The sequence below is a fragment of the Myotis myotis genome, unplaced genomic scaffold (genome assembly GCF_014108235.1).
Source record: "Myotis myotis isolate mMyoMyo1 unplaced genomic scaffold, mMyoMyo1.p scaffold_m19_p_1, whole genome shotgun sequence".
In the NCBI taxonomy this organism is placed as follows: Eukaryota; Metazoa; Chordata; class Mammalia; order Chiroptera; family Vespertilionidae; genus Myotis; species Myotis myotis.
The window spans coordinates 100,755,878-100,890,950 of NW_023416313.1; the positions used below are offsets into that span (position 1 = coordinate 100,755,878).

General features: G+C 40.0%; 1 protein-coding gene and 1 pseudogene across 17 annotated transcripts; one reads left to right on the plus strand and one right to left on the minus strand.

The window, feature by feature from the left end:
* The first annotated feature begins 1,435 nt into the window (after positions 1 to 1,435).
* On the plus strand, positions 1,436 to 118,606 carry MIA2 (MIA SH3 domain ER export factor 2). 17 transcript variants are annotated; one of them, XM_036346498.1, is made up of 30 exons: positions 1,438 to 1,743; positions 3,756 to 3,889; positions 7,146 to 7,232; positions 17,210 to 18,392; positions 34,029 to 34,247; positions 34,381 to 34,466; positions 44,417 to 44,548; positions 47,746 to 47,767; positions 48,880 to 48,968; positions 55,108 to 55,173; positions 56,385 to 56,411; positions 56,985 to 57,095; positions 58,258 to 58,329; positions 59,102 to 59,206; positions 60,017 to 60,139; positions 62,276 to 62,393; positions 63,746 to 63,792; positions 65,161 to 65,251; positions 67,531 to 67,669; positions 78,110 to 78,211; positions 79,348 to 79,408; positions 80,105 to 80,140; positions 88,960 to 89,027; positions 90,560 to 90,642; positions 92,689 to 92,817; positions 97,111 to 97,269; positions 108,040 to 108,162; positions 108,611 to 108,686; positions 116,204 to 116,262; positions 116,898 to 117,037. In XM_036346498.1, the coding sequence occupies exons 1-29, from the start codon at positions 1,629 to 1,631 to the stop codon at positions 116,241 to 116,243; spliced, it is 3,843 nt and encodes a 1,280-aa protein (XP_036202391.1). In that variant the 5' UTR covers positions 1,438 to 1,628; the 3' UTR covers positions 116,244 to 116,262; positions 116,898 to 117,037. The 17 variants fall into 17 exon arrangements, with proteins under 17 accessions (XP_036202353.1, XP_036202391.1, XP_036202362.1 ...); XM_036346442.1 differs by lacking the exon at positions 108,611 to 108,686 and adding an exon at positions 118,167 to 118,606 and having other exon boundaries at positions 1,443 to 1,743; positions 116,898 to 117,117; XM_036346460.1 differs by lacking the exons at positions 60,017 to 60,139; positions 108,611 to 108,686 and adding an exon at positions 118,167 to 118,606 and having other exon boundaries at positions 1,436 to 1,743; positions 116,898 to 117,117.
* LOC118669198 lies at positions 99,363 to 102,175 on the minus strand (annotated as a pseudogene).
* Positions 118,607 to 135,073: the final 16,467 nt, after the last annotated feature.

Sequence of the window (135,073 nt, forward strand, 5' to 3'; positions counted from 1 at the left end):
GTATGAGTTCCCTGTAAATTTTGGGGATTAAACCTTTATCGATAATTACATTGGCAAATATGTTCTCCCAAACAGTGGGCTTTCTTGTTGTTTTGTTGATGGTTTTATTTGCTCTGCAAAAGCTTTTTATTTTGATGTAGTCCCATTTGTTTATTTTCTCTTTAGTTTCCATTGCCCTATACTGATTTTTTTTAAAGAAAGTAAAAAAAATATAAAAAAGTACAAAGGAGAAAGTGAATACAACCTGAATCACAGTATATATTCTCATTGTATGAGGAAGGATTCTTTCAGACATCACATTCTTTTTCCACACATAGAAATAGGCATATAATTTTCAATACGTGGAATAATACCGTACCTGCTATTTCTGGAATAGTACTGCTACAGATGAAGTAGACATCTTTCTGTGGCAGATGACTTGATTCTTGTTAGAAAATCCTAGTGGTTATGAGAAGGGGAAGTCATAATAGTTCCTAGGTTTAGGTTTCTTCTCTACTCACTATGTGATGTTGGGCAAGTAATTTAACCCTTCTCTACGTACCTCAGTTTCTTCATATACAAAAATAGGGATAATAATATTACTTAGAGAGTTGGTGTGAGGGTTAAATCAGATCATATATTTAAATGTCTCAGACAGTACCTGGAACATAAGAAGTACTTATTATATTTTAACTACTATTCTTAACTAAATACAAGTTTCAACTTTATGGTAACACTAAAGGGTTTTTTTTTATTTTTTTAAATATATTTTTATTAATTTCAGGGAGGAAGGGAGAGGAGAGAGAGAAACATCAATGATGAGAGACAATCATTGATTGGCTGCCTCCTGCACGCCCGAGCCCCAGAAGCTGGGCATGTGTCCTGACCTGGAATTGAACCATGACCTCCTGGGCAGGGCTAAAGGGTTTTTTAAAGAAATATGAAAGTGAAATATTTTTTCAAATAAGCCTCATCATTATTTTTCAAACCCATTTTTTAATGTATTGATTTTGAGAGAAAGAGAGAGAAACATCGATTTGTTGTTCCACTTATTTATGTATTCATAGATTCTTCTATGTACCTGACAGGGGATCAAACCCACAACCTTGGCCTATTGATCAGGAGGATGCTCTAAACAATTGAGCTACCTTGTCAGGGCAAAACCATTTTTAAGTAAATTATTACTGCTTCTACATCTAATACATACTTTCCCCATTGATGCTGATATTTGCATGCAGCAAATACTGTTTGTACTTATTGATCGATTTACCTGAGATTTTAACAGAAAAAAGTTAACTACCTTTTTGTGGAGGCCTGTTTAAAAAATGTTGAACACAAGGTGCCTTTAAGTGAGACTGGTTTACATGGGCTACCTTTGTAAGACACAAGTCCAACTAGAAATCCCTGTTAATTATTAACCCCCTGTGTATTATCTAGATACCTGACACTGCAGATTGAGACCAGAGAGTGTTTGTCTCTCAAGTTAAGCCTAAACACTGACAAAAAAATGTAGTTATCAAGGGATTAAAAATCCTAAACTTTTTCTTTGATATTTAGTAAAGAGAGTGGGGTATCTCCTGTTTTGGCTGGCATATGTACAGTCCAAGCAACTGGCGTAAACCTCATTTGGGATTCCTGCTTGTTTGAGCATGGCGGAGATTGGAGTTCACAGAATCCTCGTTTTGGTTATTTCTCTGACAAAGTGTCTGGAAGGCACAAAACTGCTGGCCAACTTTAAAAAATGTGCTGACTTGGAATGTGAAAGTAAGTTTTCTTTTCTGTTTTTTCCTTCTCTTCCTCTTAAACCGAGGCTCTGAAATGACATAAAATGTCATTGTAGACATAAAAGAAATCATTAATATCATTGAAAAATATTTTCAATTATAAAGCAGAGTTCAGTGAAAAAAAGAAATGCTGGAGCAAAGCATTTTGTGGTAGCTTTTCTTGTAAATATACAAATGGGCAAAAATCAACCATTTATATAAATATATCAGAAAATTTGAAGATATTAATCCAGACCTCAAAAACAAACTAATGAGCATTTTTACTATTTTTTAGGATAAATATAATTTATTTACATTTAAAAAGATATCAAGCCATTTGTTGGATAGTTCTTTTTTTCTTCTCATGTTTTTAAAAAATTTATCTTTATTATTGAAAGTATTACAGATGTCCCCCTTCCCCCTCCATGATGGATAGCTCTTGATTTATGAAGTTCTTATGGTTTTTAGTTTATATTTACAATCAGAATTTTCTGATTTTCATGAGTTTTATAAAAATGTTATTTCAGATCATTAGGATTAATTGTCTAAACTTTATCAAACAATAATTTGTGTTCGCTTATGTAAAAATACTGAAATCAGTATTAGAGTATATAATTTGACTTATATCCTTGAATATTAAGCATCCTCCATCTTCTACAAAGATAAATTAATTTTAGTTTATTGTTTAAGAGCCCAATTTATTCTTTGTTGTTAGCATTCTGGTGCAAAATAAATTCCAGACATTAAAATGGTGATGTAGTTAAAAAAAAAAAAAGGAATTCCATCCAAATATCATAATTGCTTTTCTATCTCTCCAGTATGTGAGAATTAGTTCTGATTTGTAATATATAAATTAAAAATGGGAAATATTATTGGTGTAAACAGATATTTTATAAGTAAATTTGTTTATGAATAAACATTTTCCTTAACCATTTGGATATGTACTTTAATATATGGAGAAGGTTTACTAGATGATATTTTATAATAGTAATAATCTTTCTTTCCCTTTTTATAACCTCAGTTTCCTTTGGGGGCAGACACAGAACCTGGAATTGGAACATTCAAATTCATAGTAATTTATAGTGTTATTTTAACTTTAATTGCATAGCTTAATTAAAATTTTTTACATGTTAGTATACTTATAATAGTTAATTTGGTAATATACATTATGTGTAAAATCTAGTATATATGATTATGATCATTCAGTTATTGAGGGCATATTATGTGCTGGGTCTGGTTGGGGAGTTGTATCTAAGAGGAATAAAATTAAATATAAGGTAAGTTTCTTAAGGTCCAGGAATTTTCATTCTACTGAACAGTGACAAGAAAGTAAATACTAATACCATATAAGGATAGTAAGTAATATTGAAGTTCAGAGAAGGGCAGAGTAAGCTAGGTAGGTTAGGGATGTGTCATAGAGGAAGTAGATATGAGTTCATTGTGAAGAAAAACTGAAAGGTTTCTAGGCTTAGGAAATAGAGGAAAGAGAAGCTCGGGATATGGGAGGTGGTTGTTACAGTGAAAGAACCTCGCTGCAAATCTCGTTCCACCATTTATCACCTGTGAGGCCAATTCTCTGATTCTTAAGTTTCATTTATTATACCTCATAGGTCTGTTTTGTGGATTTAACAAAATAAATATTTTAAAGAACTCATCAAAATGCCTTGAGTATATAGGTACCAGGAAAAACACTATGTTTCCTTTCCCAATTCACTGGAGAAAGATGATGACACATTCCAGGGACAATGGACACCTTAGACTGACTGTAAAGGAGTAAGAGAGAGTCATTTTACATAAGGAAGGAAGACCAGGTTGTGGACAGCCTTTGATACTGAGCCAAAGAGTTTTGAATTGATTCTTTGTGCAGTAGGAAGTCTATAGGTTTTGAGGCCATAAATGGTAAGAAGAAATTAGCATTTGGAAATACCCAGGATGGACTGGAGGAGGGCAAGATGGGAGGGAGAAATAACATTTTAATTTAAATTGTGTGTTTTTCTTTACTTGTCTATATAGCTCTAATAAGCAGAGTTTTAGCCATGAGAGATTACAGAGGACCTGACTGCCTATACCTGAACTTCACCAAGGGAGAAGAAATATCTGTTTATGTTAAACTTGCAGGAGAAAGGGAAGATTTGTGGGCAGGAAGTGTAAGTATCTAATCTTAAAAATTGAATGAAGAATAAATGGCCAGCTTACACAAGGATGCCTGCCTTTCATCTCTAAAGGAAATATATATATACTAGAAGCCCGGTGCACAAAGATTTGTGCACTGGCGGGTGGGGTGGGGGGGTCCCTCAACTCAACCTGTGCCCTCTCACAGTCTGAGAACCCTTGGGAGATAACCACCTGCTGGATTAGGACTGCTCCCCTGGTGGCAGATGGCACACCCAATCCTGTGGTGTCTGCCCCATCTCCCCTGGTCGCAGATGGCAGGCCCGGATCCTGCACTGGGTCTGCAGCTGCTCAGATTGTGCTGCCCCCCGCCCCACCCGCCCCACCTGCAGTATGCAAATTAGCCACCATCTTTGTTGGTGGTTAATTTGCCTATCACACTGATTAGCCAATGGGAGGTGTAGCAAAGGTATGGTCAATTACCATGTTTGTCTAATATTAGATAGGAGATATATATATATATATATATATATATATATATATATATATATATATATATATTCCTTAACAGATTTAACATTTAAAAACATTTTTTATTTATTGATTTTAGAGAGAGGAAAGGAGAGAGAGAGACAAACAGACAGACAGACATTGACTTGCTGTTCCTCTTATTTGTGCATTCACTGGTTGCCTCTTGTATATGCCCTGTCTGGGGACCTAACCTGCAACCTTGGCATATTGGGAGGATGCTCCAACCAACTGAGCTACCCAGCCAGGGCCAAACTCATAACATACTTAGGCAAACAAAAAATGGTCAAGTCTAGTGTTTGTTTCAAAATTTTTCTATAAAGTAGCTTTTGGGAAGGCAGTCTGGTTGGGATAGAAGTCTCAAGAGTGTCTTGAAATTACTTTTACATAGCATGTATTATTTTTGAACATAGATTACATATTTTTTTTTGGAGAGACTTTACAGGTGCCGATGGAGATTATGGGATGACTAGGCAACCCCGGCCATCTCTTGGTGCTGCAAATGGCCAAGCTTAAGAGAAGTTTTAGCCGAAACCGGTTTGGCTCAGTGGATAAAGCGTCGGCCTGCGGACTGAAAGGTCCCAGGTTCGATTCCGGTCAAGGGCATGTACCTGGGTTGCGGGCACATCCCCAGTAGGAGATGTGCAGGAGGCGGCTGATCGATGTTTCTCTCCCATCGATGTTTCTAACTCTCTATCTCTCTCCCTTCCTCTCTGTAAAAAATCAATAAAATATATTAAAAAAAAAAAAAAAGAGAGAGAAGTTTTAGTTAATGAGATTAAAAGGCATGTCTTTCTGACAAATAAAGGACTGAGTTGTTATTGAAAAGGTCCTCATATAGCCTAGGGAAGACTTTCCATGGGAAAAAAGAACTGGGAGAGCCTTCTATATGGCCCAGAGTCCTGTTACACTGAAATTCCTAGAAGCCAGAATCATCTCTCTCATATATGACAGAAAAATTAATGATTAATATTTTCACTTGAAAATAGGTTTGCATCTTTGATTATATCTTTATGCTTTATAATGAAAGGATGCTATGATAAGCAATTTTACTCCCAAATTGAACAAGGATGATGAACCTGATACATCGTGTCCATATTGTATATGCATCAGCTCTCTCCTTGTGTGGCTTCTGTGATCACTACTTGAAGGAGCAAATTATATTTGGATCTGTCCTGCTTTTTAGCATCAAGGGCTATATGACTGAAACTCTGTATGTCACCATCCAGAATTGTTTGCCTGGCCTCTGCAACTGCCAATTTTCCTTACTACTACGGTCCCTTAAACATGTCAGTCTGTGTTTTGTAAGTATTGGAGGCACCCAATGCAGCTATAAGAAAAATTATAGCCCTGACCGGTTTGGTTCAGTGGATAGAGCGTTGGCCTGGGGACTGAAAGGTCCCAGGTTCGATTCTGGTTAAGGGCATGTGCCTTGGTTGCAGGCACATCCCCAGGAGGGGGTGTGCAGGAGGCAGCTGATCGATGTTTCTCTCTCATCGATGTTTCTAACTCTCTATCCCTTTCCCTTCCTCTCTGTAAAAAATCAATAAAATATATATTTAAAAAAAAAAGAAAAATTACATAGTAGGTATCATAACAGGAAAAGCAAACATTGTTTTTTTGTTTACTATGTGTGGAAATGCTGGTTCTGCACAAGAGCAGTGTGTAATGTGTGGAGCCTGGGTGAAGTTTCAAGCACACTTAGTTCTGTGCATGATGTGTTTAGCTCAGGCAGTAACTGTTTAAGGAACCACACTGTAGAGTTCACTCACAGGCTGTCAGTTTCCAAACAGTTGCAGCAACTGCCAAGTGGAAGAATCACAATGGATATATAATGGTGCTGGATCAAAAGACCAAAAGAAAGATGGTCTTTCAGAGAAGCATTCGTCAGACAGTCATACCTCAGAGGGAAGGTAGAGGAGGGTGGGGGGAAGGGGGAGAGATCAACCAAAGGATTTGTATGCATGCAAATAAGCCTAACCAATGGACACAGACACCAGGGGGGTGACGGGGGTCATGGGGAGATAAGAACACATATGTAATACCTTAATCAATAAAGAAGAAAATGAGGCAGGGGGGAGAACATACAAAAAAAAAAAAAAAAAAAAAAAAAAGGAAGACACTCTTTAAACCTTGATGGGAATAGGAAATGGGCTGAGAATGGTTGTGTGAAGACTTCACTCTCCAGGGACATCCTACATGCACTAAAACTGGATTAAGAGGATCTCTGTTACCAGGGTGGCCCCAGAAAAGTTAAACGGAACCAAATCCTCCCTGGAGGTCTCATAGATTTTTACCATCTTGATGAAACTCTCTTGGCCCTTCAGAGTTTAAACCTTTTACCTGATTTTGACATCCTGAAAATGAGGAATATGTCACAGCTCTATCTAGGCTGGCTACTGCCACCATTCCCTGGCCGATGGATATCCCCAGTTTGCTAGTGTAAATGTGTGGTCCACCTGGGCAGGGAAGGTCACCAGGAAACACAAAAAGGAAGAAAAGGAGTACATGAAAGGTTTTCCCTCTGAAGTTTAAAAAAAAAAAAAGGCATTTTACAGCCTGGCTTTTTGTTCCCTCCAATTAATGCTGTTTCTTTTGAATAACAAAAGGGATATTATTTCACTCACTTTCTTTTAGATGGCAAATGAAAGCCAATTAATATTTGTGATTTAAAATAGCCAAGGACATGGGCAAAATTAGGTTTAATAGTTATTACTGCTATGAGCATTTTTCCTTGCTAATCTTTTTTCTTAATTTTTATAGAAAGGAAAGGACTTTGGATATTTCCCCAGAGATGCAGTCCAGATTGAAGAGGTGTTTATACCTGAGGAAATTCAAATACCAACCAAAGTGAGTAAATTTATTATGGTTATTAATTGAATTTAAAATTTCTTGGCTAAAATAGTTTTCTGAAGTATAAGTGTTCCTTGGTTATATATTTTATATAGTAAATACATAAAATAGTTGGTCTGAGAATTCACTTTAGGAATAGTTTGATTGTGTGAATAAAATTAGGTAACACAAAGTTATGACAAGCAAATCTTTGCTTTCTGAAAAATTAACAGACAAAGTTGCAGAGTGTAGCGGTTAAGAGCATGGATTCTGGAGGTGGACTGAGTTCAAAGCCTGACTCAGCCACTTAGTAACTTTGCGATCTTGTGAGCCTTAATTTTCTCATCTGTAAAATGAGGATGATTATAATATAGTGCTACCTCATAAATTCATTGAGGAAATGTAAGTATATATAACCTACATAGAACAGTACTTTAGTAAGCGCTATGTAAGTGTTAGCTATTATTACTAATGTTATTATCCTATATAGACAATTTTATTTTTTATCACACTCTTGTTGAGAAAAATAATATAACCCTAGCCTGTTTGGCTCAGTGCATAGAGCATTGGCCTGCAGACGGAAGGGTTCTGAGTTCGATTCCAGTCAAGGGCACATGTCCAGGTTGTGGGCTCAATCCCTAGTAGGGGGCATGCAGGAGGCAGCTGATCAATGATTCTCTCTCATCGTTAATGCTTTTTTTTAATTAAATCTTTATTGTTCAGATTACTACAGTTGTTCCTCTTTTTTCCCCCCATAGCTCCCCTCCACCCAGTTCCCACCCCCCCCTCCGCCCTGACCCTCCCCCCCCACTGTCCTCATCCATAGGTGCACGATTTTTGTCCTGTCTCTTCCCGAACCCCCCACACCCCTTTCCCCCTCAAGAATAGTCAGTCCACTCCCTATCTATGCCCCTGATTCTATTATATTCACCAGTTTATTCTGTTCATCAGATTATTTATTCACTTGATTTTTAGATTCACTTGTTGATTGATGTGTATTTGTTGTTCATAATTTGTATCTTTACCTTTTTCTTCTTCCTCTTCTTAAAGGATACCTTTCAGCATTTCATATAATATTGGTTTGGTGGTGATGAATTCCTTTAGCTTTTTCTTATCTGTGAAGCTCTTTATCTGACCTTCAATTCTGAATGATAGCTTTGCTGGGTAAAGTAATCTTGGTTGTAAGTTCTTGTTATTCATCACTTTGAATATTTCTTGGCACTCCCTTCTGGCCTGCCTAGTTTCTGTTGAGAAATCAGCTGCCAGTCGTATGGGCACTCCCTTGTAGGTAACTGACTTTTTGTTTCTTGCTGCTTTTAAGATTCTCTCTCTGTCTTTTGTTCTTGGCATTTTAATTATGATGTGTCTTGGTGTGGTCCTCTTTGGATTCCTTTTGTTTGGGGTTCTCTGCGCTTCCTGGACTTGTAAGTCTATTTCTTTCACCAGGTAGGGGAAGGTTTCTGTCATTATTTCTTCAAATAGGTTTTCAATATCTTGCTCTCTCTCTTCTTCTGGCACCCCTATAATTCAGATATTGGTACGCTTGAAGCTGTCCCAGAGGCTCTTTACACTATCTTCGTGTTTTTGGATTCTTTTTCATTTTGCTTTTCCGGTTGGGTGTTTTTTGCTTCTTTGTATTTCAAATCTTTGACTTGATTCTTGTGATCCTCTAGTCTATTGTTGGAACTCTGCATAATATCCTTTATTTTAGTTAGTGTATGCTTAATTTCTAGTTGGTCCTTTATCATAACCTCGAGGGTCTCACTAGATTTCTTGAGGGTCTCACTACATTTATCGGCGGTTTCTAGAAAATTCTTGAAAAACCTTAAAAGTGTGGTTTTGAACTCTATATTCAGTTGTTTGCTTTCCTCCATTTCTGTCATTTGTGACCTGTTTTTTTTGTCTCCACATTTTTTACGCTTCCCTGTGTTGGTAGAGTGGCTTTGTGTGCTAGGTGTCCTATAGGGCCCAGTGGCTCAGCCTCCCCAATTACCTGAGGTGGAAACTCTTGGTGCACCCCTTTGTGAGCTTTGTGCTCAGTCTTGTTGTAGTTAAGCCTTGATTGTTGTAGGTATCACTGGGAGGAATTGACCTCCAGGCCAATTGGCTGTGAGAATCAGCTGTGTCTATGGTGGGAGAACTTCTGTGCTGAAGACACCCCTCCAGGGTAAGACTTGCTTCAGTGGGGCTTTGGTGCTCACTGAGTCTGCCCCCTGAGTGTGTCCCTTGTTAACGTAAAAAACCATTGAAACCTGTAAAGAATTTTTGTGAGTTTATTTGAGCCAAACTGTCGAGATATGCTGGGAAGCAGAACCTCAACGAATTGAGATAATGCTCCGAAGAATGGCGGGGTTACAATTGTATTTATACATTACAATAAAAGGAGGAACATAGGTGAGTAACATGAAATTCATTGGTGATAGATTAAGGAGGAGGGATAAAGCAAAGCAGGGAAACCCCTGGGATTGGATAAAAAGTAAAATGATGGACACATACTTAGGTGGGTACAGGAACAATTAACATGATAAATGAAAGAATCTGTGGCATCTGTCCTGGGCCCAGCACACCTGGCTGTGCCCCAGGGGCTCCATAAAAAGGGAAGTCACAAGTTACCCAGACATCCCAAGGATATGTTATCATAGATGCAAAAAGACAGATAGGCTCAGTTATGGTAAAGGTTGACCTTGTCAGTGAAGATATTGGCCTAGGACGTAACTGCCCACCATAACTGCTTTTAGTTAAAGTTTAATTTCAGACCATCCTTTGTTGTTACTTTAGGTCTACGAGTTTGCAAAACTTCCATGCAGGCCTCCCCTGAGCTTGTCAGGTTAGCATGTGGCCCCTTTCGTCCATACCTTTATGGATCTGAGGAGTTGTAATTGGATGGTCCCCCTCTCACCACTGGGTACACTGGCTCTTGGATCTAAGGAAGTGCTAATTTAGCCTCTGCCTGGGGCTACCCAGCAGGAGCTACGAAGAGATCTGCAGATTCCCCTTCCTTGTTTGGGGTTTGGAGGTGCCCAAATGAGGCCCAGCTGTGAAGCAATGCAAGCTGCTGTGGGGCCTTGGGCCTTCTCTTGGAAGTTCTGGGTCTGTCTGGCCCAGCTGCAGTTTGTTAGGTAATTTTCAGATTGCAAAGGGCCAGGGCATTCATATGCAAAAACCTCTGCCGAAGCTTGGGTGGGGCGGGGTCTCAGGGAATCAACAGGGCGGAGCAAGCAGCTATGGCTGATCCTCAGCCCTGCCCTAAAGTGCCCTGAGTCTCAGTGTCCTGGTAATCGTTTCAAGTACCTCTGAGGGAAAGCCACCCTCGAGTTCCGAGTTTTGCCCGCTGCCAGACAGTCCAGTTTCTCCCCGTATGAGTCTAGGTCCCCAGAGACTCACCCGGAATTAGAGTTCAGAGCAGTCGGGGACTTGTGACTCCCTCCCAATTCAAAAAGACAGCCGCGTCCTCAGTTGCCAGCCCTTTCCTCATGCACCTCCCTACCTCTGCACTTTACTTCCACAGCTCCTCTGAGTCTCAGTGCTTTTCTCTTTCCTTCCAGTTGTAGAATTTCCACTCAACCAGCCTTCCTGTGGTTCTAGATGATGTCCGTTTTGTCTTTTAGCTGTATTTTTGAATTTCTCGTTAATGTTTTTTTTGCTCTCCTCTCTCTTTCTCTCTGAAATCAATAAAAATATATTTTAAAAAATAAACATAATATAATTGGACCTGCTTTAAAATGCAGCCATAGCTGCAAACCCAGAGGAACTGCCTTCCATGTGGTATGCCTCAAAACTTTGGAATATTAAAACAGGGTAAAATAACCTTTGGCCTGGGCCTAAAGCAACATTGTGTCCCAAAGATAACAAGGATAAGAAGAGAGCAGATATTATGACTATAGGACGAAAATTAAAAACATTGTTTAGAATTAGCATCACTACCTTAGCATATCTGCACCAACAGAAATGCCTTTCTACTACTGATGTAATTGCCCCTTTCTCATAAATACGCCTTGCCTTTGTCTTTTAATCAGAACACCATTTGGGTTTCTGCCCGAATAAGTGATTCCTGAATAGCTATTCTTTTTTTTTTTAATCTCAAATAAATGCCCATTGCCTATTACTTTGAAAGGTCTTTTTATTTTAATTTTATTTTTTTAAAATATATTTTTATTGGCTTCAGAGTGGAAGGGAGAGGGAGAGAGAGATAGAAACCTCAATGATGAGAGAGAATCGTCAATTGGCTGCCTCCTGCACACCCCCTACTGGGGACTGAGCCCACAACCCAGGCATGTGCCCTTGACCAGAATGAAACCTGGAACCCTTCATTCCACAGCCCAACATTCTATCCACTGAGCCAAACCAGCTAGAGCAGCCTTTTATTTTTATATTAACACTCTCTATAAGTATCATATCTGTACAACCTCTCTTTTTTGTTAGAGTTTTAAATAAGCTTGATAATGTTGGGCTTGATAATGAGAAAGGGAATCAGAAGATAACTTTTCTTTTTTAAATTTTACCTGATTTGGGGGTGGGGGGAAGGAGGGAGGGAGGAGATAACTTTTCAATATGTGAATTTTATTAGCTCATTTAATTCAGATTCCAGGTTAAGCCAATTTATGTTTCATGAGGTCAGTGTGAAGTGAGTGTGCCTAATTAAGCAGACTATCTGTTAGCTGGCCTCTGCCCAACACAAATTCTCGGATTAACTGTCCATTTATTGTATAATTGCTGGTCCCGTTAGTTCTATCTCCAAAATTTTTCTGGACTATATTGTCTTCTCATCATTCTCACTCTCTCCTTTAGCCCTAATCCAAGGCTTCTCTTAATTAGAATACAACAATAGCCTTCTAACCAACCTCCTATCCTCTACTTTTGCCTTCTCCCAACCCATTCTTCAAATAGCAAAGGATTTTACAAAAACAAACAAAAAAATTTTAAAATCAGATCATGTCATACCTTTGGGTTAAAGCCCTTTTGTGGCTTTTCATTGAACCTGGAGTGAAGCCCTGACTCCTTACCCTGGTTCTACATGAACTCACTTGCCCCCCTTGCTGCCCTTGCCTTACGCCACACTCTCCCCTCACTCACTATGCTCCTGGCTACTTTGGTCTGTTGGCTGTTCTTATAACATGCCAAACTTTGCCCCAGCCCAGAGACCCAAACAGGCCATTCCCTCTAGTTGAAATGCTTTCCCCAAGTTCTTCACTTGGCTAGTTCCTTCTTATCTCTTAGGTAACAGCTTAAACATCAGTACATCTGAGAGGCCATCTATGATGATTCTTATGCTTCTTAATCATAACTTTCCTTTATTTCCTCCATAGCATTTATCACAATGTATAATTACCTTTTTTCCTATTGTTTACTGTAGAATTTCAGCAACTAGCACAGTGCAGAGCATATAGTAAACATATAGAAGCCTCAAATTCTTAGGTCAAGTTCCCTGGGAAATAGTCTCTGAGGTGGATCTTTGCATCCAAGAAGTTTACTGTGGAGCCTTCCTGGGAATAATAGCACTTGTGAGAGAACAAAAGAAAAGAGAGGATGGAGCAGACAGAAGCTGAACGGTGATGCAGTTGCAACAAAGGTCTCAGTAGATTTGATAAAGAACTATGAAGCTGGGATGTCCTTTCAGAGTTGTCCTTAATAGAAGCAAGAGGTTGGGCCTTTATACCCTTGCATTACTGGCTCACCTGGGTAGTGTAACCTTGATGTAGGTTAGGCTAGTGTATACCAGAGATAGTTACTGTTCTAAGCACTTAATTAATTTAATCCACAAAACACCCCTATACAGTAAGTACTGTCATTGGTCTTATTTTACAGACTAGAGGCCCGGTGCACAAAAATTTGTGCACCTGGGGGGGGGGTCCCCCAGACCAGCCTGTGCCCTCTTGCAGTCTGGGACCCCTTGGGGGATGTCCACCTGCTGGCTTAGGCCCACTCCCCGAGGGATTGGGCCTAAGCTGGCAGTCAGACATCCCTCTGGCAGCCCGGGAGCCCTCAGGGGATGTCCACTTGCCAGTGGGGAGCAGGGCTAAGCTGCAGTTAGACATCCTTAGCACTGCTGAGGAGGCGGGAGAAGCTTTCGCCACCACCGCTGTGCTGGCAGCCATCAGCCTGGCTTGTGGCTGAGCAGAGCTCCCTCTGTGGAGCGCACTGACCACCAGGGGCCAGATCCTGCATTGAGCATCTGGCCCCTGGTGGTCAGTGTGTGTCATAGTGACCAGTCATTCCCAGTCTTTCTGCTGTTAGGGTCAATTTGCATATTACCCTTTTATTATATAGGATAGAGGCCTGGTGCATGGGTGGGGGTCAGCTGGTTTGCCCTGAAGGGTGTCCTGGATCAGGTGGGGTCCCGCTTGGGTGCCTGGCCAGCCTGGGTGAGGGGCTGAGGGCCGTTTTCAGACTGGCCACACCCCCTTCAGGGTGGGGGTCCCCGCTGGAGTGGCTGGCCAGCCTGAGTGAGGGACTGATGGCTGCTTGCAGGCTGGCCAAGCCCCCCAGCAGGGACCCTCACCCCATGAGGGTGTGGCCATCCTGAGTGAGGGGCTGATTGCTGTTTGCAGGCTGGCCACGGCCCCCAGCCACCCAAGCTCCGAGTGGAGGCTGGCTGGAAGCAGGTATCTGGGATTTATTTAGCTTCTATAATTAAAACTTTGTTGCCTTGAGTGGAGGCTACAGCCAGCCAGGGCAGGCGGGAAGCTTGGCTTCCTCCATCGCTGGGGCAACCAAACCTCCTGCTTGCTCCAGCTCTGTGGCTGCCAGCCGCCATCCTGGTTGGGTCAATTTCCATATAGTCGCTCTGATTGGCTGGTGGGCGTGGCTTTGGGCATAGCAAAGGTGCAGTCAATTTACATGTTTCTCTTTTATTAGATTAGACTAGTGGCCCGGTGCACGAAATTCATGCATGGGGGAGGGTGTGTTCCTCAGCCTGGCCTGCACCCTCTCCAATTTGGTACCCCTCGAGAAATGTCCTGCCAGTTTACTGGGATTGGGCCTAAACCAGCAGTCGGACATCCCTCTCATAATCCAGGACTGCTGACTCCTAACCGCTCACCTGCCTGCCTTCCTGCCTGATTGCCTCTAACCACTCTGCCTGCTGTCCTGCTCACCCCCAGCTGCCTACCCCCCTGCTGCTGGCCTGCTTGCCCCCAAATGCCCCCCCCCCGCCAGCCTGATCACCCCAAACTGCCCCCCCCACTGTCCTGATCACCCCCAACTGACCCCCACTGATGTCCTGCTTGTCCCCAACTGGCCTCCCTGCTGGTCTGCTTACCCCCAATGGCCCCACCCCCCACCAGCCTGATCACCCACAACTGCCCTCCCCTCTTGGCCTCTAACCACCTCTACCTCGGCCCCACCACCATGGCTTTGTCCAGAAGAACATCTGGAAGATCTCCCAGTCTAATTAGCATATTACTCTTTTATTAGTATAGATAGAGACCTGGAGCATGGGTGGGGGCCGGCTGGTTTGCCCTGAACGGTGTCCCAGATCAGGTGGGGGTCCTGCTGGGGTGCCTGGCCAGCCTGGGTGAGGGGCTGAAGGCCGTTTTCAGACTGGCCACACCCCCTTCAGGGTGGGAGGTCCTGCTGGGGTGCCTGGCCAGTCTGGGTGAGGGGCTGATGGCTGTTTGCAGGATGGCCATGGCCCCCAGTCACCCAAGCTCCCAGTGGAGGCTGGCTGGAAGCAGGTATCTGGGATTTATTTAGCTTCTATAATTGAAACTTTGTTGTCTTGAGCGGAGGCTACAGCCGGCCAGGGCAGGTGGGAAGCTTGACTTCCTCCATTGCTGTGGCAACCAAGCCTCCTGCTTGCTCCAGCTCCGTGGCTGCCAGCCGCCATCTTGGTTGGGTTAATTTGCATATAGTTGCTCTGATTGGCTGATGGGCGTGGCTTGGGGGTGTAGTGAAGGTACGGTCAATTTGCATGTTTCTCTTTTATTAGATTAGACTAGAGGCCCGGTGCACAAAAATTTGTGCACTCGGGGGGTCCCTCAGCTCCACCTGTGCCCTCTCGTAGTCTGGGACCCCTCAGGGGATGTCCACACACGGGAGGCACGGATGGCGGGTGGGCAGGCGGCGGCTCACCACGTCCCGCCCCACCGCCCTGGGTCACACACAGGAGGTCCGGATGGCAGCTCGTGCTGTCCCGTCCTGCCTGCAGTATGCAAATTTAATGGCCATCTTTGTTGGGTTAATTTGCATACTCTTCTTTTTAAAAAAAAAAAATATGTTTTGCCCTAGCCGGTTTGGCTCAGTGGATAGAGCGTCGGCCTGTGGACTGAAGGGTCCCGGGTTCGATTCCGGTCAAGGGCATGTACCTTGGTTGCAGGCGCATCCCCAGTGGGGGGTGCGCAGGAGGCGGCTGATCGGTGTTTCTCTCTCATCGATGTTTCTAACTCTCTATCCCTCTCCCTTCCTCTCTGTAAAAAAATCAATAAAATATATTAAAAAAATATTAAACATATTAAAAAAATATGTTTTATTGATTTTCTACAGAGAGGAAGGGAGAGGGATAGAGAGTTAGAAACATCGATGAGAGAGAAACACCGATCAGCCGCCTCCTGCGCACTCCCTACTGGGGATGCGCCCGCAACCAAGGTACATGCCCTTGACCGGAATCGAACCCAGGACTCTTCAGTCTTCAGGCCGACGCTCTATCCACTGAGCCAAACCGGTTCTGGCTGAATACTCTTCTGATCGGCTGATGGGTGTAGCGATGGTACGGTCAATTAGCATCTTTGTCTTTTATTAGTGTAGATGACAAACTGAGGCACAGAAAGGTCATATAATTCACTCAAGGTCACAGAGCTAGTAAATGGCAGAGTTAGGATTTGAACTCAGAGGATTTGGCTCAGGAGTTTGTTCTTAATCACTATATTGCAGTGCCAAAAACATATTGTAAAATTACAATTCTGTGTATTAAGTTTATTTTTAAAAATTCTGGGCATTATTCTCATGTAATATCTAAAGAGCAGTGCATATCAGTTAGATACCTTCAGATTAAAAAATAATAGCTTTACCATTTTTCTTCTTGATGATTTTATTGTTCTGTGAGATGAGAAAGGGTGTCTGTACCTCTATTGGCTATATGCAATATCTCAATTAAAAAAGTCTAAAATTCTTAGTGTAACTTTGTTCAGGCCTTCATGCTTTAGAGTCTCTGGTCTGTCTGATCTGTGACCATGTATGTGAAATTCCCTTCCCTCAAATTACCACACAGCGCAGGTGTCCAGTCAGTTCACTCTTAGGAGGAACAAGATTTTATTGACACGTATGCCTTTTCATCAGAGTTTATTTGCAGAGTATACTCAAAGAATTGCCTCTGCTTCTCAAATTCTTCAACTACTTGATGACAAATAAATCCTAATGTAAAATGATTTTCATTTAGCTTATATCAGTAACCTGAGAATTCAGTTGTGATACAGCTGATAGGGTCTGAGTTTAGGAGATCTGATATCTATATCTATATCTATATCTATATCTATATCTATATCTATATCTATATCTATATCTATCTATATCTATACCTATACCTATCTATACCTATACCTATACCTATACCTATACCTATACCTATACCTATACCTATACCTATACCTATACCTATACCTATCTATATCTATATCTATATCTATCTATATCTATATCTATATCTATATCTATATCTAATTGATTTCAGAGAGGAAGGGAGAGGGAGAGAGAAATAGAAACATCAATGATGAGAGAAAATCATTGATCAGCTGCCTCCTGCATGCCTCCCACTGAAGATTGGGCCCACAACTTGGGCATGTGCCCTGATCGGGAATAGAATAGTGACCTCCTGGTTCATAGGTCGATGCTCAATCACTGAGCCATGCTGACCTGGCAGGAGATCTGAATTTAGTTTTTGTTCCGCTGTTGAGTTAGTTGTGTAGTCTTGAGAAAAGCATAGACATCCATTTTAAACAATTTAGGGAGAAATAAGGCATTTTAGTATATTTATGTCAATCATAAATTTTTTTTTCTTTTAGGAATCTGATTTTCTTTGTCTTCTTGGAGTAAGCTACGCATTTGAAAATGAAGATAGTGAGTTAAATAGTGATGATGGTGAAAATATATACCCATATGAAGATGATAAAGGCCAAAAATCTAGTGTATATAACAATGATTTTCAGAGAGAACCTGGATTTTATTCCGTTTCTGAAAGTACTTGGTATAAAGACCAGTTTCCATCATTAGAGGCTCCTGATGATATCAGAAAAACTAGTAACTCAAAAAATTGGGAAGGAGTAGAAGCTGGAAGTGTGAAACAGGGTCCTATTCCAGAAGTGGATTATGTCCCAACGTCCACAGCTGTGCCTGAAGTGAAAGGATGGTTTGGATTCGGAAGGGAACAAGCAGAAGAGATCACTTTTGAATCAGTTATTGAACAAGAAAGCTCATTTCAAAGTAGAAAAATAGCAGTAGAAGATGAGAAAGACCTAGAGAAATTAAATAATGGTGGGCCTCAAACAGAACATAAACAAGAACCTGAATCAGAACTCAGTTCAGTGCCAAAGAAACAGTCCAGAGCATCTGAGTCAGAGCACATTCTCAATCCTCAAGCAACTAGTTGGTTTGGCGGTAGATTTACAAGTTATTTAGGTTTTGGAGGTGAGGAAACAGGGCCTGAATTATTGTCCCAAGAAAGCAATCTACCACTACAAGATGTTCCTACTTCCATATCATCTGAAGAAGAACCCACAGTTCCATGTACAGAAATATTATCAGAAAAAGAAGACACAGTTACTAACAATAGCTCAATTATTGAACCAAGTTGGTTTGGTTTCGGTTTTAGTATGCTAGGCTTTGCATATGCCAATGAAGATAAAATTATGACTTATAGTGAAAAGAAAGAAGAAGGAGGTAAAGGAGAGAAACATGAACATCCTCCAAAAAGTGAATTCGACCCTGATAAGAAACAAGAAATCAAAATAATAAAAATTATGGAAACTGAAGATCAATTAGGAAAGGAAGGAATTTTAGAGAAAACAGATGATTCTGATACCTTACCATATTTTAAACATTTCTCGCATAATTTTGACAACCCTTGGAACTTTCAGAACGATGAAAATAATGTATTTGAAAATGATGAAACAGAAGAATTTTCATTTGAAAATGATCCCACTGCTAATACAAAACTTATGATGTTAAAAAGAAGACACAGCCAGTCAGGTTGGTATAAAAATATCTTTACTATAATTTATTTTTAAAACATAATGGATATTTATTTACTAGAGGCCTGGTGCACAAATTTGTGCATGGCTGGGGTCCCTCTGGGTGACCTGCGGAGATCGGGCTGAAACCCACAGTCCAACGCTGCCTGCAGCTCCTACCTGCTGCTCCTGCTCATCCTGTCCCCTCTGCACCTGCTGTGGTCTTGAGCCCAATCAGTCCCGACCGGGAGAGGTTCCTGCTGCCGCAGCAGCGCTCGCCAGCTGTGAGCACTGTGTCTGGCACCCTCCTGAGGGGAGTGGCCTGTGGGATAAGGCTGAAACCGGCTCTTCAACATCCCTGGAGGGTTCCTGGATTGCGAGAGGGCACAGGCCAGACCGAGGGACCTCATTAGTACACGATTGGCCTGCCAGGGAGGGACATGGGAGGTTGGCCAGCCAGGGAGGGACCAGGGGAGGGCTCCAGGGCATGTCTGGCCCATCTCCTTCAGTCCCTATTGGCCTGACCCTAACAGCAAGCTAACCTACCGGTCAGAGCATCTGCCCCCTGGTGGTCAGTTCACATCATAGTGAGCGGTTGAAAGGCCTTAGCATATCATTAGCATATTACACTTTGATTGGTTGAATAGTCAACCAGTCACTGGACCACTGGACACTTAGCATATTAGGCTTTTATTATATAGGACTAGAGGCCCGATGCACAAAAATTTGTGCACTGGCGGGGGGTGTGTGTCCCTCAGCACGACCTGTGCCCTCTCACAGTCTGGGACTCCTCGGGAGATAACCACCTGCTGGGTTAGGCCTGCTCCCCGGGTGGCAGATGGCAGGCCCTATCCCACAGTGCCTGCCCCACTTCCCTGGATCACCCACAGCAGGCCCGATCCCATGGTGGGGCGGGTGGTGGATGTCCCTGCCCCACCTCGCTCGCCAGGTGCCCGGGTTGCCCACAGCAGGTCCAATTGTGCAGTGGGGCGGGCGGCAGATGGTGCTGCCCCGCCCCACCGCACCTGGCACCCTGGGTCACCTAGGGCAGGCCTGATCCCACAGTGGGGCGGGCAGCAGATGGCGCTGCCCCGCCCTGCCTGCAGTATGCAAATTTAATGGCCATCTTTGTTGGGTTAATTTGCATACTCTTTTGATTGGCTGGTGGACATAGTGAAGGTACAGTCAATTAGCGTCTTTGTCTTTTATTAGTGTAGATAAGTACAAATAAGATATGTGCTTTTATCAGTACAAATGCCAGAAAGTCATATTCTCAAAATACTTAATAACCAACAACATTATTAACCACCCTTTGTAAATTTCTGATTTGTTCTGGAACTTAGATCTTTTAAAAAAATATATGTTTGTATTTCTTTCAGAGAGAGAAAGAGAAAGAGAGATAGAAACATCAATGATGAGAGAAAATCATTGATCTGCTGCCTCCTGCATGCCCCACGCTAGGGATCAAGCCTTCAACCTGGGCATATACCCTGACCTGGAATTGAACCGTGATCTCCTGATTCATAGGTCAATGCTGAACCACTGAGCCATGCCAGTGGGGCTGGGACTTAGATCTTAATATCCTATCTAATAAAAGAGTAATATGCAAATTAACCATCACTTCATGATAAAGATGGTGGCACCCATAGCCAATAAGGAGGGAATATGCAAATTGATGCAAGAAAGATGGCAGTGCCGGCCAGAGCCATGGACCTAGCCGGAGCCGGTGGGAGGCTTGGCTTGGCTTGCCTTCCTGGGTCATCCCAGTGACCCAGGAAGCCAAGCAAGTGGCTGGCGGAGAGCTGGGCCCCAGTGACCCAGGAAGCCAAGCCAGGCTCCGTGGCTGCCGCTCAGACAAAGCCATAGTGGAAGGGCTGAGGCAGAGGTGGTCAGGGGTGATCAGGCTGGCAGGGGGGGCAGTTGGGTGTGAGCAGGCCAGCAGGGGGGCCATTGGGGACAAGCAGGCCAGCGGGAGGGGCAGTTTGGGTCAAGCATGCTGGTAGGGAGGGCAGTTGGGGGTGAGCAGGCCGGTGGGGGGGGCCAGTTGGGACCAAGCCGGCTGGAGGGGGGGCAATAGGGAGCGAGCAGGCTGGCAGGGGGGGCCAGTTGGGGGCAAGCAGGCTGGCAGGGGGGGAAGTTGGGGGTGAGCAGGCTGGCAGTGGGGGCAGTTGGTGTGATCAGGACAGCAGGAGGGGCAGTTTGGGGCAATCATGCTGGCCGGGGGGTCAGTTGGGGGTGAGCAGGCTGGTGAGGGGGCAGTTGGGGCTGAGCAGGCCAGTTGGGGGGGGCAGTTGGAGGCGAGCAGGCTGGCGGGGGCAGAGCCAGTGGGAGCAATCAGGCCAGCAAGGGAGGGAAGTTGGGTGTGAGCAGGCAGGCAGGCAGGTGAGCGGTTAGGAGCTAGTGGTCCTGGATTGCAAGAGGGATGTCCGACTGACAGTTTAGGCCTGATCCCTGTGGGATCGGTTCTAAACCAGCAGTCGGGCATACCCCAAGGGGTCCCAGATTGGAGAGGGTGCACGTTGGGCTGAGGGACACCCCCCGTGTATGAATTTCATGCACTGGGCCACTAGTCCTATATAATAAAAGAGAAACATGTAAATTGACTGTCCCTCAGCTACGCTCACCAGCCAATCAGGAGTGAGTATGCAAATTAACCCGAGAAAGATGGTGGGTTAATTGCATACACAGGCCCTGGGTGGAGAGCAGAGCCAGAGAGCTGGCAGCTTGGGGGGACGTGGCTCCCTCGGTTGCTCCCCCAAGCTGCCAGGTGGAGACCAGAGAGGGAGAGCTGGTGGAGAGTAGAGTGGCTTGGGGAACTTGGCTCCCCAATCCACCAGACAGAAAGCAGAGGGAGAGCTGGTGGCTTGGAGGACTTTGCAGAGTGGGAAGCCATGGGAGGGAGACAGAGCAGGAAGGAAAAACCAAGAGCGCGGGGAGCACCAGGAATTCTGGGAATAGTAGTTTTGGTGGCAGCCCCAGGACTGGAAGCAGAAGCCCAAAGTTCAGGGAGCACCAGGAATGCTGGGAATTATAGTTCTGGTGGCAGACGGATCTCCTAGACCAGTGGTCGGCAAACTCATTAGTCAACAGAGCCAAATATCAACAGTACAATGATTGAAATTTCTTTTGAGAGCCAAATTTTTTAAACGTAAACTATATAGGTAGGTACATTGTTATTAACTTAATTAGGGTACTCCTAAGGCTTAGGAAGAGCCACACTCAAGGGGCCAAAGAGCCGCATGTGGCTCACAAGCTGCAGTTTGCCGACCACGGTCCTAGACACTAGAGCAAAGTGAGCCTGGAGCAAGTTACTGTTGCAGTGGGGGATGGAGGGAAAGCAAAGGTGAGAGACATAAGTAAAATCAGAGTGTCTAGGAAAAATTCAAGGGAAGATATCCTAAAACTTCCAGGAAATCTCCACCAATGAAGCAAAGAAAAAAAAAGTCTCTATTATTCTGTGAGCAACAAATCAAACTGAGTTGGGGGTCTCAGACAATTCGCTCATATGATTGCAAAAACAGACAGAAACTCCTGGATTGGAGAGGGCTCCCCTGAGGGCTCCCAGATTGGAGAGGGTGCAGGTTGGGCTGAGGGACCCCTGGACTCCCCAGTGCATGAATGTTATGCACTGGGCCTCTAGTTATAAAATAAAATCCTAAGGGAAAATGATCATTGAAAATATATGAATGTTCCAGGGAAATCCTAAGATATTTTACAATAATTTTTAAAATTAAAGCAGTATATGTAAACAGGTTTAAAAATATAAATAGTGCCCTAGCTGGTTTGGCTCAATGGATAGAGCATCATCCTGAGGACTGAAGGGTCCCAGGTTCGATTCTGGTCAAGAGCACATGCCTGGGTTGTAGGTTCCATCCCCAGTGGGGGGTGTGCAGAAGGCAGCCGATCAATGATTCTCTCTCATCATTGATGTTTCTATCTTTCTCTCTCCCTCTCCCTTCCTCTCTGAAATCAATAAAAGTATATTTAAAAAATTATAAATAGTGATAAGGCTTTTTTTTTTAATCCAAGGAAATTTTGTTCCCTCTGTCCATCTCTATTCCTACCTCTTTCTCAGGGACAATAATTCTTTCCTCCCTCCCTCCTTCCCTCCCTCCCTCCCTCCCTTCTTTCCTCCCTTTCTCTCTTTTTTGTTAATCCTCACCCGAGGATATTTTCCCATTGATATTTATTTATTACTAGAGGCCCAGTACACAAAAATTTGTGCCCTGGGGGGGTGGAGGGGCGGCCCTCAGCCCGGTGGGGCCCCCCCCACCCTGAAGGGGGTGCAGGAAGCCTGAAAACAGCCATCAGCCCCTCACCCAGGCTGGCCAGGCACCCAAGCGGGACCCCCACCCTGATCCGGGACACCCTTCAGGGCAAACCAGCCGGCCCCCACCTGTGCACCAGGCCTCTATCCTATATAGTAAAAGGGTAATATGCAAACTGACCCTAACAGCAGAAAGACTGGGAATGACTGGTCACTATGACACACACTGACCACCAGGGGGCAGATGCTCAATGCAGGAGCTGCCCTCTGGTGGTCAGTGCGCTCCCACAGGGGGAGCTCTGCTCAGCCACAAGCCAGGCTGATGGCTGCCAGTACAACAGTGGTGGTGGGAGCCTCTCCCGCCTCCTCAGCAGCGCTAAGGATGTCCAAATGCAGCTTAGGCCTGCTCCCCACTGGCAAGTGGACATCCCCCGAGGGCTCCCGGGCTGCCAGAGGGATGTCTGACTGCTAGCTTAGGCCCAATCCCTTGGGGAGTAGGCCTAAGCCAGCAGGTGGTCATTTTTTGAGGGGTCCCAGACTGCAAGAGGGCACAGGCCAGGCTGAGTGACCCCTCCCCCCAAGCGCACAAATTTTTGTGCACCGGGCCTCTAGTAGTTTATAAACAATTGTAAGAAAGGCATATCTATAACTAATGTAAGTCATAAAGCTTAGGTTTAAGTTGAGTGAAAATAATACCTCACTATAATCTACACTAATAAAAGAGAAACATGGTAATTGGCATACGACCGCTACCCTTTTCATTGGCTAATCAGCAAGATATGCAAATTAACTGTCAGCCAAGATGGCGGCCGGCAGCCAAGCAGCTTGAAACTAACATGAGGCTTGCTTGCTTCAGTGACGGAGGACTCCAACGTTCCTCGCCTGTCACTGCAGGCCTCTGGGCCTGCAGTTTCAAACATTGCAACAAATACAGCCGGACTTCAGCCAGCAGATTCGCAACATTGTATGCAAAGGCCAGAAACCTACTTTCAGGAGCGGAGGCCTAAGAGCTGGAGCCAAGCCTCAAGCTAAAGCTGGTCCAGAATAAAAAAAAAAAAGGAAAAAAGGAGCGTTTGGGAGTTCAGTCACCCCTAGCCTGAAAACAGCCCTCAGCCCCCCACCCAGACTGGCCAGGCACCCCAGTGGGGACCCCCACCCTGAAGGGTGTGTGACCAGCTGCAAACAGCCATCATCCCCTCACCCAGGCTGGCCAGGCACCCCAGTGGGGACCCCCACCCTGATCCAGGACACCCTTCAGGGCAAACGAGCTGGCACCCACCCGTGCACCAGGCCTCTACCCTATATAGTAAAAGGGTAATATGCCTCCCAGCACCGGGATCAGCGGAGCCGAGAGGCTTCCCGGCACCGGGATCAGCGTGACAGAGGGCAGCGCCCAAACCCCCTGAATGGCCCAGCTCTGTGTGTGACAGGGTGCGGCACCCCCCACCCCCCCGGGCCCTGCTCTGTGTGTGACAGGGTAGAGCCATAACCTCCCCATTGGCCCTGCCCTGAGTGTGAGAGTGGCGGCGCCCCAACCCCCTGATTGGCCCTGCTCTGTGGGTGATAGAGGGTGGCGCCCCAACCCCCCCCCCCGCCCCCCCCCACGGGCCCTGCTCTGTGTGTGACAGGGTGCGGTGCCCCACTCCCCCCACCCCCCCACGGGCCCTGCTCTGTGTGTGATGGGGTAGAGCCATAACCTCCCCATCAGCCCTGCCCTGAGTGTGACAGTGGTGGCGCCCCAATCCCCTGATTGGCCCTGCTCTGTGGGTGATAGAGGGCGGCGCCCCAACCCACTGATCCACCCTGCTCTGTGTGTGACAGGGGACGGTGCCCCAACTTCCCTATCGGACCTACTCTGTGAGTGACAGGGGGGAGCTCCTCAACCCCCTGATCGGCCCTGCTCTGTGTGTGACAGGGGGCAGTGCCCCAACCCCCGGATTGGCCCTGCTCTGTACGTGACAGGGGGTCGCGCTGCAACCTCCCCATCGACCCTGCCTTGAGTGTGACAGGGCGTGGTGCCCCAACCCCCCAATCAGCCCTGCTCTGAGCCTGACCAGGGGCTGCACCTAGGGATTGGACCTGCCCTCTGCCACCCGGGAGCAGGCCTAAGCCAGCAGGTCGTTATCTCCCGAGGGGTCCCAGACTGCGAGAGGGCAAAGGCCGGGCTGAGGGACCCCCCCCTTTCCCCCCCGAGTGCACAAATTTTTGTGCACCGGGCCTCTAGTTAAATATAAAAATACTATAGGATATAGTTATTTTTCTCAACATATATTCATTTCAAATGCAGTTTAAAACAATATTAAAAAATTGATATAGCCACATATAAATTTGAGTGTAATTAACTATCGAATAAGCCTTCCTTCCCTACCCCCAGTGCCATTAAACGGCATGGTAGATCTCTGAGTCCTATATGTACAACAGTCCCATTGTATTCAAAGTCCTAATTTGATTGCTCGTTTTTAACTTTAATGTCCACAGAGGCATAATTACATTACTGATTAAGTGTTTGCTTTCTTGGGACTGTCATCTTTTAAACAATGCTAAGTGACAGCCTCAAAGTGCTGTGTTAAGTCATAACTCAAAGAGCAAAATTAGACATTGAGTAATTCACTTACAAGGCTTTAATATTGTTTTTCAGAACTGCATTGATACATTTCTCCCCTATTAACAAGTAACTGAGAAGTAAATCCCATAGTTTACTTGAATACCATACTTTAGGCTACAATTAGTTAGAACTTTTTTTCCTTTAATTTTGTTTGATTACTTAATTCAATCAAGCAATCAGTTTAAACTATGTTTGAAAATCGAATTAAAAAAATAAATTAATTATCTGCATCCACAAAACGCACTCACTAGGGAGGAAGCAAGGAAGGCAGGCTGAGAAAATGAAGTTGATAATCAAATGGGAATCTGGAGACTCAGCTTCTGAAGATTACTAAAAGAAAAAGATAGTGATTCATACAGTATATAAATGTTTTAGATATGGCCATGGTCTTAAGAGGTAGGCTTTTAGAATCATGTTTTGCTAATCAGCTTCATTAAATGCAATCTTTGAGTTTCTAAAAAGCAAAAAAAATAAATAAATAAAAAATAAATTAATTAATTAATGGCTACTTCACATGGCATAAACATAAATATATGATGCAACATTATAAACGGCAATTTTTGACCTTTCATATTTTAAAAATTTAAATTAATTTTTGGGAAAGGTAATCTTTTTAAAATAAAGGTTCTTAAGAGGTGTGCATACATACTTTCATTATTATTATTTTTTAAAATAATTCCTTATTGTTGAAAGTATTACATATGTTCCTCTTTTGTGCCCATTGACCCCCTCCAGCCCATCTCCACCTCCCTCCCCGCCCCAGGCCTTCAGCACCCTATTGTCTGTGTCCATGGGTTATGCATATATGTATACAAGGTCTTTGGTTTATTATCTCCCACCCACCCATCCTCACCCTCCCTCTGAGATTCCGCACGCTGTTCCATGGTTCCATGTCTCTGGATCCACTCCCTTCATCAGTTTATTTTGTTACTTAGATTCCACATATGAGTGTGATCATGTGATACTTGTTCTCTGACTGACTTAATTCACTTAGCATGATACTCTCCGGTCCCTCCAAGCTATCTCAAAGGATAAGAGATTCTTCTTTTTTACTGCTGCATAGTATTCCATGGTATAAATGTACCACAGCTTTTTTATCTACTTGTCTACTGATGGGCACTTGGGCTGTTTCCAGATTTTAGCTATTGTAAATTGTCCTGCTATGAACAGAGGGGTGCATACATTTTTTCTGATTGGTGTTTCAGGTTTCTTAGGATATATTCCTAGAGGTGGGATCACTGGGTCAAATGGCAGTTCCATATTTACGTTTTTGAGGGAACTCCATCTCCATACTGTTTTCCATAATGGCTGCACCAGTCTGCATTCCCACCAGCAGTGTATTAGGGTTCCCTTTTCGCCACATCCTCGCCAGCACTTGTCATTTGTTGATTTGTTGATCATAGCCATTCTGACAGGGGTGAGGTGATATCTCATTGTGGTTTTAATTTGCATCTCTCTGATTAGTGACTTTGAACATTTTTTCATATGTCTCTTGGCCATTTGTATGTTCTCTTTGGAGAAGAGTCTACGTATTTAGGTCCTTTACCCATTTTTAAATTGGATTGTTTGTCTTCCTTTTGTTACATGGTACGAGTTCCTTATATATTTTGGATATTAACCCTTTATCAGATGTATCATTGCCAAATATGTTCTTCCATACAGTGGGCTCTCTTTTCATTTTGTTGGTGGTTTCTTTTGCTGTGCAGAAGCTTTTTATTTTGATGTAGTCCCACTTGCTTATTTTCTCCTTAGTTTCCTTTGCCTTAGGAAATGTTTCTGTAAACATATTGCTGTGAGAGATGTCTGAGATTTTGCTGTCTATGGTGTCTTCTAGGATTTTTATGATTTCACAACTTCATGGTATAAGTTGGTGGTCTAGTTTCATTTTTTTTTTGCATGTATCTGTCCAATTTTCCCAATACCACTTATTGAAGAGACTCTCTTGACTCCATTGTATGCTCTTGCCTTCCTTTGTCAAATATTAATTGAGCTTAATGGCTTGGGTTGATTTCTGGGTTCTCTGTTGTATTCAATTGATCTATATACCTGTTCTTGTACTAGTACCAGGCTGTTTTGATTACGGTGGCTTTGTAGTATAACTTGAAATCTGGTATTGTGATTTCTCCAACATTGTTTTTCTTTCTCAAGATTGCTGCAGCTATTCTGGGTCTTTTATTATTTCATATAAATTTTTGGAGTTTTTGTTTTAGGTCTGCAAAATATGCCTTTGGTATTTTATATACATTTTTTATTGATTTCAGAGAGGAAGGTAAAGGGAGAGATAGAAACATCAATGATGAGAGAGAAACATCAATCAGCTGCCTCCTGCACATCCCCTACTGGCGATGTGCCTGCATCCAAGGTACATGCCCTTGACTGGATTGAACCTGGGACCCTTCAGTCCGCAGGCGGATGCACTATCCACTAAGCCAAACCAGCCAGGGCATGCCATTGGTATTTTAATAGGGATTGCATTGAATCCGTAGATTGCCTTGGTTAGTATGGATATTTTAATGATGTTGATTCTACCAATCCATGAACACAGTATATTCTTCTACTTGTTTATATCTTCTATCTCTTTTTTTCAATGTCCTATAGCTTTCTGAGTATAGGTCTTTTGCCTCCTTGGTTAAGTTTATTCCTAAGTATCTTACTTTTTTGTTGCAATGGTAAGTGGAATTGTTTGTTTAGGTTCTCTTTCTGATAATTCATTATTGGTTTACAAAAGAGCCATCAATTTTGGGGTGTTGATTTTTGTATCCTGCTACATTACCAAATTCATTTATTAAATCTAGTAGTTTTCATCCAAAGCATCATAGTCAGGAGCCAGTCGAACATATGCCTTCTTCTCGCCATCAGGTCTGATCAGGGTGTTGACCTTGGCCACATCAATGTCACAGAGCTTCTTCACAGCCTGTTTGGCCTTGACATCCACAATGAACACCAGTGTATTATTGTCTTCTATCTTCTTCATGGCTGACTCGGTAGTCAGGGGGAATTTGATGATGGTGTAGTGGGCAAGCTTGTTTCTCCTGGGTGTGCTCTTCCGAGGATATTGAGGCGGCCTCCAGAGCCTTAGTGTCTTTGGCTGTCGGGAGGTGGGTGACGTGAGGATCTTCTTTTGTGTCTGTGTGGCTGTGGACGCCTTTCAACACTGCTTTCTTTGCCTTCAAAGCCTTTGCTTTGGCTTCGGCTTTGGGAGGGGCAGGAGCTTCCTTCTTAGCTTTCTGTGCCATCTTCGTAAAAAACAAAAATCTAGTAGTTTATTTTGGTGGAGTCTTTAGGGTTCTCTATGTACAATATCATGTCATCTGCGAATAATTAGAGTTTTACTTTCTCCTTTCTAATTTAGATGCCTTTTATTTCTTCTTTTTGTCTGATGGCCGTGGCTATGACTTCCAGTACTATGTTGAATAATAGTGGTGAAAACAGACATCCCTGTATTGCTCCTGTTCTTAGGGAAAATGGTTTTAGATTTTGCCCATTGAGTATGATTTTGGCTGTAGGTTTGTCATATATGGCCTTTATCATGTTGAGATATGCTCCCTCTATTCCCACTTTGCTGAGAGTTTTTATCAAAAATGAGTGTTGGATTTTGTCAAATGCTTTTTCAGCGTCTATTGATATGATCATGTGATTTTTGTCTTTCAATTTGTTTATGTGATGTATCACGTTTATTGATTTAAGAATATTGTACCAGCCTTGCATCCCTGGAACAAATCCCACTTGGTCATGGTATATGATCTTTTTAATGTATTGCTGAACCTGATTTGGCTAATATTTTGTTGAGGATTTTAGTATTTATGTTCAAGGATATTGGCCTATAATTCTCTTTCTTTGTAGTGTCTTTATCTGGTTTTGGAATTATGATAATTCTGGCCTCATGAAGAAAAGAGTTTGGGGAGTGTTCCTTCCTCTTGGATTTTTTGAAAAAGTTTGAAGAGTATAGGTGTTAGTTCTTCTTTGAATGTTTGGTAAAACTCCCCTATAAACCTATCCTAACCCTGGCTTTTGTTTGCTGGGAGTTTTTGATTACTGTTTCTATTTCATCAGTTGTTATTGGCCTATTCAGGTTTTCTGATTCCTCCTGATTCAGTTTTTGAAGATTGTATTTTTTTAGAAATTTGTCCATTTCATCCACATTGTCCAGCTTGTTGGCATATAGTTGTTCATAGTATTTTCTTACAATTCTTTGTATTTCTGTGGTGTCAGTGGTTACTTCTCCACTTTTGTTTCCGATTTCATTTTTTGGATCCTCTCTGTTTCTTGAAGAGTTTGGCTAAGGTTTCATCAATTTTATTTATCTTTTCAAAGAATCAGCTCTTGGTTTCATTGATTTTTTTTGTATTTTTTTTTAGTCTATGTGTTACTTATTTCTGCTCTAATTTTGGGGTTCTTATTCTTTGTGGTCTCTGTGCCTCCTGAACTTGTGTGACATTTTCCTTTGCCAGGTTAGGGAAGTTTTCTATCATTATTTCTTCAAACACGTTCTCTATCCCCTTCTCCCTTTCTGCCTCTTCTGGCACACCTGCTATTCTAATATTATGCTTCATGTTATCCCACAGCTCCCTTAAACTGTCCTCCTGTTTTTTAATTGTTTTTTATTTTTGTTTCTCTGATTGACGTTTTTAACCCTGTCTTCTAAATCACTGATTCGATCCTTAGCTCCCCCTAATCTGCTGTGTTCTTTATTTGTGCTATGTCATTCTTTATTTCTGACTGTTCTTTTTTCATAGTTACTATATCTTTACTTATGCTGTTGAGCATCTTTACCATCATTACTCCGAACTCTGTTTCAGATAAATTTCTATCTCTGCTTTATTTATCCCTTCTTCTGGAGAATTCTCTTGTTCTTTTATTTGGAGGTTGTTTCTTTGTCTCCTCATTTTGGCTGTCTGTTTGGGTTTGTGACTATGTATTAAGTAGACCCTCTACGCCTCTCAATCTCTAGTGCAGGACAGCGTCAAACTGTTTCTGACTAATTAGATCAGGTAAAGACTCAAAGCCTCCAGGGACCGCCTCTGCAGACTGATAGGATTCTATCTTGAATTGCCCCCAGGCTATCATCCTCAGGTATGGGGAGAGGTTTTTTTCAACAAGTTGGGGCAGTTGCTTCTGCCTGGAGCCTAAGTATTATTTTTAGTCTCTTAAGTGGACTCAAGGCAAGGTGTTTTCCAATAATGTGGGTCAACTGCCTTCCCCTCAAGCAAAGCAAATGTCTGTGTGGGGAAAATGTCCTCCGCTGCATGAGGGAATGACTCAGCACAGGAAACCAGGAGTGTCTACCTTCTGAGCTCTAACCCCTGAGTCCCGAATCCTGGCTTCTGCTCCACAGCACAAGGTGGGTGGCTCCACAGGGAATTTTGTGCATTGGCCCTTTAAGAGGATGCCTGAGTTTTCCAGCCATTATTCCCTGGCAGACAGCACCCCTGCTGCTTTTCACAGTCAGATGTTATGTGGGTACCCTTCTCAGTTGTGGTGCTCTCTGCTGGGGAGCTCAGCTTGGGGATTAGATCCCAAAATTCTCAGGGGCATCCCCCTCCACAGCTGAGATATCTCTCCAAAACTTGAGCTGCTGTGTGTTGGTGCCCAGACAGCCCTTTCGAGCCTCCACCCCTCCTACCAGTCTCTATATGGTCTCCACTTTCAGTCCTTGGGTATCAAGGTTCTCTCCTGTGAGTCTTCCATTGACTATTCAGGAAGTTTTTCTGTATTTTAGTTATAATTCCAGTTTGTTCCTGGGAGTATGTCTGTGCATCATCCACTTACTCTCCATATTTTCATTTTAAATTTGAACTTAGGCATATTATCATTTAAAGGTATGAATCATTTAAATATTTAATATTAAATGCAGAAAATTCAGGAATATTTTATTTAACCTCTATTAGCCTTGTTTTATTGAAATGAAAAATACTTTCCCTAATGAACATATCAATTGGATAATACACATTTTTATGTGACAATATAGATTTATCTGACTTCTTTGAAAAAGCAGTGGTAAGATTTATAACTTCTTGAGTTCCGTTAAAAATTTTATGATAGTCTCATCTTACTGAAGGAATATGTGAATTTCATGAGATCCCCAAATTAAGGAAATATCAATCTCAAGTGAAGTTTTGCCTTTGCCAGACACATTCACATCATATTAATGAAATTCAAAATACAGTTTATTGATTTTAACTTAATTTTTTAGCTCAGCATTATACTGTTATTGGGCCTGAAAGAGAAAATAAGCATATACTTGTGTATACTCATGGCAGCATGTATTTTATATGAGAATATCTTGTAGTTGTTATTTTTATATTTTATTTTTAATATCAGTATTTTCCAACTACTGAGCCAACACAAACATGCAAAATGTTGTTTTAATGCTGTCAATCTTTTCTTGATAATTACAAAATAAATGAGTAATTCCTAACTTAAATAATGATACCACAAATATAGTTTGAATGTATGTTGTCTATATTTCTTTTATACACCACACTCCAGTAAGGTACTTTAAGATATATATTTTTAAAAAATACTATAAGTGCTAATCACTCAGGATTGCTTTTAATCATCTTTCTCCAAAATTTTCATTTGATATAAAGAATGTTTTAATTTGGGGATTTAAAAAGCCTCTGTTCATTCATTGTTTCTTTTAATATATTTATTAGATGACATGATACAATATATGATATGATATAATACTAGAAGTCCAATGCATGAAATTTGTGTCTAGGTAGGGTCCCTAGGCCTGGCCAGTGATCAGGGCCGATTGGGGCCTTCCTTCCTCCAGTTGCCAGTTGCCCACCAGGGCCTTCCTTGGTTCTGTGCCATCCCCTGGTGGTCAGCACATGTCACAGTGAGCAGTTGAACTCCCAGTGGATCAAACTCCCCAAGGGACAATTCGCATATTAACCTTTTAGGATACTGCACATGGGATGAAGTGGGAAACAAAAGTTGGACTTTGAAAATAATGAAGCTCCAAGAGAGTACAGTACCTGACATTTTATTGGTACTTTATCATTTTCAAATTTGTTCCAACAAGTATCCTAAGAATATGGGTAGCTCTCTGTGCAAATTGCTAGTAGAATTTCTTAAATTATTAATATCAAGTAGGTTATAGGTACGGTAAATAATAATTGGTCATTTTGACTCTCTAGTTCTCTAACAAAGTAAGGAAATTATCTCACCAATTTTCTTGAATGGCGAGGATATATATTTTTGCAATGGCATTTAAATATTACATCTTCTTGGATAATAAATGTATCTAAGAGGAATGAAATCCTATAGGGATCTATTTACTGTTTTATTGTGAGTTATAAATTTATACTGTATAGTGCAACAGAGTCGTTGAAAGTTATGTAGTTGTCTTTTCTTTTTTAATAGTTTTTAGAACAAAAATTATTAAATTTTTTAATTTCTTAATTGCTGCATTTGTATCAATTTTATAATACAATTTTATAATACAACAAAGGCAATGTTGAGAATAGATATGTAAAGTTTAAAAAAATCATCACTGGTCAAGGAATAAGGGAAAGCTATATGGTAGGCTGAATAATGGTCCTTTAAAGATGTCCTTGTCTTGCCCTAGCTGATTTGGTCAGTGGATAGAGCGTTGGCCTGCGGACTGAAGGGTCCCGGGTTTGATTCCGGCAAATGCACATGCCTAGGTTGCATATGTTGCAAGCTCCTCTCTGGCCAGGGCCCTGGTCAGGGCTCATTCAGGAGGCAACCAATTGATGTGTTTGTCTCACATTGGTGCTTCTCTCTGTCTTTCCCCTGTCTGAAAATCAATACAAATAAAAAAAAAAAATCCTTGGGTAAGGATTAAAAAAAAAAAAGATGTCCTTGTCTTAATCCTAAAATCCTGTGAATATGTTACTTTACAAGGCAAAAGGGAACTTTCAGATGTAATTAAAATAAGCATCTTGAGATGGAGAGATTATCCTAGTGGGCCCAGTATAATCAGAAGGTTCTTATAGGAAGGCAGGGGTCAGATTGAAAGATTAGAAGATGCTGCACTGCTGGCTTTGAAGTTGAAAATAGTCAAGGGATGAGACTAGCCTCCATAACATAGAAAAGGCAAAAAAATGGATTCTCCTGTAGAGCTTACAGAAGGAACACAGCCCTCCCAACACCTTGATTATAGAACTTTTGATCTCCAAAAATAATTTTTTTTTGTTAATCCTCACCCGATATTCTTCCATTGATTTTTATTTATTATTATTATTATTATTATTATTATTTCTTTCCCCACCCTCTCCCCCCTCCTCCCAGCCCGTATGCACTCCCCCAGGTCTTCACTATCTTATTGTCCATGTTCATGGGCTATGACTATAAGTGTATAAGTTCTTTGATTTATCTCATCTCGTCCCCCCAACCTTTCTTCCCTTGATTTTTAGAGAGAGTGGAAGGGACGGGCAGGGGCAGAGAGAGAGAAACATCGATGTGAGAGAAACAGATATATTAGTTGCCTCCTGAGCATGCCCCAACCAGGGCCAGGGATCCAGCCTGCAAACGAGGTATATGCCTTTGACCAGAATTGAACCTGGGACCCTTCAGTCCTTGGGGCGATGCTCTATCCAAACCAGCTAGGGCAGATCTTTACAAGTTTAAAAGATTTGTGTTGTTTAAGCCAGTAAGTGTTTGATAGGGACTAATACAGGCTACAGTTTATGTTTCATTGAATTTTTTCCATAAGGAAATATCACGATTGCAAAGGTCCTAGAAAACAAAAGGGAAACCCCCAAACAAAGCAAGTTTTTAAAAAGAAAAAGAAAAATCTCATTTATTTGCAGATATGATCTCTAAAATAGAGTTACCTATGGGAATTCATGAAGATTTACACTTCAAAACTCGATCATCTAAAAATAATTATGAAAAATCAAAAACATCACTAGATACTGAAGGGCCTACTTGGGAGGAAATAGACATCTTTGTGGAAAGTACCCTGCCAGTCAGTCAGATGTTTCCAGCCGATTACTCTTTGTCTTCTCAACTTGACGTTGCTCAAAAAGGTAAGAAACAAGTTATTTGGGTTTCTTTTTAAATGCAGCAATTAAGAAATTAGATTTAAAAAAGTTAAATCACATAGAAAAAAAGTTACATCATATAAAGTGTTATTTATTTATTTATTTTATAAATCCACAGAAGATGCTTCCGAGGGTTACATTCTGAAATTTTTATTTCAATTCATGAATTTGGCATTTTCACCAATTGCAATTCTTACAGAAAAGGTAAGTTGACCTTTTATATCTTTTGCAATAATTTTACCAATTTTGCTAAATATAGGAGCAGCTGAAATTAGGTTTCCCTATGTAAATGCTAAATAATATTTCTCTTTCCATAAAGTGTTACAGGTAGGATTTATCCTTACATGAATTTTATGTTGCATGGATATTGTTCAGGATTTCTTTTTCTTTTCTTTTTTTGAGGGGGGTTGATGGGGTTGTGCTTTATTTATTTTTTAATTGAACTTACTGTGGTGACATTGATTAATAAAATTATATAGGTTTCAGGTGTACAATTTTATAATACATCATCTATATGTTATATTGTGTGTTCACCACCCCAAGTCAAATCTCCTTCCATTACCTTTACCCCGTTACCGTCGATTACCTTCCCCCACCCCCCTCCCTCTGGTAATTACTATACTGATGTCTGTGTCTATGAGATTTTAATTTTTTTGCTTAATCCCTTCATTATTTTTTATCCAAACCTCCAACCTCCCTCCCCTCTGAGAGCTATCAATTTGTTCTCTGTATCTATGAGTCTGTTTCTATTTTGTTTGATAGTTTATTTTGTTCATTAGATTCCACATATGTATTCAGAAATGAGTGGCATTTTCATACATTAACAATGAACTATCAGAAAGAGAAACTAAGAAAACAATCTCATTTACTATCTTTTTAAAAAATATTTTAAAATTGATTTTTTTGAGAGAGAGAGTTAGGGAGAGGGAGAGAAACATCAATATGAGAGCAAGACATCAATCGGCTGCCTCCTTCAGGCTCCCTACTGGGGGATTGAACCCACAACCCAGGCACCGGAAATGAAACTGGCAACCTTTCAGTGCATGGAAGGGACAATGCTCAACCAACTGAACCACACTGGACAGGACCCCATTTGCTATTGCAAGAACAAAAATATAAAGTACCTAGAAATAAATGTAACCAAGGAAGTAAAAGACGTACCTGGGAAACTATAGGACAGCGATTCTCAACCTGTGGGTCGCAACCCCTTTGGGGGTCGAACGACCCTTTCACAGGGGTCGCCTAAGACCATCGGAAAACACATATATAATTACATATTGTTTTTGTGATTAATCACTATGCTTTAATTATGTTCAATTTGTAACAATGAAAATATATCCTGCATATCAGATATTTACATTACGATTCATAACAGTAGCAAAATTACAGTTATGAAGTAGCAACAAAAATAATTTTATGGTTGGGGGTCACCACAACATGAGGAACTGTATTAAAGGGTCGCGGCATTAGGAAGGTAGAGAACCACTGCTATAGGACACTGAAGGAAGAAATCGAGAAAGATACAAATAAGTGGAAGCATTAACCGTGTTCATGGATTGGCAGAATTAACATCATTAAAATGCCCATACTACCCAGATCAATCTATAGAGTCAATGCAATTCCTATTAAAATACCAATGGCATATTTTATAGATCTAGAAAAAAATATATTCTAAAAATTTATATGGAAGTAAATATGACCCCGAATAGCCACAGAAAGAACAACAAAGTTGGAGGTAACACGATACCGGATATCAAACTATACTCCAAGTCCACTGTAATCAAAACAGACTGGTAGTAGAATAAGAAAAGGCATATAGATCAATGGAACAGAACAGAGAGCCCAGAAATCAACCTACCTACAGGGTTTCTCCCCCAAATGTGTACACACTGTAACACCTGATAGCTCAAATTTGAAAATGAAATGTATTGTATTAAACACTGCCTTTATAATTATTCAAACTGTATGTATACATTTTGGGGGGAGACCCTATATTTATGGTCAATTATTATTTGATAAAGGAGGCAAGAGCATACAGTGGAGTAAAGACAGTCTCTTCAATAAATGGTGTTGGGAAAATTGGGCAGGTACATGCAAAAAAATAAAACTAGACCACCAATTTATACCATACACTAGAATAAACTCAAAATGGGTAAAAGACTTAAATGTAAATCAGGAAACCATAAAAATCCTAGAAGAAAACAAAGGTAGTAAAATCTCAGACATCTCTTGCAGCAATATTTTTACAAATATGTCTCCTAGGGCAAGGGAACTCAGGAAAAGATAGACAAATGGGACTACATCAAGCTTCTGCCCAGCAAAAGAACTTATCAACAAAACGAAGAGAACCCACTGTATGGGAGAACATATTCACCAATGATACATCCGATATTTCTAAAATATATAAAGAACTTATACAACGCAATGCCAGGAAAACAAACCATACTATTAAAAAATGGGCAAAGGACCTGAATAGACACTTCTTCAAAGAGGACATACAGATGACCAATAGACACGAAAAAATGCTCAAGGTCACTAATCATCAGAGAGATGCAAATTAAAAGTACAATGAGGTATCACAAACAACAAGTGCTGGCATGAATGTGGAGAAAAGGAAACCCTAGAACACTGTTGGTGGGAATACAGACTGAGGCAGCCAATGTGGAAAACAGTATGAAGTTTCCTCAGAAAATTAAAAACGGAACTGCCTTTTACAGTCCCACTTCTGGGAATATATATCCGAAGAATCCAAAACACCCATCAGAAAGAATATCTGTACCCTTGTGTTCATAGCAGCATTATTTACAATAGCCAATGCCTGGAAACAGCCCAAGTGCCCCTCAGTAGATGAGTGGATAAAAAAAGATGATACATTTACACAATGGAATACTTTGCAGCTGTAAAAAAGAAGGATCTCTTACTCTTTGAGACAGCCTGGAGGGACCTGCAGAGTATTAGGCTAAGTGAAATAAGCCAGTCAGAGAAAGAAATAACACAAGATCTAACTTATATGTGGAATCTAATGAACAAAACAAACTAGCAAATAAAATAGAACCAGAGGCATGGATACATGGAACAGACTGAAGGGGAGGGACTGGATGAAAGAATGTGAAGTAATTAGCCACATATATGCATAACCCATAGACACAGATAATAGTGTGGTGATGGCCAGAGGGAAGGCGGGAGAGGGCAGGATGGAGGTGGGCAAAGGTGGGGAGAGGGGAGGAAAGGGGACATCTGTAATAGTGTCAACAATAAAAATAAAGTTTAAAAAAAAGGAAGAAAAGAAAGAAGTAATCTCACATGTGGTCAGAGATGCAAAAATCCTAAATAAATATTAGCAAGAAATTTTTAAAAAGTACAGAAGTTGGAGAGATCATGGCATATTTGGAGAACTAAAAGCAATTCATTGTGATTGAATATATGCTGAGATTGAAGATGTATATATACAGGGATTAAATCAATAATGTTTTGTGTTCCCCTGGCTGGGTTTCTCAGTGGTTAGAGTGTCGTCGGCTATTTGGTTGTAGGGTCCCGAGCCCCTATAGAGACAACCAGTTGATGTGTCTCTCTCACGTTGCTGTTTCTCTCCCTCTATCCCTCTTCTACTCTTCCCTCCCTTCCACTCTCTCTGGAAATCAATAGAAAAAATATCCTCAGGTGAGGATTAAAAAAAGTGTTTTGCTTGTTTTGATAGGAAGTTGAACTCTTTCTTGTAGATAACAGGGCACTATTGAAGGATTTAAGTGGGGAGTAAAATGAAAAAGTTTCATTTATAAAGTCTATTTATAGTCAGATTGTCAAATAAGAATTGAATGGGTTAAAACCAGAGGCAGGGAATCCAGTCAAGAAGTTAGTGCATTAGTTCAGGAATTAAATAGTGAAGAGCTAAATCAGGATTTACAAACTCATGAAAGGAATGAGGCACTGGAAAATGTGAGAAGCGTAACCAACTGGAGAGTGTATGCCTTCTCCTAAGCATGAGGTTGCTACTTACCTGGGTTTTGGTATGAAATTTCCCAATTTTTAATACTGCCAAATATTCAGAATAAAAAAAAAATACCATGATGGTGAGACAACACCTTTTGTAAGTTGGCTTTGGCCCACTAGCCACATTTTTTAATTTATTATCATTATTTTTTATTGATTTCATAGAGGAAGGGAGAGGCAGTGAGAGATAGAAACATCAATGATGAGAGAATCACTGATCATATGCCTCCTGCACTCCCCACACTGGGGATCTAGCTCGCTCCTGGGCTTATGCCGTGACCAGGAATTGAACTCTGACCTCCTGGTTCATAGGTCGACGCTCAATCACTGAGCCATGCTGGCCGGCTCTAGCCACCTTGTTAAATCTTTGCCCTAATATCTGATGGTGATTATTTAAATGATTGGAAGGACAGATAGATCTTTTATAGATATAATTCATTGGTTTTAATGATTGACGGAATGTAGTAAGGAGAAGAAAATGGAAAAGAGATAACTTAGTGAGGATGACCAGGTAGATGGTAGGTAGTGCCACTGCCTGTGATAAGAGTCTTTGTGAAAACTGGGCTTAATGTCATATGCAGTTTTGCTTTCGGAGGCTTTCTCCACACTTTATTTCTGTGCCAGCTTCCAGAGAGTTGAATAAGCACAGAGAAATGATGAATTTACTCTGTATGATTTGGTCATGAAGTTGTTGATTAAAAACTTTACTTAGAAAACTACTTCAGCAGAGGAGAACTGACATATCCCTCACCTGTTACCCCCCTCCCTCACAAATACTACCAGTGAAATTTCTAAATTCATGAAATAATTTATTAATCAGTACACATATTCATATAAAGTGCTAATTTATAAAGGTTATGCTAAATATGCTTATTTTTGTAGATTCAGTAAACATAGTTAAACACATTTTACTTGAATTATTTGGTTGAAATTCTTTAGACATGAAAATATTGAATTTAAATTTATGTTGATTATCTTGTGACCTTGGAAAGTCACTTATTCTCTGGGAGTATTGGATTTAAAACTCTAATATCAGAAGCTGTCAAAACTAGCTTGCACATTGTTTAAAAATTATGAACCAGTTGCCAACATTTAATAGGTGAGTTGACATAAAAATCTGGATTTCTGGATTCTCTTAAAAAAGCATAAGAGTATAATATATACTCACCCATTTTCATATGGCAACAAGCTCAAGCTGAAAAGTGCTTGCATTGAATAGAGACATGCATTCTTCATTTCCCTACCTTTACTTTAACTATTTGGCCTCTGTAGGGCTTTAAGTTCACATGTATGGACTAAATTTCTGAAGAGTTCCTGCTAGATTTAGAATTTTAACAATCTTAGTGCATTTATTAAGCACCCATATTATAGTTTTGAATAGCTGCAATAAATGGAAAATTTGAGGAATTTTTCAGTTAAATGTATGCAGGAGTCTTTGCTTTTCTTCTTGCCTAAATGTTTCAGGTAATTGTTTCTATTTGCTGGTGATATCAGATTTTGTACACAACAGTCTTTGAATTGTTTAATAGGAATTAATACCACTTTTTTATCTACTTTATTTTATAATTGAGGAAGCTCTTTGAGTTCTAACATTTATATATTATTAACTAGAATGCTTAACTTATATGTGGAATAAACAATGGAAATTTCCTAGCTCTTGTTCAACAGGTAATTCCTGATTCAATATGTTCTGAGAGCAACTCTTGCATCACAGTTCAGAGAAGGAAAATAAATGTTTGATCTTCTTCCAAAGGACTAGATCTTGTAGACTGTGACATTGCCTGTTTAATCAAATGGAAGTAACAGGAACTTAAAGCTTTGTAAACAGGCCCTTCAAAAGGGAAATCAGTTTCTAGATTGTGGACAAGGTTTACTGGCTAGCACATTTCCAATGTTCTTGGTTAATATTATTTTTAACCCTCACCAGAGGATATGTTTTTATTGATTTTTAGAGAGCGAGGGAAGAAGAGAGAGAGAGAGCAAGAGAGAGAGAGAGAGAGAGAGAGAAACACTCCTGTGAGAGAAACATTGATTGGTTGCCTCATGTGTGTACCTTGACCAGATTGAACCCATAACCTTTTGGTGTCCCAGAGGATGCTGCAATCAGTGGAACCACTCAGCCAGGGCCAAAGTATGTCTATTAAAGATACCCAAATCCCATGTCTACTGAACAACTATCTCCGAATATTTCTTAAATGCAAAAATTATGTACTCTACATGAACAGACCATAGAATAAATCATGCAATTTAATTTTTATCAGTTACCAAATTCTTTTTGCAATTGTAGATTTTAAGAGGGTAGTAATATGCATGATATTTTGTAAGTATGACATTTAATCAGCAGTGATGTCCATGAAACTGAATTATGGGTTGGTAGTCACAACTCCACCTATAGCACCCCTATACCCACAAATGTCAAAACAGGATCACAGTCAGTGTTGAAAGGTGAGAGTGCAGGATGTATTAGAACCTGAACTCTTTCTCAAGGATATGGGGTGCTTAGCAAAGCTTTATTTACAGGTTAGGATATTTTCACATGAGTTTTAAAAATGGACTTGAAAGACCCGGAGGAAGAGGTAAGTTTCTATATGGCTAATTAAGTATATGGAAATTAGGTTTGGATCTGACACTGAGTTTGTGAGTTTTACTGTGTTTTTGCTTATGGGCAAGGTGAAACTTTGAGATCTTTCTTTTAAATAATTTTTATCGGGTAATGCAATGTTCTAATAGAGGCATACATTGTTCCAAGATTCTTTGAAATGTTAAGGATAAAATTTTGGTTATGCTTCTTTCTTGACCTTAATAAGCGATTCACATAATTTCAACACAGCGCTGTCCAATGCCTATGAAGGGTGTGTGCTACCTTTAAAGGGAGCATTGAGTAATGTCTGCAACTCTGATACTGACAGTTCCTGAAACGCTGTAGGCTGATGTGGCAAACCAGAGAGCGCTCTGAGTTCCAAAAACTAGGCCGCATTTTGGTCCTGAAAACCACTTGCTGTGAACCTGGGCCGCTTTTTAATTCCTTTTTTTTTTTTGGCACCGTAGTTCTGTTGCTGCCAGAGTTTGCATTAGGGACATTTCCTTCGGATTTAACCTTTTAACCATTGCGTTCTCTTGGGTGATTTGTTTTGGAAGAAGTACCTTCCTTTTTGAGTTGCTCCACTTGAGGACGTGAGTTGGAAAGCTGAATTTGGTGAGGATTATCATGCCGGCAAGGGAGACTCACAGAGGGGTTACGCTCTGCACCTCTGTTAGCTAAAACCATCTCCCATGAACAAGTCCGGCCCCTTACTTTATGCTACAGACCTAAAAATAGGGCCCTAAATTTAGAGGGCGAGGCGCTACTTTTAGCTTCCCTTCTGGGGGAGAACCGCGCCCGTCCAGGCAAGGTCCTTACGGGTAGGTAACGGGGCATTTAGGAAGCTTAGGCCAAACCCGCCCAGTAAGTACTCTGGTAATTCAGGCAACAGTGAGTAGCCCCAGAACCCTCCGCACGACAGAGGAGACCCGGCCGATGTTCCCTTGCGTGGGAGAGGTTAAACTTTGTCCAGACAACAGGTGACCCGAGAAGTCTTCCCGTCCAAAGTCGGAAGTCCGGACGTGGTTGGCAGGACGCACAGGCGCGGGTCTGCAGGTCATTTTCTAACTGCAATGGAGGCGGCGGTCGGTTTTCCAGGACCCGCGCGGTCCCCCGGGGTACGACGCTTCCGTGGGGTGCAGACAGAAGGCTCTTGCGGGGCTCCGAGAGGAGAGCGCCGCCGTTGGGGCTGGGGGCGCGCCGCGCTCAACCCGCCGGGCTCGGAGGGGCCTCCCGGGGAAGCCTCACAGCCCGCGGCCACCCGATGGCGGGGGGGGGGGGGGGGGGGGAGGGGGGGGGGAGAGGTCCTGGGCCAATGCCCTCGGCCTCTGGGCTGAGCGGCTCACACCCCAGCGCAGAGCCGGAGGCCGATTCCCATTTTCTCAGCCCCGAACCCCTGGACTTCCAAAGGCGGGTGGCTTTGCCAGGTAGAGAGCCGGCCCCTTTAAGAGCAAGCGCCCGGGACACGTCTACCAACCTCGCACGAAGAAGGCGGGACATTTACTGCGTCCGCCTCCACCCCGCCCCCACGGCGGCCTGGCCGAAACCAAACCGAGGGGTGGGGCGGCGAGGAAGGGCAAGTTGCGGGCTCCTGCCGGACGGGCGCGGAGCCGCGGATCACCTGGACGCAAAGCGTCCCGTGGTGGCCTAAGCTCCCCAGTGGGCAGCGTGGACACCGGAGACCTGTGGGGCCGCTTGCTCCAGCACCCCCCCCCGCAGCCGGCTCCGCAGTGGTCTGACCCGGTTGCCCGGTGCGGGTCTGGGAGGTGGACAGAGCGCTGCGGGCTCGCCGCTGACCTAGGTAGGCTCCGCCAGGCCCAGGCTGCGGCGGCCCCGCGCCATGGAGCAGCCCGGGTCTGCCCCTCAGCCGTACTTGGGGCTGGTCCTGGAGAAGCTACGCAGGGTAAGCCCAGGCGAGGTCGGGCTCCCGGGCCCGGGGTGCGGAAGCCGCCGGGGAAGGAAGCGGCTGACTTCGGCGCTGGGGTCTGAGCGGCGGCGGTGGGAGGCCCCGGAGCCGGGGTCCTGTGGCCGCGGGCTCGGCGGTAGCAGGTCCGCGGGATGCTGGGGCCGCTTTTTGTGTGGTGGAGGGACCCTGGAGGCGAGGACGGCGAAGAGAGCATTTGCTTAGCGGGACTTTGCAAAGGTGTGTGAAGTGTTTCCCGATTCCTAACGAGTGATGCTTTCTGTCATGTTATTGATCTTGAACAGGAGTCAGTGCCACGTAGTTCCCCCCACTGTAGGAAACTTGACTGATCCTGTGAAATGAGTCCTTTTTAGTGATGAAACTTCTCGTTGTCCTGAACGGATACCTGAGCCTGGGCAGGGAGTTGGGATGCTAATTCTGCATCTTCTGTTAAGATGCTCTCTTGAGATGCTTTACCGTAAGAGAGATTGCTCTTCTTTCTGTTGTCTTGTTCATGTAAAAGGTCGTATTAATGTAACATCTGGAGATATTAAACTCCAAGTGTTCAACATTATTAGGTTCAGTTTACAGTCATGTTGCAGGGATTTTTCTGAGTCTTTATAGTTGTCTTTGTAGACATGTTTAGTGACATTCATGTTGCCGTGTTTTTAAAAAACACCTATTTGCACTAGAAATTTAAAAAGCCCTTTTCAATAAGGGGGCAGCTATGATTATTTGTTTCTTGTTATGTAAATAAAAAGTATAGTTGCCATGGTATTCCTATGTATATGGCAGTTCTATGGGGGCTCTAAATGGACTGTGACATAATTTGGCCCCTGGCATCATGCTATCAGGGGAGGCAAGACAGAAAAATAAAAAGGACCAAGTAGAAACTGATGAAGTGCTCACGGAAGCAAATACAGAAAGTGCTAGGGACATTGAGGGGTGGACAGACTGCATTTTCTTAGTCTTTAGGAAAGGCTGCGGGAATAGTTTAAGCAGAGGGGACATGAAGCAGCATGGTGTGTGCAGCGAACTGGATGGGCTGTGTTACCAGAAACGTAAGGGGAGCTCAGGGAGTGACGCGCAATGATGCTAAGTGGGCTTCAGGTAAGGGTGCTGGAGAGCCCCAGCGCTTTTATTTAGCGCTTTAGGCTAAGCCTAATTCCTCATATTCCTGTAGCTGAAGCAAGATGGAAACATTTCAGTAAACCTTTACTAAACGTTTGTATGAAAAAAAGAGAAGGCACCATGGAGAATAAGACAGATAATTCAACCTACACAATATGCCTTCCTCTTGGCTTCTAGACTCTGCCTCATTTTTAGGACCTGGCATATTTCTATGTCCTAGGCACCATGTTAGCGCCCATCTCTGCATTTAGCAAAGTGTGTGTCCCAAGAGAGAATGTGTGCAGTAGATAGAGGCCCTCCCCCTCTACTTGTCTGATTGGCTTGGGAAAGACCACCTTCCTTTCTACAGCAAAGGTGGTAGACCATAACCATTTGCAGGAAGTTTCTCATTTCAATAGAATACAGACTAGCAGATGGTTCTCTTTTGCAGTGGGCCCTCCAAGATATTCACGTAGATTATTGTCCAATAAACTGGTATTATAAAACTCAGAGTTGGAGTCACAGATTTTGTGAGTTATCATAATGGTAGTTAATTTTCTTGTCTTGAAGGTTGTGGCAGCATTGCCTGAAGATATGAGAAAAGGTTCTAATCCCTATGGTTTTCCATGGGAATTGCTGGTATGTGCAGTGATTGTTGGATTTTTTGCTGTTTTCTTGTTTCTGTGGAGAAGCTTTCGATCGGTAAGTAACCAGTGCTATATATGTACTAAGAGAATGTTCATTTTGTCTTCAGATTGAACAAGTAATATGAGAAACATCTTTTATTGTAAGATAACAGGTTAGGTTGTAGTTACATGGATCACTCATGTTAATGTGTGGCTACTAGAAACTGAATATGGATTTAGAGGAATATTTTTAGTGTAAAAATTTTAAAGGATTTCTTTGTAGAACTAATACTAAAACCTTACTTTTATTATTTATTTATGTCTGTGTTTGTTTTTAAAGTATGCTAAACATCTGTGAATATGCCACTCAACCCGGAAACAAACATTGAGTATCACTTTTAGTTAGGTGATCCTCCCTTATTTCATCTCCCTGCCTCCCTGTACTAGAGGTAACCTTATCCTGATCCCTGTTAATTCCCAAGCCTTAAAATTTTTTTTGGTTCCATCTACATATATTTATCAAAAGTATATATGTGATTTTATTCAGTTTCATGCTCTGTGTCATGTTTTGGAACTTTTTTATTCCATTCTATATTCCTAAGAGTCATCCATGTTTTTGCATGAGACTAATTTTTTTCCATTTTGATTGCTGTAGAAATTACATTGTAAGAGTATACTAAAATTTTAGATTTTATGGCCTTGGACATTTGGGTTGTTTTCAGTTTTTTTTCTATTACTATTAGTGCTGCTCTGTATATTATTTTTATTTTTATTTTTTTTAATATATTTTATTGATTTTTTACAGAGAGGAAGGGAGAGAGATAGAGAGCCAGAAACATCGATGAGAGAGAAACATCGATCAGCTGCCTCCTGCACACCCCCCACTGGGGATGTGCCCACAACCCAGGTACATGCCCTTGACCTGAATCGAACCTGGGACCCGTCAGTCCGCAAGCCGACGCTCTATCCACTGAGCCAAACCGGTTTCGGCAGTATATTATTTTTAATTAAATGTTTCCAATTACAGTTTACATTTAGTATTATTTTGCATTAATTTCAGGTGTACAGCATAATGGTTAGACACTCATACTTTACAAAGTGTTTCTCCTGATATTTCCAGTAGCCACCTGCTATGTATATTCTTATACATATCTCCTGTTGTTTATTTTACCTTTTTTTCTTTTTCCTTTTAATTCTCACTGCGGATATTTTTTCCATTGCTTTTTAGAGAGAGTAGAAGGCAGAGAGGGAGGGAGGGAGGGAAGAGAGATAGAGATAGAGAGACAGAGAGACATTGATGTGAGAGAGACACATGGATTGGTTGCCTCCCCTATGACCCTTGACTGGGGCCGGGAATCTAACCTGCAACCCAGGTATGTGCCTGTGACTGAGAATCGAACCGAGACCCTTCAGTCTGCGGGCGAACACTCTTAACTATTGAGCACACCAGCAAAGGCCTGTTGTGTATTTTAAAGTTTCTCTTGGGAATATATGTAAGTGTGAGATTACTGGGTTATAGAATATATGGGAACTTCTACTTTTAAACATAATGCCAGATTGTTTTCCAAATTGTCTGTACCAATTTATACCCTTACCAGCAATATATGAGGCCCAGAGATCCATTTGATTTCTGTCCTCTCCAACACTTGTTATTTTGCCACTTGAATGGAAAAATAACGGTCTTGATTTGAATTCCTTGATCACTAGTGAGATTATAATCTCTTACTAAATTTACCAGTCATATGTGTTTGTCATTTTGGTAAACAGTTGTTTATGTCTTTTGCTTAAGTTTTTATTGAGTAGTTTGTTTTTTTATTTGTAGGTGTTCGTTATTCGTGATGCTACCCTTATTCATTATGTGTATAGTCTGTGTCCCAGTATGAAACTTCTTTTCATTTTTCTTAAAGTGTTTTCTGATGAGCAGATATTCGTAATTTTAAAATTTTGCTTTTAAGATGTAAGTCCTTGATTCATCTTGAATCCAATGTTTTGTTTGATATGGGATAGGGATTCAGTGTAATTTTTGCCTCCCAAATATAACCACTTTTTCCAGCTTCATGTATTGAATAGTCTCTCCTTTTCCTGCCCATCTGCTATGCCACATGTAAGAGTTCCACATACATGTAGACCTTTTCTGCACTCTCATTTCTATTCTTTTAATGAGATCTTTTATCATTTTTTAAATCAGGGAAATTTCTTCTGCATTTTACATTTTTATTTCTCTTTTTTGGGATTACTGTGTTTTAGATGTTAGCCCTTATGCTTAAGATTTCTATATCTCTTAACTTAAAAATATTTTTTTGGTAGTTTCCTGCTATCTTTTGAGGGAGTTCCTCAGTCTGATGTTTCAGTTCGCTAATTCCTCATCTTTACCCATACTACTGTACCTTGACTTTAAACATTTTAAAAAAATATATTTGTATTGATTTCAGATTGGAAGGGAGAGGGAGAGATAGATAAAAACATCAGCGATGAGAGAGAATCATTGATCAGCTGCCTCCTGCATGCCCCATACTGGGGAGTCCTTTACTGGGGATTGAGCCCACAACCTGTGCATTGTGCCCAGACCAGGAATTGAATCCTGACCTCTTGATTCATGAGTGATTGCTCAACCACTGAGCCACACAGACAAGGCTTAAATTTTATTTTTTTAAAATTTTATCCCTATACATCTTCTGTAGATGATTTAAGTCCCCATTGTTTCTTTATACTTGCTTATATTACCTTAACCCTAAATCTGATCTCCCCACAGGTGGAATTTTTCCTTCATTATTTGAGAGAGAGAGAGAGAGAGAGAGAGAGAGAGAGAGAGAGAGAGAGAGAGAGAGAGAGAGAGAGGAGAGAGAGAGAGAGAGAGAGAGAGAGAGAGAGAGAGAGAGGTTAAAGAATAAAACAGTGTTTACTGTTTCTTTATAGTCAGTTCAGATCCATGACCCTGGATTTCTCAAATTGTGTTATTTTGGATATTAGCACTAGGGGAGGTAATGATAGGGGTTTCCTGAAATAGTTTGTTTTAGGGCCAAATATGTTTGAGGAATAATGGACTAAATGATACAGTATTTCAGCACTTTTAATATCCTAATACACAATGTGAACTTTTAATAGAGAGATTTTAATATGTTGCATTTTTCTCATTGGATAGAACACTTTTGATTAACAAATTCATACTCAGGCAATAAGTGTTATTTTTAACTCGGCAGTATAAGTTAAATAAATTAGACTTACTTGAATGTGTATTTGTTTTAATGTAATTTTGCTTAAAATTTGTTTCAGGTTAGAAGCCGGCTTTATGTGGGTAAGCTCTTTTTTCTACTTTAGACTTCACCATTGATTATAATTTTAAAACTTAAAACAATTTACATATGATAATATTAACTTTAAAAAAATTTACTGGGGTAACATTGGTTAATAACATGATTTTTAGGTGTATAAGATTATAATTCTATATATGTGTACCCTGTTATGTGTTTACCACCTGAAGTCTAGTTTCCTTCCATTACCATATATTTTACCCCCTTTACCAACTTTGCCTTCTCTCCACCCCTTTGCCTACTGGTAATCTCCATTCTGTTGTTTGTATCTGTAAGTTTGTTTTTTTTGTTAGTTCGTTCGTTGCTGTTTGTTTTATATTACACATATTAGTGAAATCATATTTTTTGTCCTTTTAGTCTGATTTATTTCACTTAGCATAATACTTTAAAGATTCGTTCATGTTGTCATTAGTGTGAATATTTCATCTTTTTATTGCTAAGTAGTTTTCCATTGTATAATTTTATACTATACTGTATATTTATACACATCACATATTCTTTTTTTTTTTTTAATATATTTTATTGATTTTTTACAGAGAGGAAGGGAGAGAGATAGAGAGTCAGAAACATCGATGGGACAGAAACATCCATCAGCCGCCTCCTGCACATCTCCCACTGGGGATGTGCCCGCAACCCAGGTACATGCCCTTGACTGGAATCGAACCTGGGACCTTTCAGTCTGCAGGCCGATGCTCTATCCACTGAGCCAAACCAGTTTCGGCTTTTTTTTTTTTTTTTTTTTAAATATATATATTTTATTGATTTTTTACAGAGAGGATGGGAGAGGGATAGAGAGAGTCAGAAACATCGATGAGAGAAACATCGATCAGCTGCCTCCTGCACGCCCCCCATTGGGGATGTGCCTGCAACCAAGGTACATGCCCTTGACCGGAATTGAACCTGGGACCCTTGAGTCCGCAGGCTGACGCTCTATCCACTGAGCCAAACCAGTCAGGGCTGCACATCACATATTCTTTAACCAGGTGTCTGTCAGGTTGTTTTTATTTCTTGGCTATTGTAAATAATGTTGTAATTGAACATAGGGGCACATATATCTTTATGGATAAATGTTTTTATATTTTAACTTTTTATTTAGAAAGAGAGAAAAAGCTTGCTGTGGAACTTTCTACACTAATTGAAGAAAAATGTAAACTACTTGAAAAATTTAGCCTTGTACAAAAAGAGGTAAGACATTTTTGAAAATGTTAACATTCATGTTAGAGTCTGAGGGATTTTATACTTCTTAATATAGGTACTTCTGTATTAGCTTAAAATTATTAATGCTTTGTTTGCAAAGTATAAGAGTTCAAGTTGCTCTTCAAATTACTAGGTTTCAATTTGCCTTTTCCTGACTAGTGAAGTTAAACACCTTTTTATATATTTATTGGTCTTCTTCTTCCTCTTCTTTCTTCTTTATATTTTTAAAGGTATAGTTATATTTTTTTTCCTTTTTGATATGTAGGACTTCTTTTCCCATATTTTGAGTATGAGTCCTTTGCCAGATATATGTGGTGCAAATATCTTCTTCCACCTTGTGTTTGCCTTTTTATTTCATACTAGAGGCCCGGTGCACAAAATTTGTGCACTGGAAGGGGGTCCCTCAGCCCGGCCTCTGCCCTCTTGCAGTCCAGGAGCCCTTGGGGGATGTCCGACTGATGGCTTAGGGGAACAGGCCTAAGCTGTCAGTCAGACATCCTTAGTACTGCCACGGAGGCGGGAGAGGCTCCCGCCACTGCCACTGAGCTCGCCTTGTGGGAGCGCACTTACCACCAGGGAGCAGCTCCTGCGTTGAGTGTCTGCCCCCTGGTGGTCAGTGTGCGTCATAGCGACCGGTTGTTCTGCTGTTTGGCCAATTTGCATATTAGCCTTTTATTATATAGGATGGTGTCTTGGTAAGCAGAAGTTTATAATTTTAATATAGTCTGACTTGTCAATCTTTTTTAAAAAAAATATATTTTTGTTGATTTTAGAGAGGAAGGGAGAGTAAGAGAGAGAAACATCAATGATAAGGGAAAACCATTGATCGTCTGCCTCCTGTACTCCCCACACTGGGGATCAAGCCTATAACCCAGCATATGCCCTGACCAGGAATCCAACTGTGACTTCCTGGTTCATAGGTCGATGCTCAATCATTGAACCACACTGGCCGGGCATGTCAATCTTTTTTTATGGTGGATGACTGCTTTTTGTTTTCTACTGAAGAAATTTTTGTCTGCTCAAAGATAGGAAGGTATCCTTTTGTGTTATCTTTTAGAAACTTTGTTGCTTTACTTTTCTCCTTTAGTCTTTATGTTAGTTTGCTAGGACTGTCATAACGTACCACAGACTGGGTGGCTTATACAACAGAAATTAGATTTGTTTTACAGTTTTGTAGGCTAGCAGTCCAGGACCAAGGTGTTGGCTGGTTTGGTTCTTCTAAGGTCTCTCTCCTTGGCTTGCAGATGACAGCCTTCTTGCCTGATATTCCCTGGTCTTTCCTCTGTCCTGGTACCTGTTTCTGGTATTTCTCTGTGTCCAGGTTTTCTCTCCTTATAAGGACACATTGGATTAGGGCCCACCCTAAAGCCCCTTTTTAACTTAATCACCTCCTTGAAGAGCCTGTTTCCAAATACTGTCAAATTCATACTGGGGATTGGGGCTTTAACTTATTAACTTGGGGGTAAGGGGAACAATTTAGCCAAAATTTATTCAGCTCTTCATCTATCTGGAATTCAATTTGTGATGGTGTGATTTGGAGGTCAAAATTTAATGTTTTTCATATGGATATTGTATTAACCAGTACTATTTATTGAAAAGACCATCTTTTCCTTTGTTCTGTGGTGTCATCTTAATTCAAGTGACTGTATATATCTGAATCTGTTTCTATAGCTTCCGTCTTGTTGGGCTATATATTTTTTTATTCTCATGCCAATCACGCTTTTTAAATCTGTGTTTTTATAAAAAGTCTTTTTATTTTTTAATCCTCACTGGATGATATTTTTTCCTCATTGTTTTTTAGAGACAATGGGAGGTGGGGGGGGAGGAAGAGAGGGAAGAAGGGAGAGAGAGAGAAAGAGAGAGAGAGAGTGAGAGAGAGAGCGAGAGAGAGAGAGGAAGAGAGAGAGAGAAAGATATGTCATAGATTGGTTGCCTCCTGCACGTGCCCCTACAGGGGCCGGGGATTGAACTGGCAACCGAGGTATGTGCCCTTGACTTGCTGTTGAACCCAAGACCCTTCAGTCTGTGGGTTGACACTATAACAGCCGTGGGCAAACTGTGGCCTGTGGGCTGGATCCGGCCCGTTCGGCTGTTCTATTGAAATAAAAAAAAAAAGACTGTACCCTTTTATGTAATGATGTTTACTTTGAATTTATATTAGTTCACACAAACACTCCATCCATGCTTTTGTTCCGGCCCTCCGGTCCAGTTTAAGAACCCATTGTGGCCCTCGAGTCAAAAAGTTTGCCCACCCCTGCACTATAACCACTGAGCCAAACCAGCGAGGGCATTTATAACGTCTTGATACCACAGTGTACACCTCTAAGTTTGTTCTTCAAGATTGTCTTGGCATTTTGCCTTTGTATACTAGTATAAATTTGAAATCATTTAACCTGTTTACACACGTATATAGCCTGCTCTAGGAATTTGATTAGGATTGCATTAAATATATAGATCAATTTGGAGAGAATTGATATTTGCAATGTTGTGTTCTTGTGAATGGATTATGGTATATCCCTCTACTTACGTCTTTTTGTAATCCTTTCAATATTGTTTTATACATCTTTGAGTTGAGATCTTGCATAGCTTTTCTTTTTTTTTAATATATTTTTATTGATTTTTAGAGAGGAAGGGAGCGGGAGAGAGATAGAAACATCAGTGATGATAGAGAATCATTGATCGGCTGCCTCCTGCATGTTCCACACTGGTGATCGAGCCCACAACCCAGGCATGTGCCCTGACTGGGAATCGAACAGTGACCTCCTGGCTCATAGGTCAATGCTCAGCCACTGAGCCACACCAGCCAGGCTTGCATATCTTTTCTTAAATTTATTCCCTGGTATCTGAGCCCGCAATCTGGGCATGTGCCCTTGACCGGAATCGAACCTGTGATCCTTCAGACCACAGGCCAACACTCTATCCACTGAGCCAAACTGGCTAGGGCATGAGTGGCTTTTAATATATTAACAGAGTTTTGCATCCATTACAATAAATTTCAAACATTTTTATTACCCCAAAAAGAAATGCTTTGCCTCTTAGCTACCACCCTTCACCCATTCTCTCCCATTCCCAAGCCCTACACAATTAATGTACTTTTTGTTCCTATAAAATTGTCTATTCTGTACATTTCACATAAATGGAATAATATAATATGTGGTCCTTTGTGCCTTGCTTTTTTTTATATATATATTGATTTTTTACAGAGAGAAAGGGAGAGGGATAGAGAATAAGAAACATCGATGAAAGAGAAACATTGATCAGCTGCCTCTTGCACACTCCCTACGGGGTATGTGCCCGCAACTAAGGTACAAGCCCTTGACCGGAATCGAACATGGGACCCTTGAGTCCACAGGCCGACACTCTATCCATTGAGCCAAACCAGTTAGGGCTGTGCCTTGCTTTTTTAAAACACTTACAATGAAGTTTTGAAGGTTTATCATTGTTGTAGCATGTATCAGTACTAATTTTTTATATATTTTTTGCCAAATAATATTTTGTATCAACTTACATACCCATTTGTCAGTTGATAGACATTTAGGTTATTCTCATTTTTGGCTATTATAAATGATGCTATGTGCATTTATGTACAAGTTTGTTTTTTTTAAAATATATTTTATTGATTTTTTACAGAGAGGAAGGGAAAGGGATAGAGAGTTAGAAACATCGATGAGAGAGAAACATCGATCAGCTGCCTCCTGCACAGCCCCTACTAGGGATGTGCCCGCAACCAAGGTACATGCCTTTGACTGGAATCGAACCTGGGACCCTTCAGTCCGCAGGTCGACACTCTAGCCACTGAGCCAAACCGATGAGGGCTATGTATAAGTTTTTGTGTGAATATATGTTTTCTTTTTTGCATATATGTTTTCAGTTCTTTTGGGTAGCGTATACCCAGAAGTAGAATTGCTAGATTTAGATTTACATTTAACTTTTGAAAGAACTACCAAATTGTTTTCCACAATGACTACACCAGTTCACATTCCCAGTAGCAGTTTGTGTTACAGTTTTTCCACATCTTTCCCAACACTTCTTATTATATGTCTTTTTTATTATAGCCAATGCCTGACTAAGAACTCTGTTTCTCTTACTTTTTCCTTTGGTTCTGAGTCAAATCTTGTCTTTTTATTCATTTTTATTATTATTATTTTTAAATACTTACCCATATATAGCAGTGGGAGGAAGAGGAAGAGAAAAGGAGGGAGGGAAGGAAGAAGGGAGGGGGACAGAGAGAGAGAGGATGAGAGAGAGAGAGAGGGGCATCAATGTGAGAGGGAACATTGGTTGCTTTCTGTATGTGCCCAACTAGTCCCCGTGCCTGACCAGGATCAAAGCCGCAACCTAGGTATGTGGCCTGATCGGGAATTGAACCCAGAACCTTTTGTATACAGGACGATGTTCCAACTAACTGAGCCACACTGGCCAGGTCAAATCTTGTCTTTTTGAATACCAGGTTATTTTATATTGAATATCAGTGATAGTATATCAAAAATTATACAGATAATTTTGATCTTTCTGCAGTGAAGATTTACTGTTGCTTCTCATAGGCAGCTGAGCTAGGGACATTTGAAATCTTAGATTACTTTAATCACGGATTGAGATGTTTGGAGACTTGGCCTCACTTAAAATGGTTAGTTTGTGGTTTAGACTTGCTTATAAGGTAGTCATTGTGGGTTGGTATTAGTTACCTCTTGTCGCTCTAACAAATTACCACAAATTTAGTGGCATAAGGCAACACAGATTTATTCAACTATAGTTCTGGAGGTCAGAAGTGTAAAGCCAGTCTTATAGGGCTAAAATTAAAATATCAGCCAGTCTGTGTCCCGGAGAGAACCTGTTTCTTGCCTCTTCCACCTTCTGGAGACTTCCCACATTCCTTGGCTCATAGCTGTATCACTCCATCCTCTGCTTCTATCTTCACATCATCTTCTCTCCCAACTTTGATCCTTTTGCCTCCCTTTTATAAGGCCTCTTGGGACTATATTGAGCCCATCAATATAATCTCATATATTTGCTCCAGCTCAAGATCCTTAATCACACCTGGAGAATTTGGGAATTAGGGTAGACTGTGGAGAGGTCGTTATTTAACTTACCACAGGGTCCCATCCTGAAGTCTGTCTGAGCTTCATGGTTCATCCTACTCATCAGGTCCTGAACTCTAAATGTTGTCTTCTCAACTCCCAATTCTACTAAAATCTCTGCTTATTCTCTATGTGTGTGTGTGTGTGTGTGTGTGTGTGTGTGTGTGTAAATGTCAAATCTGGACTTGCTTTTCTGATTATTTTGTTTCCTGTCACACATTCTCATTATTTTGATCACTCTCTAAGGCAGTGGTTCTCAACCTTCCTAATGCCGCGACCCTTTAATACAGTTCCTCATGTTGTGGTGACCCCCAAACTCATTGTTACAAATTGAACATAATTAAAGCATAGTGATTAATCACAAAAACAATATGTAATTATATGTGTTTTCCGATCGTCTTAGGCGACCCCTGTGAAAAGGTCGTTCGACCCACAAAGGGGTTGCGAGCCACAGGTTGAGAACTGCTGCTCTAAGGCCTTCAGACATATCCTGTCTTTTGTTATATTTGTCCAGCTCTTTTTCTTGTTCTTAGCGAGAAGGTTGATCTGGCTCTTCCATTTAATTTACTTTTTATGAGACTGATGTGCTACCTACTGTACTAACGAGGCACCTTAATTTACTTTTAAAAAAAGCATTGAAGTAAGTGCATTTTGCTAAATCCTGTAGCATTGTATGTTTCATTGTCCTATTTTACATAGTTCTTGGTTGTTTTCTTTATTTTTAAAACATTTTATAGTCCCTGTTTGCTTTATTTGTTGTTAGATTTGAATTACAAGTGAAAATTTCTAATGAACACTTGGTATAAATTTCTCTTTAATGAATAAGTAGACTTTGGATAGCCTTAAGTGTAAAGTTCTGCCATTTGTTGCCCAAGCTAATGGGTTGTGATGTGTTAGCTGCCCTAGCTTTGTTTGTTATAGTAGTCAAATTTAAAGTTTAGTAAATCCAAATAAATTTAACATATCTGTGGAACTAGATTCTGTCTGTTTCTTAGATACCTACCCAGATAAAAGTTGTACTTCTTACTTACAGTGTTGCTTTCTTTCAGTATGAAGGCTTAGAATCATTAAAGGATTCCAGCTCTGAGGAGTCAACAGAAGCTCAAAATTTGGAGGTAAAAATACATAGTATAATTATAAAAGCATCAATTTTAAATGGAATAGCATCAATTTTAAATGAAATGTGTCTTCTCAAAACTATTTGAAAGGAAATATAAAAGAGCATCTCTTGATGTTAAACTTTAAAAAAAATTAAATATAGGAAATAGAATATTAATAAGTAGCATAAAATATTTTAAATATTTGAACTGTTGTTGCAAACTTGTTTTGAATGAGGTGTTCAGTTCACTGAAATCTAGGATGTTATAGGTGGTCTATATTCATCATTCCTGGGAAATGTATTAAACGTGACCTTTTCCTTTATTTTACTTATTTTGCTCCAGAAAGAAAAATATAACTTTGATTTTCATAAATTTAGGCATAGTTGGTAACAATAAATGTAAATTTTGGTATTACTTGCTTTTACTTCATCCCTAGTATATTAGGAGTGACTAGAATTAGACCAAAGATTTATGTTATAAGCAGTGGTGTGCTGGTAAATATTTAGCAACTGGATATCTGCAAAGCAGAAGCCCTTATTTGTAGCATTTCCTGACTTCTATCGTGTAAATACTCTGACCGTGACCAATTTCAAGATGTCAGCATGATGTCACTGTTGGTAGAGTTGGGAAGACATATGCATAGTTGGGTTTCCTGCCATGTATGACTTGGCTTAAATAGGAACGAAGGTATCATAATTTGTCCCTTGGCTAAACTCCAACAGATTGATTACCTTAGATAATGGGAGTGCCTTACTTCTGTTTTGAAGTGGAAGTTTTATAAAAAGCTTACTAATATTAAAGTAGAAACAATAGACTTCCTACCTTTGGTGTACATGTCCTGAACATGTACACCAGCTGTGCAGTTCTCAATCACTGATGTCTGTAAATCATCAGAAAGTGAGTGTTGAAATGAACAATCACTTGTTTAAAATGAATAAGTAAATGTCTAATTTTAGTAATTTAAGAAAATGTTTATTTTCAAGATTGTTAAATTGAATATAAACTAACATGATGCAACTTAAAAAATTTGATGGTTGACTCGGTAGATAAAATCAAAATGATGTGGTAATTTTGATTCAAGTAAGAGAATTCTTATAATGGAATAGTCAAATTTGAGGAAATATATATAAGTTTTTAACCACTATAATGTAGTATGTATTTGTTCTGCTTTTATTTGGGCCTACATTAAATTCTTTGAACTTTTGGTTTGTTTATTTTTTAACAAGTTTGTTGAAGAATCACAAATATCAGAGGTATGTTTATTATAGCATTTAATATCCAATTAGAATAATCCAAGAACTAATCATTTTAAATTTAAAAGGTCACTGAAATTATGTCTTAATTCAATGTAGATTATTATTATGAAACAATCTTGATTGGTTTTTAAATTTATTTTGCATTTTATTATGTTTTTAATTTTATTAAATTGGATTTATTCCTCATTTTTGCTTTTATAATGCTTTAGCGCAGAAGTCGGCAAACTAGACTCTGGGCTTCCCACCTGCTTTTCGTAAATAAAATTTTATTGGAACACAGGCATGCTCATTCATTTATGTGTTGTCTTTGCTGTCTCACTACATGGGCATAGTTGAGTATTTGGACAGAGACTACAGGGCCTGCAAACCTGAAATACTTACTCTCTGGCACTTTATACAAAATGTTTGCTGACCCCTGCTAGAATGGCTATTATTTCAATCTTATAAAAATGAACAAGTATATAAACTAAATTTATTTAACTTACAGTATATGTGTTTTATTATAATTATCTGATTTACCCTAACCAGAAATTCCTAGGTCTGTCTTATAAAGTTGGCTTCCTCTTTTAGGCAATCTGTGAAAAGCTGAACAGTTCCAAATCTGAATGTGAGGATGAAATAGACTTTCTAGAAAAGGAGTTAAAGGAAGAGAAATCTAAACATTCTGAACAAGATGAATTGGTAAGGCTTTTGTGTTTGAGGAGACTGTAGGTAGAAGAAAGTTATTGCATTAAAAGAATTATATCGTTTAAAGCAGCTATTTTCAACCTTTTTCATTTCATAGCACACATACACTAATTACTAACATTCTGTGGCACTCTAAAAAATACATTTTTTGCTTATCTGACAAAAAAAGGTATAATTTTGATTCATTCACATCGGATGGCTATTGTTTTGTTTGCTGTTGTCATTTTTATTTTGGCATTCTAAAGGAAAAGAGGTCAGTATCCCTGACTAAATAGCCAGGTATTGCATGTTTTAAAAATCCTTACAGCATACTGGTTGAAAAGCACTGATTTAAAGAATTGTAAACACTATAAAAAATTTAAAGAATACAGAAGGTTGTAGAGAGTAAAAATTTTCAGATCCACTAGTTCTTTCATTTGTTAGAGGTTACCATTATTTTGTTAAGTTTCTTACATATTCTTTTTTTTTTTAGGACGATTGTGACTTTTTAAAAATAATATTTTTATTGATTTCAGAGAGGCAGGGAAGTGGGGGAGAGAGATAGAAACATCAATGATGAGAGAGACTCATTGATCGGCTGCCTCCTGCACACTCCCTCCTGGGGATTAAGCCCACAACCCAGTCATGTGCCCTTGACCGGAATCAAACCTGGGACCCTTCAGTCTGCAGGCCAATGCTCTATTCACTGCTCTATCCTGGGCAAACCGGCTAGGGCTTTTGCATATTCTTATAGAAATTTTTGATATGCACTATGGAAGTAGCTCACATAAATAGTTTAATTTGAATAATCACATACATAGTGGATTTTATCACTCAAAAAGTATGTTAACATTTTAACTTTATTTGTCACATATTTTAAAATCTTTCTTAAGGAAGATCTTGATGTGTATGAGATTATTAAGATACAATGTTAGTGGACTTTTCTGGAGCCTATTTAAACTTAAATGTCATAAAACATTAAAGATGAGATAAAATATTATTATGTAACTTTCATGTAAGATTCCTTTAAGCAAATGGCGGAGAAGATTTCTTAATTTGAGCCCTCAGCTTTTTGAGGAAAACTGGTTAGGTTAACAATATATCTAATGTGTATGGCATCTTGGAAACTGGAAGAGTTTAGTAAATGTTTGTTTATTGATTGATACTGTCTTTCCAGATGGTGGATATTTCGAAAAGGATACAGTCCTTAGAAGATGAATCAAAATCACTCAAATCACAAGTAGCTGAAGTAAGTTGCTTTAGTCTAATAGGTCTGATGCTTTTGAAAATAATTTTAATGTTCCTATTACTATTATGATTAAAAAATAAGATATAATATTATAATTTGAGATATAGGGGTCTTAGACATATACATTTTATACAAGGTACCTCAGAAAAGCTTATTTTTCTTATTGGACAAGTATTTATTGAGCTATTGCTATGTACTGGTCACTGTTGTAGGTGATAGGCACTTACATTAGTAGTTAAAATGGACAGAAAAGCTCTCATGGAACTTAAATTATGGTAAGTGAAGAACAGATAATAAAAAGCTAATTAAACTGCCCTGGCTGGTGAGGCTCAGTTGGTTGGACATCGTCCAGTGCACCAAAAGGTTGCCAGTTTGGTTCCTGGTCCAGGCATATGCCAGATTGCAGGCTTCATCCCCAGTCAGGTGTCTGCAGGGAGCAGCTGATCGATGTTTCTCACATCGATATTTCTCTCTTTCTCCCTCTCCTTCTAAATCAGTAAAAACATATTTTAAAAAGCTAATTAAACTTCTTAAACAGTACATAGAAGGTTATAAGAGGTTAAGTCAAGGTTTAAAGCCACATAGCTAGTTAGTGTGAGAGCCATGACTAGATCCTGATTCTAGGCCAGAGTTTTTTCTCCTACACTATGCTGCCTCTTCTATTAATATTGGCATGTTTTTTACTTTATTTCCATGTTTTAGGGAATATGGATAAAAAATAACTATTGTATTAAACTAATTGTTATAAACTTGATATGTTGTATTTTCTTAGGCCAAAACAACCTTCAAAATATTTCAAATGAATGAAGAACGACTTAAGATAGCTATAAAAGATGCTTTGAGTGAAAATTCCCAACTTCTGGAAAGCCAGAAACAGGTTTGTACTGTATAGGGACCCTTCAACTTGTATTTATAAATCTTCTGGGTATACTGATGACTGACCCATGCAAGGGGCAAGAAAAGGCTTTTCCCGGAGAGCACAAGAGCAGGACAATCTCCCATATTTTGTATCTCTTGTGTAGGATACATTTTAATACAAGTAAGGTATAGTATGGGATATAAGGAGTGGTAAGACGTGACCAAATCTAACATATGTATATCTCAGAAACTTCATTTGATATAGCTATAGATTTATTATGTTAATTAGTTGAAGATGGTTAAGTGTCTGTTACTTTACATTACTACTCCTTGGAAAGTTCTTTGCAAACAGGAGCCCACCCTTCCTTTCCTACTCCTGTCCCTCCCTCCCTCCTTCATTCCATCCCTTTATTTTTCCTCCCTTCTTAGCAACACATTGCATTGCATAATATCTATTAACTAGAGGCCTGGTGCATGAATTTGTGCACAGGTGGGGTCGCTCTGCCTGGCTGGCAATCAAGGCAGTCTTGCCCAGGCCTGATTGGGGCCGGCCGGGGCAGGGCTGGGGAGCCGGGGAACCATGGAAGGTTGACCGGCAACAGGAGGTTAGCTGTGGGAGCACACTGACCACCAGGGGGCAGCTCCTGCATTGAGTGTCTGCCTCCTGGTGGTCAGTGTGTTATCATAGCGACCAGTTTCCCAGTCGTTTGGTCAACCGCTTGTAATGGTCACTTAGGCTTTCATATATAGAGATGATACAGTTAAATATATAAAAAGTATGATAAGGTAATATGAGTTTTTCTTTTTTGTGTGGGGTTTGATTTTTTAGCTTTTACAAGAAGCTGAAGAATGGAAAGAACAAGTGAGTGAGCTTAATAAACAGAAAATAACATTTGAAGACTCCAGAGTACATGCAAAACAAGTTCTATGTGATAAAGAAAATCAGATCAAGGTAAATGGCCCTGCTGGTTTTAGTGACTGAGTCAGCTAGAATTCTATACTAATTCTGAACTTTGAAAATTTTTGTTTTTAGCAGTTTAAAAAAATATATATATATATACACACACACATACATATACACACATATATATATATACACACTTTATTGATTTTAGAGAGGCAGGGAGAGAGATAGCAACACCAATGATGAGAAAGAATAATTGATTGGCTGCCTCCTGCAGGCCCCCCACTGGGGATCAAACTTGCAACCCAGGCATGTGCCCTGAGCGGAATTCAACCATGATCTTCTGGTTCATAGGTTGACTCTCAGCCACTGAGCTGCACCAGCCCAATAGTAGCAGTTTTTATTTTGACCATTTGGCAATTTGAGTATGTGTACTTTTTTGGCATACATTTCAATTTGTACCAGTATTGTCGTCTTTGTTGTCAAATGCTTCTTTTTGGCAGCAAAGATTACAACAAATATATATCCTATATAATAAAGATGTAATATGCAAATGGTCATTACATAACGACCGACCGCTGACCGGGTAATGACTGGATCACGGATCAGCAGGAGGGTGGGTCAGCGAGCTACAGTTGGGCAGTTGGGCGGCGGGGAGCTACAGGAGGGGGCAGGGCAGCAAGCTATGTGGTGGGGAGGGGGATGGGGAGAGCTACAGGAGGGCGGGGCAGCAGGCAGCGAGCTACAGAAGGGTGGCAGCAAGCTACCAGCTACAAGCTGGTGGCGGCGGGAGAGCTACAGGAGGGGGCAGGGCAGCAAGCTATGAGTCGGGGCGGGGGAGCTACAGGAGGGCGGCAGCGAGCTACTAGCACACGGATTCGTGTGCAGGGCTACTAGTATATATAATATCTCAACACCCTGAGTCCTTTTCCCTCTCCTTATTTTATCATAGGTATTACATCAAAAAAGAAAAAGAATAATAATTTTACCTTTGTCTTTAGAATGCCATCTGTTTCTGTTGATAGGGTTAGAAAGAATTTTAGAAATTGACAAATGAAGTTGTATGTATTGGCTGAATATCTTTGATACGTTGATTACCTGGTATATGTACTTTCACAGAGATGAGTACTTTTAAAAATCTAATTGAAACTTGTCTCCCTCTCCTACCCCCTTTTCCTGCCTGCTCGTTTAAATCTTATGCTTTCAAGCTACAAAGAGATACTCAGGTGTGAGTATTAAGTAATAAGAAATAAAACTAACATTTTGTAATCTACTGGTGAAGTGCATGATATCATCTTGAAAGCTATACATTTATACTTTTTATGTTGCTACTAAGAGTGTTTTCAAAATTCCATCTTTACGAGTTGTATTCATAATTTGGCATATTGTTTTCCCCTCTTGCTCTTCCAAATTTGATCTGCTAAAGGGCTTAGAATTCTTCCTAAACAAAACAAAATGAAAAAGAAAAAAGAACAAAACAAAAATGAGATGCTAATCTCAAACTCTACTAAAAATATAAGCCACGTTATTTGTGCTTGGAACTCTCAGGAATTTGAAAGGTGTAAATTATAGGGCAGAATGGGTTTTTAGGTGGGTCCTTTTACAGAAATAGATAGCACAGTCATTTTATTATTCATAGTGCTAGAAAACCTCCCTTCTTTCAAGAAAAAGCAAAAAGTACTGTTGAAATGCTACAATTCAAATTCTCTCTAGTAATTTTTTTTTCTTTTTAATATATTTTTATTGATTTCAGAGAGGCAAGGAGAGGGAGAGAGAGAGAGAAGCATCAATGATGAGAATCATTGATTGGTTGCCTCCTGCACGCCCCCCTACTGGGGATCGAGCCCGCAACCCAGGCATATGCCCTAATTGTGAATTGAACCATGACTTCCTGGTTTATAGGTCGATGCCCAACCACAGTCATGACATGCTGTTTTGTCACTTTATAGTCATGTGATGTATTTAGCAAATATGGACCATTATGAAGAATTGTATTTGTTTTTAAGGTTCAGAATTTAATAGTCAATAAATACTAGGTTTTTCAATACCAGCTGGAGAAAAAGAACTCATGTACTATTATTTATGTGCATTGATTTTTAAACTATAAGTATACATTCAGAAATTGTAAATTATTAGCATGAAGCATCACCCTCTCTTTTTTTCCTCCCTTTGCTAAATGTCAAGTCTCTGACTGAACGCTTGCTAAAAATGCAAGATTGGGCTGCTGTGCTTGGAGAAGACATAACAGATGAAAACTTGGAATTGGAAATGAAGAGCGAGTCAGAAAATGGTGCACTCTCAGGTATTAAATCACATATCCTCTTGCTAAAATGATGACTAGCTCTTGTATTTCCCCATTTTCACCATGTTCTTTATACACTTGTCCTTTGCTCCACCTTTTCCATCTTTAATATTCTGTCCTTTTCTCACCATCCCTTATCGTTAACCTTCAGTTAGAATATTGCCTTTTCACTAAATCTTTCTCCAGCTCCTCAGACAGACTTATAGCCTCCTTACTCTCTGTTTTTTTTTATATGTTGTACATACTGTCATTACAGCCACATTGTTTCATAATCATTTCAATGCCTGTTTTCCCCTGCACTGTAAGCTAATCAAATGGTTGGGTAAGTAGTTTGAAAAATGAGTGTTATAAAAAAAAAAAAAATGAGTGTTATATCTTCTATAATAATAAAAGCGTGATATGCTAATTAGATCATACAGCCAAACGACCTTCTGGCCGTCCTTCCCGGACGAAGTGGGGCTGCGAGGGAAGCTGGTGTTGGCAGCTGAGGAAAGGAAGGTCTACTCTTGCACGAATTTTGTGCATCGGGCCTCTAGTAGATAAATACCTCAGGACACTCTTTTTTTCTTTATTTAGATAGTTTAGATGGTTTTAATACTTTAATCTTGGCCATCCCAAATTATTATTGGTATTGTTGCTTACAGTCTCTAAACTCAGGAAAAAGTTAGATTACCAGTTACTCACTGTATTCTCAACTAATTCCTTTGACTTAAAATTTTTTTTGTATTTTGACATAATAGTAGTTTCATAGGAAGTTGCAAAGGAGTACAGAGAGGTCTTATGTATATCCAATCTAGTTTCCACTAATGATAATTTTTCTGACTTTTGTATCCTTTCTCTTTTCTGTCTCTTTACCCCTGCATAATTAAAAAATTTATTAAGGAGAAGTTATGATTAAAAAATTTCTTGATCACAATGTGTTGAAGGAAAGTTATACTTCCAAAGTAAATACATACAGTTTTGTTTGTACTTTTTCTGTTCTGCTTTATTTTGTAAGAAATAAATGTTTCTAATGAGAAAACTCGTGCTTGTTTAATGTTATTTTAATTTGAAGTATAATTCCAGTCATATTTTATATGGTGAAGGAACCCAAGAATAGTCCCGACTGTGGGACTGTAACTTTGTTCTTGGAGTTAATGATGAAGAACCTTGTTAATTGATATTATGGTACTATCAGTGCTTTTATTGTTTAACTTTCTACCAGCAAGTCCAAGGCCATTCCGCCTTATACCAAATTCATTATTGTAGCAAGAAGAGGGATTATGAGGCTCTAATTGAGTGAATTAATAAAATCATTTAGACCTCTCTTGTGACATTGCTTTTTATTGTTATGTTTTTGTTTTTTATAATAGATAATGAACCAAAAGGGGCTTTGAGGAAGCTGATTCATGCTGCTAAGGTTTGCATTACTACATAAATCTAAAAAAAAAAAGAAAAGAAAATAGAACATGGATTAAACCCATATATCTTCAGTAACTATTTTTAAAGTCCATTTTATAGTTAACAGATAAGTGATCAGAATTTTCAGTAGTGATCAGAATTATCTTTATCAGTTGCTTTTTTCTTTTTTATAATAACTTTAGAAATTCATATTGTTAATTTTTAGAATTTATCATAACAAAAATTTTCGAAGTCTGCATATATTAAAAATGTTTACTCTATTTTCTTTAATTTCTCTTTGAGCATTTCTCTTCCTCTGGTCTCAATATATATTTTATTTTAATCCTCACCCAAGGATATTTTTCTCATTGATTTCCAGAGAAGGTGGAAGGGAGGGAGGAAGGGGAGAGAAAGAGAAAGAAACATCATGCGAGAGAGACACACTGATTGGTTGCCTCCCACACTCACCCCTACTGGGACTGGGGAACCTATAACTGAGGTACATGCCCCTGACCGGGAATTGAACCCGCAACCCTTCGGTCTGTGGGCTGACGCTCTAACCTCTGAGCATACTTGCCAGGGCCCCAATATTCTATTTTAAGAAGTAAATACTTAGTTTCATTTTCTTCTGGTTTATCCCTTTTTTTTTATTGTAAGAGTGGTATCCTGGTCTTTACCATATTTGAGAAGTTTTGGTAATGTTTAAAGAGTACTTTAATCAAACTTATATATTGAAGCCCTGGCCAGGTAGCTAGATTGGTTAGAGCGTTGTCCCTATATGCCAAGGTTGTGGGTTCAATCCCCTGTCAGAGCACATACAAGAATCAACCAGTGAATGCATAAATAAGTGGAACAACAAATTGGCGTTTTTCTCTTCCCCTCTCTCTCCCCTCTCCCTTTCTTTCTCTAAAATCAATAAATAAAAATTAAAAAAACCTTATGTGTTGAAAATAAGTAAAATGAGAGTAGCCACAGTTTAAGCATTCATCCCTGATCTTCTCATTCCCTGTCCTGAAATTTACAACTATTGGTGACTTTGCTAACTTTCTAAGGTGGAAGCTGAATTGTTAGTATATTCTAGGCCAGTGGTCGGCAAACTGCAGCTCGCGAGCCACATGCAGCCCTTTGGCCCCTTGAGTGTGGCTCTTCCGCAAAATACCACGTGCAGGTGCACACGTACAGTGTGATTGAAACTTCGTGGCCCTTGCACAGAAGTCGGTATTTTGTGGAAGAGCCACACTCAAGGGGGCAAAGAGCCGCATGTGGCTCACAAGCTGCAGTTTGCTGACCACTGTTCTAGGCAATAATTTCATCAGAGTGTTAAAAGAGCTTCAAAAGGCTAGGATGGTATATTGAGATTAATGTTGCTTTTTTCCATTCTTTGAAGTTAAAGGCTTCTTTAAAAACCCTAGAAGGAGAAAGAAACCAAATATACACTCAATTAACTGAAGTAGATAGAACAAAGGAAGATCTTACAGGTAGGTAATCTACATACTTTTAATGTTTTTCTAAATAATTACATCTCGTTATAGAGAATAGTACCATGAATTGAACCCATTATGGGAAGGTGCAATTTGTTGCTTATTTTCTTTACTTTTGTTTCTTATTTGTAAAAAATTAGTCCTGAGTTATTTGTTGTTGGTAAAGCCTTGTCTATTTAATTTATTTATTTTTAAAAATATATATCTTTATTGATTTTAGAGAGGAAGGGAGAGGGAGAGAGAGAGATAGAAACATCAGTGATGAGAGAGAATCATTGATTAGCTGCCTCCTGCACACCCCCTATTGGGGATCAAGCTTGGGCATATGCCCTTGGCCGGAATCGAACCTGGGACCCTTCAGTCCGCAGACTGGCGCTCTATCCACAGAGCCAAACTGGCTAGGGCAGTTTCCTCTATATTTATATAAAATTAAAATAATGAAATTACTTAAAAAACCATTTAAAACCATTCTTACGTTTGAATTTCAGTATAATGTGTGTGGTATGGTTTGAGATATTAAAAAGTAGCAAATTAAAACTTTAAAAAAAATCTTTTAATTGCAAAATTGACCAGCAGTGGCATATTTTACACACCTGTTTATAGTAAATTTTAATGTACATGCATAGTATATTAGCACATGCAGGAATGCTCTTAGACATGTAGAATGGGAGATTTTTTAATTGAAACATTTTTATTTATTTTTTATTTTTATTTTTTTAAATATATTCTATTGATTTTAGAGAGGAAGGGAGAGGGAGAGAGAAACATTAATGATGAGAGAGAATCATTGATCGGCTGCCTCCTGCAAGCCCCCTAACGGGGATCAAGCCGGCAACCCAGGCATGTGCCCTTGGCTGGAATCGAACCGGGGACCCTTTAGTCCGTAGGCCAACGCTCTATCCACTGAGCCAAACCAGCTAGGGCGAAACATTTTTATTTTTATTAAATAGTTGATATAAGTAACATACCATTATATTAAAAAAATTTTTTTTCCGCCCATCTGGCATGGCTCAGTGGACCTGAACCAGGAGGTCACAGTTCAATTCCTGGTCAGGACACATGCCCGGGTTGTGAGCTTGATCCAAGTGGAAGGCATGCAGGAGGCGGCTGATCAATAATTCTCTGTCATCATTGATGTTTCTGTTTCTCCCTCTCCCTTTCTCTCTGAAATCAATTTAAAAAATAATTTCATCATAACAATTTGCATAAAAAAAGAATGGAAGGGCATACTCATGTCAACAATGGCTATCGTTGAATATGGAATTATGGAAAGATTTTTCTCTTTTTTTTTTTACTTATATGTATTTTCAAAAATTTCTACAATGAGTGAATTATATTTATAATAAAACATTTTTTGAAAAGGTTGAACCACCTAGTGGTTACTCTACCACTAATTGGGATACACCCTTTGCCCCCGAAATAAGCTTTAGAAAATAAAAGATGAAAAGGTTGAACTATCCAAAAGGTACAGATTACTAAAAAAATGATCAAAAGATCATAGACTCATTCACATAGTATTGATAGTTGGAATATTTTTATATTTTGAAAAGTAGTATTAACTTAAAGGTTTGCTATATGTAATGCATAGTACTAAAAACCATGGGAAAGTCTCTGGAGGAAAAGATAGGGAGCCTGCTTTCAAGGAAGCTGCATTTCAGTATACAGTATTAACAGACTCTCAGTGTGGAACTATTCAGTAAGTGCCAGAATACCAAGGAATTTACTCACCAGTTATCACATTCCTTAATGCAATGAATTGCTTGGCAAATCTTGTTTTCTAAAACTAGTATTTGGAAACTGTGTCTGCTTGTACCCACCTTCCAAATGTAACTTTCTTTTTTTAATGGATCATGAGAGATAAATTTCTACAATTGGTTTTCTCTGTTCATAACATGAAGGTTTTCTTCTAAACTGCTTTCCCTCTTTGATAATCATTTAAGATACAGAGGATTTGAAACAAATAAAATAATTACAATAGAAGTGCAAAGATATAATGAAGATTTAAGTATTGGTTTATTGTGTGTTTTTTTAAATAGGGATGATCCAATTTTAATAAAGTTAATATCCATCATTATTATCTGTTAAGTGACTGTTCCTGGCAATGGTTTAAAGCTTAAGTCAACAGGTGTAAATTTAAAAATACCTTACAGATTTTCTGTTGTTGTTGGAATGAATTTTGTTTATTAGTAATTAATTATTTTTGGTAATTTTTATCTGTATGAAATGTTAATATGCAACTCAAAACGTTTGATTTTGACTTTTAAATTTTTCCATAGAGTGTATTAAAAATATTCAGACTGAACAAGCATGTTTGCAGCCAGAAAATGAACATCTTGAAAATGAGAATCAAAAGCTTCAGCACAAACTTAAAGTAATGACTGAACTATATCAAGAAAATGAAATGACGCTTCATAGGTAATAAAATATATGTTGATATCCTCATTGAGTGGCAAGTGAAATATTGCATATATTGCATATAAAGCAGCGGCTCTCAACTTTCACAGGGGTCGCCTAAAACCATCGGAAAACACATATATAATTACATACTGTTTTTATGATTAATCACTATGCTTTAATTATGTTCAATTTGTAACAATGAGTTTGGGGGCCACCACAACATGAGGAACTGTATTAAAGGGTCGCGGCATTAGGAAGGTTGAGAACCACTGATGTAAAGTTTATGTGATTAGCCTAAGTTCTGTTTATGATTGGGTTATATTTCATCAATTCATTTTTTTTTTTAATTAATCCTCACTAGAGGGTACATGTGTGTGCCCACAGCCAATAAGGAGGGAATATGCTAATTGACTGCCCACCTCAAAGATGGCGGCGCCCACAGCCAATAAGGAGGGAAATATGCTAATTGACTGCCTTGCCCTCAAAGATGGTGGTGCCCACAGCCACAACATGGCGGCACCCAGTCCCCTCAGCCCTCCAGCCGCCCAGGGCTGGCCTGAGGCTCAGGTAACCAGAGCCGGCTGAGGCTTGTGCTGATGGCAGTGGCAGCAGCAGAGGTGTGATGGGGCGTCGCCTTCCCCTGATCGCCGGGTCGCCTCCTGCCCCTGAGGACTCCTGGACTATGAGCGGGGGCAGGCTGGGCTGAGGGACCCCCCCCTCCAGTGCATGAATTTTAATGCACCGGGCCTCTAGTAATGTATTTTTTAATACATTTTTACTGATTTCAGAGAGAGGAAGGAAGAGGGAGAGAGAGAGAGGAACATGAATGATGAGAGAGAATCACCAATCAGCTGCATGCCCCTTACCAGGGGATGGAGCCTGCAACTCAGGCATGTGTCCTACCAGGAATCAAACCATGACCTCCTGGTTCATGGATTGATGCTCAACCACTGAGCAACACTGGCCGGGCACCAGAGGATATTTTTTCCATTGAGTTTTTAGGGAGAACGAAGGGAGGGGGAAAGATACAGAGAGAGAAACATTGATGTGAGAGAGAGACATCAACTGGTTGCTAACCTCGTCCACCATGACTGGGGCCAGGGAACGAGTCTGCAACTGAGGTACATGCCCTTGACTAGAATTTCACCTGTGACCATTCAGTCTGCAGGCTGACACTAATCACTGAGAAAACTGACTAGGGCTCATCAATTAATTTTTAAAGAAAGTTATTTGATTTTTTTTTTTTTAAAATATATTTTATTGATTTTATACAGAGAGGAAGGGAGAGAGATACAGAGTTAGAAACATCGATGAGAGAGAAACATCGACCAGCTGCCTCCTGCACATCTCCCACTGGGGATGTGCCCGCAACCCCAGGTACATGCCCCTGACCGGAATCGAACCTGGGACCCTTCAGTCCGCAGGCCGACGCTCTATCCACTGAGCCAAACTGGTTTCGGCAGAAAGTTATTTGATTTTGAAATACTTTTTCTTCAAGGAAGAAAATGTGTAAATGATATTGGACTTTGCAGACTAGTTCACAAAAATCCTTTTAAACTTCTTACAGTTAATCAGCAAATTATTGCTAATTAGAGTTCCTAATACTGTAAGCTAGGTCAGGGAATCTGGGTGGACATGCTAGTAATTGCACTCTATCCGTTAATTCCATCTCTGATATATGTAAAACTGATTCCTTTCTCCTGTGTAAATTGCTCCTGTGAAATTGACCCTTGTCTCAATAAATGGCAGTGTTATTTGCTGAGTTGATCATGGCAGCTGATTAAGCCATCCTTGACTTCGCTCTCTCTTTTTTTGGTTTGTTTTGTTAATCCTCACTTGAGCATATTTTTTCCATTGATTTTTATTTTATTTTATTTTTATTTTTTAAAATATATTTTTTATTGATTTCAGAGAATGGGGGGCGGGGGGGGGGAGAGAGAGAGAGAGAGAGAGAGAGAGAGAGAGAGAGAGAGAGATCAATGATGAGAAAGAATCATTGATCGGCTGCCTCCTGCACGCTCCACACTGGGTATTGAGTCCACAACGCAGGCGTGTGCCCTGCCCAGGAACGGAACCTGGAGCTCCCAGTTCATAGGTTGACACTCAGCCACTGAGCCATGCTGACTGGACTCCATAGATTTTTAGAGAGAATAGGAGGGAGTGGGTGTGTGAGAGAGAGAGAAACAGTAACATTGATGTGAGAGAGACACATTGATTGGTTGTTTCCCGCATGTGCCCTGACCAGGGATCAGACCTGTAATTCAGGTATGTGCCCTTGACTAGGAATTGAGCTGTGATCTTTCAGTGCGAGGGTCAAGGTTCTAACCTCTTAACACACCAGCCAGGGTGACTTCTCTCTTTTATATCCCATATTTATTCTATCCTCAAATTCTGTCAACTTTCCTGTATCCTGAATCTGACTAGTACTTTTATTTTTTATTATTTATTTATTTTTTAATTAAATCATTATTTTTCAGATTATTACAGTTGTTCCTCTTTTTTCCCCCCATAGCTCCCCTCCACCCAGTTCGCAACCCACCCTCTGCCCTTACCGCCCCCACAACTGTCCTCATCCAACGGTGTACAATTTTTGTCCAGTCTCTTCCTGCATCCCCCACACCCCTTCCCCCCTCCGAGAATAGTCAGTCCATTCCCTCTCTATGCCCCTGATTCTATTATAATCACCAGTTTATTCTGTTCATCAGATTATTTATTCACTTGATTTTTAGATTCACTTGTTGATAAATGTGTATTTGTTGTTCATAATTTGTATCTGTACCTTTTTCTTCTTCTTCCTCTTCTTAAAGGATACCTTTCAGCATTTCATATAATACTGGTTTGGTGGTGATGAACTCCTTTAGCTTTTTCTTATCTGTGAAGCTCTTTATCTGACCTTCAATTCTGAATGATAGCTTTGCTGGGTAAAGTAATCTTGGTTGCAGGTTCTTGGTATTCATCACTTTGACTATTTCTTGCCACTCCCTTCTGGCCTGCAAAGTTTCTGTTGAGAAATCAGCTGACAGTCGTATGGGTACTTCCTTGTAGGTAACTGACTGTCTTTCTCTTGCAGCTTTTAAGATTCTCTCTTTGTCTTTTGCTCTTGGCATTTTAATTATGATGTGTCTTGGTGTGGTCCTCTTTGGATTCCTTTTGTTTGGGGTTCTCTGGGCTTCCTGGACTTGTAATTCTATTTCTTTCACCAGGTAGGGGAAGTTTTCTGTCATTATTTCTTCAAATAGGTTTTCAATATCTTGCTCTCTCTCTTCTTCTGACACCCCTATAATTCAGATGTTGGTACGCTTGAAGTTGTCCCAGAGGCTCCTTACACTATCTTCATATTTTTTTATTCTTTTTACTTTTTGCTTTTCCGGTTGGGTGTTTTTTGCTTCTTCGTATTTCAAATCTTTGACTTGATTCTTGAAATCCTCTAGACTGCTGTTGGAACTCTGTATAATATTCTTTATTTCAGTCAGTGTATGCTTAATTTCTAGTTGGTCCTTTTTCACAACCTCGAGGGTCTCACTAGACTTATTGAGGATCTCATTAAATTTATCGGTGGTCTCACTAGATTTCTTGAGTGTCTCACTAAGTTTATCGGCAGTTTCTAGAAAATTCTTGAAAAACCTTAAAAGTGTGGTTTTGAACTCTATATCCAGTAGTTTGCTTTCCTCCATTTCTGTCGTTTGTGACCTGTTTCTTTGTCTCCGCATTTTTTATGCTTTCCTGTGTTGATAGAGTGGCTTTCTGTGCCAGGTGTCCTATAGGGCCCAGTGGCTCAGCCTCCCCAATTACCTGAGGTGGACACTCTTGCTGCACCCCCTTGTGGGCTTTGTGCACAGTCTTGTAGTTAAGCCTTGATTTTTGTAGGTATCACTGGGAGGAATTGACCTCCAGGCCAATTGGCTGTGAGAATCAGCTGTTTCTGCAGTGGGAGAATTTCTGTGCTGGAGACACCCTTCTGGGGCAAGACTTGCTTCAGTGGGGCTTTTGTGCTCACTGAGTCTGCCCCCTGAGTGTATCCCTTACGGATTTGAGGAGTTGTAATCTGGATGGTCCCACTCTGACCACTGGGTACACTGGCTCTTGGATCGCTAAGGAGGTGCTAATTTAGCCTCTGCCTGAGGCTACCCGGCAGGAGCTCAGCTGTGAAGGAATGCAAGCTGCTGTGGGGCCTTGGGCCAGCTGTAGTTGGTTAGGTAATTTTCAGATTGCAAAGGGCCAGGCCTTTCATATGCAAAAGCCGGCACACAGCTTGGGTGGGGCGGGGTCCCAGGGGGTCAACAGGGTGGAGCAGGCAGCTATGGCTGCTCCTCAGTCCTACCCTAAGAGGCCCTGCTTCTCAGTGTCCCAGTAAAATACAGAATTTTAATGAGTAATGTTTAAAATTTCAAAGAAAAAACTTCTTTAGATACTCAAAGTAAGAATGGGAAGCTAAATAGAATCCTAGCTGTATATGTGTTGTTCATATTGTGATTTCATTCATTAGTTTGAAATGCTTTGAATTCCCAAAATATTGTATCTTTTATTCTTACATTTAAATTAATATATTCACTACTCAAATTCAATGAATTATGACAGTAGTTGTTCTTTTTTTTATTTTTTATTTTTTATTGCTTAAAGTATTACAGAGTATTACATAGGTCTCCTTTTTTTTTGTTTTCTCCCTTTGACATTCCCCCGGGCTCCCCTACCCCCCAGTGTCTTGTGTCCATTGGTTATGCTTATATGCATGCATATAAGTCCTTCGGTTGATCTCTTACCCCCCCTTCCGGTCCCCCAACCCTTCCCAGCCTTCCTGCTGTAGTTTGACAGTCTGTTCGATGCTGCTCTGCCTCTGTATCTATTTTTGCTCATCAGTTTATAATGGTGTTTATTATCCATAAATGAGTGTGATCATGTGGTATTTTTCTTTCATTCACTGGCTTATTTCACTTAGCATAATGCTGTCCAGTTCCATCCATGCTGTTGCAAATGGTAAGAATTCCTTACAGCAGCATAGTATTCTATCGTGTAGATGTACCACAGTTTTCTAATCCATTCGTCTGCTGATGGGCACTTAGACTGTTTCCAGATCTTAGCTGTGGTGAATTGTGCTGCTATGAACATAGGGGTGCATATATCCTTTCCTATTGGTGTTTCTGTTTTCTTGGGATATATTCCTAGCAGTGGGATCACTGGGTCAAATGGGAGTTCCATTTTTAACTTTTTGAGGAAACTCCGTACTGTCTTCCATAGTGGCTGCACCAGTCTGCATTCCCACCAGCAGTGCACGAGTGTTCCTTTTACTCCACATCCTCTCCAGCACTTGTTGTTTGTTGATTTGTTGAGGATAGCCATTCTGACAGGTGTGAGATGATACCTCATTGTTGTTTTGATTTGCATTTCTTGGATGATTAGTGACTCTGACCATGTTTTCATATGTCTCTTGGCTTTCTGAATGTCCTCTTTTGAAAAGTGTCTATTTAGGTCCTTTGTCCAGTTTTTGATTGGATTGTTTATCTTCCTTTTGTTACGTTGTATGAGTTCCCTGTAAATTTTGGAGATTATACCCTTATCGGTGATTACATTGGCAAATATGTTCTCCCATGCAGTGGGCTTTCTTGTTGTTTTGTCGATGGTTTCTTTTGCTGTGCAGAAGCTTTTTATCTTGATGTAGTCCCATTTGTTTATTTTCTCTTTAGTTTCCAATGCCCTAGGAGCTGTATCGGTGAAGAAATTGCGTCGGTATATGTCTGAGATTTTGTTGCCTTTGGATTCCTCTAGTATTTTTATGGTTTCCCATCTTACATTTAAGTCTTTTATCCATTTTGAGTTTATTTTTGTGTATGGTGTAAGTTGGTGGTCTAGTTTCATTTTTTTGCATGTGTTTATCTAATTTTCCCAACACTATTTATTGAAGAGACTGTCTTGACTCCATTGTATGTTCTTGTCTTCTTTGTCAAATATTAATTGAGCATATTCTTTCCGGTCGATTTCTGGGCTCTCTATTCTATTCCATTGATCTATATGTCTGTTCTTGTGCCAGTACCAGGCAGTTTTGAGAACAGTGGCTTTGTAATACAGCTTGATATCTGGTATTGAGATCCCACCTACTTTGTTCTTCTTTCTCAGGATCGTTGCAGCTATTCGGGATCGTTTTTTATTCCAGATGAATTTTTGGAGAGTTTGTTCTAGGTCTGTGAAATATGCCATTGGTATTTTAGTGGGGAAGTACATCGAATTTATAAATAGCTTTGGGTAGTATGGACATTTTAATGATGTTGATTCTACCAATCCAAGAACATGGTATGTTCTTCCATCTGTTTATGTCTTCATCTATCTCTTTTTCCAATGTCCTGTAGTTTTCTGAGTAGAGGTCTTTTACCTCTTTAGTTAAGTTTATTCTTAGGTATTTTCATTTTTTTGGTGCGATGGTAAATGGGATTGCTTTTTTAGTCTCTCTTTCTGTAAGTTCACTATAGGTGTATAGAAATGCCATAGATTTCTTGGCGTTAATTTTGTATCCTGCTACATTGCCAAATTCATTTATTAAGTCTAATTGTTTTTTGATGAAGTCTTTAGGGTTTTTTAAGTATAATATCATGTCATCTGCAAATAAGGACAGTTTTACTTCTTCTTTTCCAATTTGGATGCCTTTTATTTCTTCTTCTTGTCTAATTGCAATGGCTAATACTTCCAGTACTATGTCGAATAGGAGTGGTGACAGTGGGCATCCCTGTCTTGTTCCTCTTCTTAGGGGAAATGGTTTTAGTTTTTGCCCATTGAGTATGATATTGGCTGTGGGTTTGTCATATATGGCTTTTATTATGTTGATGTATGATCTGTCTATTCCCACCTCGCTGAGAGTTTTTATCAGAAATGGGTGCTGGATTTTGTCAAATGCTTTTTCTGCATCAATTGATATGACTATGTGGTTTTTTTTTCTCTCAATTTGTTTATGTGATGTATCACGTTTATTGATTTGCGGATATTATACCATCCTTGCATCCCTGGGATAAATCCTACTTGGTCATGGTGTATGATCTTTCTGATGCACTGCTGGATCCGATTTGCTAAGATTTTGTTGAGAATTTTGGCATCTATGTTCATGAGGGATATTGGCATGTAATTCTCTTTCATTGTATTGTCTTTACCTGGTTTTGGTATGAGGGTGATGCTGGCTTCATAGAATGAGCTTGAAAGTGTTCCTTCCTCTTGGATTTTTTGTAGTAGTCTGAGGAAGATAGGCTTTAGTTCTTCCTTGAATGTTTGGTAAAACTCCCCCGTGAAGCCATCTGGCCCCGGGCTTTTGTTTGCTGGAAGCTTTTTGATGATTGCTTCAATTTCTTCCATAGTTATTGGTCTATTGAGATTTTTAAATTCTTCCTGATTGAGTTTTGGAATGTTGTATTTTTCTTGGAATATGTCCATTTCCTCCAGGTTGTCTAGTTTGTTGGAGTAGAGTTGTCCATAGTATTTTTTAACAATCCTTTGTATTTCTGTGGGGTCTGTTGTTATTTCGCCTCTATCATTTCTGATTTTGTTGATTTGGGTCCTTTCTCTTTGCTTCTTGGTGAGCCTGGCTAGAGGTTCATCAATTTTGTTTATCCCTTTCCAAGAACCAGCTCTTTGTTTCATTGATTTTCTTTATTGTTCTTTTGGTCTCTATGTCATTTATTTCTGCTCTAATCTTTATTATCTCCTTCCTTCTGCTCACTCTGGGCTTTTCTTGTTGCTCTCTTTCTAATTCTTTGAGATGTAGAGTTAGATGATTTACTACCATTTTTTCTTGTTTTTTTGAGGGTGGCCTGTAGAGCTATAAACTTCCCTCTCAGGACTGCTTTCATTGTGTTCCATAAGTTTTGGATTGTTGTGTTTTCATTGTCATTAGTTTCCAGGATCTTTTTAATTTTTTCTTTGATCTCATTGGTAACGCAATCAATATTTAATAAAGTGCTATTCAGCTTCCAAGTGTTTGAGTATTTGGGGTTGTTTTTATTGTAGTTTATTTCTAATATTATGCCATTGTTGTCTGAGAAGATGCTTGGTATGATTTCAATCTTCTTGAATTTGGGGAGACTTTGCTTGTTACCCAATATGTGGTCTATTTTTGAAAATGTCCCATGTGCATTTGAGAAGAACGTATATTCCGTGGCTTTGGGGTGAAATGTTCTAAAGATGTCAATTAAGTCCATCTGATCTAGTGAGTCATTTAGGATTGCTGTTTCTTTGCTGATTTTTTGTCTAGAGGATTTATCCAGTGATGTCAGTGGTGTATTAAAGTCCCCTACTATGATTGTATTGTTGTCAATCTCTTCTAGGAGTTTTTTTTATGTATTTGGGTGCTCCTGCATTGGGTGCATATATGTTTATCAGGGTTATATCCTCTTGTTGTATCAATCCCGACACTAGTTCTTCAGAGGAGAATATGAACAGTTGATAGTACTAATAAAATGTTAATTTAAAAATTTTGCCTGTATACAGTGTAATTGAGTCATTTTCTAAATCTTGGATTGATGTTTTTTACTACTGATATATTACATTGCTACCACTTTTCAAAAATATAGTATTGAAGAGAAGTGAAATAGTATAGAGGCTTGATGTGTTGCTTTAATATGTGAAAATGTGATTGTTTTTTAGTTATATTGTTGTGTTTCCTTTCACATTGTAATTTTTTCATCATTAATAAGCCCACCCAAATTCAAGGGAAGGGTTCATAGACTACCTCTCAGTGGGAGGGGTGTCAAAAAAATATATATATATATTTTTTTAATTGATTTCAGAGAGAAGAAGGGATGGGGAGAGAGAGATAGAAACATCAGTGATGAGCGAATCATTGATTGGCTGCTTCCTGCACACCCCCTACTGGGGATTGAGCCCACAACTTGGGCATGAGCCCTGACTGGGAATCGAGTCGTGACCTCCTGATTTATAGGTAGACTGTCAGCCACTGAGCTACAGTGGCCAGGCCTTTTTTTTTTTTAAATCCTCACCTGAGGATATTTTTTCCATCAATTTTTAGAGAGAGTGGAAGGGAGGGAGAGAAAAAGAAACATGGATGTGACAGAGACACATCGACTGGTTGCCCCCCACACATACCCTGACCGTGGTTGGGGATCCAATCTGCAACCCAAGCATGTACCCTTGACCGGAGTTGAACCCTTGACCATTGGGTGTGTGGGCCCATGCTCTAACCACTTAGAATACTGGCCAAAGCTTGTAAAAGCATTTTTCTTCATCTTTAAACCAATTACACTTTTATGCTTTTCCTAAGGCAATGACTTTTATTTTCTTACACCGGTGAAACCATTGACTTGGGTAGGGAGTGCTTCCTAAGCAATAGGTAATATAGTGTGTAGAATATAAAACATTTATGGCTGCCTTATAGAATTTTTTTCATTTTTTTATCATGTGCCTCCCCAAAGTTCATGAAGAAGGGGAGACATTCATAGTTAGGATGCGAAATGTGTTTTCCTGTGATGTTCACTATTTCTTGAGGGACCAATGTTATTACTGATACCATGTGAGACAACTTGGGTGATTTAGTATAATGGAACTACTACTTGCTAGCTCTATGCCTTGGTTCAGTTACTTAGTTTCTTGTGCTTTTTTTTTTTTTTTTTTTTTTTTTTTTGGTGAGTTGGCCTGGAAGACGAATCAATATTTTACAACTTAACAACCAACTTAAAAATTATTGAAACAGTTCATTAGTTGGTGACTTCTTGTCTAATAAATATAATGTTTCTTTACATAAGAAGTTGTCATAAATAACATAGTCATGATAAATTTTATTAATATTTATTTTTGATAATCTTAATTTTATGATGAATCCTATATAATAAAGAGTTAATATGCTAATTGACTGCCACACCCTCACAAGATGGTGATGCTCACAGCCACAAGATGGCGATGCCCAGTCCCCTCAGCCCCATGGGGTGGGGGAGGGGTGACAGGTGCACGGCGCAGCTGGGCCCAGCCGCACCGCGCATCTGCCGCTGAAGTCCCGCAGTCCCCTTAGCCCCACCAGCAATGAATTTTCATGCGACCATTACCTTTTTAAAAAATCTTTATCCAAGGATATGATTATTTCTTTTAGATCATCTGTTCTCATGGAGCAGGCCTAAGCCAACAGGTGGGCATCCCCCAAGGGTCCCAGACTGTGAAAGGGCGCGGGCTGGGCTGAGGGACCCCCCGTGTGCAGGAATTTTCATGCACCGGGCCTCTAGTTCTTATAGAAAATGCTTGAAACTTTTATATTAATAGTACTGTTATTAGACGAAGCTTTATAACTTGAGTTTGTAATATTAAATTCCATGCCAGAAATACTTACACAGGTACTTTGTTTTTCTTGCATGTGATGTTCTTAGTGGTATTATGCAAATTGCTTTATGGGAAGCACCAGTTGTGACACAATTAAAGAGATAAGATTGGTTATTTTATGACATATAATAAAAGAAATAAAACACTTTTTGTTTTAAGGAAATTAACAGTAGAAGAAAATTACCGGTTAGAGAAAGAGGAAAAACTTTCTAAAGCAGATGAAAAGATCAGCCATGCAGCTGAAGAGCTGGAGACCTATAGGTATTAAATATATTGTACCTCTCTCCTTCCTCTTCCTTTTCCCCTTCCCCTTCCCCTTTCCTTTCCCCTTCCCCTTCCCCTTCCTTTTCATTGATTTTAGAGAGAGGGGAAGTGGGAGGGATAGAGAGGTAGAAACAATGAGAGAAATGGTGATCGGCTGTCTCCTGCACACCCCCTACTGGGAATTGAGCCCCCAATCTGGGCATGTGTCCTGACCAGGAATTGAGCTGGTGACCTCTTAGTTCATGGGTCGACGCTCAACCACTGAGCTACCCCATCTGGGCTTACTCCTTTCTTTTTGGGGTGGGGAGGGTATCCAAAAGCCCAATATCAGAAAAAATAATATAGCAATAACAACAAAAAATTAATGTATTTTTGTTTCCTGATTTTCACTTAGATGTGTTGCTGTAATACAATTACACAGAAATTTTAAAAAGGAAAAATGCTTTTCTTTCAGTATGTGAGATTTTAAGTCTTTCACATTAATTATATTTGAACATGGGCAACCCTATTGTATTTTAATGTCATGAAAATTGTGAATAGCCATTAATTTAAAAAAGTCTTCCCTCTTTGGTACAAATGTGGAAGAATGTATACAGTATTAATGAATTTAAGAATTATGCCACAAAAAGAAGTTATGCCACAAGTAAAGTTCTGAAAAAGTGTTTGTAAGATGATAAGTCTATCAGCAGTGTACCAGATAGTTATGAAACTTCCATTAGGGAGTTTAAGCTGAGTCTTATCCGAAAGAAGGAATTATCTTGTTAGTCTTATATTTCACATAGATCATTAATTTTCTACAGTTCTATTAAGATTAAAGACATCTGAGTAAATCTTCCAAGATCATACCTCTTAAAAATAAAAATGAATCAACCAATGTACCCTACAAATCTTTTCAAGACCTTTGGTTTGGGTAAACCCAAGTAGTAGCATTCTTAAATATTAATTTTAAAATTATATCAGGAACAAACATACTTTAGAACCTCTTAAAGGTGGTTAACATGTGGAGTTCTGAACTCTTTCTTTTTACATGAAAAAAAGCATTCTGGGTGTTTTAATTAATATTTCCAGTAGAGCATGTGTTCTATCATTTCTTAGCATATGTTAATAGTAGAATGATTATTTCTTCCCTATAGAAAGCGAACCAAAGATCTTGAAGAAGAATTGGAGAGAACCATTCGTTCTTATCAGGGGCAGGTATGTGTGTGTGTGTGTGTATGTGTGTGTGTGTGTGTGTGTGTGTGTGTGTAACTTAAAACAGTTCTGATTTGTTTGAATTTATATCTATTTTCATGAGGAATATAGTTACTTGACTAGTTGTATGCCTTTCTTAAAGGTTTACATTTGGCTGTGGAACATTCCTAGGGAGCCAGAGAGTCTGGGAAAAGAGATCTTGTTGAAGTTGCCATGTCTTCTGCTGCTTTGGGAATATGAATTGCATAAACAAATAACATATAGGGTGAGGCAAAAGTAGGCTTATAGGTGTTTGTATGGAAGAAGACATGCAGGTTATGATTATTACAGTAGATTTATTAACTATTTTGTGTACTTACAACTGTAAACCTATTTTTGCCCTACCCTGTATCTGAGCTTTAGGGTTTTATATTTAGTCCAGCTAGTGTCTCTTAATTGGCAACTCATATTGTAGTTAATTACTGCATAAAATAGAAATATACTAGACAGAGTTCAGTTGTCATTACATTCAGTTTTGTTTTACGAGTAGAGTAGAGCATATGTATATGAAAATTTGCTTTAATATGTTACTGACTTTTCTGAGATGCTTGAGTTATTTTTGAGTTTATGAGTTGTGTGCTAAATCATAGTGGTAGATGTGAATGTTTTTTATATAAGGAAAGTAGTTATCAGTAGTATTATGATGATTTTCTTTTTCAGATTATTTCTCATGAGAAAAAAGCACATGACAATTGGGTAAGTGTTAAATTCTCTTAAGTTCTTTTATCAAATTGTTCTTTTTCCTAATTTAAAAGAGCAGTATAAAAGGAACTAAAAATAAAGATAGTATTTTAAAAAATAATTTTCTTTATGTTCCTTATGAACTAATACTTTGTTATGGCACAGTTATTCACAAAATCTGATTTTTCCTTCTCTATTTTCAGCACATTGCTTCTTTGCAGGGAGTTTATACTCTCTCTGGGGAAGGTGATGTAATCTTCATGACTTCATTGTTTCAGGGCACTGGATTGCCACTAATTAGTGTGGACAAATTACTTAAAATTCTCAGGGCCTGATTACTCTTCCATAAAACAGTGGTACCAAGTTGTACCTAAAGCCTTTTTTAGTTCTAAACGTTCTAAAAATCTAAAAATTCTAGTAACTGATTCTCAGTGGTGAATTACTTGATACACATTAAGAAAAAGATCATCATAAGAAATGTGATGTCAGTCCTCCAGAGGAACTGTGTGAGGAAATCACAAGGATGCAGACTTTAAGTAATTATAAGAATTATCCCTGTAAGAGTTAGAGGATGGGTCCCTAGGAGTCTTCAAGGAGAGCAGTTTGCACAGTGGGTGAATACATGGGGTTTGGACTCACTGTCTTGGTTGGTATCACCTATTGCCAGTTTCCTTACCTATAATTTAAAAATATTATTAGTACCAATTTCAAAGAGTTACTGTAATCTATCCTATATAATAAAAGCCTAATATGCAAATTGACCGAACGGCAGAATGCTATGACACGCACTGAACACCAGGGGGCAGACGCTTAACGCAGGACCTGCCCCCAGCCTGCAGGCCCCAGGCCACCCAAGGTGGGTGCCAGCGGGGGCCCCCGTTCGTCCCGCCGGTTGTCCCACCGATCAGCCCTGATCGCCGGCCAGGCCTAAGAACCCTACCTATACACGGGCCTCTAGTGTGTGTGTGTGTGTGTGTGTGTGTGTGTGTGTGTGTGTGTGACTAATATGCTAAGTGTCTGTCTGACTGGTAGCTATGATGCGCATTGACCACCAGTGGGCAGATGCTCAACGCAGGAGCTTCCCCCTGGTGCTCAGCTCAGACACAGGTTTCATGGCTGGCAAGTGCTGCTGCCACGGCATGAGCCTCTCCCAATCAGGACTGACTGGGTGTGAGCCTGTGGCAGGCGCAGCAGGCCAGAATGAGTGGGAGTGGCAGGAAGGAGTGGCAGGCAGCGTTGGACTGCTGGTTTTATCCCGATCCCCCTGGCCTGTTGGATCAGGCTGAAACTGGCAGTCTGACATTCCCTGAGGGGTCCCGGATTGCGAGAGGGTGCAGGCCAGGCTCAGGAACCCACTGGTGCACGAATCCATGCACCAGGCCTCTAGTGTGTGTGTGTGTGTGTATATATATATATAATGAATATATATATACGTATATATACACACACACACACACACATATATGTGTGTGTGTATATATATGTATATATGTATATATGTATATATACATTAAATAAAAGTTCAAACCATATAGAAAGGTAGAACGAAGTAATCAGCAATATTTCTTTAATTTATCCCATATTATCTCATACTTTTTAGTTTTTATTTTATTGAATTTATTGGGTGACGTCTGTATATAAGGCTAATGTGCTAAGTGTCCGACCGGTTGCTATGAAATGCAGGAGCTTCCATGACACGCACTGGCACCATGGACCTGGCACCCACAAAGCAACACTCGGCTTCCCCCAAGTGGGACATAGGCCCTGCCACCACCCCGGAGCAACACCCCACCAAATCACAGCTGAGGCTGCCGAGACCCCATGGTGCAAAATGCGGCCCACAGCCCAGCCTAGCCCGGAAATGGTGGCTGAGGGCACTGGGTAATGATGTCATGTAGCAACAGCTAGCTTCCTCTCCCTAGTGACAGCTAGCCCCCTTGCAGTTTCTTCAGCCCAGGAACATGTCTTGCTTTATAGCCAGGTGCAAACATTTAATACTTTAACCCACGGTTCTCAATCTGCGGGTCGCGACCCCTTTGGGGGTTGAACAACCCTTTCACAGGGGTCGCCTAAGATCATCGGAAAACACATATATAATTACATATTGTTTTTGTGATTAATCACTATGCTTTAATTATGTTCAATTTGTAACAATGAAAATACATCCTGCATATCAGATATTTACATTACGATTCATAACAGTAGCAAAATTACAGTTATGAAGTAGCAACAAAAATAATTTTATGGTTGGGGGTCACCACAACATGAGGAACTGTATTAAAGAGTCGCGGTCTTAGGAAGGTTGAGAACCACTGCTTTAACCAATGTCTGTGAACTGTTTTCCCATGCCTCATCTCATTTGATCCTCACAGAAGTCCTGGAGTAGGTAGATAGGAGACTCAGTGGAATCCTATATTCTTTTCATTAGCTGGAAAATGGAGATTTAGAAAGTTTAGAAACTTGACCCGACTGAAAAGAAGTAAGAAATGGTGGACTTTGAAAATGACTTCAGGTTTTCTCACTGTACAGAATATAGTCAAACACTGCTGCAGTTAAATATTTTACCCTTTATTCTCCCTGCGTGATCTACAATAATAATCTGTTTCATGTTGATATTTACTGCTGTGTTGCTGACAGTTACCTGAAAGAGAAGTTGGGGTGCTTCACTAGGCTGGAAAATGTTTAGCTAAATCAGAAAGCAGGTCTAATTAAGCAACTTCTGTATACTGGAGGCCTAGTGCATGAATTTTGTGCACGGGTGGGGTCCCTCCACCTGGTCAGCGATTGGGACCCATCAGGGCCATCTTGCCCAGTCCTGATTGGGGCCAGTCGGGGCTGGTGGCCAGGGAGGGGCCGCGGGTAGCTATGTTCAGCAGATCAATTCTCTCTCATCATTGATGTTTCTGCGGGAGAGCTCAAGAGTGTGTCCAGCCCTGTCTCGCCCAGTCCTGATTGGCCGGACCTCAGCAGCAAGCTAACCATCTGCCCCCTGGTGGTCAGTGCACATCATAGCGACCGGTCGGTCGACCGCTTGGTTGGACACTTAGCATATTAGGCTTTTATATATATAGATTGTAACTCACGACATGCAATGCTTGGCACACACTTTCCCTCCAGCCCCTGGTCTTGGAGACCTCATGTCCTTCCAAGACTGTGCTCACCCTCTTCAGCTGCCACACGAAGTAAATTGCATCGTGTGCATGGAAACCCTTTGCAGGCTCCATGGGTGTGTCTTTACTTTGCTGCAGTTCTGATTACCCCAACATAAGGAGAGACATCCTTGTTATCAGGTAACACCATTATGGTAAGACCCCTGCTACGCCTACTGCAGTGGTTTTAAATAAGCCATGGGTCACCCTAGATCAGTGGTTCTCAACCTTCTGGCCCTTTAAATACAGTTCCTCATGTTGTGACCCAACCATAAAATTATTTTCGTTGCTAGTTCATAACTGTAATGTTGCTACTGTTATGGATCGTAATGTAAATATCGGATATGCAGGATGGTCTTAGGCGACTCCTGTGAAAGGGTCGTTTGACCTCCAAAGGGGTCGTGACCCACAGCTTGAGAACCGCTGCCCTAGATGGTTTGGTCAGTGGGTAGAGCCACAGCCTGTGGACTGAAGGGTTCTGGATTTGATTCTGGTCAAGGGCACATTCCTGGGTTATGGGCTCAATCACCAGTAGGGGGCGTGCAGGAGGCAGCAGATCAATTCTCTCTCATCATTGATGTTTCTATCTCTCCCTCTGCCTTCCTCTCTGAAATCAGTAAAAATATATTAACAGAAATAAAAATAAACAGGCCATGAATCATATGTCGCTGCTCTCCATCCATCTAGTCCCCTCACACCCTCTTTTGTCTTTGCCTGCCTGCCCCCCCGCTCCCCCCAACACACACATACTCCTGGAGTCTGTAAAATGGGTCAGGATTTCTACGTCAACCAAGGGCGATGCTTCCGCACGGCCCTCCTTCCCCCGCCCATCTCTGTCCCCAGTCCTGTGGGGTCTCTCCCTCCCTCCCCTCCATCTAACTTGGTGGGCCCTGCTCTGCCCCCTCCTCCTGCGACCTCCTATCTGCAGCTTTCCCCTTTCTCCTCTATGCAGGGTGGGGCGGGGCTGTACAGGGAGGGCCCAGGCAGGGCCTTGGAGGAGAGCTGGGATGATGGGTCATGGGGAGGAGGAGGGAGGGACGTGTGGAGCCTGTCCTGTGGGAGAGGCACCGGGCTCCTTGGCTGCCCCTACCCAGCAGCTTTTCTAGGCCCCTGCGCAGCTGTCACCCTCTCCCCCTCACTGCCTCCTGCTTTCTTTCAAGTTTTGGACTCGTTTTCTCTGACTCAGCCTCGCCCATTTCTCTGCTGTATCTCTGGGAGCCCAAGGCTGCCCCTTGGCCTCGGGCAGGTGTGCCTGGCCTGCCCTCCGTAATGGTGCTACCCACTCTCCTGGAGTAGTTAGTGAAACTTAAATAAAAAGAAGCAGCTCTGCCCTGGCTGGTTTGGCTCAGTGGATGGAGCGTCGGTCTGTGGACTCAGGGGTCCCAGGTTCGATTCCGGTCGAGGGCATGTGCCCAAGTTGCGGGCTCGATCCCTGGTCGGGGGGCGTATAGAAGGCAGCCAATCGATGGTTCCCTCTCATCATTGATGTTTCTGTCTCTCTTCTTCTTCCTTCTGCTCTGAAATCAATAATATATATATATATATATATATAGAGAGAGAGAGAGAGAGAGAGAGAGAGAGAAGCAGCTCTGAAGATTATAAGTTGCGTACTGAGAATGCCGCAGGCTGCGGAGGGTTGTGCAGTCCACGGCTCTCGGGTCATGTGTAGCAGACGCCCACACCACCCGGTCCCTCCTGGCTCCCGCCCCTGCCCGCCTCTGCCGCCCGGCTGTGTGTTTTCCCTCCCGCTCTGCCGCGTGGCTGGTTTCCCTCCCGCCTCCCGCCTCCACCGCCTTGGCTCTGTTCCTGTCTCCGCCGCCTCTACTTCGCTCCCCTCTGTAGCGCTTGACTTCCACATTGTTTTCAGTCTTCACTCCCAGCTGGTATATGCAAATTAACCACCGTTTTGGTTGTGTTAATTTGCATACAGTCGCTCTGATTGGCTGGTGGGCGTAGTGAAGGTATGGTCAATTAGCATCTTTGTCTTTTATTAGTGTAGATACCAGTGGTTGGCAAATGGCGGCTCTCGAGCCACATGCGGCTCTTTGGCCCCTTGAGTGTGGCTCTTCCACAAAATACTACGTGCGGGCGTGCACATACAGTGCGATTGAAACTTCGTGGCCCTTGCGCAGAAGTTGGTTTTTGAAGAGGAGATAGACGAAACAAGTATACAAGACGAGTGTGGATGGGAGAGTTGGAAGGGGTCGACCTCAGCGAACGTACCTCAATCAGATTGAGGACGTTTTTAGCAAAGGCCAGCTTAGGAGTACCCTAATTAAGTTAATAACAATGTACCTACCTATGTAGTTTAAGTTTAAAAAATTTGGCTCCCAAAAGAAATTTCAGTTGTACTGTTGATATTTGGCTCTGTTGACTAATGAGTTGGCCAACCACTGATCTATACTAATAAAAGCCTACGTGGTCCTCGCACCCTCGCACAACGCCCTCATGTCATCACAAGGTGGCCGCCACAAGATGGCTGGCAGGGGAGGGCAGTTGGGGGTGATCAGGTCAGCAGGGGAGGGCAGTTGGGAGTGATCAGGCTGGCAGGGGAGCAGTTAGGCGTCAATCAAGCCAGCAGGGGAGCGATTAGGAGGTGATCAGGCTGGCAGGCAGAAGCGGTTAGGGGCAATCAGGCATGCAGGCAGGCGAGCGGTTAGGAGCCAGCAGTTCCGGATTGTGAGAGGGATGTCTGACTGTCAGTTTATAATCGACAGTTATAAAACTTGCAGTCAGACATCCCCTAAGGGTTCCCAGATTGGAGAGGGTGCAGGCCGGGCTAAGGGACACCCCCCTCCCCAGTGCACGAATTTCATGCACCAGGCCTCTAGTATATAGGTTATAAACGGCTAAGTTGACTCACACATGTGTGATACATATAAAACTCTCACTGGTGCGAACTGCACACGTGTGTTTCAATCTGTCATTGTCGATTGTGAATTATGAGAAAGGGTGAATAGCGATATTAAAATATTTCTAATTAATTTCCTTTCAATGTGCATGAATCTGTCTACCAGGCCACTAGTTGGTTAATAAAATTATATAGATTATAGAAGCCTAAGCAACCATTTGACCGTTTGACCAGTAGCTATGATGCGTACTGACCACCAGGGGAAGATGCTCAATGTTCAGGCATGGAAACATGGAACAGACTGACGAATCTCAGAGGGAAGTGGGGAGGGGGGAGGGCAGGAAGAGATTAACCAAAGATCTTATATGCATACTAGAGGCCCTGTGCACCATTGGGGTCCCTCGGCCTGGCTTGTGGGGATCAGGCTGAACTGGCCCGGTGCATGGATACGTGCACCAGTGGGGTCCCTTGGTCTGGCCTGTGGGGATCGGGCCAAAACCGGCAGTCTGACATCCCCCACGGGGTCCCGGATTGCGAGAGGGCTCAGGCCAGGCCGAGGGACCCGGCCTCTAGTTCTATAATAAATCATCTGTATAGGGTATTGTGTGTTCACCACTCTAAGACAAGTCTCCTTCCATCATCATTTATCCCCTCTTTATCCTTATTCCATACTTTCTAAAATACATTTAGACATGAAAGCACATACTGGGTGTCTCCCCCAAAATTGTATATACTTTAACAGCTGATAGCTCAATTTTGAAAATGCAATGTATTTTAATAAACTCTGCCTTTATAATTATTTGAAATGTATGTATACATTTTTGGGGATAACCTATATATGTGTTTTAAAAAGTGAAATTATGTTACATATTGTTTTATAACCTGTTTTCTTAATATATCATAGATATTTTTCTATAAATGTTTCATAATTTATATAAACCTTTCCTCTTTGATAAACATTTAGTTTTTTTGTATTTTTTAGTGTTATAAATAATTTCATAATTTCAGATATTACTTTATCTATTGAGCATTTATTTGCTCTGTCCTGTTAAATTTAATCTTTTCTTCTTTTGGACTCACAGAGTACTTTGCTTTTTGTGTCTTATGACAAGTACCATACTCATTTAAAAAAATTTATTTTTTAATCCTCATCCAGGGACATGTTTTTTAAATTGATTTTTAGAGAGAGAGGAAGGAAGAGAGAGAAAGAGAGAGAGAGACATAGCAATGTGAAAGAAATGTTGATCAGTTGCCTCCTGTACTACTCTAATGGGGATTGAACCTGCCACCTAGGTATGTGCCCTGACTGGGAATTGAACCTGTAATCTTTTTGGTGAACGGGATGATGCTCTAACCAATTGAGCCAGGGTTCCATGCTCATTCATATTCGTCCTTACCACAGATTTAAGCTTCTCAAGATCTAGGTATTGTTTCTTTTTCTTTAACACTTGTGCCTAATTGAATGCTTTTTTGTCTATTGTAAATATTCAATATCCGAGTGCAATATTTTAGAATACACTGTGGTCATTTACTGAAATTATAGTTTTATATAACCATTGGGTATAAGCTTTTCAAAAGTCTGTATTCACTTGCCATCAATTTTTCTATTTTGTTGTTGTAGGTATATCATTAATACATACTAAACTATAATCATAGAACTTACTTTTGACTTATTAACTTTGCATTTTTTGTACCTTATCTTGTGGGTAAATATTTTCTACTATATACGAAACATTGAGAATTAATTTTGGTTCTCCATTGTTAAAAGTTAAATGAATTGGTATTTTATTAACTAAAATTGTTACGGTATAATATACTTTTTTTGTTAGTAAAAATTGATTATGTAATTATATATTTTTAAAAGATTTACCCATGAAATCATGTGAGTGCTAAAATATGTCTAAGCTATGTTTTTTGTGAATAAATACATAACATGTTCTTTGACCAGTTAAAGTCAATTCTCATATGTAGTTTGCAGTTTTAAGTGAACACATTGATAGTGTAGTTCCTTTACTTGTAGCAAGTTATGGTTATAGATGGAGTTAATCTGCCTACCTTTGTATGATAGAAACAGTTGCCCTAGGACTGCATTCGTTCGGCAGTTCTGGCGTTCCACACAGGCTGCACAGCGTGACTGGGAAACATGCAATAACCCCTTCAAGTTTAACCTTTCCCCACAACAGTTTGGGAAGAGTGCATGCTCTTCTGGTTATTATAAGAGTAGCTTTATTTTCAATAACATAAACTCTGATTTTCTAACCTTTTATTTTATTAAACTGAAGTGTAACTAAAATGTGAAAGCCTATCAGAATATTATGTGTACAGCGCTGTGTACTTAATGTAGCATGCTTTGATTATATTCAGCCATTTAAAAATATGGCCTGTACCAGTATGCTGTGAAACTCTTTTAGACCTTTCTGGCTTCACAGATTTATAGTGATTTCTTTCCAGAGATGGTTACCTTGTTCCATAGTCAGTGCTGCCTGCGTAATGATTCTGAGTCTCTATTCCATTCACCTCTTAGATTGCTCTTGTTATGTTTTTGGAAATTAGTGCCAAATAATGCTAATCCTCGACTTCACATCTAGGTAACAGTATTTGTTCGCAAGTACATGATTGACTCCAGTCTTAGTAGGCTCATATCATCTGGTTACATGAAACTTATTCCTTTTAAAATGTTCCCTAAAAGTAAAAGAAATAAAAAAAAAAGCCCTCTAAATTAAAACATTTAACATTGAATTTACTGAAATACTTAACTGATTATAATATTTGTATGCCATCACTGAGATATTTATATACATGTATTTTTAATGTTAATTTTGTATTTCTTTAAGTTGGCAGCTCGGACTGCTGAAAGAAACCTCAATGATTTAAAGAAAGAAAATTCTTACCTCAGACAAAAGTAAGTATTTTAGTGGGAACACTGAAAACTTTATTTTTAGTTGTTATTTTATTAGTTAGTTAATATTATAAAGGCAAACAAGAAAACTTATAGTGGATCCAGCATATCTAATAGTGAAATCTTTTATTTTACTGAGTTACTAGATTTTTTTTGTTTGAAAATTTGTCTTTTTTTAAAATATATGTTTATTGATTTCAGAGAGAGAGAGGAGAGAGAAAGGAAAGAAAGAAAAGGAAGGAAGGAAGGAAGGAGGGAGGGAGGGAGGGAGGGAGGAAGGAAGGAAGGAAGGAAGGAAGGAAGGAAGGAAGGAAGGAAGGAAGGAAGGAAGGAAGGAAAAAGAAACATCAGTGTTGAGGGAGAATCATGGATCAGCTGTCTCTTGCATGCCCCACACTGGGGGTCAAGCCCGAAACCCGGGCATGTGCCCTGACCAGGAATCAAACCCTGACCTCCTGGTTCATAGGTCAGCGCTCAACTGCTGTGCCATGCCGGCCAGGCGAAACATTTGTCTTGAGAGGTCACTCTAACAGAGAAGGAAACTATTCATGGGTTCTTTTATAAAAGGTGTAACAAAACATAGAAGAGCAACTGGCTAGGTATAGGATAAAAAGAGAAAGGATGGATCGATCTCTCTGAGATGGTAATTCTCAGAGTATCAGCATCTTTTAATGGATAAATGAATGGAATAAATGTTTATTATTTCTCTTATCCCCAAGTTTTAATGTAATGGGTAGTATTACTTTACAATAAGAAAATGAAAAGAAAAATAAAATGTACATTGTACAGTCAAAGAGAAGAATAAATGCTTTTCTCTGAGGATTGTAACATCTTTCCTAAGTGTTATAATTTCTTGCCAGAAGGTGCTATTCACATACTCATTTTATTCTTGTGGCTTGCCTTTTCTATTCAGAAATTAAAACCAAATGAATAAATGTTTTATTTCAGATCTAATGGTCAAAAAGTAGAAATAGTATTCTTTTTAAATGTCACATTTCTAAGATAAAAAATTTAGGAGTAAAACAGTAGGAATAGTTAATTGGATTCCAATTTTACGTTATGGTTGGAATCGTATGTGTAACATTATAGTGGAAAGCATACGTGACTCAAAGCCAGGAGCCGTGTGTTTTAATCCTGGCACTTTTCATTTTGAATAAATCAAACTCCTAGCCTTAGTTTCTTTAGTTGAAAAATGATAGACTTGAATTGGTTGACCTTGACGGACCCTTTTATTTTTAAATTTGGGTTTGGTGATACTGCACCCCTTATTGTCTAATTTTTAAGAAAAACAAAACAGAACAATTTCAAACCTCACTAAACATCAGTGCCACTTGGCAAAAAGAAACCTGTTACCCCAAAATAGTAGTAGTGAATATAGAAACGTGTTTTGGTCAGAATAATTTTAAAGGATCTGTTTCTTTTATGCATATATTGAGAAAATGAAGAGTAGCTTATAATTGATAGTGGCATTTTTCTAGAAATGTGGGTGCTTTTCTTTGACGGGTAACTTAGAGATGTTTGTTCTTTATTTGCAGATTAACTGAAACAGAGATTAAATTTGAACTTTTAGAAAAAGATCCTTATGCAGTTGATGTTCCAAATACAGCATTTGGCAGAGGTAGCTTTTTTTTAACCCCTCATTTAAAAATACATATATATTTATTTATATATATATATAAGTTGTATGTATAATTTACATTAGTGTAAATTTAACACTATTACTTATAAATATTTTAGATTTCTGAGCTAGGGTTCTAATCTAAGTTCTCTCACAGTTTCCAAGTTTCTGAGTTTCTTTTCCCTAACAATAATATAAATATTTGGCACCTCTCTTTCTCAGTGGGATTTTATACAATGATGTATATTTAGTACCTTGAGCTCCTTGAAAAGCAAAGTGCTTGGTACATACTAAGGTACTCATTAATTATGTTTTGAAGAATGAATGGGTAAGGATTGCTTAAGTAAAATAGCACTGTGACTGTTTATATATTAGCTATTCTTTGGTATTTGTGTGAATTATAAAAAGGAGAATTTAATGATCATCAAGGAAGCTGGTAGCAACATAATGTATTTGTAGAGCAGAAACTTGATATAATTTAAACACAAATGTTAGATGTATTTTAGTTTCATAATTTACATATTATGTATTAGTGAAGTTGACTTGCAATGCAAAAGGGAATTTGTACTTGGAAAAGATTTTTACCAGTATAAAACTTGCCTTATGTTTTTATGATGCTTAATGACACACTATTCTTTTTCTTAAATAAAAAAGGATTCTTAACTATAAAAAATTAAAAATGAGAATTAAAACAGTTAGCCTTTAATTACTTAAAAATATTAATTAAAAGATGGGAAAACCTGAGTAATGTGAGTTTTGATTGCTTTAATATCCTCAAGAGAGGACAAATTCTTTGGAAGATGTATTTAATATTTCTGTCCATTAATGAGTTTGCATCTTTAATGATCTCATACTATCCCAAATAGCTTAAAATTTTCAAAATAATTTTGGTTGAATTAGAATTAAGCTTGTGATGCAATGAAAATAAACCTATCTTTATATAGACAGAATCCTGTTATAACCTTTGAAAAGTTATAAAATCATCTTGAGAGTCCAGTTTTATTAAAATGAAAGTCTATTTCTACATTTTTGAAGATAGTAGATTATGAGTAATGAAGTTAGGAGTGGGAGGAATTATACAGAAAGATTTTTTATCTGGTTAATGCAAAAATCTCAGGGGTATGTAAATAATGCTTTGATCTTTTGTTGTAACTACATGTGTATATTATATAAACTGCATAATAAAATTTAACGTATTTAAAAAGTGTTATTTTGATGGTATTTTTGTTTGATTTTTGCTGTTAATTTTTTACCTTTTGAAGCATAACCATTATTTGGGAATGGTGAAGTTTGTAAAATGATAGGGCTCTTGGCTATATGGTTTATAGATAGACAATTTTTAAATGAATTAGTGTATGTAAATTGACTTTTTTTGGGCTGCCTCCAGCACACGCCCAAACTAGGGATCGAACCCACAGCCTGGGTATGTTCTCTGACTGGAAATTGAACCCACCACCTTTTGGTGCATGGTGGACGCTCCAAGGGACTGAGCCACGTGGCCATGACTGAAAATTTGCTTTTCACTAGCAGTGAATCAAAAGTAATTTCTGATGCTAAAAAAATTAACTTTTTTCTATTTTTTAAAATTCCAAGCTTTACTCAAATAAATCATGGCCCAACACAGGCTCTATGGCCCTGATTTAAACTGAGCCTTCCATATTACAACCATCACCACCTGAAATATCTAGAAGCATACTGCCCGTAAAAACAAAACAAACTTCATGCCCACAAGTTTTCTTGTAATTCGAAAATATCACCAGTATTCTTTATTTAATATTGTATGGTTATTTTACTTATGTGTATTATCAAGAGGATAATGTTTTGATCGACTAAAATGTACATGGTAAACAGACTTTATGGAACACAAAGTTCCATATTGAATTCTATTTCATGTTAGCAAAATCCAAGGCCTAGTTAGTGTTCAGGACATGGATTAAACTTAAATTGGCAAGAGGATGACCTAATGGTAATTGTTGAAATGGGATTCTAATCTGAGTGTAGCTAATTGAAAGTATGAATTTAAACATTTTGTTTTAATTATTCCAGAGCATTCCCCATATGGTCCCTCACCATTGGGTCGACCTTCATCTGAAACGAGAGCTTTTCTCTCCCCTCCACCTTTGTTGGAGGGTCCACTCAGACTCTCACCTTTGCTTCCAGGGGGAGGAGGAAGAGGTATATTGTTTAAACATGTTTATTACTCTAGATTCTTCCTTACTTTATATTTTCATCTCAACTTTTCTTTAAAAACAATCTTTAAAATAATTCTTTGGAAAATACAGGCATTCCTTGCACTTGTTAGGGGTTACTTTTGTTTGGAAAAGGCCAAAATTTGACACCTAATTTTAATGTGTTTTTCTCCTAGAAAAGTGTGTTATAATAGAATACTGTTGGTCAAGTACTTGATGCATATCTTTTTAAATCATATTTTTGACTTCTTTAGAACTCTGTTTTATACTACATAATATAAAACTTTATAAAGTATATAAAATAACAATATAACAGCATAAAATTATACTTTAATGAAATATTATTAGAATGTAGATTTTTTTTTTTACTTCATTATCATGACCTTTTTATTGTAGAAAATCAAAGTGAAAGAATCTTATTTTCAGTATTGAGGAATTCAGAATTGCTCTTTTGTACACAGAATTTGATGGTAACCTTAAAGGAGACCTTAATCATTTGTCAGTACTTTGCAAAACCAACCTAAGATTGTCTGTTTTGTTATCCCTTTATGTGTTTTTTTGTTTGTTTGTTTTTGTTAATCCTCATCTGAGGATATTTTTTCCATTGATTTTTAGAGAATGGAAAGGCGGGGTCGGGGGGAGGAGAGAGAGAGAGACATCGATGTGAGAGACATATGATGTGAGAAACACGTTGATTGGTTGCTTCCTGCACCTGCCCCTGGGGCTGGGATTAAACCTGCAACCTAGGTATTGCCCTTGACTGAGAATCAAACCCGAGACCCTTTGAGCCACACCAGCCAGGGCTCCTTTATGTGTTTTACAGTTGAGAGTTTCAGAACTATTTCAAGTCCCTAAATATTAGTTGCTGGTCTTTCTGCATTTACCTCATCAGCACTTACTCTGGTGTTACCTATGTACCTGGAGTACTCCTCCTTTTATTTTCTTTATTTTTATTGTCACTATTACAGATATCTCTCTTTTTCCCCTGTTCTGCCCACCTCCACCCAGCCCCTGCCCAGATGGAGTATTCCTCTTTTGATCTCTCACCATAGTTTGTTCACTTTGTCAATTGCTTTAACATTTCCCTTGAATTGTAGCAAATTTCAAAGATATAGAACCCTGTCTGTTCCAAAATCAAAAGTCAGGTTTTTAGCCCCAAGTCTGTGTTTTGTTGGAACTGATAGCATTCTTCACCAGGGTCATGTCCCCATTCCCCCTTTTTGTCAGTGATTTTAACGTATTTACTCTGAGGTAGGAACAGAAAATAGTGAGACCAAATAAAAACAAACTAAACACAAAATAGGAAAGCTCTAATATTCAAATGGATACAGTTCATTAAAGTAGCCTCTCAGAAAGTCTTTGTATTTCCCTGTTGAAGCTTCATATTTAAATATTTTGGGAACACTTTCTTTGGAATTGCCTTCAAGAATATGAAAAAATGAGTTTCCTACTTTATGTTTATGAGACATTCTCTTTGCCCATTTGTTATTTATATCCTGTCCCCATTACCAGTTTGCTATACATAGCACTGGTCCTTCCTGCTTCCTAGTCCCACAGCAGATGGACACACAGCCTGGGGATACTTTAGAGAGATTCTTCACTGGTGTTGGCTGTGAACTGAAAGCTCCTAGGGAAGGAGATTGAGTTGCAGGTTGACACTTGCAGCTCCAAGAGAGCTTTGCTTTAATTTCCCCCCAATTTTTTGCCTTGGCTTAGAGTAAGAAATATATTTTGTGTCTTGTCATATTACACACCAACATAAATGTAATTGAAATCAGTTACATGAAATAGTACTTATTACTATTTTCAATGCTTTCTGAATTTTCTCTTCAGTTCTATTCCATTTCATTAAAAAAAATAGTGATTAAGAATTAAGACTAAATTAATTTCATGCACCAAAATGGGTTGTAGGCAGCAATCTTAAAAAGAGTGCTCTAGAAATAAAGGTACAATTGGCTAGATACAAATGAGAATCACTGGAAGTTGAATGATATAAGTCAAGGATTGCTTGTAGTCAATTTAATATTTGGAATAAGAGTAAAAATTACCTTTGATTTCTCCTCTCCTGTTTCAATTATTTTTCTCTCCTTTTTAATTACTTTAAAGATATGATATGTTTACATGATTTGCAAGGGTGTTTTACTATTTGTTAGAAATGCTACAGAGAAATAAAAAAAAGTGTAATGTTACAATGTATTTACCTGCATAAATTAACAACAGTGTATTTTAATAAATAAATAAATAATAAAAAAGAGACGCTACAGAGATTTTAGATAAATAATCCACAGGGCCTAAGAGAGTTGCTTTGTACTGAAAGTTTCTGTGACGCACCAAAGAAGGATGACCAAGTCCCCTTCCTTTTTTCACCTTTTAAAATTTGGAAATTTGGGTGAGATATATGTTTGAATAAGACTGAGTATAAGGAAATAATATTTTTAGAATAAATTGTATAAAACATTGGGTCTGAATGAAAATTTTTAACCTTTGGCAACTTAAGTTTGTAGTAGTCACTTAGAAATAAATCAGTTGGCCTATACTTGGTCTTCTGGAAGTAAACAATCAGAGGGAAGCCTTTGAATGTCTCCTTTAAAGATTTATACTTCACTGTAGAAGAATTTAGCTGAATTACCCTTGCACATTTCTACCAATTCAGTTTTCTGCTTTTCCAGCTTTTTTTTTTTTTTTTTAATGAACTGATTAGAAGGATGAACAAACTAGAAGGAAAGATTTGGGGAATTTGGTAGAATGTACAGCTACAAGGAAAAGAGATAGTTGACCCTCTAACATAAAAGTCACTTTTCCACTTGATTCTACAAAAGAGTAGCTAAACATTTTTTAAAAAAGATTACTATATATTTTAAAAAAGAGAAAGCTTATGCTGATTTGCACAAATTATCAAAAAAAAGTCAAAATAATTTTTGTTTCCTTTTATTAAAGGAGGTTTTGATATGCGGGAGGTTTAAAAAAATGTGTTTATTTTCTTGAAAAGCTTTCTTGAAAAGGAATAAACTTTTATTTTTTGGGCAATATAATTTTGACCTCATTTACCCCTCAATGATGGATAAATGAGGTGTTTAATATATTTTGTTATTTAGTATTTAAATATTTTTTATATTTGTCCTTTCTTTTCATTTTTTTGTTGTTGTTTTGTTTATTGTCCCCAGAGGATTTTTCCCCCTATTGATTTTGATTTTTTGGAGAGAGTGGAAGGGAGAGATGGAGGGAGACAGAGGGAAATATCAATGTGAGAGATATGACAATTGGTTGCCTCTCGCACTTGTCCCATCCAGGGCCAGGGATCAAACCTGCAACCCAGGTATCTGCCGTTGATTGGAAATTGAACTCAAGACCCTTCAGTTTGCCAGCTGATGCACTAATCACTTAGCAACACCAGCCAGAGGCTGTCTTTTCTTTTTTTAATTGCATATGGGTTATTAATTTAGGTACTATCCTTTCTGTAGTCATAAGAATGGAGCTTTAAAGTCTTTTCTCTCCTTTATTAATTAATGTAGGCATGATAGATTTTCTCACCCAAATTAATATTACCTTGTTTGAAGTGTTTTGTTCCAACAGTGCTGTTGTTTCTGAAACTCTTGTTTTAGACTTGCCTTCAGAGCTGTGAGCTCTTTTTGAAGGTGAATTTGACATTTAGAAATAGTTATAAGCCATTTACAGACAAATTTACCTAGTGATACAAAGTTTGTAATCAGATTGGTTAAAATCATTTGCGGGAGAAGTAGAGTCATGTTACAACACTGAGATACAATTCCTTGAGTGGTTTTAAGGTTAACCTAAATATATTTCCAAAGAGTTTTTCTAAGAAATACTTTGAGTAGTTGCAGAATCATTGAAATATGTATATTGTCCCTAAGATGACTGTTTTAAATAAATCATGCTCTTTGACTTGGTAGATTAGTTTAAGCAACAGAAACTATTTTATAATTATGTTTTTGCATCTGATATAGAAATCTTTACTTTGCAGCTTACTTTCTACTTTTATCTTTTAGACATTATTTATAATATTTAACCACTGACTTTATATGTAAAACTATTACAACATTTACAAACAAATTTTATAAGCAAGTGCTTGTTTATACACATGGCAAAATTGTCCTAGAAATGGCTTTGGTAGGATAGTGTTTTAGTTTAATGTAGTTTAGGGAAACTTTGTTGGAATCTGATTGTTTTCACTTTTTAAAAACTGTCTGGATTTTATTTGATGATAGTTCTCATAATACCTTTTTAGATAAAACAGAATTGTACTTTTTTCTTTAATTAGGCTCAAGAGGCCCAGGGAATCCTCAGGACCATCTGATTACCAATGAAAGAGGAAAATCAAGCTATGATAAGTCAGCTGATCCTCACAGGGAACCTTCTGACACTGGGTCCCTTTCACCTCCATGGGAACATGATCGCAGGATGATGATTCCTTCCTCCGGTATGGGAAGAGTATAGTTATATTTATATTTGAAAGTCAACCAGTATATGCAACATACAGGAATGGAAGAAAAGAGTACATGTGTGCCCTGTCTTAAGAAAAACTGTGTTAGGTGTACTGGTTAATAATGGCGGATTTTGTAATCAAAGAAAACACGGTAATTTCAAGAGAAACATCAGAAGTGCTTTATTCAAAGTAATGTCCATCACTAGCTACACATTTTCCCCATCTTTCAGGTAATTTGTGGATACCATCTCAATAGAACTTTTCTTTTTTGAGGCAAACCATTCAGGACCCAATTTTCCACTTCTTCGTATGTTTTGAAATGCTGCTCCGATAGTGCATGTGCCATTGATCGGAACAGATGGTAATCTGAAGGAGCAAGGTCTGGTGAATACTGCAGGGGGAGGGGGGGGCGTTAATACTTCCCAGGCAAGATCTTTTAACATGTCTTTAACTGGTTTTGAAGTGTGTGATGGAGCGTCATCATGAAGCAAAATTACTTTGCCATGTCTTCTGGCCCATTCTGGTCATTTCACAATCAAAGCGTGGTTCAAATTGATTATGTGTTGTTGGTAGCAATCAGTATTAATGATTTCACCTGGTTTTAGAAGCTCATCATACACCACACCTTCCTGATCCCACCAAACGCAGAGCATTGTCTTATTTCTGAAGCAATTTGGCCTTGCAGTTGATGTTGATGGTTGACCTGGATCAACCCATGATTTTGTGCATTTGGAATTCTCAAAATAAATCCACTTTTCATCGCCAGTCACAATTCGATGCAAAAAAGACTTTCTTTTGTGCCGTGGAAGCAACATTTTACTGATGACTTTTCGGTTTTCCATTTGTCTTCGTTTAGTTGATGTGGCACTCATTTTCCTTCCTTTAAAATCTTTCCCATTGCTTGTAAACAATCGGAAATAGTTTGCTGAGCAACGTTTAATCTTTCTGCAAGTTGTTTTTGAGTTTGACATGCATTTTCATCCAATAATGCTTGTAGTTGTTGGTCTTTAAGCTTTTTCAGTTGACTTGGACGTTCTTTGTCTTTCACATCGAAATAATCACTTTTAAAGCATTTAAACCAGAATTCACAAGTATCTTGAGATGGAGCATGTTCACCATAAGCTTCCCGAAGTATATGATAACTTTTTCTTCAAAATAATGAATTAAAACTTCCTGCAAATGCTCTTTTTTTTGGCATGAAATTCAACATTTTTAAGCGTAAAAATATCTATGATAACACCTTCAGCAAATTTGACATATGAAGTTTTGAAGCTTGCTATCAATGCAACAAAATAGCATACATATCAAATCGCATATATAGCAACATACGTGTAACTCCATCTGTTGAAAAAAAAGCACACTATTAACTGGTACACCTAGTACTTTCTTCTTTCTCTAGTTGTAGGACTTCCATTCAACCAGATTTCCGGCAGTTCTGAATGATGGTTGCTCTCTATTGTAGTTGTAATTTTGATGTGGTTGTGGAAGGCGGTGAGTACAGTGTTTACCATCTATCTTGTTTTCTCTCTATTTGTAGTTCTTTGATTATTAGTGAGCTTGAGTACCTTTTCATGTTTGTAATCATTTGTGTTTCCTTCTTTAAATCGACTGATCCATTTTATCTCATCCTTAATAGGAATTTTTAGTATCTTTTGAATACAGCTCTTTTGTCTTTTGCAAATATTTTCTCAATTCATTATTAGTGGATGTTTCAAATTATTATAGATAAGCTAACCCTTATAAAAATAATCTTTATTTTTATAGAATATTGTTTTATTTAAGACCTATCCTAGATCAAAAAGTTATTCCTTGCTTTTATCTAAAAATTTAAAATTTTGTTTTGTTTTTTAAGCCTTTAATCAAGATTTTATTTTTGTCTTAGTGTTTAGTGTGAGGAGGTATTTTCCCCCATTAGATAGACATTATTTTATTATTTATTTTTTTATAATAAATGGTCAGCTATTAGAGTTGCAAATCAATAATAAATATTGCATTATTTTTTCTAGAAAAATTTAAAGAATTTACATAGAAGTTTCTAAGTTTATCTGATTTCTTAATATAAAAATCAATTTCAGTGTTTTTCTCTTCTCTTTTTCTAAAAGCCCCATTGATCCAAATGCACAGAGAGGAAACACCATCATTAAATACATCCCCTGACATTACAAATTCAGACTTTACAGTCACGGATCAGCTTGGAGGACCTGTTGGTTACAAAGGCAACGTGAAGTTGCAGATTCTGTTGCAAACAGAGAGGCCTCTTCTCTGGGTGATACCACCCATCCATCTTTTCTGTAGATGTTCCTCTAAGCCATTATTTCTAATGACCTTGGCATACTCCTTGGCTGATGTGTAAGGGACTCTGGGTCTAGTCAGGTCTTCAAAATCAACGTGGAAGGAACCAAACCGCATGCTATAACCATGGTTCCACTCAAAGTTATCCAGAAGAGACCATGCGCAATACAATTGAAGGTTGACTTTATCAAGCTGGATAGCTTTGAATGGTTCCTGCAATGTCTGTCTGAAATACTCCCAGCGTTGAGTGTCATCAAGAGATGTGGGGTCACCCTGGGGAAACCCATTCTCGGTGATGTAAATTACAGGGTTATTATACCTATCCTTAATATATTTCAGTAGTTTTTGTATTCCCCACGGCACCACAGAGACCCAGTCCACACTTATCCAACCTGGGTCTGGAAAAATGTCTATCTCCACACCCTGGAGAACACCCCGTTCTCCTCTATTGTTCTCCCAGTACTTGACGAGGCGACTTGAATAATATTAAACAGCAAATAAATCAACTGTGCCTTTGATCATTCTCTTCTTCTGTAAATTCTGGAAGCCTTGATGATGGATAGCCTTGCTTTTTACTCATGGAGGTGATCTGGGACTTGACAACTTCTGGATAATCACCATCAATAAAAATGGGTTTAGCAAAGAAATACAAGTGGAAAGCCAAGGCTCTTTTAGCAGCTTCCTGGTCAGATACAGTTGAACTGGGATTTGCTGGTTCCACCCAGCCACAAAACAATGGTAGGGACACCATACCCTTCTGCTCTTTTTGGAATTAGGAAGCATAGCTGAGCCAGGCTCTGGGATGGGCCGTAATCAAATTATGAGCTGCCTGATAGCCTCCAGTTCCCCGGTGAGGTGTACCAGGAGGAAATGCACCCAAATCATATGCCAACAGGGCAAAAAAATTAGGCTTATTTATGGTGATCCACTGCTTGGCTTAATCCCCAAATGTCTTGAAGCAAAATTGGGCATATTCATCAAAGGATTCGATGAAAAAAAAAAAAGGATTCAGTGATTCTGTCTGACAACCAACCTCCTTGGGCTTCTAAGGTCTGAGGCAAATCAAAATGGTAGAGAGTCACTATGGGCGTAACCCGATTTCCTAACAAATCATCAATAATCTTGTTGTAATAGTCAATTCATAGGTAGGAAGTGACATAGCTGGCACTTCGCCCTGGTACATGGACTCCAGATGCCTTAGTGCTAACCTCTGTGCTAGTTCATTAGCTCCATGAATTCAGCTCCATTCTGGTAATGAAACCTGTTGTCCCATCAGGTAGCAGACGTGACCAGGAAAGAGAGAAGCGGTAATGAGTCAATCCAAGCTGTTTGGTACATTTCAAATCCTCCTCCCACAGAGTGTAGCTGCCACGAGCTATATCGCCAGCCTGGTTCTTGAAAACTCTCCTCCCTGATGGTTGAATGTGTCCCAGACATGTTCCATCTGCATCCCAGCCTCCTCATTAACTCATTGTACAATATTTATAATTTTAACCCTTTGTACGCCATAAGGTCTATGGACGCTTTAAAAAATCATTTTTCGTGAGAATTTTCAACTGAAAATATTCAGTAACACCCGAATTGTGAGTAATACATTTGTTTTTATAATATTCATTGCAAATTAATTTTTTAAATTAAATTCAAAATATTGTGGCACATGGGGATGGTTTCCGTTTTGGACGTGTGGCAGTTAACTGGTTAAAATATGCTTTTACAATACCATGTACGAGCCAATTATGTGTTCTGCTGTCCTTAATCCCTGAAGCTGACTGGTGGCAAATGAAAAATTATTGCATAGTGCTGCCACATAGCAGGATTTCATGGTTCATTATCTGAAGATCTCCCAGTTGGTCAAATCAGGCAGGCGCTTGCTCAAAATGAAGATAGACATTATTTTAATACTATATATTAGATCATTAATTTAAAATATCACTTCTATCTTAAATTAAATCTCCATATTTGCATAACTCTGTTTCTTAGACATTCTTTCTATTCCATTGGTTTCTTTCTTTTTTTTATTTTTTATTTAAGATATTTTTATTGATGTCAGGAGGAAGGGAGAGAGAGAAACATTAATGATGAGAGAGAATCATTGATTGGCTGCCTCCTGTACACCCCCCAGAGGGGATCAAGCCCACAACCTGGGCATGTACTCTGGGAATTGAACCATGACCTCCTGGTTCATTGGTTGACACTCAACCGCTGATCCATGCTGGCAGGGCCCCGTTGGTTTCTTTATTCCCAAGTCATAATATACTATTGGTCTCTTAATTCCTGAGTCATAACCTATTCATATCATTGCTTTTAGCAACTACTTTCAGGAAATTTTTCTTTTTATTCTATTTTAAATTTCTTAATTATTAGATTTTTTTCACATTCTGTTTTCTTTCTTAATATTTTATTTTTATTGTTGACAATATTACAGATGTCCCCCATTTACCCCCATGCCCACTTCTACCCAATCGCACCCTCCCCTTCTTCTGACTCTTACCACACTGTTGTATGTGTCCAGTGGCTATGCATATATGTTCTTTGGCTAGTCTCACCACCTTTTTTCATCCCATCTGCCCAACTTACCTCCACTCTGACATTTTTCAGTCTGTACCATATAGCCATATTTCTGGTTCTATTTTATTTGCCAGTTTATTTTGTTCATTAGATTTCACATATAAGTGAGATTATATGGTATTTGTCTTCCTCTCAGTGGCTTATTTTGTTTAGCATAATAATCTCTAGGTCTGCCTATGCTGTAGCAAAAGTTAAGAGTTCCTTTCTTTTTACAGCCCTGTAGTATTTCCATTGTGTAAATGTACCACTGCTTTTTTATCCACTCATTTGTTGATGGGCATGTGGACTATTTCCAGATCTTGGCTGTTGTAAACAATGCTGCTGTGAACATAGGGGTGCATATCTTCTTTCTGATTGGTGTTTCAGGGTCCTTAGGATGTATTTCCAGAAGTGGAATTGCTGGATCAAAGGACAGTTCTATTTTTAATTTTTTGAGGAAACTTCATACTGTTTTCCATTGTGGCTGCACCAGTCTGCATTCCCACCACCAGTGTGCTAGGATTCCCTTTTCTCCACATCTTCGCCAGCCTATTTTGTTCGTTGATTTATTGATGGTAGCCATTCTGGCATATGTGAGGTGATATATTGTAGTTTTAATTTGCATGTTTCTCTGATGATTAGTGACATTGAGCATTTTTTTTCATCTGTCCACTGGCCATCTGTATGTCCTCTTTGGAGAAGTGTATATTCAGGTCCTTTGCCCATTTTTTTAATAGGATTGTTTGTCTTCCTGGAGTTGAGTTGTATAAGTTCTTTATGTATTTTGGAAATTAACCACTTATTAGATGTAGCATTGGTAAATTTGTTCTCCCATGCATTGGTCTCTCTTTTCATTTTATTGATGGTTTCTTTTGCTGTGCAGAAGATTTTTAGTATGCTGTAGTCCCATTTGTTTTTTTCCCCCCTTTGTTTCCCTTGCCCTAGGAGATAGATTGGCAATAATATTTCTATGAGAAGATGTTTTCTTCTAGGATTTTTATGGTTTCACGACTTACATTTAAATCTTTTATCCATTTTGAGTTTATTCTTATGTATGGTGTAAGTTGATGGTCTAGTTTCATTTCTTTGCATGTACCTGTCCAATTTTCCCAACACCATTTATTGAAGGTAATATCTTTATTCCATTGTATGCTCTTGCCTCCTTTTTCAAATATTAAATGAAAAGAAATTAATTGTGGGTTGATTTCTGGGTTCTCGTTTTTGCTCCATTGATCTATATGCCTGTTTTTATGCCAGTACCAGGCTGTTTTGATTACAGTGGCCTTGTAATATAGTTTGATATCCAGTATTGTGATCGCTCCAACTTTGTTTTTCTTTCTCAAGATTGTTGCCTCTATTCTGGGTCTTTTTAGGTTCCATCTAAGTTTTTGGAATATTTGTTCTAGATCTGTGACATATTCCATTGGTGTTTTATTTTTTTTATTTTTATTTTTTTTTAAAATATATTTTATTGATTTTTTTACAGAGAGGAAGGGAGAGAGATAGAGAGTCAGAAACATCGATGAGAGAGAAACATCGATCAGCTGCCTCCTGCACATCTCCTACTGGGGATGTGCCTGCAACCCAGGTACATGCCCCTGACCGGAACCGAACCTGGGACCCTTCAGTCCGCAAGCCAACGCTCTATCCACTGAGCCAAACCGGTTTCGGCTCCATTGGTGTTTTAATAGGAATTGCATTCACACTATAGATTGCTTTGCGTAGTATGGACATTTTAATGATTTTATATCTTCTAATCAGTGAACACAGTTAATGCTTTTACTTCTTTGTGTCTTCCTTAATATCTTTCTTCGATGTCCTATAGTTTTCAGTATAGGTCTTTAACCTCCTTGGTTAAATTTATTTGTAGGTATCTTATTTTTTTGTTTTTGTTGTTACAATAGTAAATGGGATTGTTTTCTTAGTTTCTCTTTCTGATAGTTTATTATTTGCATATAAAAATGCTATCAATGTCTGGATATTGATTTTTCTATCCTGCTCCTTTGCTGAATGCATTTATTAGATCTAATAGTTTTTTGGTGGAATCTTTAGGTCTAGTTTTATTTCTTTGCATGTACCTGTCCAATTTAGGGTTTTCTATGTACACTATCATGTCATCTGCAAATAATGACAGTTTTACTGTACTTCCTCCTTTCCAATTTGGATGCCTTTTATTTCTTCTTCTAGTCTGATTGCTGTGGCTAGGACTTCCAGTACTATGTAGAATGATAGTGATGAAAGTGGACATCCTAGTGTCCACTTTTCAGATTATTAAAGCAGGTATTCAGGGAACAATTGCAGTCCAAGATGTGTTTTGAAATGAAAAGAGATTGAACAGCATTGTTTAAACTAGACCTGTTGATTTTTATTCTAATTCTTAGTTTATGAAACTGCTTCGGAATGCCCTGTACACCTATTCCCCCTGATCCTTTTCCTTTTCCCAGTCTTTCTTTCTGATCATTTCTTTTAAGGTGGTAGAAAACAGGTAAGAAAGCAAAAAAGAAAGGAATCATTTATGTCCTATTTTCTGTATTTTAGCCTTTCATTGGTCATATGCCTTTCACATAATTTATTACATTGTGTATATGTACATGTACATGTATGTGTATATGTATATATATATTTGAGGTTGACCAGAATATCCTTGTTTACTTGTTCATTCTTCCTGACTTTCAGGGCAAGCTTTACCTCCTCTTTGACAACATTTCTTATTCTTTCAATCAGAATTAGATAGGCCAGCTCTCCTGTTATTTGTATGCCTCTTTACTAAGGCATTGATCACATTGTATGTATGTGTTTCTATTATTAGATTAAGAGCATGGACTGTATCAAAATCAATGTTGAATCACTAGTACCTGGTACATAATAGGCTCTGATAGATTTAAGCAATGGATTATTTTTAGCAATAGAGGGCACCATGGGTATATGATTTATGAAATAGAAAACTTATAGCAAAATTTTATATTGCTGAAGTTGGTGATATTGTGGTGATGTATTTTAGAAGCAAAATAATGATATGGTGTCTGAGGCCTGAATAAGAAAGAGTTGTGAGGTTTTCAGGTTTGCTTATTTTATCCCTTTGCCCAACTCTATCATTTAATTAATCCCATGTTGTGAAGTAGGAAGGGAAAACTCAGTTTAGTTCTTGGTCCTTGGTCTTTTCTTCCCTGGGGCTAATTCAGACCCATTGAGACAGCTCTTTGCTAAGATTCTGAAATGGGGAGAAAATGAGCCTTCAAGCCTATCTATATCTTTCTCTCCTAAGTCACATCCCTTGGTCTTTGGGAGCTCATCCTCTATAATAAAAGCCTAGGTGGTGTCACGCCTTCGTGCGACGCCCTTGCGCCATGTTATCACAAGATGGCCGCCATGAAGATGGCTGTGCGCACAGTGGAGGAGGGGCCTGGTGGCCACTCCGCGGGGTGAGGCCTGGGGGTCCTGCTGCTCCACGCAGCGCGGAGGAGGCCAGTCCCGGCGTCTCCGCCACCTCATGCGGATGAGGCGGGTCCCGGCGGAGGAGGCAGGTCGTGGCAGGGGAGGGCATTTGTGGGCAATCAGGCAAGTAGGGAAGGGCAGTTGGGGGTGATTGGGCCAGCAGGGGAGCAGTTAGGGGGCGATCAGGCTGGCAGGCAGAAGCGGTTAGGGGTAGTCAGGCAGGCAGGCAGGCAGGTGAGCAGTTAGGAGCCAGTGGTCCCGGATTGTGAGAGGGATGTCCTGAGGGGTCCCTGATTGGAGAGGGTGCAGGCTGGGTTGAGGGACACTCCCTCCTACCCCGTGCACGAATTTTGTGCACCGGGCCTCTAGTCTATAATAATAAAAGTGTAATATGCTAATTAGACCGGACATCCTTCTGGACGACCTTCCAGGTGAAGCTGGGGCTGCGAGGGAAGCCTGGGTCCCAGGTGCCTGCCACAGCCGGAGGGAAGTCCGGATCCCTGGTGCCTATTGGTGGCCGGAGGGAAGTCTGGGTCCTGGGTGCCAGAGGGAAGCCGGTGCCGGCAGTCGGGGGAAGGAAGGCCTACTCTTGCACAAATTTTGTTCATTGGGCCTCTAGTTAAATATAATTCTTTCTCTTGATGCCAGATGATTTCTTGGCTTTGTGTCAGAGAGGCATATCAGTAAGGTCCCATGTGACAGAGTCAGATGAGAACTGACATCTTTACCATTGTATGGAGTTCACATTATGAACTTCCTAGGACAGTTATGAAAGGTAGTTTGGGGCTCTTTGTCCAGATCTATAAGGATAGGAGAGAATCATACAATTCATCACCTTTGACCTTCCCACATTTTTGGACTTGGGCAAGTGCAAACCTAATCTATCCAAAGTCTACCATCACCTACCAAAGATGAGATAGACTACCTATTTTATTTCATGAATGATGATAAGAACCCAGGAATGACCATTTTGTCATCTTAACTCCTGGGGACAAAGTAGGGTGGCTGTTGAAGCTCCTGATTCAGAGTCGGTGCCCAATATTGCATCGCTCCAAATGTCCTTAATCTGAGCATTATGAACCTTCTATTCATCTATTGCATCAGACATCTTCCCCTTTAGTTTTGGAAGGATGCTAAATTCCAAAATATTGAAGTTTCTGAAAATGTCATCACCAATGACCTCTGAATAGTACTTTTTCTGCTTTAGTGACCATTTCTTTTATCATTGTCTGTACTGTTAAATATCTTGCTATACTGACAAAATATTCTATTTTTCTTTCTTTGCTAGTAGCTATCTTTTCAAAGTCTCTCTACGATATTTTGTTGTATTCACTTCTATTATTAAATTTAAAGTTAAATGAATATATATAACTAAATTCTGTTCATATACAGGGTAGGGAAAAAGTAGGTTTACAGTTGTATGGAAAATAGTACAATAATCTATATATATGAAAGCCTAAGCGACTGTTACGGCAGAACGACCAGAACGACTGGTTACTATGATGCACACTGAGCAGGCAGGCAGGCGAGCAGTTAGGGGTGAGCAAGCATAGTCAGGCAAGCGGTTAGGGGTGAGCAGGCAGGCAGGCGAGCAGTTACAGGCGAGCAAGCAGGTAGGCAGGTAAGTGGTTAGGGGTGAGCAAGCAGGTAGGCAGGTGAGCGGTTAGGGGCGAGCAGGCAGGCAGGCGAGCAGTTACGGGTGAGCAAGCAGGTAGGCAGGTGAGCGGTTAGGGGTGAGCAGGCAGGCAGGCGAGTGGTTAGGAGTGAGCAGTCCCAGTTTGCGAGAGGGATGTCTGACTGCTGGTTTAGGCCTGATCCCTATGAATTTCGTGCACTGGGCCTCTAGTAAATAATAATAATACAAGAATCAACTCTAGGCACTCTCCCTCCAGGTAGCATGCCATGCCTTTCCCTTCCCTCTTCTTCCCCATTAGCACTTATCTCCTAAACTTCAAGGGACCCCATGAGACTTGCAGTAAGTGGAGCAATGGGCAGCAGTAGCTCATCCTGGGCTAGACCCCTGAACCTGTTTCCAAGATCGCCTTTCCTGACTTACAAGGAGCCAGAGCAGCCCAGCCTCGATTCTCCAGTTGCTTACTCTATGCCCTTCCCTGTTTCACTGTCCTAATACTTTTTTGTTGTGGTCAATAAATTTTTGCCTGCTTTTCTAAAAAAAAAAAAAAAAAAAGATAATAAACTCTGTTTCATGCATCCACAATTGTACACATACTTTTGCCCCACCCTGTATTTTAATTTACACATTATAAATGAACTTTTAAAATCCAATGTAGCATATCATGCTTGTATTTACTACAAAAGCAAACAGTTATTGCTTTTAGTGCAATATGTAATTTTCCTAAAATTCTTTACTATTGTCTACCATATTATCTTTTTAGGAAGCAAGAGAAGTCTCTACGTTCAATATATTAAACTTAAGTAAACTTGATTTATTTTTTTTCTAAAGAAAATGTTTTAAAACTTGTTTTATAGGCCAACCTTATTCTGATCCAGCTCTTCCTCCACAAAGGCAAGACAGATTTTATTCTAATACTGGTAGACTCTCTGGACCCGCAGAACTCAGAAGTTTTAATATGACATCACTGGATAAAGCAGGTAAGAAATACTTGTGTGTATGTATTAAAAATACTTTTTAATAATGGTGGCAAATTAAAGAACTAGAAGCTGAGTAAAGGACCATATAATTGCTATCTGTGGTAGCCTTAAGGCCAAAATCTCTTTCCTGTTTTTATTTTTCTTGTTACTTTGTACACATCCATGGCATCTACATATATTTGGTGATTGGTTTGAGCACCATAGGTTTACTCTGTGAACCTATGAAGGAAAATTTTACTCTGTTTCATGATTTTCTAATTTTTTCAGTACACTTACTTATATCCTGTTTAGTAATCAGAGAAATTAGGCTTATGTGAATGGATATGTGAAAATACACCAGAAAAATAATTTGAGTATATGCTCTGTTGCTGGTCTAATCAATTACCTTATTTAAACATTTTGTACTTAGATTTAACTAACATTTAATGAGGAACCTATTATTTTTCAGGCATTCTTTTCCTTAAACCACCTCAAAGCAACCCACTGAAGTTAGGAAATATATATATATTACATATATATCCAAGGTATCCATCAGAAGTATATAACATTAAGAATATAAAATGATTAAAACATCAGTAGAAAGTTAATATAAATATATTGGTAAATGTTTTCTCAGGAAAGGGGGTATATGTTTGGGGGGAGGGCATTATTTTTTTTGAAGTGTTTATTATTTTAGAAAAGTTTTTTTTGAATAATAAGCAAAGAAGTAGACCTGTGGCCTGGATTTCTATTATCTATAATAATAAAAGCATAATATGCTAATTAGACCGGACATCTTTCCGGACAAACTTCCAGACGAAGCCGGGGCTGCAAGGGAAGCCCGGGTCCTGGGTACCTGTCGGTGGCTGGAGGGAAACCTGGGTCCTGGGTGCCAGAGGGAAGTCAGTGCCAGCAGCCCGGGGAAGAAGGCCTACCCTTGCATGAATTTCATGCATCAGGCCTCTAGTTAGTTATAATTAAACGAATTATTTTTGTTAGGTTTTTGAAATTGTTTTCCCCCATTAATTCAAGCTTAATGGAATGAAAATTGTATACAATAAAAGCCTAATATGCTAAGTGTCTGGTCGTCTGTTCAGCCAATCAAAGTGTAATATGATAATGATATACTAAGGCCCCCAGGGGTCCCAGTTTGTCATACTGCTCGCTATGACATACACTGACCACCAGGGGGCAGACAGTTGATCGGTCGACCAGTCGCTATGATGTGCACTGAGCACCAGGGGGCAGATGCTCTGACTGGTAGGTTAGCTTGCTGCTGGGGTCCAGCTGATTGGGACTGAACGAGACGGGTTGGACATACCCTGGAGCCCTCCTGTGGTCCCTCCCTGGCCCTGATCATGCACCGGTGGGGTGCCTTGGCCTGGCCTGTGCTCTCTCACAAACTGGGACCCCTCGGGGGATGTCGGAGAGCCGGTTTTGGCCCGATCCCGCAGGCCCGGCCGAGGGACCCCACTGGTGCACATATTCGTGCACCTGGCCTCTAGTATATGTATAATTAAAGTAGTGCTATTTAAAAATTTTTACATGTTCATTTTTTGGGGTATTTGAACAATGTTTGATTAAGCAGATAATATTTATTTATTTATTATTTTTTTAAATTAAATCTTTATTGTTCAGATTATTACAGTTGTTCCTCTTATTTCCCCCCATAGCTTCCCTCCACCCAGTTCCCACCCCACCTTCTGCCCTTACCCCTGCCACTGTCCTCATCCATAGGTGTATGATTTTTGACTAGTCTCTTTCCGCACCCCCCACACCCCTTCTCCCCTGAGAATTGTCAGTCCACTCCCTTTCTATGTCCCTGATTCTGTTATATTCACCAGTTTATTCTGTTCATCAAATTATTTATCTTCTTAAAGGATACCTTTCAGCATTTCATATAATACTGGTTTGGTGGTGATGAACTCCTTTAGCTTTTTCTTACCTGTGAAGCTCTTTATCTGACCTTCAATTCTGAATGATAGCTTTGCTGGGTAAAGTAATCTTGGTTGTAGGTTCTTGGTATTCATCACTTTGAATATTTCTTGGCACTCCCTTCTGGCCTGCAAAGTTTCTGTTGAGAAATCAGCTGACAGTCGTATGGGTACTTCCTTGTAGGTAACTAACTGTTTTTCTCTTGCTGCTTTTAAGATTCTCTTTGTCTTTTGTTCTTGGCATTTTAATTATGATGTGTCTTGGTGTGGTCCTCTTTGGATTCCTTTTGTTTTGGGTTCTCTGCGCTTCCTGGACTTGTAAGTCTATTTCCTTCACCAGGTAGGGGAAGTTTTCTGTCATTATTTCTTCAAATAGGTTTTCAATATCTTGCTCTCTCTCTTCTTCTGGCACCCCTATAATTCAGATGTTGGTACGCTTGAAGTTGTCCCAGAGGCTCCTTACACTATCTTCATATTTTTGGATTCTTTTTTGTTTTGTTTTTCCGATTGGGCGTTTTTTGCTTCTTCATATTCCAAATCTTTGACTTGATTCTTGGGATCCTCTAGTCTGCTGTTGGGTCTCTGTATATTTTTTATTTCAGCCAGTGTATGCTTAATTTCTAGTTGGTCCTTTTTCATATCCTCGAGAGTCTCAGTAAATTTATCGGCGGTTTCTAGAAAATTCTTGAAAAACCTTATAAACGTGGTTTTGAACTCTATATCCAGTAGTTTGCTTTCCTCCATTTCTGTCATTTGTGACCTGTTTCTTTGTCTCCGCATTTTTTATGCTTCCCTGTGTTGATAGAGTGGCTTTCTGTGCTAGGTGTCCTATAGGGCCCAGTGGCTCAGCCTCCCCAATTACCTGAGGTGGACACTCTCGGTTCACCCCTTTGTGAGCTTTGTGCACAGTCTTGTTGTAGTTAACCCTTGATTGTTGTTAGTATCACTGGGAGGAATTGACCTCCAGGCCAATTGGCTGTGAGAATCAGCTGTGTCTGCAGTGGGAGAATTTCTGTGCTGGAGACACCCTTCTGGGGCAAGACTTGCTTCAGTGGGGCTTTGGTGCTCACTGAGTCTGCCCCCTGAGTGTGTCCCTTATGGATCTGAGGAGTTGTAATCTGGATGGTCCACTCTGACCACTGGGTATACTGGCTCTTGGATCTCTAAGGAGGTGCTAATTTAGCCTCTGACTGACGCTACCCAGCAGGAGCTACAGAGAGATCTGCAGATTCCTCTTCTTTGTTTGGAGTTTGGAGGTGCCTAGATGAGGCCCAGCTGTGAAGCAATGCAAGCAGCTGTGGGGCCTTGGGCCTTCTTCTCGGAAGTTCTGAGTCTCTCTGACCCAGCTGCAGTTAGTTAGGTAATTTTAGATTGCAAAGGGCCAGGGCATTCATATGCAAAAGCCTCTGTGCATAGCCCTGACCAGTTTGGCACGGTGGATAGAGCGTCAGCCTGCGGACTCAAGGGTCCCGGGTTCGATTCCAGTCAAGGGCATGTACCTTGGTTGTGGGCACATCCCCAGTAGGAGATGTGCAGGAGGCAGCTGATCGATGTTTCTCTCTCATCAATGTTTCTAACTCTCTATCCCTCTCCCTTCCTCTCTGTAAAAAAATCAATAAAATATATTAAAAAAAAAAAAGCCTCTGCGCACAGCTTGGGTGGGGCGGGGTCTCAGGGAATCAACAGGGTGGAGCAAACAGCTTTGGCTGATCCTTAGCCCTGCCCTAAGAGGACCTAGGTCTCACTGTTCCGAGGTAATCGCTGCAAGCGCCTCTGAGAGAAAGCCGCTCTCGAATTCTGCCCGATGCCAGACAGTCCAGTTTCTCCCCGTATGAGTCTGGGTCCCCAGAGACTCACCCAGAACAGTCAGGAGTTTGTGTCTCCCTCCTGATTGAAAAAGACAGCCGCGTCCTCAGTTGTCAGCCCTTTCCGCGTGCGCCTCCATACCTCTGCACTTTATTTCCACACCGCACCTCCTCTGAGTCTCAGTGTGCTTTTTTCTTTCCTTCTAGTTGTAGAATTTCCACTCAGCCAGCCATCCTGTGGTTCTGGATGATGTCCGTTTTGTCTTTTAGTTGTTTTTTTGAAGTTGTTGTGCAAGGCAGCAATTTCTGTTATTTACCTATGCCGCCATCTTGGTTTTCTCCCCTAAGCAGATAATATTTAAATGCTTATTGTTTAGAAGGTGCTCTGCATGACATTGCAAATTATATATATAATAGAGAAATATGCTAATTAACAGGAGTTTGGGTGTGCAGTGTTGGGGGCAGGGCAGCTGGGGCCTCCGTGCACCTGTGCTGGGGGAGGGCCTGATCAGCAGTGGCCGCAGCTGCTTTAAGGGCCGGAGAGGGAGGCAGGGCCGGACCGGAGGGTGGGCGGCGCTGCGTGATTTTAAATCGTGCGCTGGGCTCCTAGTATAATTATAATAAGGTACAGTTTATTATAACTATATTAATAATTAAGTAGGGAAGAAAGACATATATCTCTAATACTGGTGAGAATAGTAAGTCTCATTAGAGAATATGCTGTGTTCATGCTCATCTAGTTGAAGGATCAAGGAAAAGTCCATGAAGGAGGTGCCATTTGAGCTGCTGTTGAGGGAATTTGAAAAATTTATTGGGAGGTGGGGGTCTGCACTAATAATAATGAACAGCATGCAAGCCAAACAAAAAGAGAAAAATAACAGCATGAGTCATTTGATTAATGGCTATAAAACTGAGATATTAATCACTTGACAAGGCCTCATGAGGACTAAATGAGTTAATGTGTGTGGAAGTGTTTTGTGAGCAGAAAAGTTTTATATAAACTTAACATATTACCATTGCATTGTCAGTATTTGGTATTTACACAAAGGAGAATGGTGAGAGACATGGTGGAAACACATTGACTAACGCTAGTGCTCAGTAAGCATTCATTGAATGAAAGTGAATTATCTCATTTAATTTTCACAATGAACCTATGAAGTTGACCCTAGTGCCCTCACTTTATAGGTAAAGAAACTGAGGCTCCAAAAGGTATACAAGATCTCAGGATAGGAAGTTTCTGAGGCAGGACTTAAACCCATGTCTGTCTGACTTAAGCCATGGTCTTGATCCCTATACTTTATTGAAATGAGAGGGTAATTGACCCAGACATTGATGCACTAAATGTTTATAGAATGCTTACTGTATGGCAGGCATTATGGAAGTTTCTCTATTTCAGGGGTGGGCAGGAGCTCAGCATTCCTTACACCTTGAGGTTTAGCAAAGGTATATAGCAGTTGCATGACAGTAACAAAAATAATGAGTACATAATGTTATGAGAGCATATGGAGACTCACCAAGATGAAGTGTTAGTATTTTGAGCATGGGACAGTCAAGACAATCTTGGAGGAAGTAAGCTAAAAACTAAAGGAGGAATTAGCTGGACCAAAAGCATGGTGATAATGATTTAGAAGAGAATAGCATCTTTAAAGATTTAGAAGTAAGAGTGCTTAGTAAGTTGTGGCTGCAACATCGAGTGTGAGTCCAGGAATATTGAATCAAGTGGTGAAGAGGTAAGTAGTGCATAGGGTTTTCAGGGTCTTGCAAACCTGTTCAGAAATGTGGACCTTATTCACAGGATAAATACATTAAAGGATTTTAAACAGGGAAATAATATAATCAGACCTGCATTTTAGAGGAATTACTGTGATTGTATTATGGTGAATAGATTTGGAGGGAGTGATTAAGATTGGAGACAGGGTAACTTTTTAGGAGCCTTATGATAGGAATCTACATGAGTGATGGTGGTGATTAGCAGAGGGGATAGATAAATGGGAGTGAACAGAGAAAATAGAATTGGGAGGATTTAGGATTAAAGGCATGTGGGAGTGAAGAAGAAGGAATTTTGGCTGTGTCATCTGGGCCATTCATTGTTCTGAGACAAGGAACAGCAGGAAATTTGACATAAAGATTGTAAGCTACAGTTTGAAGTTACAAAATTAGTAGCACCTGTAATATACGTGCATGAATATTCAGATTGGCAGTTCAAGCTTTCAAGTCCTAAGGGAAGTAGCTAGATCAGAATTGCACATTTGGAAGTCAGCAGTAGTACACATCAAATTAAAGCTGTGGCAGTAGAGGGGGTTTCTCAAGAAGAGAATTTGGATAGTCCAGAGGTGGAACTCTGAGGAGATCACTATCTAAGGATGGTCCAAGGTAGTGATTCCACCAAAGAGACTGAAAAGCAGCAGCTAGAAAGAAAAGATGGATAGAAGGAAGGATGATAACACAGGAATTAAAGACTAAGAGGATTTAAAGAGGGAGGGAGTGTCTGGCTGGTGTGGCTAACTGGTTAAGCATCGACCTATGAACTAGGAAGTACGGTTCCATTCTGGTCAGGGCACATGCCCAGGTTTTGGGTTCAGTCCCCAGTAGGGGCTGTGCAGGAGGCAGCCAATCAAAGATTCTCATCACTGATGTTTCATTCTCTCCCTCTCCTTCCTCTCTGAAATCAGTACAAAAATATTTAAAAAAATAAACAGGGAGGGAATAGTCAACAATGGTGAGAAATAACATAAGGACTAAAAGGGTCTATTTTAATTGGCAAAAAAAGACTTTTTGATTTTGGGGAAAACAGTTTCAATAGAACAGTTGATGTTGCAAATAGATTCCAGTAAAATGAGAAAAAAAATGGGAGGAATTCTAAACAATATATATAGAACAATTCTTGATTGTTAAGGGGAGAGGTAGCTAGCTGTAGGGGAATTCTCTTTTTCTGTCTCACTTTAAAAAATATTTTTATTGATTACAGAGAGGAAGGGAGAGAGAGAGAGAGAGAGAGAGAGAGAGAGAGAGAGAGAGAGAGAGAGAGAGAGAGAGAGAGAAACATCAATGATGAGAGAATCATTGATTGGTGCCTCCTGCACACCCCCACTGGCGATCGAGCCCACAACCCGGGCATGTGCCCTGACTGTGAATCGAACCTTGACCTCTTGGTTCATAGGTTGATGCTCAACAACTGAGCCGTGCTGGCTGGACTGCAGTCTCATTTTTAGATAATAAGTGGGACAGACTTGCAAAAAGGGAGGAGCGAGGCAACAGAGAGAGGAAAATCCCTGAGGAAGCTGGAGGGGGAGGATTCTGAACACAGAATCAGGGTTATAGATTGTTTAGAAAGATCCTTTTCCATTATAATAGGAGGAAAGATCATAGGAATGTAGTTGCTTTTATATTTATATGTTTGATTACAAAAAGTTAAGGAAGTTTCTAAGTGACTGGTATAGTAGGTTTGAGGAGAATGGAGGTTTGAAATTGCTGAAGGAGAAAACCAGCTTAGAAGACACACAAAACTAGGCATAGGGCAGCTGGAAGTATAGCTGGAGATCTATCAGCCTGGAGTGATGCCAGTGTACTCAGCTTTGGTTTATTTTACCCCCAGAAGTGCTAAGTAGCTCAGGTGTAAGAAGAGTGGAATCAGAATTGGATTAATCTAGGCTGGAATGTTCTCAGAGACTAAGTAGTTCTTGATAACAAAGTTCAGGAACACTTATTTAGAAACAGTGGCTAAATTCATGGGGAATTGAGCCTGCAGCCGAGGTACATGCCCTTTACTGGAAACGAACCCGGGACCCCTCAGCCCACGGGCCGAGCTCTATCGACTGTGCCAAACTGGCCTGGGTACTAGTCTGTGCTTCTTGATGGAGGAATAAAGAAGGATGGATAAGAGGGAAGAAAAGAAGGAGCAAAGGGGAGAGAGAGGTAAGAAAGGAAGTAAGGCTGGAGAAGAATGAAGAAGGAAGGGAGGGAGGGAGGGAGGGAGGGAGGGAGGGAGGGAGGGAGGGAGGGAGGGAGGAAGGAAGGAAGGAAGGAAGAAAAGAAAAGAATGGAGGGATAGGAATGCTACTTCCTAGAAGTCTCCTCATGATGCTGCTTGTGGCAGGATTGCCTCGGGACAAGCTGCCGTGTGCCTTTGTAGAACGCTGAGTCTACCGAAATTCCCAGGGACCTCAAGCTGCTCTTGTGGCCCTAATACAGGGTGCTGGTGTCAAGCTGGTTTATGTGCTGACAAGGGGAGTGGGAAAGTGTCAGCATCCTTTGTGATCTGGAGCTATTCTAGGAATGGGGTGATAAGTCATGTATTTTTCATAGTTTAACTTTTATGTCTAGATGGGCCAAAGTCTTCAGAAATGGAATCCAGTGGAAATGATAGCAAAGACGAACTTGGTGTAAGTACTGAAAATGGAATTTTATTCATTATTTAGGAGCCTTCTAATCTCTTGGTTTATTAGAATAGAAATTTAGCTAGCAATCTATTTTTATATATAAAGCTGTTTCATTCATTGTGACAAATATGTGGACTTCCTACTTAGCATTATAGCTGTTTCTTTTCTGGAACGTACCTGATGGTGAGAAAATACAACGTACAGACTGTAACGTGTCTACAAACAAGAGGCTTGAGTTATTGTACTATAGTTAAACAAGAATTTGGATTTTCCCTCTTGGACTTGAATTTAAATGTTTTAAAGTACACTTTTGTTGCTATGTTTACAATTTTGGTTTTGGCCACCTTATGTTGAAAATACCAATATAAGCATCTTTTTTCAGTAGGTACTTGATGAAAGAATGTATATTTTTGTATTCTTGGTCTATTATGTCTTTAGTCAGAATATTACTTTGTTGGTTCTGTTGAGTTAATAAAATATTTGGATGGCAAAAATCCATCAGATAGAAAACAGTCTTTTTTCTGAAGCTTTTTAAGACTTAATCATGAAGTGCTTTCTGCGTGCTTCAGGCTTTCTAAGCCTAAGATTGTAAATTTTGCTCTTACTTTTAGTGACTGCCGTATGTCAATTTGTTATAGAATTTAAATGTGCCTGATGCATCTCTCCCCACCAAAAGTGAAGCAGCTGGCCCTGGCTTTGTTCCTCCAGTCAGAGGCCCCTTGTTTCCAATGGATGCAAGGGGCCCGTACCTGAGAAGAGGCCCTCCTTTTCCTCCACCTCCGGGAAGCATGTATGGCGCTTCCCATGATTATTTTCCTCCAGGAGACTTTCCCGGTCCACCACCTCCTCCATTTGCAAGTATGCTTTAAAAAAAAAAAAATTAATATGTGTTTTATAGAGTAAATAAGATATATTAAGTCTACTTCCTATACATGTAGTAATACAGTGGAGGAAAACCTTTCTCACATTCTGTGAGTATACCATTATTTTTCAGTATTGGGAAGGCAGCCAACCATTATAGACTGTAATGAGTTTCAGCTTGATTCATCTCAATACTGTGGAAGAATTTCTGTATTTCACTTGTCAAGAAAATCATTGGCTTTTTGCTTCAGTCTGATGCTAAGACTGAAATTATTTGTATCTTATTTGATAGAAACTGGTTACTATGCCAGTAAGTAAAAATAATTACATTTTATATTTTAGCATTAAAATTACTGGCTAACATTTTTAAATTCATTTTTTAAAGTTCTCATTTAAAACTTAAAATGTGTTTGGACTAATTGTTGAATTTATTGAAATTCTTTCACAGCCTCACATCAGAAAAATGGAATAATTTATTGGTTTTATATCTATACATTGCCATTTAGAACTGTAGTTTTCTATAGAATAAGTACATAATTACCAAACACTAGGCAGAAGCCTATTATTTGCATGGTGTGGTCATTGCCTTTCATCATTCCTCCTGTATGTTAAGGTGTGAATTAAAATTAACTTCTTTTGGGGAATTTTAAGACAGTCTCTGATATAGCTGTAAATGTTTTATGATAATATCAAATTGGAACTGGGAATTCCTAGTCTGAATTTTCAGTCCAGTGAAAATTGTATTACATGGAAACTTTTTAAAAGTAAGTTTGTATAGTTTGAAGTAATTCTTTTTTAAAAGTGTTAAGATGTTAGATTTTCATAAGACAAAATTTGGGTCTAAAATTTATGATATTCCCTTTAATCATGTGTAGGTGAAGAAAGTATGTTTTTTCTCAATGGTGTAAAAATTTGTTAGATCAAGTAATAATTCTGTTGTCAATTTTTGAATGTAAAGATTGGAAGTTATAAGCTAACGATTTATTAGGGCTTCAGTACAGGTGGTTAAAGTTAAAAAAATGTCTTTTATTAATCTTTTTGAACAGTGAGAAATGTCTACTCACCGAGAGCTTTTCCTCATTATCTTCCCCCAAGAGCTGGATTTTTCCCTCCACCCTCTTCCTCACATCCTGAAAGTAGAAGTGAGGTCCCTTCAGGGTTGAGTCCACCTTCAAATGAGCCTACTACTGAGTGAACATCCAGAACCACAAGAACCTTGACAATATTTTTGGTCTCTCTTCAAAAGCAATTATTTTTCTTTATTTTATTTTTTTAATTAAAACAATTGGGGTGACATAAGATTATATAGGTTTCAAGTGTACATTTCTATGATACATGATCTGTATCAAAAGTAATTTCGATTTCTCTCATTTTCAGTTTAAGTAACAGCTGTTACTTAAGTGACTATACTTATGCTCAGATTAGAGCTTAATGGAACTACATTCTCAGGATAGTATTTTGTAAATAAAGATGATTTAAATATGAATTTCATGAGTAAATTATTTCCATTTTATTTTATTCTACATAGTATAATTATTTTAATTTGGTTAACAAATCCACTATCACATAAACAATAATGGGAGTTTCCTTTATGTGATCTTGCAATTACGGCTGTTTTAAACTCCAAAGGCTGTCTTTATGCCAAGAATTGCATTTACTGTGGTTACAGACAAATGTGAAAGTAACTTATACTTCATTAAATAAATTTTAATTGACTTAAAGACTTGTTTGACATTGATAATAAAGTCAGCTAGTTTTTTCATAAATATGGTTACATTAGTTTTTTTCTTTCTCCCAGCAGCTTTGAGGCTCACAACTAATGCTTTATTATGTGTCTTTCCCATTCAGTTATCTTACCCAAAGTGTGCCCTATATCTCCCAAATAGATGTGAATGACCTGATGCAACAAATTAACCCTTTGAGTGCCAACCAATATCCTAGGAACTATGCTAAAATTGCCAAGGCATTTTTGCTGATTTTACAGTAGTTTAGGAAAAAAATTATGAATCGCAATAAAGAGTGAACTACTAGCACCTAATAGTGACACTGCAGGAGAAGCGCGATAGTGCTCCCGGCACTTTTGGCGAAAGACAGGAGGAGTGCGATCGTGCTCCCCGGCACTCTAGGGGTTAATATACTTTTAACAGTCAAAATTTATTATATTTTAAAGAAAACCAGGATATTGTCTAATGGTAAATTTCATTGGTTTCCTTATTTTATTTCTTCTCTTCATTTGTAAGATATTTACTGTTTTTAGTGGGGAGTGTTGAGTTTACTATAGGATGACTATACTGAGGCAATGGTCACCATGTTGAGCTTTGGACTCAGTTATCTTGAGACTGTTTCCCTAACTCAGGTTTGTATTCTATTAGTCTTCTTGCACATTAATATGATGATTATGAAAGGCTAATAAATATTACAATACTCATGTTGAGAGGCTGGTTGTTTCTAGTTGTTTACTTGGATTTCTTTTGGTGCCAAAAGACAGATTAAATATTCTTGAGCAAAGCAATGATGCATTTGTAATCGGCACACTTCATGCCAGCCCAGGTGTTCTCTGGAACAGTGTTCTTGTGAGGTAGTTCACTCCCTCTCCATTCTCATCCTGCCTTAGAAAAAAAGGGTAAAAAGAAAGGCTCCGTGTGAAATGCTTGAATAAAATATTAAGTAGAATGAGGACTGTAAAAGCATCATTACACTTTAAAAGCCAGATTTCAGAGGGTAATAAAGACTACTTTTAAAAATGGTAAAGTGAAAAGAGGAAGAGAAACAGAAGAGGAATGATGCAGACCATTCAGTCAAGTGAATTTTTTTTGTTTGCTCTAGGATAGGGAAGACCTGTTTTGGCTTAAGTCAGAAGAGGAGAGAGGAGAAGGCAATTCAAACATAGTAGTGAGAGTGGTAATAAACTGAGGAAGCAAAGCATAGAGGAGTCAGGGAGAGCATTGGATGAAAGCATGGTGGAAGACAAGAAGACGATATGGGTTGAGTAGTTTAAAATACTTTGGGGTTCCAGAATAAATGAACATATTTAGCTTTAAAATATATTTTTACTAAAGTCGTAACCAAATGGGAATAGGCAAATAATAGTAATTTAGGATGACTAGCAAGTTTGCCCCATTTATTCCTTATCCACAGTTATATTTCCTGGTTAGTTTCTCTACTAACCCGTTTTCACTATTTAATTCTGGTTATGTTAGGATTTTAGAAGGTATGCTTATATCTGTAATCTCTGATTTATCAACTTGATTTATTAAATTTATCAATTTGTGTATTAATTCCTTAAGATGAAAAATTGGGATTAAATACACTTATACTGTTTCCATCCCCATTTTTCTTTCCTCTTCATGTTTGATATTTACCCAAATTAATGTTTTCTATTGTTACCTTTGTAATTTTAATATATTTAAACCTCAATTAGTACTTCTTTCCTTTATTCCACCTCTCTTCTTTCCCTACCTTGACCAAAATTCTAGTTTCTCCTAGCTATATATTTTCCTAGCTATATATTTTCCTACCTATATATTAGCAACCTTCAAAGTTGCTAATATATTATGCCTACAGCATAACCTCTCTTCTATACTTGGTCGATAGTTGATCTAAAATTTGAAAATCATTGAATAGCATTTGCATCATTATCGTTATTTAAATATTACTCCCTTTATCTAATCTTGCAATTGGGGATGTTTTAAATTCCAAATGCTGTGTCTTTATGCCAAGAACTGTATTTACTATGGTTATAGGAAAATGTGAAAGTACTTAATTAAATTATACTTAATATATTTAATCAGACCAAATCATATATTCTCGTTTATACCTTTTTCTATGTAAGAAAGACCAAATCATATATTCTATTTTATACCTTTTTCTATGTAAGAAAGACAGTTTTCCTGTTAGATCTCTTTCTTGAGTGAGGATTTAGACTGGGAATCTTTGTGTTTGGGTAGGTGGGGGCAGGGGTGGAGACAGGGGATCTCTGACTGACTGGCTTGGCCTTAGGATGGGCCCATAGGGAGCTGGTTGACTGATGATAAGCCCTCCAGATACCAGAATGAGAAGGGCTTCATCTAGGACACTATTCACACTGGAAGCTTTTGCTTGTTCCAAACAGTTTGATTTCTTTAGGGAATATCTATTCAATATTTTAGCTGGAGGCAAATCTTGGCTCTGCCTTGTGCTTGGGGCTGTGGCAGAAGGAATGGTGGTAGCAAGTGTTAGTTAATCTGTCTGTAGAGCTTCAAGTAAGCTCTCTGTTTTTACCTCTTACACCAGTTCCGCACACAGTATACCAGCTGGCTCTGAGCCCAGCTTCAGGTTCTATCAGGCAGATAGACTCCCAGCCCCTGATAACAAGTTCTAGGCAGCAGCTTTCACCATTTTATCCTTCAACCAAATCTCATCTGTTTCTTTTAAAAATATATATATTTTTATTGATTTCAGAGAGGAAGAGAGAGAAAGAAACATCAATGATGAGAGAATCATTGATTAGCTGCCATTGGGGATCGAGCCTGCAACCAGGGCATGTGCCCTGACCGGGAATTGAACCAGCGACCTCTTGGTTCCTGGGTCGATGCTCAACCACTGAGCCATGCCACCCAGGCCCATCTGTTCCTTATGTCTTTTATGAGATTTTGACACCTTATTTGTTGGTGACCTCATTTATTCTTTTCAGTGTTACAGGGCTTATTTCTCTGGGCTGTTTGTGTTTATTTCACCTAGTCCTGGAAGGGCAGGTGGTAAATGCATGTGTTTACTCTGCCATCTTGAAGCTTATGTTCTATTTTTGCTGCTGTTACTACCATCTGAAGGGATTGTTAAAGGGATATGTCAAAGTTCAGGATATTGAACTGAGCATTATTTTGGGCTGATATGCAACAGGCTTGGACATTTCAAGAAAGGATACTTCTTGGTCTTGGTGGTACAGTTTTCCCTCCACTTTAATCTGATCATTTTTAAGTAGAAAAGTAATACACAACCCTATAAGAAAAATTAGAATATGGTCAGAAGCAGAAGAAAACATAATCATCCAGCGTCATCAAAAAGCACTTTTTGCATTTTATGTTGTACTTCCTTCAAGCCTCTTATTCTTCAACTATCTTTTGTATTGTAATTATGTGTCTATAATTTCATAGTTTTAAACTTAACCTAATATAATTTTTATGCAGCCTTTGTAAACTTCAATTTTTATTTTTAGACATTACTTATTTCAAACACTTAAAATTTTCACTTTAAATGCAAAATAGCTGATTAAAAGCAAAACATATCATACTGACCCTTTGTCTCATACACTGAAGTCAGCCATTGGTATTTGCTTTTAGGCAATTAGGTAAAAATAAAAAACTGTTACTTCTCTCTAAAAGTTGAGGTATTCTTATTTAACAGATAAATGTGCAATCTCCATCCAAAAATAGTTTATTAACAGCCTTGCTACATGCTGTTCCAACCCCTTCCATCTAAAGCAGATCTTTGTTTGAGCAGCTATACTAATAAAAGCCTTGGTGACTGTCACGCCCTCACTTTATCACAAGATGGCCACCCCCATGTTGTCACAAGATGGCTTCCCCCACGTCATCACAAGATGGCCAGCAGGGCAGGGCAGTTGGGGGCAATCGGGCCGGCAGGCGAGCAGTTAGGAGCCAGCAGTCCCAGATTGTGAGAGGGATGTCCGAAACTGGCAGTCGGACATCCCCCAAGGGGTCCCAGATTGGAGAGGGTGCAGGCTGGGCTGAGGGACCCCCCCCCCCCCAGTGCATGAATTTTGTGCACTGGGCCTCTAGTATGGTCATAAAACTGACAGTGTTCCTTAATGATTGTTAAGTTTGCAAATAATATTAAATGTCAATTATAATTGAAAAAATTACAAATAAAAAATTCTTAAGGTTACCATAGAAACACTGGGGCTCCACCACACCATTCAGAGGATATGATGCTGGAAGGACCTTTAGGGGACATTCAGGAGCACCTGGTGCAGAGCCTGAGCCAGCCAGACTTCATTTTTAATGGTGTGTAACTTTCCCTTTTGTGAGTATGGTTTACTTGACCATCCTTTTCTTGCTGAACACTTAAAGCTGTTTTCTTTTTTTAAGAAATTTTAAAGAATCTCTCTCTCTCTATATATATATAAGCCTATTATGCAAATTGTCCCCTTGGGAGTTCGACCGGGAGACCTGGAGCTTAATCACTCACTATGACATGCGCTGACCACCAGGAGGCTGCGCGGAATGACGGAAAGCCCTGGCTGGCAGCCGGAAGGCCCTGATTGGCCCTGTTCACCGATCAGGCCTAGGGACCTACCTGGACACGAATTTTGTGCACCAGGCCTCTAGTTATATATGATAGTATAATATCTATGCATATATTTTTCTCCCATTGGGCTTAAGATGATTTTTTAGGGATATATACATAAAACATACTCTGGGTCCAGAATTTGGAGCAGAGGAGAGGGTTGTTAAGAGGAAAGGAGATGAAATTTTTTGGAACCAGCTGGACAATCCAGACAATTTACAGACATGTTTGGACGCTATGAAATTGTTTTGTGAGTATGGTTGGTAATATTTAGTCTGCTTCTGCAGGTGTGGTTCAGGTTCCACCATGAGTCTACTTAGAAAAGCACCTAGCCTTATAATCTTTGCAAACTAAGCCTTCTTTTTCTTTCAGAGTAGCAGCTAATTTTGACAGAATTTGATGAGTGGTACAGAAAAGATGGTGGGTTTTTTGGTGGTATGTGAGAACTTTCTGATAATTGTACATAAAGAGTAACTAAGTTTATTATATTGTATTAGGAAACTTGCTTGCAAGACAAAAATGCAGCTCAAACCAGTTTGAGAAAAATACATGTAATAATATTGGTTTGTGCAACTAAGGCTTTCAGGATTTCAGTTATATTCAACTAGGGGCCCAGTGCATGAATTCGTGCACCTTGAAAGGAACTGTGGGCCGCTAGGCTGCAGTGGGAACAGGGGCAGGTCTTGGCCCATCCTTCGTGCCCCAACCCAGCCCCTCTTGCCGTGGCCCCTGGTCCCCTGTCTGACAGCAGCCCCGCTCCTGCTGCCGCCACTCCCACACACTGACGCACCGCCCTGCTTGCATCCAGTGGTGGCGCAGAGTGATTGGGGCCAGCACCAGCAGAGGGTGTGAGCGGCGGCTGCTGCCCATATCACCCCTCAGGAGCAGGGGGAGGTGGAGAAGCCCTGAGGGGTAATCAGAGCCAGCAGCCACTGCTCACACCCACTGATGGTGCCAAGCGATCGGGGCCAGTGCCAGGTGCCGGCAGCAGGTGTGAATGGGGCCGGTGCAGTCAGCAGGTGCAAGCGCCCGGCTGGACTGCAGCGCGTGGGAGCAAAGAATTTTCAGTAACCACCAGAGGCTCGCCCTGATGACAGCTCTACTATCCTGCCGCGGCCGATGCCTGCCATGTTCTGCACTCTGCTGCCTGTTGCCCATGCCCGCCATGTTCCGCATGCACCCCCTCTTGGTCAGCACACATCATAGTGACTGATTGTTCAGTTGTTTGGTTGTTCCGCCATTCAGTCTATTTGCATATTAGGATTTTATATAGAGATAGTTTAAATTATAACATCAAAGTATGGTCTTTCTCTTATATCCTGTTTGCTCTGCTCCTCTCTACTAGGCTCATTCCTGGGTACATTATCTCTCCATGTAGTTGTAGCATTTCCAGACTTAATGGTATTTAGTGTTCACAATCTCAGGAGGGAAAAGAGCCATTATTTTGAAAAGTCCAGAAAAATTCCTGGGGATGGCTCTTACTCTTCCTGTTTGGGATAAAATTGCATTTCCAAACCAGTACCCTGTGGGACTGTTGTCTTCTTCAATTTCTTTCATTGATTTCTTATAATTTTCATTGTACAAATCTTTCACCTCCTTGGTTAAGTTTATTTCTAAATATTTTATTCTAATTTGATGTTATTGTAAATGGGATTTTTTTTAAATTTCTTTTTTGGATAGATTGTTGTTAGTGCTTAGAAATGCAACAGATTTTTTGTACCTGCAACTTTGCTGAATTCAGTGATTGGTTCTAGCAGTGTTTTGGTGCAGTCTTTAGGGTTTACTACAGTCGTGCACTACTTCACGACATTTGGGTCAGTGCTGGACTGCATATATGATGGTGGTCTCAAGGTTATAATGGAGCTGAAAATTTCAATCACCTAGTAATGTCATAGCCAACTTAACACCATAATGATGCATTACTTATGTGTTTGTAGTGATGCTGGTATAAATGAACCAACTGCACTGCCAATTGTATAAAAGTACCATCTAGGTTTGTGTAACTACATTCTACAATTTTTGCACAATGCTGAAATTGCCTAACAATGCATTTTTCAGAATGTATCACCATCGTTAAGCTACGCGTGACTATATGTACAGAGTCCCCAACTTAAGATTTTTTTTACTTTAGGATGGTACAGAAGTGATATGCATTCAATAGAAACTGTACTTTGAATTTTTAATTTTTTATCTTTTCCTGTGGTACCTTATTCTCATGTGGCAGCAAGTCACAGCTCTCAGTCAGCTACATGATCATGAGGGTAAATAGCCAATACTGCACAGTGTACTGTTGTTGTCAGTATTTTTTGGATATTGTGTTTTGTGTTTTCACATCCCATCATGTCTAAAAACATCCAACTGTGTCTCCTGCTTCTGGTTAGAAGAGGAAGGCAATTACTCTTCAGGTGGAACTCAAGATAATTGCCCAATTGTAGGCTAAATACTGTTAGTGTTCTGAGCACATTTAAGGTAGGGTAGGCTAACCTATGATATGTGATAGGATAGGGGTGTTAAATGCATTTTCTTTTTTTAAAATCCTCACCAGAGGATATTTTTTCCATTGATCTTTTGAGAGAGAATGAAAGGGAGCGGGGAGGGGAGAAAGAGAGAGAAACATTGATGTGAGAGAGACATGTCGACCGGTTACCTCCTGCACATGCCTCGACCAAGGCCGGTGATCGAACCTGCAACCGAGGTATGTGCCCTTGACCCAAAATTGAACCCAGGACACTTTGATCAGCGGGCCACCACTCTGAACACTGAGCCAAACCTGCCAGGGTCTTAAATGCGTTTTTGACTTAGAATATTTTCATCTTAGGATGGGGTTTATCAGGACATAACCCCATTGTAAGTCGAGAAGCATCTGTAAAAATTCATGTCATATGCAAACACAGTGTTCTTCCTCTCCATGATTTGGATGCCTTTTCTTTTTCTTTTTTTGGCCTAGTTGCTATGGCCAGGACTTCCAATACTATGTAGAATAGAAGTGGTGAGAATTGACACCATTTTCATGTTCCTGATCCTAAAAGAAAAGCTTTCAGCTTTTCAACATTCACTATGATGTTAGCTGTGGGCTTGGCTTCTATGGCCTATATTATATTGAGGTACATTCCCTCTCCAATTTTTTGATGTTACTTTATTAAACCATAATTATACTGACTCTCCTTTGTTTGCACATGATCTAAATAGTGCTTTAAAATTTTTATTACCATTTCTCTGTTGGAACTTGTCATTTTGAGTTGTTTATTTCAACCAAAGATAATTCATCTCCTGTGAACTTATATGTTCAAGTCCTTTTTAATTGTCTTTGAAACTAATAAATATTTGTTAATTTTCAATTTTGAAATAGTTTGCCTTCAGAGTCTGTTTTATTTTAATCCTTAAATCTATGTAAAGAAAGCTTAAAGTCTCACTTATCTATTTGATATTTTAATAAAATTATCCTATCTAATAAAAGAGAAACATGGTAATTAGCCGTACCTCCGCTACCCTTCCCATTGGCTAATCAGGGTGATATGCAAATTAATTGCTAGCCACGATGGCAGCCGGCAGCCAGGCGGCTGGAAGCTAGCATGAGGCTTGCTTGCTTCAGTGACGGAGGACTCCAATGTTCCCCGCCTGCCTTGCCGGCCTCTGAGCTGCAACTCTAAGCAACTATGTTACAAATATAGAAGCTAAACAAAACCCAAGAAACCTGCTTTAGTCGGCCAGGCTTCAGCCAGCAGGATCGCAACATTGTTTCAAATACAGAAGGTAAACAAAGGCCAGAAACCTGCTTTCAGCAGCGGAGGCCTAAGAGCTGGAGCCAAGCCTCAGAGCTAAAGCTGGCCCAGAATAAAAAACAAAAGAAAAAAAGGAGCGGTTGAGAGCTTTAGTCACCCGCCAGCCTGAAAACAGCCCTCAGCCCCTCACCCAGACTGGCCAGGCACCCCAGTGGGGACCCCCACCCTGAAAGGTGTGTGACCAGCTGCAAACAGCCATCATCCCCTCATCCATGCTGGCCAGGCACCCCAGTGGGGACCCCCACCCTGATCCAGGACACCCTTCAGGGCAAACCAGACGGCCCCCACCCGTGCAACAGGCCTCTATCCTATATAGTAAAAGGGTAATATGCCTCCCAGCACTGGGATCAGTGAAGCCGCGAGGCCTGCCGGCACTGGGATCAGCGTGACAGGGGGCAGCGCCCAAAGCCCTGATCGCCCTGCGGCTCTGTGTGTGACAGGGGGCGGGGCCACAACCTCCCTATCCACCCTGCTCTGTTCGTGACAGGGGAAGGCGCCCCAACCCCCTGATCAGCCCTGCGGCTCTGTGTGTGACAGGCTGCGGTGCCCCAACCCCCTGATCGGCCCTGTTCTGTGTGTGACAGGGTGCGGCGCCCCAACCGCCCCCCCACAGGCCCTGCTCTGTGTGTGATGGGGTAGAGCCATAACCTCCCCATCAGCCCTGCCCTGAGTGTGATAGGGTACGGTGCCCCAACCCCCTGATCTGCCCTGCTCTGTGTGTGACAGGGGGTGGTGCCCCAACTCCCCTATCGGCCCTGCTCTGTGCGTGACAGGGTACGGAGCCCCAACCCCCCTGATGGGCCCTGCTCTGTGAGTGGCGGGGGGGGGGGGGGGTGGCGCCGCAACCTCCCCATCGACCCTGCCTTGAGTGTGACGGGGCGGTGCCCCAACCCCCAATCGGCCCTACCCTGAGCGTGACTGAGGGTAGCATTGCAACCTCCCGATCCGCCCTGCTCTGTGCATGACAGGGGTGGTGCCCCAACTCCCCAATCAGCCCTGCTCTGAGCCTGACCAGGGGCTGCACCTAGGGATTGGGCTTGCCCTCTGCCACCCAGGAGCAGGCCTAAGCCAGCAGGTCGTTATCTCCTGAGTTGTCCCAGACTGCGAGAGGGCACAGGCCGGGCTGAGGAACCCCCCCTTCCCTCCGAGTGCACAAATTTTTGTGCACCGGGCCGCTAGTATTTATTAATATAATAGGAAGTATTGTCAAAGTATTCACTATGTTCAAAAGAGAATTTAATTTTCTTAAATTGATGAAAAGAGATAGGTAACTACCTAGGTTTGAACTATTTGGATCTGTTAATTTAATGGCCTTTTGGATAACAACACACCTAAATAGTCCATTGATTTTATTAATTCAGTGGAAAACATGATTAAGTCTGTCTATTAATGATGGGTTAACAAAACTGCATCGTGATCAACTAGCCTTTTAAAAATTTTCTCAATTTGTTGGGTACATAAACATAGATAAAATAATGTTTATAAAGGACCAAAAATACATATATTTCAATCACTTGAAAATCTCTAACAACATATCATCCCAGATAAGTAGAGTTTTTAACTTCCAGAAATAATTACAGTGACAAGGTAGTAACTATTCTAATTTTACAGTTATCTTGCCTGTTTCTTGTCAGTAAGTAGGTTAGCCATATACCAACTGTATAATTTTGTTTATTAAAAATTAGAATGAAGTTATACACATACGTTAGGTTATGTAGTACATTTACATTTTCTTTCTTTTTTAAAAATATATTTTATTATTGATTTTTTACAGATAGAAAGGGAGGATAGAGAGTTAGAATCATCAATGAGAGAAAACATCGATCAACTGCCTCCTGCACACCTCCTACTGGGGATGTGCCTGCAACCAAGGTATATGCCCTTGACCGGAACCGAACCCGGGACCATTCAGTCCATAGGCTGATGCTCTATCCACTGAGCCAAACCAGTCAGGGCTACATTTACATTTTCAACATTGCCACATACACTTATGTGTTCCACATAAATTCAAACACCTACATGATCATTCTGTTGCTTTGTGATTCAATAAGTATGGTTACACACACACACACACACACACACACACACACACACACACAGAAGTATATATCAAGGGCAGTTAATGCAATTTAAGAAATATAACAAGAATACTGGTACATGGAGAGTATGAGACTTTAACATTTAATATCTATACATTTGAAAAACTAAGGTGAAAAACCAGTATTGTTTGCCTACTAATAGTATAATTGTATTTAAAGAGTGGCAGGATAGAGGTCATATAAATATAGGGGTCCTATTTTACCTATTTTCTCAGAAAATTTCATGTAAGTGAATATTTCTTGATTAAAATTCTTTTAACTACCAGCCTTTCTTTTAACCACCTGGTGTGAAAATATTTCTAAAATGTATTAAATGTTCTATTAATTTATTATGTAGGTATTCTGAAGATAATGTATTTTACTACTGATATGGAGTCATTACAAATATTTATCATTTCTAGATACAGATGTCCCCCCAAAATATATACACACTTTGAGTTATTATAAAGCCAGTGTTTATTAACATACAGTTCATTTTCAAAATTTAAAAGAACCTACAGAAATGAATACATTTTTTTTATCAATGCGTGTTTTCAAACTGATGACCATTTGGTCCAGGTACTGCTGATAATGCAAAGCAATGGAATCGAAAACATCAAGAATCATTTCGGTATTTGTGCACCCTCAATTCATTATTGTTGCCGGTTTTGTACTATAAACTTTATCTTTTATGTATCCCCATAAGAAAAGTCTAGTGGCGCGTTAGGATAAGGTTTTTTTTTGTTCAAAGCTTAGTCTGGCTTCACCCATTATTGCAAATCAGTTAAACTTGAAAAGGAGTGAAACTTAAGTGAATTTTCAGCTGTTAAAGTGTGTATACATTTTTTTGGGACCCCCTGTATAACAGTTTTGTTATAGGAATGTTTAAATCTGTCTCAAGTTCCAAATCAAATGGCTTAAGATTAGTTATGTTCTCTTTTCAAGTTTGTAAACTTCTGTGCCTTTCATAGTTATGCCTACCCTCTACATCTGACCTACTGTAGATTGAGAAATCAAACAGGCTTCTTAGAATGATGCTGAAAGTAAGAGGAAGTGAGCTAAAAGGAAGTGGAAGTGGCTCTTTTGTATATCACACCTTTAAGTATTAGTGCCAGGAATGATCTGGCCCCACAAGTCTTTTTTATTTTATTTTTCAGTTACAATTTACATTCAGTATTATTTTGTATTAGTTTCAAGTGTTCCCTCCAATATTTCCAGTACTCACCTGACACCATATATAGTTATACCAGTATTATTGACTATATTCCCTATGCTGTACTTTAGATCCCCATGACTATTCTGCAAATATCAATTTGTTGGTTTTAAAAAAATATTTTTATTGTTTTTAGAGAGGAAGGGAGAGAGAGAGAGAAACATCAATGATGAGAGGCAATCATTGCCTCCTGCACACCCCCTACTAGGGCTTGAGCCCGCAACCCGGGCATGTGCCCTTGACTGGAATCGAACCCAGGACCCTTCAGTCCGCAGGCCAATGCTCTATCCACTGAACCAAACCAGCTAGGGCTCAATTTATAGTTTTTAACCCCTTCACCTTTTCCACCCAACCCCCCAAACTCCCATCTGGCAACCATCAGCCTGTTCTCTGTGTCTATAGTCTGTTTCTATTTTATCTTGTTCTTTAGATTCCACATATAAGTGAAATTATATGGTATTTGTCTTTCTCTGACTTATTTTACTTAGCATGATACCCTTTTCATTCCTTTGTCAGATACTAATAGACCAGATAGGTGTGGGTTTATTTCTGGGCTCTCTATTCTGTTCAGTTGATCTATGTGTCTGTTTTTAGGACAGTACCATGCTGTTTTGATAACTATAGCCTTGTGGTATAGCATGATATCAGGTAGCATAATACCTCCAACTTTGTTCTTCTTTCTCAAGATTGCTGTGGCTATTTGGGGTCTTTTGTGTCCCACAAATCTTTTATACTTACTTCTGGATCCTTGGCTACAATCAAAATACTGATAGCTATGGTTGCTTTATATAATCCTATCTAATAAAGAGGGAATATGCTAATTGACCCTCATGCCATTGCAAAGATGGCAGCGCCCACAGCCAATAAGGAGGGAATATGCTAATTGACTGCCACACCCTCAAAGATGGTGGCCCCCACAGCCACAAGATGGCGGCGCCCAGTCCCCTCAGCCCCACTGGGGAGGCAGGCGCGTCAAGGTCGGGCCCACCCCCAGGCGGGCTTGGCCGCCCTGCGCGCCTGCCTCTGGAGTCTCCCAGTCCCCTCAGCCCTCCAGCCACCCAGGGACACCCGAGGCTCAGGTAACCAGGGCCGGCCGAGGTTTGTGCTGCCAGCAGTGGCAGCAGCAGAGGTGTGATGGGGGCGTTGCCTTCCCCTGATCACCAGGTTGCCTCCCGCCCCTGAGGGCTCCCGGACTGTGAGAGGGGGCAGGCCGGGCTGAGGGAACCCCCTCCGGTGCATGACTGGGCCTCTAGTGTGTATGTATGTGTATACACACACACACACACACACACACACACACACACACACACACACACACATATATATATATATATACATATATATATATATATATATATATATATATATATACATACATACATATATATATGCCTAAGCAACTGTTATGGCCGGTTGACCAAATGACCAGTCGCTATGATGATGCACTGACCACCAGGGGACAGACGCTCAATGTAGGAGCTGTCCCTGGTGGTCAGTGTGCTCCCACAGCCAACCTCCTGCAGCTGGCCAACCTCCTGTAGTCCCCCTGCCCCGGCCCCCCACCAGCTGGCCCTGATCAGGACTGGGTGAGATGGCCCCCAATCAGCCCCAATCATTGTCCAGGCCAAGGGACCCTGCCTGTGCATGAATTTGTGCACTGGGCCTCTAGTATTGAAATAATACTCTACTGACAATAGTGCTTTAAATTGAAATATATACAGAGTCAACTGCAATGATCTATTAAAAAATTATTTAGGCCTGGCCAGTATGGCTCAGTGGTTGAGTGTTGATCTGTGAACCAGGTGGTCATGGTTTGATTCCTTCCTGGTCAGGACACATGCCCGGATTGTGGGTTCAATCCCCAGTAGGAATTGTGCAGGAGGCAGCTGATCAATGATTCTCTCTCATCATTGATGTTTCTATTTCTCCTTCACCTTTCTTTTTTTTTTTTTTTTTCTGGGACTTAATCCCCTTACTCTTTTTTTTTTTTAATTAAATCTTTATTGTTCAGATTATTACATTTGTTCCTCTTTTTTTTCCCCCCATAACTCCCCTCCTCCCAGTTCCCGCCCCACCCTCTGCCCTCACTCCCCACCCACTGTCCTCATCCATAGGTGCACGATTTTTGTCCAGTCTCTTCCCGAATCTCCCACACCCCTTTCCCCCCCAGGAATAGTCAGTCCATTCCCTTTCTATGTCCCTGATTCTATTATAATCAACAGTTCATTCTGTTCATCAGATTATTTATTCACTTGATTCTTAGATTCACTTGTTGATAGATGCATATTTGTTGTTCATAATTTGTATCTTTACCTTTTTCTTCCTCTTCCTCTTCTTAAAGGATACCTTTCAGCATTTCATATAATCCTGGTTTGGTGGTGATGAACTCCTTTAGCTTTTCCTTATCTGTGAAGCTCTTTATCTGACCTTCAATTCTGAATGATAGCTTTGCTGGATAAAGTAATCTTGGTGGTAGGTTCTTGGTATTCATCACTTTGACTATTTCTTGCCACTCCCTTCTGGCCTGCAAAGTTTCTGTTGAGAAATCAGCTGACAGTCGTATGGGTATTCCCTTGTAGGTAACTGAGTTTCTTTCTCTTGCTGTTTTTAAGATTCTCTCTTTATCTTTTGCTCTTGGCATTTTAATTATGATGTGTCTTGGTGTGGTCCTCTTTGGATTCCTTTTGTTTGGGGTTCTCCTGCGCTTCTTGGACCTGTAAGTCCATTTCTTTCACCAGGTGGGGGAAGTTTTCTGTCATTATTTCTTCAAATAGGTTTTCAATATCTTGCTCTCTCTCATCTTCTGGCACCCCTATAATTCTGATGTTGGTACGCTTGAAGCTGTCCCAGAGGCTCCTTACACTATCCTCGCATTTTTGGATTCTTTTTTCATTTTGCTTTTCCGGTTGGGTGTTTTTTGCTTCCTCGCATTTCAAATCATTGACTTGATTCTTGCGCTCCTCTGGTCTGCTGTCGGGAGTCTGTATAATATTCGTTATTTCAGTCCGTGTATGCTTAATTTCTAGTTGGTTCCCCAATATAACATCGAGGGTCTCATTAGTTTTCTTGTAGATCTCATTAAGTTTATCGGCGGCTTCTAAACAGTTCTTGAGAGACCTTAAAAGTGTGGTTCTGAACTCTATATCTTCCATTGACAATTTTGTCCTGTTTCTTTGTCTCCGCATTTTGTTATGCTTCCTTGGTGCACCCCCTAGTGGTCTTTGTGCGCAGTCTTATAGTTAAATCTTGATTGTTGTAGCTAATTCCAGGGAGGGTTTGACCTCCAGGCCAAGTGGCTATGAGAATCAGCTGTGTCAGCAGTGAGAGAACTTCTGTCCTCTAGGGAGGTGCTAATCTAGCCTTTGCCTGAGGCTATCCGGCAAATGCCTGTGTGCAGGGCTTGGGCGGAGCGGGTCGCACAGGATCAACAGGGTGGGCCGGAGAGAGCAGTTATGGCGGCTCTCAGTCCTGTCCCCAGGGGCTCTGCCTCTCTGAGTCCCAGCACCCGCTGCAAAGCTCAGAGAGAAAGCTGCACTTGCTCTGACCGAAGCCAGACAGTCCCGCTTCTCCCGTTTGAGTCTGGGTCCCTAAAGACTCGCCTGGATCTGGAGCTCAGAGTCTGCGGCTCCCTCCCGATTGAAAACGCCAACCGCACCCTCCGCCGCCAGCCCGCTCCTCGCACTCCGCACCTCAGAATTTGACTTCAGCACTGCGCCTCCTCTGAGTGTCCGTATGCGTTTTTCTTTCCTCCTAGTTGTAGGACTTCCACTCAGCCAGCGTTCCTGTGGTTCTGGGTGATGTCCCTTCCGTTTTTTGGTTTCACTTTTGAAGTAGTTGTTCAAAGCAGCAAACTCCGGCGTTAACCTATGCCGCCATCTTGGTTCTCCACCTTTCCTCTCTCTCAAATAATTTTTAAAAAATATTTAGGCCCTGGGCAGGCATCTCACTTGGTTAGAGTATCATCCTGATATGCCACAGTTATGGGTTCAATCCCTGGTCAGGTCACACACAAGAATCAACCAATGAATGCATGAATAAATTGAACAACAAATCTATGTTTCCCTCTCTTTTCCTCTCTAAAATCAATAATAAAAAATTATTTAGAACTTCCCTATTTACAATGAATCTAATCATTAAACTCTCAGTAGATCTTTGAGCCTCTTTCAGTTTACTATGCTGCACTCCTTTGTGAGTGAGTAGAAGGCAATATTCTATCCTCCTGCCTTGGTCACATTTAAGACTCAGCCACAATCATTAATATTATATGTCTAACCATAAACATTCATTTATTGGTAACTTGTATCATACTGATTTTAAATTATAAATATTTTAAAAATATAAGAACCAAGTAATATAATTTCCCTTTACTTATAACCTAGAACAAATTTAAGGTTTGCCTTTTTTTTTTTTTTTAAAGAAAAAATAAAACAGATACAGTTGTCCTCATGCCCATACCACTCTTGCTCTCATGCCCTAGAGCAAGCATGTCAAACTCGTGGCCAGTGGCATGCCGCCCGAGACTATGACATGCTTGCCTAGAGGTAAACACTCTTGTGTAGAGTTGTGTTTTTCCAATTAAATGTTTATGTACCGTA

Bases quoted from the DNA above. Each gene is read 5' to 3' on its own strand.
- MIA2 (XM_036346442.1), top strand. From the start codon at position 1,629: ATGGCGGAGATTGGAGTTCACAGAATCCTCGTTTTGGTTATTTCTCTG. The intron at 18,393-34,028 runs GTTGGTATAAAA...ATTTATTTGCAG, and splicing joins AAGAAGACACAGCCAGTCAG to ATATGATCTCTAAAATAGAG. The intron at 58,330-59,101 runs GTAAGTTGCTTT...GTATTTTCTTAG, and splicing joins TCAAATCACAAGTAGCTGAA to GCCAAAACAACCTTCAAAAT.